At 36.7% G+C, this 144,179-nt stretch overlaps 5 protein-coding genes and 1 pseudogene across 6 annotated transcripts; 2 read left to right on the top strand and 4 right to left on the bottom strand.

Annotated features, from left to right (window-relative positions):
• Positions 1-49,009: 49,009 nt before the first annotated feature.
• Positions 49,010-55,612, bottom strand: LOC105039861 (serine/threonine-protein phosphatase PP1). The gene is made up of 4 exons (XM_010916173.3): positions 55,308-55,612; positions 49,720-50,279; positions 49,442-49,642; positions 49,010-49,279 (listed from the first exon to the last, which is right to left on the bottom strand). Exons 1-4 carry the CDS (start codon positions 55,513-55,515, stop codon positions 49,256-49,258), a joined length of 993 nt encoding a protein of 330 aa, XP_010914475.1. The 5' UTR covers positions 55,516-55,612; the 3' UTR covers positions 49,010-49,255.
• A 32,321-nt stretch (positions 55,613-87,933) lies between these two features.
• On the top strand, positions 87,934-88,629 carry LOC105039860 (late embryogenesis abundant protein Lea5). The gene is made up of 2 exons (XM_010916172.3): positions 87,934-88,152; positions 88,252-88,629. The coding sequence occupies exons 1-2, from the start codon at positions 88,079-88,081 to the stop codon at positions 88,484-88,486; spliced, it is 309 nt and encodes a 102-aa protein (XP_010914474.1). The 5' UTR covers positions 87,934-88,078; the 3' UTR covers positions 88,487-88,629.
• A 9,563-nt stretch (positions 88,630-98,192) lies between these two features.
• Positions 98,193-101,045, bottom strand: LOC105039859 (exocyst complex component SEC15B-like). Its single transcript, XM_010916171.4, has one exon. The coding sequence runs from the start codon at positions 100,953-100,955 to the stop codon at positions 98,520-98,522; it is 2,436 nt and encodes an 811-aa protein (XP_010914473.1). The 5' UTR covers positions 100,956-101,045; the 3' UTR covers positions 98,193-98,519.
• A 2,693-nt stretch (positions 101,046-103,738) lies between these two features.
• On the bottom strand, positions 103,739-108,622 carry LOC105039858 (AP-1 complex subunit sigma-1-like; annotated as a pseudogene).
• Positions 108,623-121,783: 13,161 nt separating this feature from the next.
• LOC105040043 (protein LURP-one-related 8-like) lies at positions 121,784-124,568 on the top strand. Its single transcript, XM_010916421.3, has 3 exons — positions 121,784-122,081; positions 123,637-123,873; positions 124,115-124,568. Exons 1-3 carry the CDS (start codon positions 121,791-121,793, stop codon positions 124,241-124,243), a joined length of 657 nt encoding a protein of 218 aa, XP_010914723.1. The 5' UTR covers positions 121,784-121,790; the 3' UTR covers positions 124,244-124,568.
• A 5,715-nt stretch (positions 124,569-130,283) lies between these two features.
• LOC105039857 (dormancy-associated protein homolog 3) lies at positions 130,284-131,557 on the bottom strand. 2 transcript variants are annotated; one of them, XM_010916168.4, is made up of 3 exons: positions 131,361-131,557; positions 131,079-131,249; positions 130,284-130,703 (listed from the first exon to the last, which is right to left on the bottom strand). In XM_010916168.4, the coding sequence occupies exons 1-3, from the start codon at positions 131,473-131,475 to the stop codon at positions 130,579-130,581; spliced, it is 411 nt and encodes a 136-aa protein (XP_010914470.1). In that variant the 5' UTR covers positions 131,476-131,557; the 3' UTR covers positions 130,284-130,578. The 2 variants fall into 2 exon arrangements, with proteins under 2 accessions (XP_010914470.1, XP_010914472.1); XM_010916170.4 differs by having other exon boundaries at positions 131,079-131,240; positions 131,361-131,555.
• Positions 131,558-144,179: the final 12,622 nt, after the last annotated feature.

Genomic DNA, 144,179 nt, shown 5'->3' with positions numbered 1-144,179 from the left:
TACTACTGTTGAATTTTTTTAATTATTTAATTAATTAATTTTTTTTACTAACACAATACACATTACTGTTACTTAATTATAATTTAATTATTTTATGTGTTATTTTGTATGCTTTTATTTATTATAATTAAATATAAAAAGTATTTCTATTTTAGAGAAAACTCTATTAAAATTTTTGATGAAAAAATTTCAATATGAAGTTATTCTTTTTTGATAAATTAGAAATTCATCTTTGAATGTATGTTCAAAGATGGTAGTTAAATTGCATTGAGCCATAGATTTTTGTTCAAGAGTCGATCTTCATCGAGATCGACTCTTGGATGTCCCCGTATTTAATTTTTTTGAAAAAATCATAATCTTATTGTTGTTAATAGTTGATATTTTGTTTCATTATGTGGTATTTAGTAGTTATCTGTCTATTGTTCTTCGGGTATATAGTGGATAGGGTACGTAGGCACCATATTCACATCGTATACTTGGAGAATCATGGAGAGATATTGTCGAAATTTTGTACAAACCATATTCATATCGTATACTTGGAGAATCATATTCATATCGATTCACATTTTATCAGTGTAAATTTTGCACGAACATGGTATCAGAATGAGCCGTATATATTAGCAACTCAAGTAAAATAAGTAATATATTTGAAGGATCTAAAGTATCGAGATAATTGGCATATTGTACAAAAAATAACATCTAGATGGTATATGACATACCAACCTGATTAGAGATGGATGAAAATTCAGATTTACATGAAGAGGAAACTTTTCAGCAAGAAGGATAAACATTAGCCGAGCTTTTTGTTGATAAAGAACTTGTAACAGCATCTTTGAATAGGACTGATCTACCGTCCAACAAAGTTGAAGCTGATCATATATTTAATCTTGGTGAGTCAGAGGGCAACGATCAGTTGATAAATGATGATGAGATAGAAGACGACACATATATTAATTATTCTGATTCGGAGGAGGATCTACACATCGAGGAAGATATGAATATTGATGAGTAGATCTATATTCTTCGTTCAATCTTCTCTTACAATAATAGTATGCTATATAATTATATTTATTATAATATAATTTATTTATTATTATTATTATTCAATATTATATTCATTTATATGTCAATTATTGCAGATATGGTACTAGGAGATAGACAATGACGTTCGCATTCACAGTCTAGCTCGGAGGTTGAGATGCCTTCATCGATCTCTGTTGCCGCACCAACTCCATTGTTAGAAGGTCCTGCACCGGTAGGTCCCAATGAGGTGGGTCCCAATGAGATGGGTTCGAGTGAGATGGACTCGAGTGGTATTATTATAGTTTTTATATAATAAAATTTGATTCTTTTATTTGGATAGCTATCATACTAATGATTTATTTATTATTATTTCATATCAGTCTTCATTGTAGTGAGACGAGGGCGAAGTCCATCGAAGAACCTCGCTCTAGAGCGTTGGAGATGCGAGCACTCGAGACAGCATCTCCAGATCGAGATACCAACCGGCTACACCAGGCCTATTAGGAGATAGTGCGAGCCATAGTAGACTGAGCTGGGCATCATATGCCGCAGCTATACTCCCATGACGTTCTTCAATTGGCGTCACGTTCTACCGGATCAGAGACATGTTTTGTACACCCACTTAAAGGTAAAATAAATTATATTGTGAATATTTAATTTGCATAGTATTCTTCTAATATTTGTTATTGGCAGGGTGTATTCGACATCATTGATTTTGAGAAGGATCGTGTGAGGCGAGCTGTGGACACTCATTTATCGTTGCATTTTAGGGATTATCACCATTACATGCATCAGCATTGGTACCATGTGGTGCAGGATCATGGGGAGGAGGCAGTGTGGTAGCAGCCTTATGACAGTATCACTATGGATGACTAGACTGTCATATACCAGCATTACGAGGATTCAGCATATCAGGTTATACATCCAAACTTCTTCTTTTTTTAGAGTTTAATGATTAAATTATTTATTCTTAAATTAAATTTATTATCTACTAATTTGATTGATAACTGTACAGAGAAGATGTGTCCAGAATGCTGTGAATCGGGCAAGACAGACCATACCACATTGTGGGGGTTCGAGGTCGTTCGCTCGTCACATGGAGCACATGGTAGATAATTTTTAATTTTTAATTAGCATATAATTCTCTAGTTATTTAAAATTTTTTTAATTAATTCTCAAATTGCAGAGAGATACTGAGAGTGGCGAGCTTCTTGGTAGGATCGATATCTACCAGTAGACCCACCAGCGATGGTCAAGAGAGTGGACAGCGGGGAGCCAGAAGTTCTTTGTAAGTTTTTTCAATTATTTTTTCATTCACAGTTTGATTTTTGTTACAAAATTAAAATAGCTATAACTTTAATTTTTAAGACTGTATGACAGACATGAGATCCCAGCCTATTCTTGAGGGCTCGATCGCACCCACAAATGATGAGATCTGTGATCAAGTGCTTGGTACGAGATCCTGTTATGTTAGGAGTCTAAAGTATGAGATCACTGCTCCCTTATCCTCACATTCATCTAAGACTGATATCCATTTTACGTGTGAGGCTCGACTAATGGAGGTGCAGAGGCAGGCTGTCGATCCTCGACAGTATACTGTCGAGGATCGACAGCAGGCTGAGTAGTGAGCTCAGGAGTTGGCTGCACGTATCGAGGAGTATCAGCAACTCCAGATCTAGATGATGGAGTGAATGACACAGATGGAGCAAACGATACAGCTGATGAGGCAGCAGCAGACTAGTGCGAGCTCTTTCAAGCACTCTCCTTCTCCAGCTCGTCCTGCAAATGCCGACACTTGACGGCTTCTTTATATATTTTTTTATTTTTATTTAAATTTTTTTATAATTTTAATTTAATATAATAAAATAATAAAATTTATTAATTTACTTATTATGTAAATTTTTTATTTTATTTTTTTAATTTATAAAAATATTATAGATATAAATTAAAAATATATATTCATAAATTATTTTTAAAAAAATATGTTTAAATTATTAGCGATAGAATTATTTTCGATGAAATTTTGATCACCAAAAATATTTCAATACGATAATTTAATTTTTTAATAAATATGAAATTATTAAAATTTTATATATAATTAATAGTGATGAAAATTGTAAATAATTATTAATGATAAAAATTTTTATCAAAAATTATCATATTTACGATGTAACCTTTTCATCATCAATATTTTATAAATTTATTTTTTTAAAAAAATATTATTAAACTAATAGCAATAAAAAAATTTTGTTGCAAAAATTATTATCTATGATGTAAATTTTTCATTGTTAAAAATTTTTAAAATTTTATTTCAAAAAAAATTTAATTAAATTAATAGCAATGAAAAACTTTTCATCGCTATTAATTTTTTATGTATTAGCGATGTTATAATTCGTCACAAATAATTTTTTTGTATGGTTAAAATTTTTCATTAAAAATTTTTAACGATAAAAATTATTTATCATAAATAAATATTATTAGTGATGAAATATTTTTTTCATCGTAAAATATTATCAAGGATGTGATTATTTATGATAAAAAATTAGCGATAAAATTTTTATCGCTAATAACTATTAGCGATGGAAATAGGTTATTAGCAATGATAAATTTTTATCACTAATAATCTGTTTTATTGTTGTGAAGAAAGAGGGAAAGAAAAAGACAGATGGTGGGAGGAGCAAGAGAAGAAAGAAGGAAAAAGGAGGCCACATGCCACCTCCCATGCCTGTCGCATGCTTGATCGGCACTGAAACTAGCCATTATCTGTTAGATTTGTGCTCTAGAAGTTAATTATTGGCTAACATATTTTGTAATTCTAGAACTTAAATTTATACTTATAACTTTTTATTATCAATAAAAATTTTTTTTATTCCAATCATATTTATGTATCTATGATTTATCTTAGAAATTAACAAAGATGATTTTTACATATTCTTAAAGTGTTAAGAATTTGAGACATATATTAATTAGTGGTTAATTTTTAAATGCTCCTGATCAAAGGATCATTTTGGAAGATAGTGATCAATCTAATCGAAATTGATGTACAGTTCACCTCCCTTATAGACAGAGGTCTGCAGTGTAGGGACACTGGGATGAGGGTGCGGGTGGTTGTTAGAGAACAACTTGCACTGAGCATGACCAACAGAAAAATCATATGGATGTCTACTCACTCGTTAATAATTTTTTTGATGCTGCAGTAGTGTGAGTGGTCCTTTGACCTGCAGTGTCATTGGCTATTCACAGTGAGGCTACTGAGTTTGACTACACATTTTCTTGATCCCTAACCATTCGGATCCTTGTTGTGTATGTTGGTTTCAGTTGGTTCAGGTTTGCTGTTTAGAGTAGGATGCATCTAGATGAAATCTATCGATCTTGATAGAAAAGGAGAAGTCCTATGTGATTCGTGAGACTGAGTTCAGAAAGTCTTTGATCAAAGCAAGTATGAATACTGAAAAAAAATTTTCACGTGATTCACAAATGAACTCGAATCGAGCTAATTTAGCATATGACTGACCATTAATAAGGTCTGACGAGTTTTTCATGACCTCCATCAAGTCGGAACTTACGATAGAAGGACTGAATCATATAATAACTGCACCTTAGGGTTCATACTTTCATTCTACTGGATTGTCACTACATACTGCTAGGTGTCACTGATGGATTGTGAGACTCATCGGACGTCGTCTTGATGATCGATGGCCCTCGAAAGATAGAATTGAAATTATTCTAATCCATCGAAAAGAGTTTCAATGATATTGTGATGTAGATAACAATATATCTTACTACTAGATGGAATAGAATCTATGGGGTCACACATTAAGAGATTTAATTTTGAATTTATCAATTGAGCTTATGAAGTTCTAGTTAGGCTAGGATTTATTAAAATCCTATTGGATTTAATAGAACCATGCTAGCACATGGTTAAACCTAATTCTTCTCAAAATTTTGATTGGATCAAGTCCATAGCTTTAAACCTCACCTAAATCTATTTGGATTTAATTGGGCTTTTAATTATGAGTCTAAGAGAATTTGATTAAGTCAATTAGTTGGTTAAATTATCTTCTCATTATCTCTATATTATCTCTTAATTATCTCTAAGTGGTGTGTGGAATAGATGAAAAGAAGGGAGGTGCCTGCCTCTCTTTTTGGCAAGACCAGGGGGCGCCAATCCCCTAGATATGGCAAGAGAGGCCTGCCCCCTTTTGTGGCTTGGCGTGGAGGGGAGAGAAAAAGAGGGGCCATGCCCCCTCTCATTTGTCAGGAAACCCTAAGGGGGCGCCAACCTACCTGCCTTATGTGAGATGGGGCACCCCATATACCTGTCTTTGAAAACTAGTGGCTCTGATACTACTGTTATATTAGATCTGAAAGTTTAGTTGATTTAAAATCGATCTTGTGCTAATATAAGATTGTCCTACTATAGGATTTATCCCTTATATTGTAAAGATTGTCCTCGCATAAGATTGATTGATTTTGAAAATTATTTTTAAAATAATTAAATCAATCTTTTAGATCTAAAAATTTGTATATGTGATATGTCTAATCTAAAATTTAGATATGAAATTAGAATGATTAAAAGTTCACATCAAACTGATATAAGATTGTCCAGGTATAGGGTTTACCCTTTATATTGAAAAAGTTGTTCTAGTTTGATTTGAACTGATTTTTGAAAAGATATTTTTAAAATATTTTAATTATTATTTTAGATCTGATTTTACATATATTTGATATGTGTAAATCTAATTTTAGATCTGAAATTTGATGTATATGTGATGCATGTTTAATTTAGATCTGAAACTATATATATATGTGATATATGATATTAGATTTAGATCTAAAATAGTTTCAAGATTATAAGCTACTAATGCATGTAGTGAAACATAATTTAAAAATTATTTTTAGATCTAAAATTATGTTGTTGCATATGAGTATGGGTTGAACAAATTAGATCTAAGTGATCAAACTACAATTAGGATCTAATTGATTAGATCAGGCTAGAATCTATTTTCGATTTTGAGCAGTTGATTGAACCTAATCAATGGTTGATTAGGATTAGATCAAAGAGGCTCAAAGTCGAGTTTGGTTATAGTTGATCGCATCAATTCATATTTTGATATCAGTTGATTGACTCAAGATCGAATTTGACTCCGAGATTCGGATCCGTTTCAATAGATTAACCTAATCGATTCTAATCGACCAATTTGGTGTCGTAGGCAAGTATTTAGATGGTGGTTATTGAATTGGTTCTGTTGTTTAATCTAATCAATTTTGATTGATGTCTAAGGAAAGCAACGGAGGGACCACCATATATCTTAACTTACCTGGCCATCTTGAGAGATTCAGTTTCGTGTTAGGTTACTTGTTGACTCGAGTTCACCCATATCGACTAGGCTGGTTAGAAATGTTGATGTGCTGACCTAAATTTAATCAGTCGGATGTCAAATCTACTAATTTAGAAGAGATCTAAACCTAAATCTCTTTATTAAATATTAAGTTCAGAGATCTTCCATCATTGTAGAGATGCGGATGCCTTCCTGGCATTGATCATTCTCGACTGATTATAGTAGTTCGATTGTATCGAAAAGGTATAACTACTCTATTGGTATTTAATATCCCAAGATAAAGATGGGGTTGGATATAATAACTGTTAGATGAGGATCCCAATGATGATTTTGCATCTGTTGGTGAACGATAGATCTGACTTAACGAAAAAATATGTCAATAACTATTAGGTGAAGCCGCAGGACTTAGAGACCAAGTCCATTGCATCTTGCTTAGTGAAACAATGGACAAAATGCTGTCCACTCATTAGTCTGTACTCATCAATAACTATTAGGTGATGTGTGTATAGATTAATGGGAGCACAATATCCATTTAAAATCGATCACGTATAAGTTTCTAATTTTTCAATAACTATTAATGGGAGCCTTTATTTATTTTTAAAGCCCTTAGAACAAATAATTTTATAAGTATAAATATCTAACTAAAAATTATTTTTTCTACAGATAACCATGTCGAGTTTCAATCTTTTAGCCCGTATCCTCGATACTAATAGGTTGATCGGTACCAATTATAAAGACTAGCTCCGGAACCTAAAAATTATTCTAAGCTCTGAAAAGCTTACCCATATCCTTAATCAGGAAGCACCTGTGTTACTTGCTCGTTCATCCCCTGATCAACGAGCCACACTTGAGAAATGGATGGACGAAAATAACAAGGCAAAGTGTTACATCTTAGCGTCCATATCCAATGATTTTCAGCAACAGCATGAAGACATGAAGACTGCTAGAGAAATGCTGACCCACCTACAAGAATTGTATGGTGAACGAGTCGCACAGCTCACTTTGAGGTCTCTCGGAGACTTTTCAAAGTGAAGATGCATGATGGGCAGTCTGTCAATGATCATTGTTTGACAATGATCAAGAACATAGACGAGCTTCAGAAGCTCGGTATGAACATAAAAAAAAAGTACAGGTGGATCTGATCCTCCAGTCTCTTTCTGATTCATATGAGTAGTTCATCATGAACTACCATATGAATAAAATTGATGCCCCTTTATCTGAGTTATTGAATATGTTGGTAATGGCAGAGGGCCCCTTGAAGAGTTCAGGATGTACAGTTCTGACTGTGGAACGAGCTTCCTTCAAAAGAAAATCTTCTTTTAAAAAAAAAAGCCTACGAAGAAGCAGAAGAACGAGATCAAGCTCAAGAAGCAGGTTCCGAAGAAGGCCGACAATAATGAAAAATATTTCTATTGCAAAGTCGAAGGCCACTGGAGGAGGAACTGTCCGGCCTACCTGGCGACTGTCAAGAGCAGGAAGAAGGATGGGCCCTCTGAAGGTATGTCTGATATGCTCATTATTAAAACTAATCTAACGATTTTTTCTTCTTCTAGTTGGGTACTTGATTTTGGTTCAAGTGCTCATTTGTGCATTTCTATACAAGATCTTGAAGAAGTTAGAGGGTGAGGGAAGGTGAGATCACTCTCCGAATCGATAATGGAGCAAGAGTTGCTACTGTGGCCGTTGGAACTTATCCTTTGTGATTACCGTTAGGACTTAATTTAATTTTAAAAGATTGTTATTATGTACCTATAATCAGTAGAAGTTTGATTTTCATATCTATGCTGGCACAGGATAATTATAATTTTTATTTCAATAAAAATATGTATTCAATTTATTTCAGAAATAAATTTATTGCATGTACTTTCTTGATTTACGGTCTTTAGCATTTGCATATGGATGCGAGTGTAAATATTAACAAGTAAATTATGAATACTATAGGGTCTAAGAGACTTAGAGATAGGATTAGCCAAAAGTTTCTGTGGGACCTTAGGCTAGGCCATATTGGAGAAGACAGACTCAACAAACTAAAGAAAGATGATCTTTTTGGATCATTGACTTTCGAGTCTCATCCAGTTTGTGAATCATGTCTTAAAAAAAAATGACCAACCTACCCTTTGTGGGACAAGGAGAAAGGACCACTAAGATATTAGCCCTGATACACACTGACATATGTGGTTTATTCGATGTACAAGCCAAAGGTAGCTATGTCTACTTCATAACCTTTATCGATGATTATTCATGGTATGGGCTTGTATATTTGATGCACCAAAAATCTAAAGCCTTTGAAAAGTTCATAGAGTTCAGACATGAAGTAGAAAAACAGATCAAAAAATCTATAAAGGTTCTTCGATCAGATCGAGGAGGAAAATACCTCAGTAAAAAATTTTGAAACTATCTTAAGGATAATGGCATAGTCTCATAGTGGATCCCTCTAAGGACACCTCAGCTCAATGGGGTATCCGAAAGGAGGAATCGGACCCTATTAGATATGGTCCGATCTATGATGAGCTTCATAGAACTTTCTGTCTTTCTCTGGGGATATGCATTGCTTTCTGTGATTCATCTTTTAAATTGGATTCTCTCTAAATTCATTCCTACCACACTATATAAGTTATGGCATGGTAAGAAGCCAACTCTTGGTTACCTCAAGATTTGGGGATGTCCAGTCCATGTCAAGCGACAGTAGGTGGACAAGTTAGAGACTAGGTCCTTTAGGGCTCACTTTATAATATATCTTAAGAAAATCATAGGATACTACTTTTATCTTCCTGAGGATCATAATGTGATTGTGAGCCATCATGTCATATTCTTAAAAAAAGAGTTTATCCAAAATAGAGATAGTAGGAGAAAGATTGAGCTCGAAGAGAATATCTCTGAAGAGCAACGAATCCAAAAACTTGAATCCAATAATGAGCCAGTAGATGTGATACCTTCTCCATCTCATAGATCAAGTAGGGTCTCCTGTCCTCCTGAAAGGTACTTAGGTATTCTTACAGAGGATTTATAGGAAGCATTTCTTATGGGAGATAGGGATATTAGGAATGATCCCAAGATCTACGATGAGGTAATGTCAGATATAGACTTCAAGAAATAGATAAAAGCGATGAAGTCAGAAATTGACTCCATGCTTCCAACCAAGTTTGATCCTTAGTAGATCTACTTAAAGGTATTGTACCTATTGGGTGTAAATAGATTTACAAGAAAAAGTTGGATCGAATGGTAAGGTAAAGACCTATAAGGCAAGACGAGTCACGAAAGGTTATAGTCAATGCAAAGGCATTGACTATCATAAAACTTTTTCGTCTGTGGCTATATTGAAATCCATCCGTACTCTGCCTGTGATAGTAGCCTTTCATAATTATGAAATATGGTAGATAGATGTGAAAACTATCTTCCTAAATAGATATCTTGAGGAAGATATCTATATGAAGCAACCTTTAGATTTCACATCTAGTGATAGTGATCACAAGGTTTGCAAGCTGCAAAGGTCCATATATAGACTTAAATAAGCATCTCGAAGTTGAAACACTTGCTTCAATGATGTGATCAAAATATTTGATTTCATCAAAAATAAAGAGAAGCCGTGTATATATAAAAAGATCAGTGAGAGCACTGTCATATTCTTCGTATTGTATGTGGATGACATCCTCCTGATTGAGAATGATATTTTCATGCTGACATCAGTCAAAATATGATTGTCGAAAGAGTTCATCATGAAAGACCTAAGAGAAGCATCCTATATTTTTGATAAAAAAATCTATAGGGATAGATCTAAGAGAATGATAGGACTCTCACAGTAAATATACATAGAGGAGGTGTTGAATAGATTCAGCATGAAAAACTTCAAGAGGAGTCTTTTGCCCCTTAGACATGGCATTCATCTCTCCAAGAAGATGTGTCCTAACACACCTGAGGAGATTCAACGTATGAGCAAGAACTCTTATGCTTCGATAATAGGAAGCCTCCTGTATGTCAGTTATGTGCACGACCTGATATAGCCCTTGCCGTAAGTGTCACGAGCAGATATCAGGCGAATCCAGATGAAGAATACTTGATTGCTGTTAAAAATATTCTTAAGTACTTGAGAAGGACAAAGAATTTGATATTGATCTTTGATGGAGGATCAGAGCTAAAAGTTGAGAGATACATCGATTCAGATTTTATGACTAATATCGATGATAGAGAGTCTACATCAGGGTGCATCTTCTTATGTAATGATGGTGCGGTTAGCTGGAAGAGTTTCAAGCAACCGATCATTATAGATTCGATCATGAAAGTTGAGTACATCACCGCCTTTGAAGTTGCTAAGAAAGTCTTTTGGTTCAAAAAGTACATTGCGGAGCTGGATGTGATATCATTAGATGTCATTGCATTGCACTGCGATAACAACAGTGCCATAGCCCTCGCTAAGGAGTCCATGTCTCATCAAAAGTCTAAGCACATAGAGCGACGGTTTCACATCATACGCGAATACCTCAAGAAAAAATTTGTTGAGGTGTAGAGACTTGACTCCGTGCTAAACATGACGAACCTGCTGACCAAACCTCTCAGCCAGCAGAAGATCGAAGCTCATCTTAAGAAGATGGATCTTAGGTATATGACCAATTGACTTTAGATCAAGTGAGAGTTTTTTAGATTTATATCCTAGAAGTCAATTATTTACTGATGCATTTTATAATTCTAGGACTTAAATTTGTAACTTTTATTATCAATAAAAAACTTTTTCATTCCAATCATATTTATATGTCTATGATTTGTTCTAGAAATTAACAAAGATGATTTTTATATATTCTTAAAGTGTTAAGAATTTGAGACATACATTAATTAGTGATTAATTTTTAAATACTCCCAATCAAAAAATCATCATGGAGGATAGTGATCAATCCATTCGAGATCGGTACACAGTTCACCTCCCTTATGGGCAGATGAGTCTTGGATCTGCAGTGTAGGGATACTGGGTTGAGGATATAGATGGTTGTTAGAGAACAACTTGCATTAAGTATGACCAACATAAGAACCATATAGATGACTACTCACTCGTCAGTGATCTTTTCGATGCTGTAGTGATGTGAGTGGTCCTTCGACCTACGGTGTCATTGACTATTCACAACGAGGCTACTGAGTTTAACTGTATATTTTTTTGATCCCTAGCCTTTCGGATTTTTGCTGTGTATGTTAATTTCAGTAGGTTCAGGTTCGCTGTTTGGAGTAGGATGCACCTAGATAGAATCTATCGATCTTGATAGAAAAAGCAAAAGTCCTATGCAATTCGCAAAACTGAGTTCAGAAAATTTTTGGCCAAAACAAGTGTGAATATTGAAAATTTTTTTTCACATGATTCATAAATGAACTCGATTCGAGCTAATCTAGCATATGACTAACAATGAGATCTGACGAGCTCTCCATGACTTCCATCAAGTCGAGACTCACGATAGAAAAACTGAATCATATGATAACTGTATCTAGGGGTTCATACTTTCATTCTACTGGATTGTCATTACATACTGCTAGGTGTCACTGATGGATTATAAGACTCATCGAGCATCATCTTGATGATCGATGGCCCTCGAAGGATAGAATTAAAATTGTTCCAATCCATCAAAAAGAGTTTCAATGATATCATGATGAAGATCACAATATATCTCTCCATCATGATATATCTTACTACTAGATAGAATAGAAGTTATGGAGTCACATATTAAGGAATTTAATCTTGAATTTGTCAATTGGGCTTATGAAGTTCTAATTGGATTAGGATTTATTAAAATCCTATTGAGTTTAATAGAACCATGCTAGCACATGGTTAAACTTAATTCTTCTTGAAATTTGATTGGATCAAGTCCATAGCCTTGAACCTAACCTAAATTTATTTGAATTTAATTGGGCTCTTAATTGTGAGCTCAAAAAAATTTGATTAAGTCAATTAATTGACTAAATTATCTCCTCATTATCTCCTAATTATCTCTAAGTGGTGTGTGGAATAGATAGAAAGAAAGGAGGCACCTGCCTCTCTTTTTGGCAAGACTAGGGGCACCAATCCCCTGGATATGGCAAGAGGGGCCCACCCTCTCTTGTGGCTTGGTGTGGAGGAGAGAGAGAGAGAGGGACCATGCCCCCTCTCATTTGTCAGGAAACCCTAAAGGGGTGCTAAAGGTTGGCGCCCCACCTACCTACCCTATGTGAGATGGGGAGCCCCATATATCTATTTAAAGGGACTGATTACATGTCAATTAAGTTGATTTTATTGAAAAAATTAGATTAAAAAGGTAAAGTATTCTTATGAGATAAGGATATATCCTTTTAAATTAATTAGATTCCTCTTTTGAGTCAAGGTAGAGCCTATATAAAGAGAAGGTCTCTTAGGGCTTCTAGTTAATAGAATTTTGTGAAATCAAAATACTCTCCCTCTCCCTTCTCCACGCCTCCCCTCCCTTTTTGCTCTTCCATGCCCAAGGCTTGGGCATCCCACTATTCCACACGTCAGGGTAGAGGTGATCTTCTTCAAGAGTGAAGAACGAGGAGAAGAAGAAGGCTGCAGATCAAGAAATTGATCCCACAATCTAGATCAAAGTGTTGATCTAAGTTCTAAAACTGAGATTCTACTTGGAGAAGAAGAATCTACTATGAGAAGATCAGTTCAAGATTGATCCTGATAGATATCCGTAGAGGTCGGATAGTGTGCGGCTCGAGAACCTACAAATCTATGATCATCGGTTGCAGTGAATTTCTACTCGTACTAAGATATTGAGATTCGATCTTATACTTACTTTTAATTTTATATCATATATATATTTTTTCTTCTAGACTTGGATAGGATTAGATATGATCTTATGCATGTGGGGTTAAAGGGTTTAATCCGATCATTTTTTTGCTGCAATCAAAAAGTTATGAAATCTACACATGCTGACTATCCGAATTTCTAACATCATCGAGGAAGAAGAAAGAGAGGAAGAGGAGGCCATGAGCCCCCTCCCTTGCCTTTCGCATGCGCGGGCACCAAAACCAGCCACCATCGAAGAAGGAAGAAGGGGAGGCCATGGGCCCCTTGTGCGTCCCCCATGCTTTGGCATGTCCAGGGACCCAGCATGGCCAGGGCCCATTGCGATGGCCTTAAGGCCATCTTTGCATGCTCCTGCGGGTCCGAGAATCTTTCAGGCAAACACCTCCGTGCGCCGCAACGACGTCTACGCATCTTCTTCTATCGATGACATCTCTGCACATGTCCTTCGACCATGATCCCCTTCGCACGAGTGCCGCTCTTGGCCGATGTCTCCTCCACATGCATCTCCCTTCGGGCCGAGCCCCCATCGGCTCCGCATGCCTCCTTTCTGACTAAGCCCCCATCAGCCTCCTCGCACTCAGCCTTCGACAATGCTGGGCCCCATCGAGTCCCCATGCGTGTCTTCTGCCTCCATGATCCCAAGGTCACCCATGAGAGGCACCAGACTTTCCTTCGTACACTTGTCTCACCTTCGACGGCCTCAGGGTCACCTACAAGCAGCTTCAACCTCACTTCCATGAGATCACCGCGATCGGCCTCGCCCCCGTAGGCTCATCATGACCACTCTCACCCATGTAGGCTTGCCGCATCCGACCTCGCTCCCATGGCCTCATCATGGTCATCCTCCTTTCTGTGAGCTCATCATGGCCAGACTCACCTCCATGAGGACATCGTTGCCAACCTTGCCTTCAACAGCCGTGAACCTGCCATGGCCTCGCTCTCAACAGTCGTGATCCCGTTGCCGCCGCAAGCTTGTTGCTGCTAACCTCGCCTTACAGATGGGTCTGAGGTCCCAGCATCAAGGAAGTCGCCTGTAGACTGATAAGAATTCTTCTCCACCCCTGCCTCGTTCCCCATGATGCTGAGAAGCCCGCTTGCGGATGAATCTGAGGCCATCTTATTCCCCAGCCTCGTTATCGACGGTGTAGGGAACCCCATCCCCGAATGGATTTGAAGTTTCTCATGGATTCGTGCTCCCCCTTTGGAAGAAAGATGGACAGAGCCTGCCGCCTACACCGACATGGGCAGGTCTAGGGTTTTCTTTGAGATCTGAACTCCCTCGGATTGTGCTTCACCTTAGACGGCGCCAGAAGCTCACCTATGAGCATATTTGAGCTTCCTCCTCTTTCACCCTATTGCCAGCAGCGCCAAACAGTCCACTTGTGGGTAGATCCAGAGCCTTCCCTACTTTTACACTCATCTCCCATGATACTAAGGTTGCCTGTAGCTCAACGTTGTCGACCTCACTTTCAGGAGCTGGTCATGGCTGACCTTGCCACCGCAAGCTCACCGCCACCCGTGCCAAGCAGTAGAACCCGACAAGCCCCTACAAGCCACATGTCGAGACATTCAAGTTAGAAGCTGGGCCCAACCATCCGAGGCGATGTGTCGCTGACCCCTCAGATTGGATCGACCATCAATGCGGACTACGATCAGGTCATCTTGCGTTCCTATTTCTGTCTGACCAACACCAAGCCCACAGTCTTCGAGCTCATGTGACTCCCCACCAATGAGCAGCCCCAATATTCTCCCTGTGCACATCGCACCTCCGACAAGGCCGAGGCCGCTCATAAGCAACCTCGAGGTCCCCTACGTGCGTGTCTCCAGTGATGCCGAGGCTAGAATAGGCTATCTAGAAGCCTCCCCACGCACTCTCAGCATGATCGATGCCACCCATCGATGAGCCCCATGCTTGTGCACAAACAACAGGCTTTACTAGCATTAGAGCTCCTCGCAAAGCCATGCTTGTCTGTATCAGAGCCCTTTGTGCTGAGGCCTCCCATGCATTTGACTTCGGGTAACACTAAAGTCACCAGCTTATCTCTGTACTCAGTTTCACTGCCTTACCTACCATAATAATAAGGATCGTGCAATAAAACTTCTAGTACCATCCTCTTCAAGGAAATCTATCACAAGTTTTTCAAAGCCCAATTCAGATACGCACATCTCAACTATAAGTTGCATATGAATCCACGCTCTCTGATATGGTGCTGCACATCTTGGCTGAAAAGTATCAAATTCTGCATCTTCGACCTGTCCTGTCTGCATTACTCCCTTTGCTTGAGCCAAGGCTCGAACTCGAGAGTAAGGAGGCATGTGTTGGAAGAAATTTTATCCAAACCGAAGATAACAAGAGATCGAGGGCCCAGCATATCATCAGTCTAACCAGCCCACTACCAGTGCTAAAAGATCTTCATCGGCTACGCTATCCCATGTATCCCATTGATTCCCGATTGCACGTTGTCCTTTATGCATGTGCTATGAGGGTGGCCCTAGGTCATTTGAACTTACGCTGGTGACATCATCATAATTAATTGCAAAGATTCTCCTCTACCCAAAAGATATAGTGGATGGTCCCCCCTACAAGCTTGATGTTCTCAAGTCGGGACAATGTGCTCCACATGTATCACCTGACAAGGTGTTAATTGCCTCTCCTTATCCCATCCTCTCATGAGCATTATAATAAGATAAAAGAAGGAGAGAGAAAAGGTGGTGGGAGAGAAAAAGAAGGAAAAGGATGCATTCGGCTTCAGCCCACAGATGCCCATTCTTCACGTGCGTCCAACCCCGTCTCATCCTCCGACTTGACATTGGCCTCCGCTCAGCTCCACTCTTTGGCCATTAGCCCCCAAGAGGCACCTTTATGGTGCTGTCACATCACCATGGGAGTAACCATGAGTAATGCAAGCCCCTCCCATGCTCTCAGCTTTTGCTTGTCAGTCGATACTATTAATAAGTGGGGCCCCCCACATGCCATGAGGTGACAACATCATGAGTGATTCTCAAGGATATCTAATGGAAGATAAAAAATTTCTAACAGTTCTGTGCTCTCCCATGACTAACAACCTGACTAGTGGCCAAGACAGCAAGCAGTAGACCGCAGGTGGGTACAACTAATAAACTATTAGCAGGCAGACAGCCTACTCTGACAGCCTATGGGCTCAGGCCTACCAATTTTCGGTCTCCACCCATAAGGAGAAAAAGAGGGACCCTCCAGGTATGTAACATCTCTCTCACGAACACCTCCTTTTTTCGTCTGTTGGCTAGATGACTGACTTAAACATCGAAGGATCTCTGCTGGAGCCACCTTCGGTGGAGGCTTTTTCTTGTAGGTCTCACTCTTGGCAATCCAATGTTTCACCGACTCCAGCCACTCCGATGCTTGACGAAAATCCACACCAACAGTGATGTTTGACAAAAATCCACACCAACGATAATGTTTGACAAAAAAGTCGCTCTGACGCTTGACGTTTTACTCAATTTGACTGTGAGACTTTGAAAAATTATTTATAAATTAATAGCTAAGATAAAGTAATATTTATTTTTTTTTGTCATAAACTTCACATATGTTGGTTTATCATATGAACCGAGCCCGACTAGAATTTGGATCCAAGTCAGAGCCAAATTTTTGAGCTTAAGATCGGACTATATATGGACCCAATCCGATCCAAATGATCCAATAGGATAAATTTTTTGATCATGGATCTGATCCGATCCGATCTGATTTTTAGTTAGGTTGAGTCTGGATCCAACATTAGGGCCTAATCAAGGAACCGTGTCAGATCGGGATTACTTATAACCCGATCCATCCTGACCTATTTGCACCCCTAAGAGAAGGGGGAGGAGGGAAATGTGAAGGAGCCCTCTCAGTTGCCTGATTAGAGGTGGATCGCAATCATAGTCGGATTGGGACGGTCAGATGTCGTAGCCCAAACCAATCAGATTCGAACCGATTTCTTGTCCATCCCAAACATGCTCAAATCTAGTCCCCTCAAAATGAGCCAAATTCAAGCCAGCCAACTCATTTCATTCCAAGCCAAACTCGAATTTATTGTTCTTTTTAAATTCTCTGTACTTGAATTTCAATTTTAATTGATACAAAATTTATTTTCTTGCGCTTTAAATTTCTGTCTTTTATTTTTTCGTAAGTAGATGCTAGGATCTAGTTAGTAGATCTTAGTACCAATTTATTTTATGCACTTTAAATTTTTATTATTTATTTTTATTGTAAGTAGAAGTTAGGATCTAAATAGTAGATCTTAGTACCAAATTTATTTTTCATACTTTTAATTTCTATTTTTTGACTTAAATTGCTTTTCTTCAAAATTTTTTTTACAAAATCAAAGATTGCAAATCAAAATTCTACCTTCTTTGTGAATTAAATCTACTACTTTCTATATATTTTTAATTTTTATTGAAGTTAGAATTTGATTGATAATCACGATGTCCTAACGACAATATCTTGATCATCTCAATTTTTGGTACCATTGTCGGAGAAGGCACCAATTTTAATATTTAATTTTTTTAATTTTTTTATGAATATAGCTTACTAATTTTTTTTTATTTTTTTATCTTTTTATAAAAAAAAGAGAGATAGAAAGCTTCCAATTTTACTTGATGAGATCAATCCTAGCCCCAACCCTAACTATTCTTTTTAGTATTAATTACTATTTTTTTCTCAAATTAACCTAAAATTCACCCACATAAATCTAATAAAAATTACATGACAAGAGTAGATATTTAATTATTTGAAAGCATTCATCATCTTAGATTTACTTTTGGTGATCGCTAGAGACAAGGTAAGCTTTCAAGTTTGATTACTTTCATGCATCTAATTTAGTTGTATAGAACTCCTTGTCTGAAATTGGTTGTGCATATTCATCTCAAAATAATTTAAGGGCAACACCCATAACAAGATAAGATGGAGATCTCATCACCCTTTCTTAGCCCAAAAACAACCAACCAGCATCCTGTATTAACCCAAACCTAACTAAAATTAAGTAGACATTGGCCCCTAGGATCAATTGAGTTCAGTTTGAGATTGTGGTGAAGTCAAGTGCAAAATAAGTTTGGACTCACCCCTGAAACTAGTATCTAAGACAAAAGGTTACAAAGGCTCAGCCTAAGTGGACTCGTGGTTATTTAATTGGTTCCGTTAGCTTATCTGGCCAATCTAATTGATATCTAAGACAAGCAATGGAGGGATCCCCATGACCGCACCTCTTACCTGGCTAGTTGAAGAAAGTATGAATATACCCAATTTGTATCTAAGCTAAGCCACTCTACATCAAACTATTAGGTCTAAGAAATCTGTAGGTGTCTAGGTTTAATTATCTGCTAACTTGATTACAATTAACACTCAATCACAACTAATTCTTCTCACTTTTCGTCTTTAAGTCTAGGGCTTTCTTGAGGATCTTACCTTTAGAACTTCTCTCTTTCTTTCTCTTCTCTTTTTCTTTCTTCCTCTTCTTAAAAAATAAAATTTTAAAAAAAATTTGAACCACACATATTAGGATTTGTACTGGTACATGCATGGTATAATTTTTTTCTGATCTAGTTGAACTTAATTCTAAAATTGAACGATCGATCCATGTTAAACCTGATAATCAAATGGCTGAAAATCCTAAGAACCACCTAGGTAGATGAAGGAATATTTTATTTCTTCCACCTATAATCCATCAATATTTTCATCATTCTATGGAATCAAACATTCAAAATCTAGTCCTAAGATCGATCTGAACTTGATAGTTTAAAAATTAGATAAAATCAACTTTCTTATAGATAAATACCTAGCCTTAGATCTACAATCTTTTGTGTAATACACACCATCTCTCAATTATCAAGATATTCGTTCTATCTGTGCTAGTCCAGCCCATCATGTGAGTGAATATCCTACGGCTGCACAGTTTTTATCTTTTATCCAAGAACAAGTTCAAACTACTCAAGGTTACTCCAATCCTGTCAATGATCCATTCTTAAATGTATATAACCAAGATTGAAGGAACCACCCTAATTTTTTTTGAAAATCCCAACAGACTCAGGCTCAAATTTTTTTGTGCAAAACTTTTAGAATAGGCCCCAATACCAAAACTATGCCTATAATAGAGGTCAATCTAGTCAGCCTATCCAACCATCCTATTATAATCAGCCATCATACCCACCTCCTCAACAGATCAATCTAGCCGATGATAGGTTTAGCCAACTTCAATAAATGATTATGATCCAACAGCAATCCCTTGCTAGGCTAGAAGCACAAATAGGTCAATTAGCTGAGTCTACCATGAGGAGAGAACTAGGTCAATTATCGAGCTAATCAATATCGAATTTTGAAAATGATCCATTCATCTACCAACCACCTGGACCTCATCATCAATCTAATATCCTACTTAAGAATCTTTAATTTGAAAATAACAAAATAATTTCTTAGCTTAAAAGTGATAGGATTCTTAAAGATCCATATCAAGTCTAGGTGAGTGAGGTTAGTACTGATGCTAGCCAAAGTGTGAATTTAGAAGAGGAGGTTAGTACTAAGGCTAACCCAATAGAAGAACATGAGTTTGAATTTGTTACTGATCTAAGTGAAAAAGATAAAGAAGAGAAGAGAACAGATGAGTTACCTGAGATATATAAATCAAGAGTCTCATTTTTTTCAACCCTAGAAGCCAGTTCTTCCACTTTAGAATCACCTCCTCTAGAACTGAAGTCATCTTTGATCACATCTGAGTACACATATTTAAAATCAAGTGACACCCTTCCAGTACCCATTACTTCAAACTCAACTCCTAACCCAAAAACTCAATTCATGAACATTTTAGAAGAACAAATAAGAGAAATTCTCAGCAAACAAGGGGTCTATCAATGGATCTATGAATTATCTTCTTAATATTGAAAAGATAAAACTGACAAAAAATAAAATTATGAAATACTTTTTGAAGATTGGCAATAAAATACTAAAATTTATTATAAGCCATCTTCCTAAGATTGACAATCCAAAATCATTAAAATTTATCAATCCAATATTTAACACAGGATAGGTAAGAGAATCGACATAGTCTGACTGAAGACGATAAACTTAGTACTTCCTGAGAGGCAACCCAGTTTTTAATTTTTATTTTTTTTATAATTTTTTTAGGTTAGTCGAGTCTTACTTTGAGTCTTTTATAGAGATCTAAAGATAATTTTGGCTAAGTTGGGGGGAGAATCAATTTTGAAAAGACTTCTAAATCAGATGACATCTCTCTTTTTCTTTCTCTTTGCGTGCATCCTTCATTTTTTCTACTCCATTGAGGATAATGTCGATTAAGTTAGAAAAAAAAATTAATAATAAAAATTTTTAAATTTTTAAAGTCTTCAAGTAAGTTAGTATTTAGTATTTAAGCATCTGATTATATTTAAGAATCAAGTTAAACCAAATATTTTTTAAAAAAAATTGATGTACAGTTTAAAAAGTTTATGAGATATTGAGGGATCAAGTATTAAGAAAACTCAATAAAGAGTTAAGTTTAAAACTTAAATAATTTTTTTTGAGTATTTTTAAATTTTTCTATCAATATCAAAGAAGAGTTTACTTCTTATGAGCTTGTGTAGGGTAACTATACATTTCTTTACATATATATATTAAAAAAAAAGTTTTCAAGTACTTCATACTGAGTAACCGGGCCTCTTTGTCTAAACAAGCATTAAGTTTCACGTCAAAAGGTATGAAGGATAAAGAAGCTTTGTTGTAAAGTTAGTTTTAACTCGTAGCTTGTTTGATTCGAGCAAGTAGGTTCTAGGGATATTCTATATCTAGTACCCTAAAATCGTCTGGTTTGAAAGTCATTGGCTGAAAACTCGCTACATGGGTCAAACAAAAAGCTTAAGGGGTTAAGATACTCAATAGCAGTTCAACTTAAAAAAAAAATCAATAAATGAAGGACTAAAGTAACAAACACTTGTCCATATGAAGGTTAATGATTTGAAGATAAAGATAGGAATAAATTTAAAAAAAATTCAAAAAAAAATTAGTGTTCTTAGTTTAACTCTCATATGGATTAGTATTAATACTCCAATGACATATCTCACTCATGCTCTACTGAACATCAATGATCTTTTGAAAATTATTTGGTGAAATTCGAAACTTTAAGTTAAACGGTACTTAATTCTAAATTCTTTCTTTACTCGAGGATGAGCAAAATTCAAGTTGAAAGATGTGACAAATGATATATTTTTTTATTTATTGAAATTATTTTCAATAATTTATAGTGCTAACATCTTCTTAAAAACCAAATTTCATGAATAAATTAAATTTTCTTACAAAAATAAATAATTCTAAAAAATATATAAAATTAGAAAATATTTATAAAAAATAGATATTAATTCAATTGAGCAATTTAAGTATCAAAATGATGAAAAATTTTTGAGAAATTTAATACATATTTTTTTTTTCAAATTTTCAGGTAAAAATTGGAACAAAAATCGAGCCAAAATATCCTAAAAAATAAAAAATATTACCTTTGGTGCATGGTGGACCAGCCGCTCGATCCACAGAGTCAATGGCACGGTCCATTGGAAATGTTATGTGGTCCACAGGCACAGCTCATGGCGGGCGGAAGTCTCTTCGCGTGATCCAACGGTCCACATTCATCCCAACCTAGATCTGACAGTTCACATTTATTGTCGGTTGAAAGAAGGACTCTTGGGTGCGATTCGATGGTCAAAAACTCATTCATCATGAGATCCAATGGTCAGTGTCATTCTTGACTTTGAATAGGATTCCTGAGTGCGATCTGACGGCCCAGATGTGATCCATCATGAAATCGGACGGTTAAGGATGCTCTCGATTGAGAATAAGAGATAAACAGTGCGATCCGATGGTCAGAAATTGATTAAAGATGCGATCGGATGGCTGACAATTGATCCAACTTTGATAACTAATACAATTCTATTTTTTTTGGATAGATCTGGGTGGTCTAAGCTCCATCCGATGGCCAAAAAAATTTTTAAGTGTTTAATACATTTCTAAGGGTTTTAAGACTCCTTTTCCTATCAAAAAAAATATGAAAAATTTATTTATAAATAGGAGGTCTGAAAATAAGTCTTAAGAGCAAAAAAATTGAGTAGAAAGTTAAAAAAAAATATTAAAGCTTTAGAGACCCAAGGAGAAGAAGAAAAAAAATCAGTTCACTCTACGGAGTACGACGGAAGAAGGAGAGGTCATCAACCATCTTGCCGATGAGGCTAGATTGATCAACTTCAGATCTTTGTTATAGTTTTATTTTTATTTTATTTTATTATTTTTTTAAATTTTTTATACTTAAATTTTAATTTTAATTAATATAAAATTTATTTTCTTGCACTTTAAATTCTTGTCTTTTATTTTTTCGCAAGTAGATGCTAGGATCTAGTTAGTAGATCTTAGTACCAATTTATTTTATACACTTTAAATTCTTATTATTTATTTTTATTACAAGTAAAAGCTAAGATCTAAATAGTAGATCTTAGTATCGAATTTATTTTTTGCACTTTTAATTTCTATTTTTCGACTTAAATTGCTTTTCTTCAAAATTTTATTTTTTTTATAAAATCAAAGATTTTAAATCAAAATCCTACCTTCTCTGTGGATTTGACATGACTCATTATTTTTTATATATTTTTAATTTTTATTGAAGTTAAAATTTGATTGATAATCATGGTGTCCTAACGACAACATCGCGATCATATCAACATTAAGAGGAAGCTTTTCAACAAGAAGAATAAATATTAGCCGAACTTTTTATTGATGAAGAACTTATAATGGTATCTTTGAATAGGACTGATCTACCATCCAACGAAGTTAAAACTAATTTTATATTTAATCTTGATGAGTCGGAGGACGACGATCAGTTCATAAATGATGATGAGATAGAAGATGACACATATAACAATTATTATGATTTGGAGGAGGATCTACACATCAAGAAAGATACAAATATTGATGAGTAGATCTATATTCTTCGTTCAATCTTCTCTTACAATAATGGTATGCGATATAATTATATTCATTAGAATATAATTTATTTATTATTATTATTATTCAATATTATATTTATTTATATGTCAAAAATTGTAGATATGACATCAGGAGACAAACAACGATATTTGCATTCACAGTCTATCGAAGAGGTTGAGGCACCTTCATCGATCTCCATTGCTACACCGGCCCCATTGCTAGAGGATCCTGCACTGGTAGGTCCCAGTGAGGTGGGTCCCAATGAGGCGGGTCCTAGTGAGATGGATTCGAGTGATATTATTATACTTTTTATATAATAAAATTTAATTTTTTTATTTAGATAGCTATTATACTAATGATTTATTTATTATTATTTCAGACCAATCTTTATCGATAGTGCAAGGGCGAGGTCCATCGAAGAACTTCGTTCTAGAGCGTCAGAGACGCGAGCACTCAGGACAGCATCTCCGTATCGAGATACCATCCAGCTACACCAAGTCCATTAGAAGATGGTGCAAGTCGTGGCAGACTGAGCTGGGCATCATATACCGCAGCTATGCCCCTGTGATGCTTTTCGATTGGCGTCACGTTCTACCGACTCAGAAAGAGATTTTCTACATCCACTTATAGGTAAAATAAATTATATTATGAATATTTAATTTGCATAGTATTCTTCTAATATTTGTTATTAACAGGATGTATTCGACATCATTGATTTTGAGAAGGATCGTGTGCGGCGAGCCGTGGACACTCATTTATCGTTTATTTCAAAGATTATCACCATCACATGCATCAGCATTGGTACCATATGGTACAGGATCATGGAGAGGAGGCAGCGGGACAGTAGCCCTACGACAGCATCACCATGGATGATTGGACTGTCATATACTGGCATTACGAAGATCCAGCATATCAGGTTACACATCCAAACTTCTTCTTCTTTTTTAGAGTTTAATGATTGAATCATTTATTCTTAAATTAAATTTATTATCTACTAATTTGATCGATAACTATACAGAGAAGATGTGCCCAAAATGTCGTGAATCGAGCGAGATAGATCATACCATATTATGGGGGTTCGAGGTCGTTCGCTCATCTTATGGAGCATATGATAGGTAATTTTTAATTTTTAATTAGTACATAATTATCTATTTATTTAAAAAAAATTAATTAATTATGCTCAAATTGCAGAGAGATGCTGAGAGTGGCGAGCTTTCTAGTATGATCGATATCTACCAACAGACCCACCAGCGACGGTCAGGAGAGTAGATGATGGAGAGCCAGGAGCTCTCTATAAGTTTTTTTAATTATTTTTTTATTCACGATTTGATTTTTATTATAAAATTAAAATAGCTATAACTTTAATTTTTAAGACCGTATGACAGACATGAGATCCCAACCTATCTCTGAGGGCTCAACCGTACCTACAGATGATGAGATCTGTGATCAGATGCTTGGTATGAGATCTTATTATATTAGGAGTCTAGGATATGGGATCACTGCTCCCTCATCCTTACACTCATCTAGGGCTGACATCCATCCTGCTTGTGAGGCTCGACTGACGGAGGTGCAGAGGCAGGCTGTCGAGGATCAACAGTGGGCTGAGCAACGAGCTCAAGAGTTAGCTGCACGTGTCGATAAGTATCAACAGCTCCAGATCCAGATGATGAAGTGGATGGCATAGATGGAGTAGACAATACAGCTGATGAGGCAGCAGCAGGTCGGTCCGAGCTCTTTCGAGCGCTCTCCTTTCCCAACTCGTTCTTCAGATGCCGACACTTGATAGCTTCTTCATGTAATTTTTTATTTTTATTTCAAAATTTTTATAATTTTAATTTAATATAATAAAATAATAAAATTTATTTATAGATTTATTATATAAATTTTTTATTTTTATTTTATAAAAAATATTATAAATATAAATTAAAATATATATTCATAAATTTTTTATAAAAAAATATGTTTAAATTATTAGTGATGAAATTATTTTTGATAAAATATTGGTCACTAAAAATATTTTAGTATGATAATTTAATTTTTCAATAAATATAAAATTATTAAATTTTATATAAAATTAATAGTGATAAAAATTTATTCATTGTAAATAATTATTAGCGATAAAAATTTTTATTAAAATTTATTATATTTACAATGTAAGTTTTACGTTGCTAATATTATTTAAATTTGATTTTTAAAAAATTTATTATTAAATTAATAATGATGAAAAATTTATATTATAAAAAATATTATTTGCGACATAAAATTTTTCATCACTAAAAGTTTTTAAAAATTTTATTTCAAAAAAAATTTAATTAAATTAATAGTGATAAAAATATTTTTGATGCTATTAATTTTTTATTTATTAGCGATGTTATAATTCATCATAAATTTTTTTTTATGAATAAAATTTTTCATCAAAAATTTTTTAACGATGAAAATTATTCATCATAAATAACTATTATTAGCGATGAAATATTTTTTTCATCGTAAAATATTATCAATAACGTGATGATTTATGATCAATTATTAGCGATAAAAATTTCATCGCTAATAACTATTAGCGATGAAAATAGATTATTAGTGATAAAAATTTTTCATCACTAATAACCTATTTTGTTGTAGTGTCTCTTGCCTCCATCATTCTCTCTTCGATAATTTTTGGATGACCGCCAGCTATCCCACCCTCTGTTCATCTCTTGCAGTCTCTCCATTGTCATGCACGATCAGAGACGGTATCCGAAGAGTCTAATCACTCTCTGTGAAGCATCTTCTCCTATTCTTGGCTGGTAATGCTTCTTTTCTCTAATTTTTTATTGATTATTCATTATTTAGTAAGTTATGATATTTGTTTAGTAGTATGGCTTCGATCAACACATCAAAAGCACTTGATTTTGAGAAAAAATCTAAGTTTTTTCATGCGTTGAGGCATTTTTTGAAATGCCATTGATTGTTGGACGTGATATCCAACATTTATACTTCAATTACTACATGTATTGTGGTCCCATTTTGACTTTATTCTAATGGTCCGACAGCCAAAGAATAGGGATTGCGGCTATGTGTACTGTGGACCCATTTGGCTGTAAATATATTTTTAGAATATGTGATCCTTTCTTGTGGTCCCACTGTATATTTTTCACCTTTATCTATATCAATGTAGTGGAAATAGAGACTTTCTTTATGTATGGACTGGCATTTCAGACATTTTAAATATATAGTGAAAGTAGTTAAAATATCTTCAATCCACTTCTACCGATGCTAAGTTTAATATGGACATATAGTTTCGGCTTTTTAAATGCATGGTGCAATGAAAATGCAAGTTTTTTATCTACTGTTTGGACTGATGTTGTAGTCCTTTTTGAGTCGATGTTTCACTTTGGATAGCATTGCTTTTCAATGCACAATGCTTTTCATGTTAACTCCGTATGAACTTCATGTATCACTTGTTCTATATTTCAAAGATGGACAATAATTTTTTTTACTATACGGATCTTCTATGGTGGGTCCTTCAAGTATCATCCTTACTACCACTACAATGGTGGGTTAGTAAGATACTTCAATAACTGTGACCCGGATAGGTTCAGCATTACTGAGCTAGACAATATGCTTGATCAATTAGGGTATAGAAATTATACCCACTTTTATTGCCTCATTCCAGGTTGCACAATTGAAAATGGGTTGAGGGAACTAAGGGTCGATACAGATATTATAGAGATGCTGGCTTGTACTAGAGAGACTGATATAGTCCAAGTTTATGTAGAGCATCCGCAAGAAGAAGCTGCTACCACTCAGAAAGCTGCTACCACTCAGGAAGTAGAAATGCCACAGTTACTACATCTATGCCTCCACAAGTGTCGTTGATTAAGGGTTAGGCAGTATGTGCCAAGGAAGCCACTGCCTCCATGCTAAAAACTAGAATCAAAAGATTGGCTGTAAAAAGTGTTGGTGGAAGAAGACCACTAAACTTTGGAGGTGCTGCCCCTTAAGAGCCTACACCTGGCACTTCCAGCAACACGGATGCATCACTTAGTCAACTAAGTGATTTAGATGATGATGATGATGATTTTTTTGACGAGTATGTAGACGAAGATGTTATTGATGAGGAAATAATTTTTTTGATAAGGAGCAACCTACTGGGATGAAAATGGAGAGTAGTAATAGCTCTCACCTCTACTCGTTGGGTAGTGATAGTGATTTTGATTTGGTTTTTCGAATTCACAGCATCCTGAATTTAATGAATCTGCAGATACAAAATGCCCAATCAAACTTTGTGTTGGAATGAGGTTCAACAATGCTGCACAGTTTAGAAAGATACCATGGCTTTATAGCATAAAGGAGGATTTTGATTTTGTATATAAGAAGAATGAGTCAAGTCGTATTACTGCTATATGCAAGCAGGGTTGTGCATGGAAGATTCATGCTTCATCGATATAGAGAGAGGATACCTATCAAATCAAGACATTCCAACCAGTGCATAGTTGTGGGAGGTAGTTTCAAAATCATAATATAGCATCTAAGTTTCTAGCTGAGAAATACCTTAAGGAGATTAGATCAGATGCAAAATGGAGTGTCAAGGGCTTCAGAGAGCATGTAAGGAGGGATGTGAAGGTCTCTGTTTCGAGATCATAATGCTATCGGGCCAAGGCTAAAGCATTAGAGATGATGTAGGAGAGTCATAAGAAGCAATATGCCCATCTATGAGATTACTGCCTGATCATTAGGCAGACTAATCCTGGTAGCACAATGTTGATGGATGTCAGGAGGCCAAATGAGGACAGTCAGCCTATCTTTAGAAGATTATACTGTTGTCTTATAGCATGCAAGCATGACTTCGTCAATGGTTGTAGACCTATGATTGGACTAGATAGATGCCACTTGAAGGGCTCAGTTGGAAGTCAGCTCCTGGTTATAGTGGGGAAAGATGGTAATGACAATATATTTTTCATTGCATGGGCCGTCGTCGAGGCAGAGACGAAAGATAGCTGGAGCTGACTTTTGAAATATTTATCGAGAGACATTGGGCCCTTAAAGGAGTATGGCTGGACTTTTATGTTAGATAGACAAAAAGTATGTTCAATACATGTAGTTTACATTCCTAAGTTATCATAGTATTTTGTTTTTAAGTATTCACAACATGGACACATATGCAGGGTCTTGTTAAGATATTTCAGACTATTTTTTCCATCGCTGATCACATATTTTGTGTGTGACACTTGCATGCTAATTTTAAAAGTGCTAGCTTTAAGGGTAAGAATTATAGAGATGCCCTTTGAAAATGTGTCAGGGCGACCACACTTCATGAATTTCAATTTGTCATGGATGAGCTCTGACAACTTGATGAGACGGCATGGCAATGGCTCAGCCAACATCCACCTGAGTTGTGGTCAAGACATGCATTCAGTCCGAGAAGCAAATGTAGTATGCTGATAAACAATATATGCAAGTCCTTTGATAAGTACATAGTCAATGCTCAAGATAAGCCTATTATCACTTTGTTGGAGACTATTAGGAGGCTCTTGATGCAATGGTTCTAAGCAAAAAGAGATGGCTTAGATTAGATTACAAGGCCTCTTTGCCCTAAAATTTAAAAGAAGTTGGAGAGAGCTAAGGTGGCAGCTATGGATTGTAACTGCATATAAGAAGGAGGGCACAAATTTGAAGTGGAGCATGGTAATGATAGATTTGTTATCGACTTGGAGAAGAGTATTTGTGGATGTAGGATGTGGGATTTAATTGGCATCCTATGTTGCTATGCTGTGGCAGCTATTATATTCATTAGAAAGGATGCAGTATACTTTGTCAGTGCATAGTACACCAAAGATATATTTTTACAGGCTTACGAGCAATTCATTGAGCCAGTTCCTAGCATGAAATCTAGGCCAACAATAGACTACCCCATTGTCTCTCCCCCTCCCCTAAGGGCTCCTCCAGGTAGACCAAAAAAGGCAAGAAAAAAAGAAGAGGATAAGCCAAAGGATTTTGGTAGAATCAGAAGAAGGGATGGGTCTTTAAGATGTAAGAATTGCCAACAATAGGACTATAGCTCGAAGACTTGCAAGGGTCCTAGGAAGGAGAAAGCAAAGATGAAAGAATAGAAAATTGGAGCCAGTCAAACAGGAAGCACAATTAGCAGGAAAAAGAAGAGATCACAGATTTAATTTGCTTATTTCTAAAATATAATATATATCTATATAATATGTATCTAATTGATTTTTACTTATGTTTCAACTATTTTTTTTCAGATTCAACAAATTAAAAGAAAAAAAGAAGAGAGCTGCAACTTCCTCCCAAACAGCAGTCTCCCTGCATGCATCCTCTCAATTAGCAGTAGCCTCTACCCCATCTCAACCAGTAGCACCCTCCCTGCATGGCTCCTCCTAACCAGCAGCAGCCTCTATCTCATCCCAACTAGCAGCAACCTTTATGTCCTCCCAACCAGCAGCACCTGGACCTTCAACAGCAGCCTCCCAATTATGAAATTTATTTGTTTTGATATATTTTGGATGAAACTTTATATAATTTTGGATGATACTTTGTATGATACAAAGTTTAAAGTGATACATTGGTAATGATGTATTTTATTTGGATGAAACTTTGTATAATTTTGGATGTTGAAACTTTGTTAATGATGTGTCTAAAGTGATACAAAGGCCTTTGATACATTGTTAATGATGTGTTTAAAGTGTTGAAACATGTGTTAATGATGTGTTTAAAGTGATACATGTGTTAATGATGTGTTTAAAGTGATACAGGTGATTAACTTATATTTACAGTCAGTTTGTGTTTGTAATTTACATGACATACAGATTTTGAAACTCCATCCGTTAAGGTACCCTTATGCACTTTGATAAAACTAAAGGGAGTGTAAATGAAACAATAGTTTTACTATAAGGGGTGTATGTGAAACTTTGCAAACTTGGATGGGGGGTAAGGATTGCAAAGACAAAGTACGGGGGGTATCACCATGATGTATGAAATCTTTAGACAACATTACTTTATAGTGTTCGAGGTTTAGGAAAAGTGTTCCTTGCGGATACTTTTACAAAACCACCAATTCTTACTTTAGAAAATGCATTGCTTATCAAAACTTTATGGTATCTTTACTTGACAACATGTATTCCTTTCCATATTGTTTACAATGCCACCTGTAAATTTATCAGTCTATAAAATACGCACATATTTGCTTCAAATGGAATGGATTCTCATTACATAATTGATTATAAATTACAAAATAGGCTTGAAACGTCATTACAAAATGGGATGAAGCTCAAACATTCAAAGCCATAAAAACCCAGCTTACTTAGAACATTTAAAACTCAAAGCCTTAAAATACAAAGCCATTAAAATCCAGCATGCTAGCACAAAGTAAAAGGCCTATTTCACCTGTCTTTTGTAACTTGAAATCTCAACTTCAAGCTTCTTATTTTGTTGCAACAATCGGTTAATAATATCGTTATCCCTTGCATTTGAAATCGGATCAAACCAATGGAAGTAACCACAACCCCTATGTACCTGAAACATTAATTTGTGGCTCAAGGTTAAAGGCAAAAATAGAATAATTCATTGAAAAAATAGAAATGTCAACATACCGTATACAATCCGCATCCGAAGAAACAACAGCCAGAGTTTGCAGATGTCCATAAGGTTCTTAATGGCGATCTTATTCTGCAATAGCAAAAATTGATCGGACGGGTGGACATGTTTCCAGAAAAACTTGATTCAGCAGGCTCCATCATCTCTTTCTACTTCCACACCACTCCATTTTCAGAGGACTACTTGGTTTGGGATTTCTTCTTCTTCTCTCCGCTTGATTTGGGATCGTCCTCAGCTCTCCCAATCCATTGAATTAGGTTTTTTTTTTGAAAGTATGAACAAAAGGATCAAAGCCCTTTGAATAGTTTAATAACTGACACTAAGGTTACTGTTGTCATTTAAAAAAATTGGGGTATCACGTGATGGCCACGTGATACCTTTCTATTAATGGAGATGAATGGTGGGACCACATTGAAACAGTTTGATAAGTACAAGGATCAATTTGACACTTTCTAAAGTACAAGAGGTGTAAGTGAGATTGAAATAAATATGAGGGGACATTCCTATAATTTTTTCTTAATATTATAACATCCTATAGGTAAAACACCTTTCAAATATATTTTTTAATATTTTTATGATATTCTATATTAAAATTATGACATTCTGTATTAAAATTATGATACTTCTAAAAAATAGTTTTGACAATATTATGATATTTTAGATTAAAATTATAATATTCTAAGTTAATATTATAATATTCTGTAGGTAAAACACATCCCAAATATATTTTTTTGATATTTTTATGATATTTTAGATTAAAATTATGATATTTTATATTAAAATTATGATATTCTATAAGTAAAATATCTTTTAAAGATAATTTTGATAATATTATGATATTCTAGATCAAAATTATAATATTTTAGATTAGTATTATCATATCCTATAGATAAAATATCTTTCAAATATATTTTTTGATATTTTTATGATATTTTGAATCAAAATTATGATATTCTAAATTAATATTATGATATTCTATAAATAAAATATCTCTCAAATATATTTTTTAATATTTTTATGATATTTTAGATCAAAATTATGATATTTTATATTAAAATTATAATATTCTATAAATAAAATATCTTTTGAAGATAGTTTTGATAATATTATGATATTTTAAATCAAAATTATGATATTTTAGATTAATATTATAACATCCTGTAGGTAAAATACTTCAAAATTAATATTTTTTGATAATTTTATAATATTTTGATCCAAAATTATGATATTTTATATTAAAATTATATATTTTTTATTTTAAAAAACTTTCTGTACATCTTTTATATAGATTCATGCAAATGATCAATTGATGGGCTTCATATGGTGGTTATCATAAGAATCCAAATTTTTCTAGTGTACCACATGCAAATAATGATAATGTTAATTCTCATGTTGGGATGAATTTCAATTTAGTAACCGATGTGTATAATTTCTACCATACTTATACAAAAGAGAGCCGATTTTGGATTCACAACCATGTGCGGTAGGTCCAATAACAAAAAAAAATTATGCTTCAAACATCTAATATGTTGGAGGAAAGGAGGATTGGGATGTCACTCTTCATCACTACTGTAGGGCCACCGACAAACCAAAGGATCTTCTTCCAAGCCTATAAGAGAAATGGTTTATGATAGAAAAATAATTTATGGTAAGAAAAGGAGTGTAGGAGGAATGAGGAAGGAGAGGGCCAAGGATGAAAATAATATGTTATAAATTTTTTATCAGATATCATAATTTGTAAATCGGATGTTTTAATTTCATCAAAATGTGAATATATTGTAATAGATGGTTTAAAAAATTTGTTACTTAAATAAAATATGATCTCAAATTGAAAATATATTGCATGGATTGATCATAATTATGCAATACTTTTTGCTTCAAAATAATTTTTTTACGAATGACTTCATAATTTTGATATAGGATGTCATATTTTTATGAATATTATATTTAAAAATATTTTTTATATCAAAATATCATAATTTTAATTTATAATATCATAATTTTGATTTAAAATATCATAATTCTGTGTTTGAGGATGTTTATTATGTCGGATGTCATAATTTTAATCTACGATATCATAATTTTGACCCAAAATATCATAATTCTGCAATCAATGATATTTTCTGTATGAAGATATCATAATTTTAATCTATAATATCATATTTTTGATTCAAGATGCCATAATTCTATGTTCGAAAATATTTTTTATACCAAAATGATATAATTTTAGTCTATAATGTTATAATTTTGATCCAGAATATTAGAATTCTGTGTGTGGAGATATTTACTATACTAGATGTCATAATTTTAACTTATAATATCATAATTTTGATCTAAAATATCATAATTCTATACTCAAAAATATTTTTTTTTGAAGATGTCATAATTTTAATCTACAATATCATAATTTAGACCCAAGATTATATTTGAGGACAAAATTATGACAACTTGATATAGAAAATATCATCAAATATTAAATTATGATATTCTGCATCAAAATTATAATATTATAGATTAAAATTATGATATCTGATACAGTAAATATCTTCGAATATAGAATTATGATATCTTGAATCAAAATTATGATATTATAAATTAAAATTATACCATCCTAGCATAGAAAATACCCTCGAACATAGAATTATAACATTCTGGATCAAAAGTATAACATTGTAAAGTAAAATTATGACATCTTGATATAAAAAATATCATCAAATATAGAATTATAATTTTTTAGATCAAAATTATGATATTATAGGTTAAAATTATAACATTCGACACAGAAAATATCGTTGAAAGTAGAAAATTTTTTTGAAATAAAAAAATATTACATAATTACGATCAATCTATATAATATATTTTAAATTTAAAATTATATTTTATTAAAGTAATATATTTTTTAAATTATCTATTATAATATATTTTAAATTTTGATAAAATTAAAATATCTGATTTATAAATTATGACATCCAATAAAAAATTTATAACATGTTATTTTCATCATTGGCCCTCTCCTTCCTTATTCCTTTTATGCTCTTTTTCTTATCATAAACCATTTATCCTATAAGCTAGGAAGGTCTTTTGGTCCACCATCGGTTCTGCAGTGGTAATGAAAAGTGACATCCCGATCTTTCTTCCCTCCAATATGTTTGATGTTTGAAGCATGTTTCTTTTTTGTTATGGGACCTATCGCACATGGTTGTGATTTCAAAACTAGTTCTTCTCACATAAGCATTGTAGAAATTATACATATTAGTTATTGAATTAGACTCCATTTCAATATGAGAATCAATATTATCAATATTTATATGTGGTGCACTAGAAGAAGGTAGATTCTCAAGACAACCATCACAAGAAGCCTCATCCAACTGATCACTTATATGAATCTCTATAGAACATGTATAGAAGATTCTATTAAGATAAAAAATACATAATTTTAACATAGAATATCATAATTTTGAGCTAGGATATCATAAAATTATCAAAAATATTAATTTTAAGGTGGTTTATCCATTGGATGTCATAATATTAATTCAAAATATCATAATGTTGACTTATGATGTCATAATATTATCAAAACTATTTTTAAAAGTTATTTTACATATAGAATATTATAATTTTAATATAGAATATTATAATTTTGATCCAAGATATCATAAAAATATTAAAAAATATATTTGAGAGATATTTTATCTATAACAATCATAATATTAATCTATAATATCATAATTTTAAACTAGAATATCATAATATTATCAAAACTATCTTTAAAAGATATTTTATCTATATGATCTCATAATTTTGATCTAGAATATCATAATTTTAATTTAAAATATTATAAAAATATTAAAATATATCTATTTTGAGTTGTTTTACCTATAGAATATCATAATATTAATCTATAATATCATAATTTTGATATATGATGTCACAATATTGTTAAAATGAAAGATATTTTATCTATAAAATATCATAATTTTAATCTATGATATCATAATTTTGATCTAAAATATCATAAAATTATCAAAAAATATCAATTTTGGATATTTTATATGTTGAATATCATAATATTCATCTAGAATGTCATAATTTTTATTGAAAATATCATAAAATTATCAAAGCTATCTTCATAAAATATTTTACCTATAAGATGTTATAATTTTAATATATAATATAATAATTTTGATCTTAAAAATTATAAAAATATTAAAAAATATATTTAAGAGATATTTTATCTATAAAATATCATAATATTAATCTAGAATATCATAATTTTAACTTAAGATATCATAATATTATCAAAACTATTTTTAAAATATATTTTATCTATAAGATGTCATTATTTTAATATAGAATATCATAATTTTGATTCAAAATATCATAAAAAAAATTAAAAAAATATATTTAAAAGATATTTTATTTATAAAATATCATAATATTAATCTATAATATCATAATTTTGAACTAAGATATCATAATTTTATCAAAACTATCTTTGAAAGGTGTTTAATCCATAGGATATTATAATTATGATCTAAAATATCATAATTTTGATTTAAAATATTATAAAAATATCAAAAAATATCTATTTTAAGTTATTTTACTTATAGAATGTCATAATATTAATCTAAAATATCATAATTTTGATTTAAAATATTATAATATTATCAAAATTATCTTTAAAAAATATTTTATCTTTAATATATCATAATTTTAATATAAAATATCATAATTTTGATCTAAAATATTATAAAAATATCAAAAAATATATTTTAGAAGATATTTTATCTGTAAGATGTCATAATATTAATCTAGAATGTCATAATTTTGATCCAGAATATCATAAAAATATCAAAAAATATATTTAAAAAGTATTTTATCTACAGAATATCATAATACTAATCTAAAATATCATAATTTTAATCTAGAATATCATAATATTGTTAAAAAAAAATTTGAAAGGTATTTTTATCTATAGGATGTCATAATTTTAGTATAGAATGTTATAATTCAAGATATCATAAAATATTAAAAATATATTTGAGAGATATTTTATCTATAAAATAGTATAATATTAATTTAAAATATCATAATTTTGATTTAGAATATCATAATATTATCAAAACTATTTTCAGAAGGTATTTTACCTACAGAATATCATAATTTTGATTTAGGATATTATAATTTTAATCCAAGATATCATAAAAATATTCAAAGTATACTTGAAAAATATTTTACCTACAAAATATCTTAATATTAACTTATAATATCATAATTTTGAAGAAAAATATCATAATATTATTAAAACTATCTTCAAAAGATATTTTATCTATAAGATATCATAATTTTGATCTAAAATATCATAAAATTATTAAAAAATATTAATTTTAAGATATTTTTTTATAAAATATTACAATATTAATCTAAAATATCATAATTTTAATCTAAGATATTCTAATATTGTCAAAACTATCTTCAGAAGGTATTTTACTTATATATCATAATTTTGATATAAAATATCATAATTTTGATTCAAAATATTATATAAATATTAAAAAATATATTTAAAAATATTTTATCTATAGGATATCATAATATTGATTAAGAATATTATAATTTTGATATAGGATGTTATAATATTATTAAAACTATCTTTAAAAGATATTTTACTTACAAGATATTATAATTTTGATATAAAATATCATAATTTTGATCTAAAATATTATAAAAATATCAAAAAATAAATTTAAAAGATATTTTACCTATATGATGTCATAATATTAATATATAATATCATAATTTTTAAATAAAATATCATAATATTATCAAAACTATCTTCGAAAGATATTTTATCTATAAAATATCATAATTTTAACTTAAGATGTCATAAAATTATTAAAAAATATCAATTTTGAGATATTTTATCTACAGAATATTATAATATTAATCTAAAATATCATAATTTTAATCTAAAATATCATAATATTATCAAAACTATCTTCAGGAGGTATTTTACTTATTGGATGTCATAATTTTAATATAGAATATCATAATTTTAATCCAAGATATCATAAAAATATCAAAAAATATACTTAAAGAGTATTTTACCTACATGATATGATAATATTAACTTATAATATCATAGTTTAATTTAGGATATCATAATATTATTAAAACTATATTTGAAAGATATTTTACCTACAGGATGTTACAATTTTAATATAGAATATCATAATTTTGATCTAAAATATTATAAAAATATCAAAAAATATACTTGATGGATATTTTACCTATAGAATATCATAATATTAAACTATAATATCATAATTTTGATTTAAAATATTATAATATTATCAAAATTATCTTTAAAAGATGTTTTACCTATATAATATCATAATTTTAATATAGAATTAGTTTAGAACTCCGTGCGATGCACGGCACATGTTTATTTCTTCAAATAATATTTTTATAAATTAAAAATTTAATATAATATAAAAAATATCATAGATGATATCAAATATTCTAAATAAAAATATAAACTCAAAATATTTAAATAACATAATAATAAAAAGCAACATAATCATTTCTATCTTTTGCTGGCAGAGAAATCATTTCTTGAATCAATATTTTTAGCATCAATTATTCTGAAATTCTCATCATCAAGCAGAGTATGACCACTTATTTGTATCCCACGTACATCTCTTTTCTTCATAGTCATATCAATAATAAAAATTTCATCCTCATCTATTTCAATTTGCAAAAAGAGATTTAGTTATCAATTATTAGAATGAAATATATAAATATAATCATCTATATGTAAAAGAATAAAAATATATCACTCACAATGAATTTTTCTCGATTTTTTTGTCTTCTGATTCATTGCATGCATCATTCAAAACTATTTTAAGAACAGTGTAGCTTATTCCTCCTTCTTTGAGATTGTATTCATCAATTTTAATTTGAAAAATATAATTTTTTTCTATAACTTTTTTGATTTCTAAAGAAATAGTAGAATCATCATCTTTCTACACAAAGAAAAATACATGACATAATATCATCAAGTAATTTATTGGATGAATAAAATATAAGATATATACTGCATGTACCTTATCCATGCATAATTTTTTAGCTAATTTGCTTATTAATCGTTGAGCAACTTTATCAAAAAGAACAAATGATGCAAATCTAGTATAATCCTCTATAAGAAATTGTAATCGATATCTAAAGAATAAAAAAGAATAAAATCAAATTAAAATTTATTATAACTAACAAATAAAAAATTATAATGAACATGAGCAAGAGATATGATATTAAAATATCTAATATATAAATTTTTAATTTTTTTATGATCTAAAGTATATATTTATCTTTTATTCGTAAATTCTAAATACCAAATACGAAACAAATCTTGGTATTGAATATTTAGGCTCTATATTGCATTGATCACATCAGAATTCAATATCAGTGTATCTTACTTTTTTCTAACAAACTTAGTATGCTGTATAGCACCATCCATATCTTATTTTGACATCATTAATTAGAGCCTCACAATTAAAAATAGTCTTCTATAAATCAAATAGTTCAATATTTAATTATGATTATATATCTTCAAATATAAATATCAAATTTAAAAAATTTACATGATATATGAATGAAGTTTTAGTATTACACAATTTTACTCACCTGACCATGATAATTCCACTCGATAGATTTTATCTCTTGAGTTGTCATCATTTTAATAGATAATAAATCAGTAGAAGAAGTTTGTGATTGGCTTTGAAATATAATCTCTTGAACATCTATACATGATAAATCTTTATTGAAAAAATTATCAAATTTAGTTAGTAGTTTGTCATATATAAAATAATTTAACAGTAAGATAATGAATAAGTAAATAATACCTATAATTAAAGCTTTCCACTTTAGGTATATCCAAGTTGATATAAATTTTTGTTGCACTAGTACAAGAAAGATAATGCTCACCTATAATATAAATATCCCATTAAGAATAAAATTTTAATATAAAAAAAATTTAAAATATTTTTCAAATATCTCAAAATATTTTAACCATTGTCGATATTATAATTACAACCGAATAAGTGAAATTCTACAAAATTTCAGCTTCATCTATGTAATCAATAGCATTATCCCAGAGAGTTATCTTTATCCTCAATCCACTACAATAACATCAGCTTGAATTAAAAAGATAAATAATATATTTCTATATAAATTATATAGTATATGCTAAGCAAAATGCATACTCAAGCATCAATAGCTTCAAATTTCTTCTTTTAACATTAAAGTTCTGAGCACGAACATTCTCCAATGGTCTAACGGTAACCAATTTTTCAATAACATCTACAAAATATAAACATAAAAAGTATTTATTAGTTTAATAAAATAATCAGAAGATTAAGTAAGATATATGTATAATTTTTATTCTTACCACTATGATAGATATGATTATAAACTCAATTCACCATTTCATCATAATTTATGAAATAGAATTTGTACAGAGATGGACATATATCATCTTTCAATATTTTCTTCAATTTTTTGATTAGCAGAAAAAGGATCTTCTTATCATTCTTTATTGGACGATACATTCTATCAGTGTGTATAACTTTGAGATTAGTAATCAGATATATATGACCTTCTTCAATAAGCATACGAAATTTTTGTATAATATTTTTTCTGATTATTGCATGCATATGGTTACCCTAACAAACCAACAAATCAAAAAATAAAATATTAATAATTATTACAAGAAAAATATTAATGAATACAAGAGTGAAAAATATTTAAAAATAGAAAAAAAGATACCTCTTCGTCAATAATGAGCATGTCCAAACTTATAAGATCATTATTCTTTATGTTAATTGCATTCCATATTCTATCAATTCTAACTTTTATCTTTTAGTTGTCTCTCTCATTTGTTAAATTTCTTAATAAATTACACTGCATCTTGTAGTTGATCAAGAACCTATAATAAATATATATTAATATCCATAGAATAATTAAAATAAATATGAAATCGAGATAGAAATATTAACATGTAATTACAAACCTTGTATATTAAGAGGAGCAGCTAGATTTGAAAAAATCTCTTTATAAATAATATTCTTTGTTGAACAATAATCATTGGAATGCTCACCGTTATTTATCAATACTTTTAAACTATCTTTGCTAGTTACTCTAGATAATGCAATGTATAGCTGTCCATGAGTAAATACAGGCCTTGATAAATATATTTCAACTTATTTTAGTAATTATTCTTGACTCTTATTAATCATCATGGCGAAACACATACAAAGAGAGAATTGTCTTCGCTTCAATATAAAAGGCCACTTAGATTCAATTGGAGATAAGACCACTCTCGAAATAAACACACGATCATCAATATTGCTTTTGTTGATAACTTTAGCTTCTATAATCTTAAAAAATAATCTTATAATTATCAATCTAGTACCATTATAAAGACCGGCATTTTGATTCAAATTTCTTAGTAATATCACTAGTATCTCTATCTTTAACTTTAACTCATGATTTGAAAATTCAAAAAAATTTAAAAAATTAAAAAACTCGTTAGAATATAAGAGATCTTCTTCTGCACAGTTAAATGATGTCTTACAAATTGAATCGGCACTTAAGTAAATAACTTCTTCTACAAAGATTGAAGAAAGTATTCTCTCATTTAGTACATCAACAATTTTATTTATAGGTGCGAGAATAGCTCTCTCATTTAAATACTCTCTATCAAGTAATTTTGAACTCAAATCAAAATAAATATTCTGTATTATATCATTATGTGCATCATTCTATGGTATGATGATAAAATTCGATGGAAATTCAATCAAGTAGTCCCCATCTCCATCATCAATATCGTCATTGTCAATTTTCAGTATCCAATTACTGAACTGAAAAATATCTTGAGCATTTGTGATAGAATTTTCATCGTTCACCAATCTCATATTAGTTTGTAATTTGAATACACGACAATGGTTCCATAAATATGATCGATTAATGGAAGCTTGAACATTATCTTTTCTTCAACTTTTAGGAACAATAGGCAGAATCTATCTAAAATCTCTACTAAAATCTCTACCAAGAAGTACTACCTTCCCTCCAAAAAGTTTATATATATTCTCAGGATCTACATGCTGTAAAATATCTCTTAAACTTCTATTCATTGCTTCAAAACAATATCTGTGGGCCATTGGAGCTTCATCCCAGATAATAATTTTTGCACTTATGATTAATTCTATATTATGACTACCGAATTTAATCTCACAAACTGAATTCTCGTTAATAACTATCAGAATATGAAATCTTGAATGTGCAGTTCTCCCATCAGGTTGAAGTAAAGCAGCAATGCCAGAAGATGCAATAGCTAATACAATTTTTTCTTCAGCTCTAACTGTAGCTAGAATAGTTTTATGAACATAAGTTTTTCTGGTGCCACAATGTCCACAAATAAAAAACAAACCACCATTATTAACCGAGATTGCTTCCATAATAGTTTTGTAGACAACTAACTGGTTAGTATTAAGATTAAATAATTTTCTATATTCTTCTATAACTTCTTCAATATTATAAGATAATTTTTTTTGAATTAAATGATTTTATTTCTGATCAAGAAGATTTATATCTGGCAAAGGTAGTTGAGAAAAGTCTTTCAAAAATCTCCCACCTTTAATTAATAGTTGTTCAATTTCATAAAAAGCATAATTTTTTATCTGTGATTCTGACAATTGCAATCGATCAAATAGGAGAACTTGTCTCTGCTTATATACAATATCTTCATAAACTAATTTTCAATTATTCTCCCAAAGTTATAGTGGATCCAATACCTGATAATATAAAAGCATTGTAATAAATAGAACTCTCATTTGTAGACCTGTTGCCCAACAACCAACTTCCGTCAAACATTCATTCCATTTTTTATCTAAATCTAACAAACTAAGAGCATGACATGCATCCTTAAAATTTGGATACATGATACTATTTACTGTACGAATATTCTCATAATATGTAGGCCCTTTTACAATGTTCAATAGTATTCATAGATAAAATCTCTCACCACTTGTAGGACGTGCATAATATATTCTTTCAATACATCTTTTAGATAATCTTTATTTTTATTTCTTCACATTACTATGCCATACCTAATAAATTAGAAATTTGATATAAGTTAGTATCCGTGTATCCTCATATTTTTGATTCGTCTTCATCCACTTTGTGAACATGGTATCTTCAATTTGAAGTTGATTTATTACGTTAAGTAAATTAGCAGAGTCATGAACAGTAATGGACTGTTGATCAGAAAGATGAAAACTAAGTTTCTCAACATCGGACTCATAATAATTAATACTAAAATCAAATATTCTCCAACATGCTTCTAAAACTGAAATGTAGCGATAATCTAAAAATTGCTTAATCTCATCCACAACTGGTCTATGATCCTTATTATTCATATTAGAATCATCCTTAATTTTCTCTAAGATTATAGTTGCTCGATCTGAGCCTTTATTGATGTACTTGAATAGATATTTAATAGATCAAGAATGATTACACCATTCAACATTAATATGAGCTTGATACTTTATCAATAACTCGACATTATAAAGAATGACATAATAATAATCAAGTAATATTCTTTTTTTTTGACTACTCTGCTATCATTCCTTCGTCGATATACTAAAGAACCATCACTATCAACCAAAGTTATTTCATTAAACTTCTTTAGAAAGTATTTTGTGTATTTGTTATTCATCATGCAAGGAGAAAAAGGATTGACAACCCCACAAGGGTCATGAATCATAAACTGCTGGACAGCTTCAAAAGTAATTGGATCATTCTTATCATCAAAAATTTTTGCACTGATGATATGATCTATATCCATAGCAAAAGGACATTTATCATTATCATGAAGAAACAAAAGAATATAAGCATGTGGAAGCCCCTCTTTTGAAATTCAATGGAATATACAACTCCATAAAAAAACATAAATAAAATCATACTTATAAAATTAAAAAATTAATAATATAATAATAATAACATAATAAAAAAGATAAAAAATAGAAAATAATATAAACCTGCTATAACTCTCTCAAATATTTTCTCATGGTTCAGATCATGAAGAAGTCCATCTAATTTTATTTTGAAGACCTGTGAAATAATATCAGGATGTTCAGAAGGCTGTTGGCCTGGTATATTTTCTAAAAAATAACTAATCTCAAACCATTTAGGATTGCAAGTAAATGTGATAAACAGATCAAGATAATCTGTCCATCGATAAATTGTCATAGCATCTTGATAATTCTGCATAAAATATTTAAGGCCACCAGTAAATGAGGAGGGCAATACAATACATTTACTAACTGATGAAACTCTTGTATCACCTCTAAGAATAGCATTTTTCAAGCCATAATATAATTTTGATCATAGCTGAGAGGTTGGTTCTTTCTGACCTAACAAAGACGGCTCTCTTCAACACAAGTATAGGAATCAACAATATATTACTGAAATAGTCTACCTCCCCGTAATAATGTATGATCTTCAGATGTTCGATAATACCATCGATAAGCATAAAATTCTCTTATACTCACATATCGATGTTTTTGTTCTTGTTTTCCAACAACACTTCTTCTTATAATTTCAGTATGGAAACCATCCTCACCATATGAAAAAAGTAATGGATATTGCATTATCATAAAATTGAGATGTAGTTTGCTGATACGATATAAACCATTAGTCTGATATTCAATAATAATATCACAGTCAGAAAAATGCATATTAAAATCACCAACAATTAGCACAGCAATCTCAAAATACGAAGGGCTATTATATTATCTTGTATTCATATTTCTATCACTCAAAAGTTGAAGTCTGACCTTAGCAATATCAGATTCTTGAAATCTATCACGTATGATTCGGAAAGCTCAAACCAAAGGATTGCAGCTATCCAACATTTGCATCAAATCTCCGACGATATCAAGATCTAGAGAATTTGATGCACTATTCATGCTTAAACAACTAACTCTGTTAGAGATCTCATTATCAATGTCATAAATGTATAATTGAGTAAATTTAGATTTGTTGCCCTCAATAGGTAATAATGACCCAATTTTATGATGGTTTTGACCATTCAGACGAAAAATATAAGGACCTGAACCACAATTAATAGAGTTATCAATATTTTCTCCCATCGAAGTAAAGAAATAAATAGAATTATATATTCTTATATTTTTTCAAAATCTTGCTGACTTTCGGCCACCATCATAAGCAAGTAGTTCATTGAGCACTCGAGGTGTATTTTTGTAAAGTGGTAGCTTCACTCTACCATCTGAACAGTATAGAGAGAATTTAAGATTTAAAAGTTTTTTTGATTTTACTGTTCTCTCTTCATACCACATAATAGCACCACATTGTTCACATACATAGTTAGACCGACCAAAATCTTAAGATTGAGTAAATCTTCCTAAAAAGTAATGTATGTAAGATTTAACTTAGAAAAACTAAATATAATCGTTGAAATATAATAATATAAAAAAGAGAACCAAAGGATTAAGTGCAGATGCTGGTCTTAAATCAGAAGTTCTAGCTAAATCTTTAGGATCATAAAATTTCTGCTTCACATTTTTTTGGATGAAATTTATAGCTGAGAAAAATAATATCCATAATAATATTATAATTTTTAAATCTCTGATATGTTAGAAAATATGTGTCTATAAAGTATTACCTATATCAGTAGAAGTTTTCGATTATGTTCTAATAATATTAAAATATCTATTCCTTTTCTTTGATAATATTAGCCGTCTTCTAAGTCTTGCATATCGAGATGAATCCATAACAGCTGTGAAAATAGCAGAAGTGTCTATTATGTCTAAATTACTGAAAATATATTTTTAATCTTGGATATTGAGATGAATGCATTACTACTATAGGAATAGTAGAAATATTTATCATTTTTAAATTTAAAAAATTATTATTAATAATCATATCTATACAAAGCATAACAAGAATAAGACAAAGAAGTTATTCACTATACTATAGAATTAAAAAGATAATTATAATAACAATCAATATAAAATAAAATATTATCTAAAAAAGTTATCAATAATAAAATACATAAGTTACTCATAAATACTAACAATGTTTAACAGCTGGTAGAGTATTGCAAAGATAACTTGACAATACCTAAAAAAGTTATCAAGAATAATAAATAATAAAATTATTCATCATAAAATATATGAGTTACTAACCTAATCACTTCAAATATCATATAATTTAAAAAATCATTATTAACAATCATATCTATACAAACCATACCAAGAATAAGATAATGAAGTTATTCACTATACTATAAAATTAAAAATATAATTATAATAACAATCAATCATATCTATACAAACCATACCAAGAATAAGACAATGAAGTTATTCACTATACTATAAAATTAAAAAGATAATTATAATAACAATCAATATAAAATAAGATAATACCTAAAGAAATTATCAATAATAGTCAAAAAAAATTAAATACTACAGAAAAATGGAGACTTCTCAATAGAGAAACATCTATTTAACACGTGGATACCGTGCGGTTCTGGAAAAATGAATACTCAACAAAACAGTAAGCATTAAATCAAAAAAGGGGAGGACTTTGGAGTTGATGCTTTGTGATTTTGGTCCTAATAAACCACCCACACCATTACTGATAGAGCATTGCAAAGACAACTTGACAATACCTAAAAAAGTTACTAACAATAAAGCAATAAAATTATTCATCATAAAATGTAGAGTTACTAACCTAATCACTTCAAATATCATATAATTTAAAAAATTATTATTAACAATCATATCTATACAAACCATACCAAGAATAAGACAATGAAGTTATTTACTATACTATAAAATTAAAAAGATGATTATAATAGCAATCAATCATATCTATATAAACCATACCAAGAATAAGATGATGAAGTTATTTACTATACTATAAAATTAGAAAGATAATTATAATAATAATCAATATAAAATAAGATAATATCTAAAAAAATTATCAACAATAGCCAAAAAAATTTAAATACTATAAAGAAATGGAGGCTTCTCAATAGAGAAACTTTCGTTTAACATGTGCATACCGTGCAGTTCTGGAAAAATGAATGCTTAACAAAACAGTAAGCATTAAATCAAAAAAAGGGAGGACTTTGGAGTTGATGTTTTATAATTTTGGTCCTAATAAACCACCCACACCACGACCATACCAAAAAAAACCATCAACTTCAAAACGTTTATTGATAAAGATAACTAAGTTTAGAGAAAATTTCGCAAACCATTTATAGAAAATATGGATTAAATAGGTCAATGATCCTGGGTTGCAAAGATTTGGTCGCATCCCCTTCCTTAAGGATATAGGTCAATGGGAAGCTACCATGTTCTTCTAAAATTATGCATACTTTTCATGAGACCAATCAGATTGCTAACTATGAGACTGCTTTGGATTTTAACCGTAGCTATCTTTTGTAAGCTGATGCTTATGGGGTCCGATCCTTTAGATAGTTTTAATTTTGATATTGAAAGTATTTCCTTCTATGCCTCTCCTTTTTATGACTATCTAGTTCTTTTACGCTTGATTCCCAAATTGACAGGTTATGTTACTGATCTCCTCCAGCTTAACATGCAGAAGATCAGCTTTGAATACTGGTTTTTCTACACAACACTGCTACATGTTTACAATTTTGGTCAAAACATTGACTATTTTCTGTTTTGGCAGGGTAAGTTATCTTATTGGTTGGATTCCTAGGATATTGTCAATCAACCGGCTAATCATGAATCAACGGGCCAGACCGGCGGGCCCGAGGGCTTGTAAGAGATTATAGAAGGGGGAAACCAACTGTTCCCAGAAAATGCCCTCGACCTCCGTCCAAGAAACCCCAGCATGCCCTCACCTTCCTCGATCTTTTAAACCCTAGCCACACCCAACGATTGTCCGTTCTCTGGCTAAGATTTCAGCGAGGCATCTGTGGTCTTCGGCCAATTCCATCTCCCGTGATGAAGAGCGTCCAAGATTCATCCTGTTCTCTAGCTAAGATTTCGACGAGGCGTCCATGGTCCTCGGTCGATTCCATCTCCGACGACAAAGAGCGTCCAAGATTCATCAGGTATGTACTTCCTCTGGTCCCCAACTCTATCGTTCTCTCTCTCAGCCCTAAATCTCACCAATGGAGGCCTCTAACCGCCGTCGGAGGAGGGGGTGCCGAGAGACCCCTACCTCTCGAAAGAACAGAGAAAAAAATAAAAAATAAAAAATAGAGAAAGAAAGAACTCACCATTCTCCCAAACTTATTTCTTCTTTCCATTTCTCTCTCTCTCGAAAGACCCGCCTTGCCTCCTACCGGGACACCCCTACCTAACAGAGGAAGAAAGAAGAGAAGGAAGAGTCTATTACCTCAAGTTCGGTGTCCAAAACAATCAAAGGAACGTCATCAGTGATGGATGGGGTTTTGGAGCAGAGCAGAGTGGCGAGGAGGGTTACGTCACCGATGGATGGGGTTTTGGTGCACAGCAGACTGGCTTCAGTGTCCAAAACAATCGAAGGAACGTCGCCGGTGATGGATGGGGCAAGGAGGGTTACGTCGCCAGCGATGGACAGGGTTTTGGAGCAAAGCAAAGTGACAAGAGGGTTAAACAACCTTTTATAGATCGGATCCTAGATCTATTTTTCTAGCCAGAAATAAAGAAAAGGAAGACTCCCATCGGGAGTCTTTCTCCTCTTTTAGCCTTTAACTCTCCAATCTTCTGATCAAACACGGAGGAGATCTCGTCCGATAAAAAAACTTCTTCTCTCCTGATCAAATACGGAAGAGGAGACAAACTCCACGTGTTTTTTTCTTAATACTTCACGTGTTATATGGAGGCTTCTCCATTGAGAGATCTCTATTTTATATTATATATATTAGATGTCATAATTTTAATTTAAGATGTTATAAAAATATTAAAAAATATACTTAAAATATATTTTATCTAGAGAATATCATAATATTAATCTATAATATCATAATTATGATCTAAAATATCATAATATGGTCAAAATTATCTTCAAAAGATGTTTTACGTATAGGATATCATAATTTGAACATAAAATATCATAATTTTGATCCAAGATATCATAAAAATATCAAAAAATATAATTAGGAGATGTTAATGAATCTAGAATGTCATAATTTTAATTTAGGATGTCATAATATAATTAAAACTATCTTCGAAAGATATTTTATCTATATGATATCATAATGTTAACCTACAATGTCATAATATGAACTTATAATACTATAATTATGACTTTAGTTGTCATAATATTATCAAAAACTATTCTGAATAGAAATCATGACATCCTGACTTATTATATTACTTTTTGAAAAAAATTACATAATATACTATATTAAAAATTAAAAAAGAAAACTCCATTTGCACCTACCTAATGATTAATTTCGTTTAACTAACAAAAGAGCTATTGTAATAATGGAACTACAAAAAATTGTAATAAAAAATTTACAGCTGATATTTTACCTCCTAATGGATGAGATATATTGTTTAGATTGATAATATTATTTAGATACTAGTCAACAACTTTGGACACCCAAACGCTCAGAAAGAAACTTAACAAAATAATAAAGAGAGAGAAAAACAGCATTCGTAATGTCCAATCAGACTGTGAAATAATAAAAATACTTCATCTTGGAGAAAAAAATAATTTCTTTATGTTTAATTTAAAAAATTGAACATAGCATGCATTAAATGTATTCGACGATAGGATAATACACTCCCTCTATTTTCTTGATGCCTTGAGACATTTGGTTTCACGTAAAGTTACATCCATCACGTCATACCACGATGATACTATATGGATCACTCAAATAATACGGTGCACTCCACATCAAATTTTCTACACCGCAAACGATGTACAAAGAATTCCACTTACTTACATTGGCTTCTAATTTGATGAGAGATAAAACCAAAAGATACCACACCATAGACAACCAACTTTCCAGCCTAACTGTAATTTGTTGCTTGAGAATGATTTAGCTTTCAAGCCGTGGCTCAATGCTGTAGCAATTAGAGTGGAAAAAGGATGACAAATTCTACTGCTAGCAATGAGCCAACTTTAGCACATGCTATAGCTGCATTGAAAAGCTTCATAAACTAAGACAAGCAATGATCCCACCTCAAATCAAAAAAGTTTGACCTTTGAAAGCATATCCAACTTCAACATACAATAGAGACACGAAGCAGATAATGATAAAGAGGTGATCAAAATTACATTAAATAATACTTTATTGCTGTACAGAAAGAAAGTGTTTGGAATTAATTTACAAATTTTTCCTGCAAATTAATAGACAAGCTTTGACTGCCTGATGGTTTGAAAGGTGTTAAAGGCTTGCAACGCCTAGAAGACTAAATACGAGAAAATAACAAAGAAAATCAAAACCCTTTAAATCTCCTCTTTTTGCCAAGCTGATCGGTTGTAACTGTTGAGGCATCAAATATTCCCACCTTTTGGCAACTGCTTAACAGGGAACAAAATAACCAATCAGCGTCTTCAATAGGGTTCAAGTAAAATAAGTTTATGATAATAATGGCATCATTAACCAACAAGGTTGATTGCATGATAACATGAACAAGTCATTGGCAAAAGGACCCCGCAACAATGGGATATAAGTATTACCTTCTTTGGTATAGGTCTTAATGTGGAGCCACCTGGTCCAGCTCTGTTTTCAATGGGTTTCAATATCTGAAATGAACACAAAAGGGACTCATCTATGCTCAACAAAGCACCAGCATTATCAAATTCACCACAGTAATTTGGAGCTGAAAATATTGTGACTAATCTCCGTTGTGCAAAAAACTCATATCCGTCTTCTACTACCTGAAAGTTCAAGTATCAGAAATGTTCAATAACTCCTTCAAAAAAGAACGAGAAAAATGATTTTAAATTTAACTGACCTGATGAGCTCGGCATAAAAGATCGAGTTCATTCTTCTCCAAAAACTCAACAAGTTTATCAGCACCGAATGTACATGAAACCCCTCTGTCACTCATCCCCCACCCTTGAACCTCAGGATCAGGATCAGACCAAAGCAAATCACAAAGAAGACCATAATCTGGAATCTCAATGGGCCTCTCAATATGTCTTATTTGGTCCAAACTGGTTAACTCTGGTGAAAGCCCCCCATGCATGCACAAGATTTTCTCATCGATGACTGCTGCAATAGGTAAACAATTGAAGCAATCGCAAAAGATCTTCCAAAGCCGGACATTGAACCTCCGCTTACATTCATCATAAAAACCGTAAACTCTATTGATTTTCGCATCTTCATGGTTCCCCCTCAAAAGAGAGATTTTGTCAGGGTACTTTATTTTATATGCTAGAAGCAAACATATTGTCTCCAAGCTGTGTTTACCCCTATCGACATAGTCCCCAAGAAACAGATAACTTGAAGCAGGAGGATAGCCACCACATTCAAATATCCTTATGAGATCAAGATATTGTCCATGTATATCACCTGTAACACGACAGCCATGTTAGAAAGAGGCAGGACTTTCAAACATGTATGACTTCAATAAATTAATATGCACATTTTTAACTAAGCAAAACCTAAATCTTGAATTCTAGTTTGAATCAAACAGTCAAAACATTCATGCATATTCAGTCCCATGCAACAGAGAATTACCAGAACCAACAGGAAAAATTGTCAGGCGGATATCCTAGACAAAACTTATAATCAAAGCTATGAACTTTAAAGGTATGAGAACCAGAATGACAGCATGCTGTATGTTGAAGTGTATCCTGGCAGGTTCAATTAGCAATTTTTGTGAACTTTCACAACCTGTTGGCTACTAATCAGCTCACTAAAGACTTATGTCATCTTATAACTTTTAAAAATGGTTATACAATGATCAAGGATTTCAAAATTTTCCGCTTTTCAGTTATGATTTCTGCAAGATCTCATCAATTTCCCTTAATATCTGCCTTACATTTTCCTCTAATGAAGTAGACAACTCGCAGGACAACAAGGCACAAATATTAACATATATTACTTCCAAATTTCAGGAGATAAAGTTAGTTGGAATATCCATTAATAAAGGGTGATGACCATATAAGATTCAAGAATAATAGGAGATTAGGCTTTCTAACTAAAGCTATAATCACATCAATATTTAGAGACTATTTGGATATTGCGGCTTGGCTGAATCATTTTAATTTCAATTCCTATGATGCAAGCAAACTAAATCAATAATGATGATACTATTGGACTCATGTGATGACTCAACCCTGTTGCAGCAAAATCAGTTTTTTTTTTTTGTTTTTGAGCAAAACCAGAAGTAATTACAAGTTTAGAACTAACAGTTTCCACCAGACATGATAGCTGATGCTCATAAGCTGAGAAACTATGGGATGGGTAAATGGCCAGTGACTACTGTAGGTCGGCAAATCAAACTTAAATACTATAAATAAGAATAAGAACAAGAACTATTTTTAACTGACAATGATTCCACTGTCATAGGATAATAGGATGATGACTGATATAATTTTTGGCTCAAAAAGTTTATTGATGTAATAGTTAACTGAATCTCTTTCAGAGTTTTGACTCAATACCACATCTAAGAAACTACATAATATGCCTCTAGATAGCGAATTGATTGCTCAAATGAACTGTTGTGAGATTATCTATCTTATTTTAGATTTGACCACTGGACTAGGACTTGTACTGTGATAGCAGGCCTAGATGTATATATGCCATGGTTTGAAGTTTCAATGCAACTCTGAAACCAAAATTTATCCATTGTAACCGAAACCAATATGGCTCCAGACTCAGTTTCACAGTTTTGGGTGAAACTTGCTTATGGGCCAAATTTGTTGTGCATATGAGAATTCATGCAATTTTTTGCCATTTCTTAATTCATGCCAAGTCCAAGAAATACCTTCCGAAGATAAAGCTTATGCAAGTGATGTGAATATTTGGAAGCATTTGACATTGGAGTCCAAAGAAATTTAGAGTAAACTTTTAACATGGTCTTAGCTATCTCAAACCTTATAGAAATCTTTTGTTTCCATTCAAATTGTCATCAAACTACCATATGATTTTCATTATAATCAGAAGTGATGGGAAACATGAACATAATTTTTGTTAATAAAAAAATATATGCATGCATGCAAGCTTGCAACATACATACATATATACATTCACACATATATGTGTCATTTCAGCATAAAACCACCAAAACAATACACCCAGTGTGATGTCTACTTTGTTTCTTGAAAATTTATGTTTTTTCTCTTTTTCTTTTTTATGTAAACGATGATAATCATTCTCTATTTAAAATTTTTAGGACTATTTTATACATTTTACTATTTTTTAGCCAAAGTAATTGAAGCTGGAGCTAGAACTGCCAAAACTCCCAAAAAGAAACTCATTTCACTCATCCAAATGGAAATGGGAATTAAAACTTAGGACCCCAATATACAGTCTCTTCAAACTTGCCCATAAGTTGTTAAGGCACCTTTGCTTGTCATGCCTTTATACTTTATGATTCTGTCCTATCAGGCTTATTTCAACCAAGAAATAATCAATATGGTATTATGAAAATACAGAAGCATGTAAGGTCATATGAGGTGAAATGAAGAGATAAGGTCATAAAATATTAAGTTTGCAACAGGAGAGATGGTTAGGGTTCTATGAAGATGGGCTGAAACTAGGATTGTCATCATTGACAGGAACCCAACCAAAATTGTTGTTCAGGAATTCTAAAGGAACTGAGCATCCCTAGTGTTGGAATTATGCATGTGCTCTGAGCAATCACTAGTTTTGAAAATTATGCATATCCTACTAAATTACCTATGCAGTAATTAAGATTGGTTGTAGTTAGGTATGCAAATGAGCTGGGTTTGGACTAAGCATATTAAAATTTTCAATAGGACTGAGATATGGACATGAGAATCCAGCCAGAAAAATATAGACTTGGGCTGAGAAGCAGTCCCATTTGCATCCCTCATTTCAATGTATAATCTTCAACTTATATGAGAAAAGTACTCCTTAAGAGAGAATTTGCTTAATGTGTTACACAAATGCTTAAAATAAGCACAAAATCACTAACGAAAGTGTTTTTACAAAGCTACAGCCACTCTCCAGGGCTTCATTTAGAATAGTGAAGGCACTAGACTAGTTCAGCTGCCTTAGGTGGATTGCCAATAGGTAGTTGTTTGTGACAACAGCAAGCCCAATTCTTAACATGACTACCTTGGTGGCACCATTCCAACCAATAAACTGCTATAGGTGGTTAGACTTAAAACAAAAGGTAATGAGAATAACTTTAACCCTTCACAGTCCAAGTATAATCAAATCCACTCTTGGGAAATGTTAACGAATATACTATCGACTTCAGCTTTCAAGTTGAACACTTGAAATAAAAAGATGTAAACCCTAAAGGAACGCTGCAAGCATGTTATAAATTTGGCAGATTCTCAAATTAAACACAAAGTACAAAAAATCTGAAGGACTATATCTGACATAGGACAAACTTGGTCAGATACGTTAAGATCCAGAAGGTACTAAAGAAAAGAAGATCCACTTCGATAGAAATGACAAGAAAAAATAGTATTGAACAGATCAAAGAAAATAAGAAAGCTAAGATGAGGTATTCAAAAATAGGAAGCATGAGATTATGGATGCATCTCATAGGGACCACATGACTAAGTTGGCCCAAAAGAAGGTGAGGAGAAAATTTTTTGAAATCAAGATATAAGAAAGAGAAGCTAGAGAGATAGATCAGGTTGTGCATTAAGACTTAAGAGTGTTCAAATTTGGAAAACATGAAACAAAGAGAATATGAAAAGGTCAATTTCAAAGTTTATCAAATGAAACAAATTGAGGATTTAATTTAGAAGAGAACAACTAAGGAGGATGGTTGCATAACAAACCTTAACAACAATAAATGAAAGACTATAGATAACTTTGCCTAAGTTGCAAAAGAAACAAGCTACCAAGGTCAAGTGAATACAAGTTCATGAAAAAAAAAACAAAGGAGAACTAACTTATTCAACAACTTATACAAATTAAGGAAAATCCAATGTTTGAAGAAGGATAGTGGTACTAACTAAAAAAAAAAAAAGTGAAAACTTAAATTAACCAATTACAGTTGAATTTAAAGAAAAAAAAGTATGTTAGATAGGTATGCACGTGGTGCATCGGTATTCAAACATAGATTAAGAAAAACAGCAACATGCCTAAAAATTTCATTCAATATTATGTTGAGTAGGTTAACTGTGAACATTACTTGAAATGGCATATCTTTTGGAAGGAAACACTGAATTTACACATGACTTACATTGACTTGAAGAATTCATGGAGTTAAAACGAAATGAGTTAATTAGATTGGTGTTAAAGGTGAAACAAGATACTTAGATGCTGCAGTACTCCTCTTTGCAGCAAGTATGAAGTAAAATAAGCTTAAGGTAAAGTTTCAGTGATCCTGATTGCATGATTTGTGAGATCTCATCAACAGGTAGTCCAAAGATATGATCATTACACCATATAAGGCCAATAAGCAAGAGATGCTGCTATTTATTTCATTAGAAGCGGTATAGGTTTTATTAATGATATGAGAGTAAAATTGAATAAAATATTAAAATTATGCTAGAAAGCACAAGATGTTAATGAAGTACATGGCATGCAACAGTGATAAAATAAGCGCGTGATCAAATTTGATAGATGTTGTATTGGAGATGGACTGAGAAAGAAGCCAAAGTATGTTCGCTAGAATCGCATGAGGGTGGACTAAGCGGCAAGGTGCCTCCAGGCATTGAGCAATTGCAGCATTATGAAACTTGAGGAAAAATTTCAGACAAAAGTAGACTGAGATTATCATAAAGAAGAGAAGGTGGGACAGATTGGATATGCGAAGAAGAACATGACCGACCAAAATTAATAGAGAATGCATCCCGAGATATGAATGTATTTGACATGGAAAATTAAACTGACAGAAAATTTCAGCAGATAGGGTTTGTTCATATGCAGACAGAAACATGTTGACATTCAGATCTTTGTTGTTCATTTTTTTCATTGACAATACTGGCTGGAAGGTTACATTTCCATTTGTTTTTCTTGGTTGTTTCTATTGATTTGCATCTTTGAGTTCCTACTTTCATATCAATACGTTCCTCTTTAACCGAGTCAGACTATCTGGTGCTCCCATCATTAGGACGATCAAGCTAATTCCGAGTACCCCATCAGAAGGAAAACCGAAACTTTGTTCAATAAACAATTTGACTTCGTTGATATTGGAGGGTTTTTTTCCTCTTCATTATTTCCGTAGTGATTTTATAATTAAGAGAAAGAACCTAGACGTTATTCTAATAACCCAATAATAGATTCTTCAAACCACCGCAATTTCACCCCTCGAAATCACGACCCCAGCGACCTAATTAATTAGCAATCTCACGCCCTAGTTTTTCCACAAAACCACCTCATACTCAATCAAGAGCACCATCAATGCCAAGAATTGAAACAAAAGGAAAGGGGAATTAAACAGACCGCAGATCTTAATAGGGGCGCGGAGATCGAGGAGGTTGGGCTGGGAGAGGAAGACCCGCTTGGCCTCGACGCATAGTTGACGGATCTCGGACTCCGAGAGCTGGACCTGCTTCCCGCCGCCGCCCCGGCCGCCGTCGATGAGCCGCCGGAGGATGTCGTCCAGGACGGGCCCCTCCATGGCCCCCATCGAGCTCTTCGTCATCATCATCTCTCTCTTCCAAATCCGGGGGCTTTCGCCTCCCCTTCGTCTTCTCCGCCTCTTGATCTCTCTCTTCTTTTGGCTTACGATAAACGGGGAGAGAGAGAGAGGCAACGACAACGTGGGGGCTTTGTTTTCCTGTGAATGATTCAAAAGCGCGTGGACGCGAAATAGCCGTCTGTTGGGGAGCCCTGGAGAGCCTTAGCGCTCCGATTAAGCGCGTAGGCGCAGCAACCGGATATGGAAAGTCCGGAACTTTTGGCAAGGTCCCGTGTCACGTTTGACCAATCCCCTGAGGCTCACTATTGCTTTTCTCTCGTGGTTTTGTTGGGCCAGGTTGGGACTCGGGTTGTATCTTTTTACGCCGCAGAATGATTAACCGTTTTTTTTCCTCATAAAATCAACCATGGGATCGAATAATGAACGCTTTAAGATTTGTATAGATGATGGGAAAAAAGATGTCAGACTACTTTGAGAGGCAAAAAAAAAAAAAATCATTCTTTGACACTGAAAGGTACAACCCGAACCCATGTGTCCACTTTACTTTAGCTGGATTCATGAGTTTGGTCATTGGTGCAGTTAGATGTGGATTGGGTAGAATTAGCCTTGACATGGTTAAAAATATAAGGAAGAATCTAGATTCCACCTGAAATTATTGTTGAAATATTGTTTCATGAGTTAGGTGTGGTCACCATAAAGAGGAATGAATTCTAGGAGGAGATTTAGGTATGGATCGGGTGTGTTGTTTCTTATTATGGTGGCAAGACATTATCATTGAAGCCAGAAATGGGCCTACCATAATTGACAAAGTTGATGTTGACTCTACAAGGGCATGGTGGAAAGATTGTTGAAGCATTATGATTCACAAGGCTTACCTAGAGTAGGTAACAATGACTGCAAGTTTGTTGACTTGTTTTGGGTAGTGATTGATCGATGTCATTCGGTATAATCCTAGTTCTTCATGATCCACCAAACTCTTGAGAATGATATACTAGGTAAATGTTTGCGTTGTTCTAGTCTATTTCAAGATCGACAACTATCATGGTAATACATATCCAAGTGAGGACATGATTTCTTCATTAAGATACCATTGAGGTCATGGAGAACTTATAGCAGTACTTTCTCTTTTTAGTTGGTTTAATCAATGAAGAGATGTAAAGGAATTCAACAACAAATAGCCATGTATTCTCTTTGATTTATTTCTTTCTTTCATGCATGGATCATTTTTGCAGTGCTACATGCAAGGTCACATATCTACGAGTCCGACTAGTGTTACTTTCCTCCTATCAAAGACAACCAAATTGTGCACCAAATCAACTACCTTGAACGCGATGAGTTTTAGGTCTTAAACAGGTTGAGGTGGAAATAGGATGGATCTATTGCCCATCACAATCCAATTGGATCGATTACCAGTAATCTTTGGAAAGATGAAAAGCAAAAAGTGCAATTTCGACTAATTTATGGATCCAAAACCCGCCTTCTTGGTCCACGCAGCTCATGGAATATGGTCGTGGACAATATGTGACCCTCTTATGGTTTGTTTGAAGATACTGTAGCTTTTAACCAAAAAAATAATTTTAAGTAAAAACTATATTTTGATGTCAAAAACTATTTTAGAATGAAGTAGTTTTTTTGTTTAGCTATTAATATCCTAAAACAATTTTATAAAAATAATTTATTATATATTTGGTTAATAGACACACAAACTGTTTTTAAATAACAAAATGATCAAAAAGAACAAATATTTAAAATGATTCAAAAATTTAGATATAAAATTTGCTATTTTATTGAAGATTAATGTAAAGAAAGCAAAGTCCTAATAAACAAAAAAGTTGGATAAAAAGAGAGAGATGAAAGGAGATTAATAACCTTGAAAGCACAAAAAAAAAAAAAAAAAAAAGAACGTAGATAGAGATAAAAGAAGATTAATCGAAGATATGGATGAAGATATAAGAAAGTTAGATCTAAAATCTTGATAGACAAGAAAGTGGAAAAAAAAAGATGCTCTAGGGGTATTGAGAGGGTGACACATATATTTTTTTTTTAATAATTTTTCATAAACACGATGTTTAACTTACGGTGTTGTATCCATGAAAAGCATGAAGAGGTAATTTTTACATAAACAACATTTTAAAGGATCTTAAATGTGATTCAAAATTATTTTTGAATTATAATTAAATATTTAAAATTTTATTTTTAAATCTAAAATTATTTTTAATAATTACAAATGCACTCCCAAAGGCCCCAAACATGCATGCACCTACAGCCTCCTGTCACTCTAGAAGGATGGGAATGAATTGAAGAGTGACTAATCATACCACCTTTTATATATTACATTCTGGAAGGTAGGAGTGAAGGACTATCTATAGAGGCTCCAAGAGAATAACTTGCTTAGCTTATTTATCATTCAAATTTAAAATTTTGCTAAAACAGAAGGTGGGTTAGGTGTTAAAAATATCTATCAATTCAATAATGTCTTATTAGCCAAGTGGGGGTAGAACCCATACAAATCTGGTTATGAGCTTTGGAAACATCTAATCAATTACTTTTATTTCAAAAATATTAACATTAGCCTGTTGGATATATTTTTTATGTGGCCCACATATAAAGTTTTATTATCAAATATATTTTGAGTGGTACGTAACTATCCACTATCATCAGTTATATCTAAAGTAGTTTCTTGATGAAAAGAAACTGTCGATATTTCGGTGATTTGAGAAGGATCCCTAGACTATCAGATCCATCTGTAAATGACTATTATGAAGATATAGACTAGAAGACTCCTACTTCAAATATCTTTATAGGTAAACTCTAACATTTCCACTGCATAAAATTATTTTAGTTGAGATATTTTTCTCACATTGTAGTATGAGAGCAATCTTTTAGTTTTATTATTTAGTATCTAGATTCGAATCATATGTGATTTTAATATTACATAGTCAAATTTATATATACCATATTTATCTATTTATTTTGGCATATTAAAGATTTTCAATTCGGAGTATTTGAGTTTTGTTTTGGTCATATGAAAATAAGAAAAAATGTACGGAGGTGAAAAGAAAATCGCCGATATGGATGACTGGGGAATAAATCCGATTCCCATTTGGAACTTATCTTATGCATCCAAAAGATGATATTTGGACGGTAGAGATAAGCTTGGCTTCTAAAAGGAACGATAAAGATGGGATGGCTGCGCAAAGAAGTCAAAAAGAATAGAATTTTTGATTGTTTTTTCAATTTATCTGATGGGATCCCAGATTCTGTTGTGGACCGGTTCTTTTGGATTTTCCACCATCTCCGTGCATCCCACTTGCATCGCACAGTTGAATAGGCTCGTGCATCTTCATAAAAGAGGATTAATGGTTAATTATACTCTCTTTTTATATTGAACTTAGTTCTGCACCCGTACGATGCACAAAAATTAGAATAAAAAAATTATAAATAATAATAAAAAAATAATATATTTATTAAATTATATAAAATAAAAATAAAATATAGTTAAAGATGAAAAATTAATAATAAATAATAAAATTAAATTTATATAAGAAAAAAATAAAGAATGAAAAAAAAAAATCCATATCTCCAATATTAAAAAATACCAATATATTCCTATATTTCAAAAAATATTTTTTATTGTTTTAAGTTTCCCAAAATAGTATTTTTAGGTTTAGTATCTATCATTTAATTTTCAATGAGCAATTAAGCAAAAAGAAAAGATCCAATGACAAAAGAAAACAGTGTTTATGCCAGATAGTTATTGTAAAGTAAAAATGAAAGATCCAATGAATATCACCGCAAAAGAGTAAGTAATTAAGCAATCATTTGGACAAAACAAAAGTGAAAAAAGATAGGTTCCTTCAATAGAAAATATCATCATTTTATATTTTAAAAAAAATAAAGATATTCTAATAACAAAATCCTTTATATTGCACCTTAATCATTTTCTTGTTTAATGAACTTTTTCTGTTTGATACAATTAGAGAATAATTCAGTAACCAAATCTTCATTAAATATTTCATCACCGAGCTTTTTGATAGGAGTAAGTTTCTTAAGAGAGATCACACCACTCTCATTTTTATCCTGTTCAAAAAAAAAAGTTTGAAATAATTTTAAAATTTTACATACTAATTAATCATCTCACCGCATACAGAAAAAATCTCAGACATAACGATAATAAATTAATTTTATTTCTAATTCAATAAAGTAAGCACTATCAAACCTTATCAAAATTATTTTCATTTTCAAAATCATCATTAAAACTCTGAGATTGTTTCTGCTCAACATAATTTTATTGCAAAAAATAAAATAACTGAATATAAAAATCAATAATAATATGATGATTAAATAGATAAGCATGTAAAAATTATAAATATATAAGCAGAAAAAAATAAATTGTATTAAGGAAGAATAAGGAGCATTACTAAAGCAATATAGTTAAAGATGAAAAAATTAATAACAAATAACAAAATTAAACTCATATAAGAAAAAAAAATGAAGAAAAAGTAAAGGATGAAAAATAGAATTGATTATAGTTAAAAGGGCAAGTCATCTGAGCCTGGTGTGTTCAAATCCTTTACATCAACTCATATTTTTGGTGTAACATGCACTTTCATCTGCAATGAATATAGATAATATATGCTTCCAAAAATAAAATTATGTTTGAGATATACTATTTTTTTAGTGATTTAATTTTTTTACGGTACTTATTTTCATTAATGAAGTCATAACAATAGGACCATCGAAATTTTTTTTAAGAAAGGAAGCAGCATCCACAGCTAATTTATCCTACAGGTACCATTGCATCTTAATTTTTCTATTTGAAAGCGATACTCATTCATAATTTAGAATATATATTTCTAGACAGATAACAAATTCTCATTTTGAAATGCTTATCTGAAGCCTTCAATCTCAAGTTCTATTTTCTTCTTTGATTTTCCATCCTTCATTTTATCTTCAATATCTCCCACCCCAATAAGCAAATCAATAGTATCTGAAACCATATGTAACTACATAAATTTTAAATATCATTATCATAATAGATAAATATGATTAGCATAACAATAATAAATACATAGATCATATTATATATACCAATTAAATAAGGATATTCTTTTTCGCTGGCATTTGAAGCAATATCTTCGAAAGACATGAATGAGTAGCAAATAAGGGGAATCTTGAGATCTTTATATGGATAAACAATGGTCTTGTATTGAAAGTTAATTTTATAACAATTCATCATGATTCTGAAATTTTCAGATAGGACTCCAACTAAATAATAGTCCAGCACATATATATTGTCTTCAACCAACAAGGGCTTAAACTTATAAATCAATATGCTCTTCACACTTGCATGAATCTTTTCACCCTAATAAAGTAGTTAGAATGATTAACATAAAAGAAGTTAAACTATATATACACAATGATAGAAATGCATCAGATCGAACAGAAAAGATAAGAGAAAAAGAGGAAGAGAGACCCGGGGTGTTAATCTAGACAACATTGCTGATAGTTCATTAAAAATATCAATTTAACAATACTAAATCTTAATAATTACTTACCAATTCATCCAAAAATATAAGTAAGTATAGTATATGACTTGAATCAAAGATGAGGAACTTAAACACGATAACATATTATTAGAGGGAAGGTCAGGCGACATGGGGGTGGTGGTGTGAAGGCGTGTATAAAACCTCTAATGCAAGAAACTAATTAGAAAAAATATTCAAATTTTATATAACATCTTAAATAGTATCTACTATTCTTAGGATGTGAGTTAGTATCACAGCTCCATTGATCAACAGAACTTCAAATTTATCCAAAATCTAATAGTGCCAATGAGGCAATGACCAGATCATTAAAGCTTCATTAATACTTATAGTTTAGTATGTCCCTCATGATCCAGATTTTCAGCACGAATAGAATGAGTACAAAATTATCGGCATTTCTAAATGACCTAGAGGTATTAACCCATGCAACATTCACAATAGTTCATTAAAAATGCTAATTTAACAATACTAAAATCTAAGTAGTTACTTACCAATTCATCCAAAAGCACCATTCAAGGATGCATTTTTCTTTTTTCAGATTGAAATAGAATGGAACCTCCCACAATCTTATTATTCTAACCTTAATCTTCTGTGGTTCATCAGCAGTAGAAATATCCTTGATATGATGAATTCTTCGAGCTATCATCGACACTGCAATTTTGCTAAGGGATCACTGATATTGGTAGTGAAATTCTTGTGTGGTTCTCGAGTATTGTCAAGGGATCAGATTTATGGTTTCAAAGAATAATTTTAAATTTCAAAATATGATTGTTAAGAAAAAATTTTAAATTTTAAATATTGGTTGATGGATTGGTAGAGGAGATTTTAAATTGAGAGGATAAATTCTTTTTTTTTTTTTAACTAGAATTTTATTGAGATTATATTTTTTAAAAAAAATAGATGGTGGGAGTGCTATCTTTAAGGAGCTGGGGAAGGGGTTGGAGATCGACACCTCGGTTACTAACCACCATCTCAGGCCATACTTGTAATCCAGCAGACCCATAAATCTACCCGCACTCTACCTCGATCTCCACCATGTGTGCAGAGGAGAAAAAAATAAAAATAAAAAAAAACAAAACTCACAAAACTTGCACGTACTTACCCCAAGAAAAATAGAGATTTAAAAGAGCATAATTAAAGATGAAATTATAGATTCAATATTAAAATCCTAACCGTAATACCTATGAGTTAGAGAAATCAAATCATTAAAAATAAAGTCCAGAGTAGTAAAGAAGCCAAAAGCATGGGACAGAGGTATTGAGAGAAAGAATGCTGATCAAATCAAGATTGGTCACCGCAAGATTACGTCGGAGGTTTCTTCATACCCAACAGCCATCTCAAGGGGCGGTCCATTTGCCGATGAGTGAACCCTCATCTATTTCGGATCCAACAGTTCTCATAAAACCCCTCTTAACATCTTCATAACACCCTCGTCTCCGCACCACATTGGATTCGCACCCGATTTAGATTCTAAAAAAAAAATAAATTTAAATATGATATGGATATATAATTTGATAAAATTTTAATATATTTTTTAATTATAATAATTTTATATTATTTAAATATATCCGATCTGATCTAATTTTAAATTTTAATATTGCTTGATGAGTTAGTAAAGAGAAATTTTAAATTTTAAATTAAGGAGTTAGATTTCAAATGATTACATTTAAAGAGAGGATAAAATCTTTTTTTAACTAAGATTTTATAAAAATTATATTATTATTTGTATGTATCTGATCTGATCTAATTTTAAATTTTAATATTAATTGATGGGTTGGTAGAGAGAAATTTTAAATTAAGAAGTTAGATTTCAAACGATGAGATTTAAAGAGAGAATATTTTTTTTTTCAGTTGAAATTTTATTGAAATTATATTTTTAGACGATAACACATGACAGATTCTCAGCTATCATATTTTTATTTTTATATAATATATTGATAGCATGTATCTTTGACTATAACTTTTGTACCCTTAACTGCATGGCCTAACACACCCTTATATTTACATATATAAAATAAATAAATAAATAAAAGGGTAATTGATGGTTGTCCTCTTACACTACTAGTATTGCATCAATTATAGAAATGTATAATCGTTCACATGTCATTTATCAAATTAAATTGGACTTATTTGATTTAATATTAATATTGCGGCCAACTCCCTATCGTCTGTCGTCGGTAACGAGCATCTGTAAGATAGCATCCACACAGATCGGATTGGTATCCGACGAAGATCCTTCGATGCTTCAGTCAGAGAAGGAAGTTGGTGAACAGTAATTTTTGAATGTAAAAAGTAGCAGAGTTCTGACCTCGAGATGGTTTACCAGTATTGCTCGCTTACCCCCTTTGTATAGATGATTCTGGTATAACCGTTGAGCATATGGTCTCACTTTTTATGACGCTAAATTATCGGGCCATAAATATGAAATTAGTAGGGCATTAATTCCTCTTAATAGCTGTGACACGTAGTCGATAACCGTTTGTGACGGTTATAATATGTTGAGCAAATTAGCCGACTATATATTGGTAGAACCGATCATATATCGATAGAATCTATGAGCGACTGTCGGTTAGTAGTTTTGTTATGCCGACGGTCTAAGTTGTTCGCTGTCGATCGATAGTAGTCGAATCATTAGTCGGTCAATTGATATTAGTCGGTCAGCCGACAGTAAGTCGATGCGGTTCGCTCAGTCGATCGATGAAGAGTCAGAACCGTATGTTCAGTCGATGTGCAGTCGAAGTCGTGGTGACTAAAGTTGGGGGTCGATCCGTTTACCCCAACAGTTGTCTCCTACTCTCAAGTCCAAGATGAACCAACGTGTATATTGTCACGTGGTTCGTCACATTGGACGAAGGAAGTTATTTCTGTTGCATCGAATTTCGATTTTGATGCCGCTTTCTCCAAGATATAGGCGATTGGTTGCTTTATTATTTTGGCAGGTACGATCGTATTTAAACTGTCATACTGATCGAATGATTCAGTATCAGTTGTCAGTGTTAGATGTCATTTCGAAAAGTCAATTCGACATCAGACGATATGATTCTGACAAGTAGATTTGTGCCACGTGTCCGAATGTTATTGGGTCGGATCTATTCACGCAGATTAGGGTGACGTGGCTCGATCTGAGGCAGGTACGTCGAACCATCCGATCAATGATCGGTCCAGATATTGCCACATATCATCATCTGGTAAATATTTGATTCGATCGCCTTCATCTTGGCTGTTGAGGGATTTTATATATATAGGGTCACTCTCAGTCAAACTTTTACTTTTCATTTTATCTTTCCTGATGCTGAAACTCTACCGGACGGTCGCCCCAGCATCTGAGGTTGTTATTCCCATCTTTTTTAGGTCAAGTTCCTGTCTTTCCTTGAGTTCCTTTTCCTTTAGAATCTCTGCCTTCTTTAGAGTCTGTCTCTTGTGGCTAGGACTTCTCTTTCTTGGGATGGTCGGTCAGAGAATCTGACTGATGAATCCCAGTGGGATACAGAGGTGGAGGCTTTTTCACTTTCAGGGTCGAATGTCGAGCGGCTCTAGAAACAGTATTGTATCCCAGAGCAGTTTTAGCTTTTCGTCTCTGGAGCCGATGGTCGGGTGAATACTCTTCCTTCGGGTCAGATGACCTTCTATGTCGAAGATCTTCGGACGGGTCTTCGATTTTTTATTTTAAAATTTATTCAAAATATTTTGGATTACTATGGACTTTGTCTGGCTCAGCTGGCACCGAACTCGAGCCGCTGATAATTAGTTTTATCTTGTTGTGTCGGTTGCTACCAACTGAACCTCGTCCTTCTCTTTTTTGAGCTTTCTTCATCCTCCGACCTCATCCAAAGGCCCGAAGGTGGTGGTTCTTCAACCCTCCGAAAAGACCTTTCCTTTATTAGCAGTCTTCCATCATCCATTCATGGATGGAAGAACAATTCTTCTTTGCTTCTTCTACCCTTCCTTGGGGTTTTTCTTCCCGTTGGGACGATCCATGAACTATTCTCAATGACAACAGTCGAGTAGAGATCGACGATCAGAAGGACTTCCATCGGCTGAAAGATATGGTGGTCCTGGTGCAGAAGGAGCTTGTGACCAAACAGGCCCTTTATGACACCAGCTTTAGATTGGTCACCCGTCTAGGTATAGTATAGTCGGTCGGTTATTTTGAACTTCACTTTTCTTTTACTTATTGAGTTATACTGACTTTTGTTGTAATTACGGTCATGCAGCCGAGGGTGCAAGTGTCGAGCATCGATATTCGTCAGTACGCTGTCAGGAAGAGGTCAGCATCCGAAGCTGGACCTTCTCGATCGTCGAAGAGGCATCAAACTTTGATGCAAGTTCAAGCGACAACTTCAACACCAGCTACAGTCGTCGCTTCAATGCCGACTGAAGAACTTGATGCTCCATCTGCATCGATTCCTTAGTTGGTCCTGGCACTGTCAGCCCAGACAGTGCTCTCTGCTGCATCATCCGAAGAAAGGGCAGCAAGGGGAACTGTCAAAGCACCATCGGTAGTTCCATCAACTGAGGAGATTCAGGTTGAGGCAGGAGAACCTGAACAATCTGCAGCTACGCCAGTTGTTCTTTGAGCTGGGGTGCAGTCAAGTTCAAGCTTCCCTTCGCTTTCGAACATGGGGCCACCGACAAAGGATTGAGGGAAAGCTCTGGTGACTTCGACGGAAGATGCAACGTCGAAGGGCCAAATGGTTCACTTCGACCTTCAAGTGCCTGGTGATGAATCGGCCTTGGCCAATCCGATATTGGCCAAGCGACTATGCCAAGCCGCTCTTCTTCTGGTTGATCGGGAGCATCGAAAAAAACAGACGATGGCTGAGATATTTTCATCCTTTTACCTGATGATAATCGGGATAAGTTTTTTTCTTCTTTTTTTATTTTTAATCTGACTTATCTTCTGTCTGCAGTTGATCCACGACATGTTCGATTTAGAAGTCGGTTACATAAAGTTTGATGATTTTCGTCAGTCATGGATGAATAAGGTGGCAGCTGTGAATGTCGAGAAAGTGGCTGTCCTTGAGCAACTTAAGTCGGCAGCTGAGCGGGAAGCCAAGCTTCAGGAGGAGATTTTTCGACTAACTGACGACTTAACATCCTCGAAGGCCGAACTTAAGTGATCGAAAAATTATATCTCAATCTCGATTTAAGCAGCATCATCCCTCCAAGATCGGAAGATGGAGTTACGAAAGAAGAAGCCGCACCGACTCAAGATGAAGCACCGACCTACCTGAAGTTGTTCAAATCACCGACACTACACCAGAGCAAAGGAATAGGAATGGCGATGAAGCTTAGTCGGTATATTTTGCTTTCCTTTTTGTGTAATCAGATGCCTGTAATCGAACTTCGATCCAATTTTGTAATTTCTTTTTGACAATGAGTGAAAGCATTTTTTTCTAAGTTTGAACTGTTTGTCTGGAATATTAAGTCTACAATATCTGCAATGTAAAGTAGCCACCGAATATTAATCGATGATCTGATCATTCGATAGGACTTGTAGAATATCCATTAGTCGCATAGTCTTTAACGTACTTAATAGAAGTTAGGATAACGATGGTAAGTCGAATATCTTATACTCGACATTTGATCGGATTTGTATGTTAGATCATTTGATAATCGATGGCAAGTCGAATATCCTTCGACTGACCGTAGCAATATTGATATAATTTCAATCTGACCTTGATCATTTTGGTATTTCATTCTACTTAGTTAGGACTAAGTCGGCATATTAGTCTTTCGACTATAGTCAGCTTTTACAGTGAAAAGTCGATATTGAAAATCGAGATATAATCGGTACTACGGCTTTTGCAGTGAAAGTCTGTATATTTGATGTCAGTTTGAAATTGCAGTCGGTATGTCAATTTTTACAAGAAAATCAAAATATAGTCGACACCGAAGCAGTTGATTCTCTGACTTTTTTGGTGAAAGCTAAAATAAACTCCATATCGAAGTACAGTCGATAGTTTAGTTTTTACAATGAAAGCCGACATATAGTCGATCGTTGATAGAACTTGACCAAGATTTGTGATTCTAAAATTTTTGTATTGTATTCCAAATAATGTATATATCAACAACTTTATGGGTGATACATCTTCAGATTGTCGGCATTTCATGTTCGGGGTATTGCCGACCCTTCAAGGGTTTTTAGCTGATATACGCCCGATCTAAGAGTTTTGGATATTCTGTAAGGTCCTTCCCAATTCGGAGATAGTTTTTCTTGATCTAACAATTTTGAGATTTCTATTTTTCTTAATACCAAATCTCCTAGTCGGAAGACCTTCGACTTGACTCTTACAATATAATACCGGGCTATTCTTTGTCGATATGTAGCCATCCGAACTTGAGCTTACTGTTAGAGTTCTGGAAGGAGATCTAAGTCAGCTCTCCAATATTTGAAATTGCTTGGCTCACTGTATTGTTCCACCCTTGTTGGTAGAGGTCCGATCTCAAGGGGGGTCATTGCTTCTGTTCCATAAGTTAAATTAAAGGAGGATTCTCCAGTCGGTATGCGAAAAATTGTTCGGTATGTCCATAAGATCGGATATAATTCTTTCACCCAGAGATCTTTGGCTTCATTCAATCGGGTCTTGAGCTCGTGCAAGATTGTTCGGTTGGTTACCTCCACCTCTTCATTTGACTGTGAATAGCCGACTGATGTGAGTTTGTGTGTGATATAAAACTCGCACAGAACTTTCTGAAATTTTGATTGTCAAATTATCAATCATTGTCGGTGATGATAGTGTGCGGTAAATTGAATCTGTAAATGATGGATTTCTGAATGAAGTCTTCCATTTTATTTTCAGTGATTTGGGTCAGAGGTTCGGCTTCTACCCATTTGGTTAAGTAATCAATAGCAACCACTATGAATTTTCTCTGACCAGATATCAGGGGAAAATGACCAAGTATGTCGATTCTCCATTGTATGAAGGGCTATGGTGCTATAATCGATGTCAACTGACTAGCCGATTGATGTTGTATATTTGCATACTTTTAACATGATCCACACCTTCAGACAAATTCAGCTACATCATTCTTCATGGTGGGCCAATAGTATTCTTGTCGCAGGACTTTATAAGCTAGAGATTTGCCCTCCAAGTGATTTTCATAAATCCCTTTATATACTTTTCTAAGTGCATAGTCGACATCTGTAGGTCCCAAACACTTTAGCAAGAAAAGTGAGAACTATCTTTTGTAAAGATGATCATTCATTATTATATATTGAGAGACCGTCCATCGAAGTCATTTGGCTTCTAAAGGATCTGCAGGAAGAATCCCATCGATCAAGTATTGGACGATCGGATCCATCCAGCTTGGTTCAATAGCGAGCTGCAATACTTCTTCGACTTTATCAATACTTGACTGTTCGAGGCATGCAACGAATGTCTGACCCAGTGAGTTGAAAGCAATAGTAACCAATCATGAAAGTATGTCGGCCCGAGTATTTTTGGTTCTGAAAATATGAAAGATCTCAAAATATTTCAAATTCACTGTAATATCTTTCACCTTCTAAAAGTACTTCATCATAGTGGAGTCTCGAGCTTCAAATTCACCCTTAATCTGTTCAGCAATCAGTTTTGAGTCAGTGAAGATCTTCAAACTGTCGATCTCAAGTTCTTTGGCTATCTTCAAGCCAACTAAGAGTGTTTCATCTTCGGCTTGATTATTTGAGGTTTTAAAGTTGAACCGAAGGGTGTATTCAGTGACTACCCCTTTGAAATTTATGAGTATAAGGTCAGCTCTACTATCTTGTGCATTAGATGTTTTGTCGATGTGCAGCACCCAGGTCGACCTTAGGTCGGGTTCAGGGGTCGTAACCTACTTTATTGTATTATCATCTGTATCTTTTGGCTTATTGTTGGATATTGTATATTTTGCGATGAAGTCGGCCAGAACTTACGCCTTCATAGACGGTCATAGGTAATATTGTATGTCAAATTCATCAAGCTTCACTACCCACTTCGCCATCCGATCTGACGTATCAGGTCGATGTAAGATCACCTTCAACGACTGATCTATCAAGACCACAATTGGATGTGCTTGAAAGTACGGACGAAGTCGTTGTGTCCATATGATTAGAGTATAGATCATTTTCTCTGCTCTTGAGTATCGAACTTCAATATTGTGAAGTACTTTATTGATGTAGAGATCGATCGATGGATTCAATTTTTATCTTCTTGGATGAGCATCGAACTAACCGCTTCTGTTGAAGTCGCCAAGTAGAGATACAATGTCTCTCCAACCTTCAATTTTGTAAGCAAAGGTGGAGAAGCCAAGTATTTTTTTCAAGTCTTTGAAGGACTATCGGCATTCATCCAATCATAAGAAGTCCTTTGTCTGTCATAAAATTTTGAAGAATGGCAAGCATCTCTCGGCCGACCTAGAAATAAATCAATTGAGTACGGCAATCCTTCTGTTGAGTTGCTGTATCTCTTTCTTTGAGCTCAGATTTATGATGGCCTTTATTTTTTTGAGATTAGCCTCGATTTCTTATTGTGAAATAAGAAATTCAAAAAATTTTCAAGAGGTTACCCCAAATGCATACTTGATCAGGTTTAACTTCATTCGATGTCATCGAAGCATGCCAAAGGCTTTTTTCAGGTTTCGAACATGATCTGAAGTCTGAAAACTCTTCACCAGCATGTCGTCTACATACACCTCCATATTTCATTCAATCTGAGGGGCCTTGAAGATTTTATTGATGAGCCATTGATAAGTAGCTCCGATATTTTTCAAACCGAAAGGCATTACTTTGTAGCAGTATATACCTTTGTCGGTTATAAAAGATGTGTACTCCTCATCTTCTGGTGCCATTCGGATTTGATTATATCTGATAAAGGTATCCATGAAACTCAAAAATTGATGATCTGAAGTCGTATCAACCAGTTGATCAATCTTCGATAATGAAAAGCGGTCCTTCGAACAAACCTCATTCAAATCCGTATAGTCGATGCAAATTCTTCACTTTCTATTAGGTTTTCTCACCATTATCACATTAATGAGCTAATTGGGATATGTAGCTTCTCTGATGAAGCCTGCTGCGAGGAGCTTATCGACTTCTTCATCAATGACCTTTTGTCTTTCAGGAGCAAAAGGTCACTTCTTCTTTTGTCTCACTGGCTTAACGTTCAGGTTGATGTTAAGTCGGTGAGTTATTACTTCTAAAAAAATTTTGGGCATGTCGGTGACCGACCAAGCAAAAATGTTAGCGTTGGCTTTAAGTAATTTTATTAATTGTTGCTGCTCTGAGTCAAACAGTTGCGATCCAATTTGGACTATTTTCTCAGGATCTTCTTCTTTCAATGGGATAGAAACCAGTTGTTCAGCTGGTTCACCCCTTTTCTGATTTTCTCTTTGGTCTAATTTATCAACAGGCAGAGAGTCTTTAGGCTTATTATTTTGGGTGGAGACAAGAAAGCAGCATCGGACAAGTTGCTGATCTCCATGCATCTCTCCAATTCTATTTTTCATCGAGAATCGAACTAATAAATGGTATGTCGAAACCACTGCTTTCAGAGCATTGAGTCTAGATCATCCGAGTATGGCATTATAAGCCAAAGGTATTCGAACTACCGTGAACGTTATGAAGACGGTGCTCTGTTGTGGTTCTGTTCCAGTGGTTAAAGGAAGGAAGATTTTTTTTTCCACTGTAACAGCATCTCCTGTGAAGCCAACTAATGGCATCGAGACTCTCCTAAGTCGGTCAGTCGGTAGTCACATTCGGGAGAAAGTCGGATAAAATAGAACATTAGTTGAACTTTCATTATCTACAAAAAAAATTTTTACATCATAATTTGCTATTGTTACTGAGATAACAACAGCATCATCATGAGGAGTCTGAATTTTTCGAACATTCTCCTTCGAAAAAGTTATTACATTGTTGAGTCATCGTCGTTTCACCGACTCTTCTTCAAAAGTTGCCCTCCAGTCTAGTCATCCGAAGATCATGTTGATCACCCCCGTAGTCGGCTGATTATTTACAGCTTCCTCAGTCGGCTGAGGTCGTCGATCGGCAGGAGGTTAAGTTGGCAGATCTCTCTGATATTTTTTGAGATAGTCTCGTCGAATCAGGATTTCTATCTCGTCTCTGAGTTGGATACATTGTTTGATATCATGACCATGATCACGATGAAACCAACAATACTTCCTTCGATCATGGTTCCTTGACGATGCTTTCATCGATGGAGGGTGTCGTAGATATTCTGCTCCTTCGATATCCATGAGGATCTATGCACGAAGAGCAAAAAGAGGAGTGTAGGAGTCATACCTGTCATAATTCGGTCTTGGACTCTGTCGTTGGGGCGAAGCTCGCTTATTGGATGGCGGCCGATTTGATTCGATAGGAGCTCCTCCCTTCTTTTATTTCTTCTTCTTCTGATCTTTGTCTTCTATCTGGCATCGGTCAGAAGCTCCTTCGTCCGCACACATATACTTGTATGCATGCTCTAGAAGTTCAGCATAAGTCTGAGGGAGAGTCTTATCCAAAAAATATATGAATCGAGATCTCCTCAGATCTCTTTTCATGGCCGATATGGCCATGTCTTCATTGAGGTCCTTGAGCTCAAGCGTGGTTGCATTAAAATGGGTCACAAAATCTCGAAGTATCTCAATTTCTTCTTATTTGATCGAGAAGAGACTATCAGAGGTTCGTGGTGGCCTTCGAGTGATGCTGAAGTGAGCCACGAAAGAATGTTCGAGCGTCCGAAAGAGTATATACTTCTCGATTGAAGCTCAGAGTACCAGGCTCGAGCAGCTTTTTGAAAAATCGTTGGAAAATCGATGCACAAGACGGCATCGGTCACCCCCTGAATCATCATGAGAGCCTTATAGCTCTTAAAGTAGTCGATCAAGTTGGTGGAGCTATCATATGGCTCCACTTGCGATATCTTGAATCGAGATGGGATCGGCTCGTCCAAGATATGCCGAGAGAGAGGCTGAATGGTGTGAAAGTCATAGTCGTTGGAGGACTTCCGACCTTCCACCTGAAGCTGGGCGAGTTGGCAGTTGATTTTCTGAAACTTGCATTCATAGTCGTCGAACCATCGTTGTTGGAAAACTCCGAGGGTAGAACCCCCCAATGAGCTTGAAGGAGAAGCAGAAGAAGTCTGCCATTTTTCCTTCCTAATGCAGTCGAGATGGGAAGGAGAGGAACGTCGCGAGTGGTGGGTGGCACGGCAAGAGTGTCGAGAATGCTACTGTTCATTTCAGTAGGAGAGCCAAGACGATCGCTTCAGAGAAGGAGAAGGAGATCGTCGTGGATGACAGCGACTGTGCCTGGACGGCACCGACTGTGCCACCAATTGCTCCGTCGGTGGCTACTGTTAGGTTTACTGTTGTTGGAGACTTTTGATTGCCTCTATAAGAACATTTATTTACTGCACAAGCATAGTGATCTGGACATCCGTGGTAATCATGGGATGTGAAGAACTAGACTCTACTACTGAAGGAGGGGGAGGAACCTCTTCTCGATGGGAAGAGTACCTCGTTGATCCGGTTGCAGTCGAGTGTTGGGCTCTGATCTTTGTCATGGTGTATATAATCTTTGCCCCTATCTGGTGCACCAATCTATTACAGCCAACTCTCCATCGCTTGTTATCGGTAACGAGCACATGCAAGATAGCGTCTACACAGATCGGATTGGTGTCCGATGGGGACCCTCCGATGCTTAAGTCAAAGAAGGAAGTTGGTGAATAGTAATTTTTGAATGTAAAAAGTAGCAGAGTTCAGACCCCGAGATGGCTTCTCAGTACTGCTCACTTATCCCCTTTTTATAGATAATTCTGGTGTAAGCGTCGAGCACGTGATCTCATTTTTTATAGCACTAAATTATCGGGTCATGAATATAGAATTAGTGGGGCATTAATTCTCTTTAATAGTCATGACACGTAGTCGATAACCATTTTATAACGGTTATGATATGTTGAGCAGATTAGCCGACCATATGTCGATAGAACCGACCATATATCGATAGATTCTATGAGCAACCATCGGCTAGTAGTTCTATTATGCCGACGGTCTAAGTCATTCGTTGTCGATCGGTAGTAGTCGAATCAATAGTCGGTCAGCTGACATTAGTCGGTCAGCGATAGTAAGCTGGTGCGGTTCGCTCAGTCGGTCGATGAAGAGTCGAAACCATATGTTCAGCCGATGCATAGTCGGAGTCATGGTGATCAAAGTCAGAGGTCGGTTGGTTTACCCCAATAATGAACATTATAGTTTAATTTTGACTTTTACATAATCACTTCTATACTGAGATAGATACTTTATTGATTTACTTTGACTGTAATTTATATGAATCAATTAGTTTGGGTTCATCTAAATTACAAAGGTTAATATGTAAACAAAATAAAAAAAACAAGGATCTGTGGATGATTTTTTGAGGACCTGTTTATGAATTTCTATTTATAATTAAGGACAGCAGAGATCTATATATAATAACATGTTTGTTTTGTATATGACATGATTGATTTGTTTATTTTATCAATATTTGGATGAGTTGATAATTTATTTATAGTATAAATATGAATACATCACAAACTTAAGAGTAGCCACAGCATCTTAAGTCATTACGGTGTACAATAAATTTTAATCACATGTGGATAAGTGATTATTTAAGGATATGGTTGTCCGGCTCCATAGGGAGATAGCCATTTTAATACATTAATTGGAATAAGATAGCAAATTAGACATCAAAATAGAAATTTTCTTAGGCTCATAAGTATAGAATATTTTATTCTGACGTTAGTATTTGGTAGTCTTATTAATAAAGAATTTAAGTAAATTCTATGCATATTTGCAACCTCTACCCATAGGAAGGTTTATAATTTGCTATTGAATTTAGCAACTGGTTAATTCAAATCAAGTTTATGCTTTATAGCATTGATGTATGTTTATCTTTGGTTATTGCAGTTATTTTCACTACTACTACTTTTCTTAATGATTCTTCTTGTATTTTAATATTATTGGATGATAATTATGCTGACTGGAAAGATAAAATTCTCTTGATTTTGGAGTGTATGGATTTAGATTTAGATCTCTATGTGGATGAACCATCCATCCCCATAGAATCAAGTATGCTAAATGAAAGGACTACTTATGAGCAGTGGGAGCAATCTAATTGTTTAAGTCTTTTACTCATTAAGTCCCACATAAGTAAGATCATTAGGGGTTCAATCCCAAAATTTAATAAGGTCAAAGATTATCTAAAAGCTATTGATGAATAATTTGTAAGTTCTGACAAGACATTATCCAACACCCTGATGAAGAAGTTTTCGAAAATGGTATATGATAAAAGCAAGAGTGTGTAAAAGCACATTATGAAAATGAGGGACATTGTTGCTCAATTATGGTCTTTAGAAGTTGAGATTTCTGAGTCATTTCTAGTGCATTTTATTCTCAACTCTCTCTCTCTCTCTAAAATATGGACCGTTTAAAATATCTTATAGCATACATAAGGAGAAATGGTCAATTAATGAGCTTCTGATCATGTGTGTGCAAGAGGAGAGGTTGAAGCATGAGATACCTGAGAGTGCTTATTATGTAAACTGTGCTAAAGAAAATACTAGAAAAGATAAAGGTATTTCTTGGAAAAAGAAAGCAGATGTGCAAATGAAGCGAGATAGCAATAAAGATAAATATCATTTCTGCAAGAAAAAAAGACACTTTAAGAAGGATTGTGCTATGTATAAAAAATGGCTCGAAAAGAAAGATAATCTCACATTTGTGTGCTATGAATCTTGTTATATTGAAGCTCCTGATAATACTGCTTGGTGGATTGATTCAGCTACTACAATTCATGTTGCTAATAATGTGCAGAATTTTCAAAACCTGAGAAAACCATGGGAAGTGAACAAGATATCTATTCAAAAAATTGCATATGTTTATATATTGAAACATTGAGGACTTATAAATTAGCTTTAAAATTTGATTTTCAATTGGATCTTGTAAATACTTTTTATGTTCCATCATTTTTTAGAAACTTGATTTCTATATCCAAATTAACTTATCTTGGGTTTGAATTTAATTTTCATGGTTCAATTTTGAATCTTTTGAAATATAAGAATATTGTTGGTTCTGGGATTTTAGTTGATAATTTATTTAGATTTTTGTTAGATCTCACTTATGAGTCTAGTCTTTTAACCCTACACGATAATGAAATTAGTATTAAATGCGGTATTATCAATGAATACTCCTCTAGATTTTGGCATAAGAGATTAGGATATATCTTCATAAAAAGAATTAAAAGGTTAGTAGATGATGGAGTCTTAAAGGCTCTTAACTTTATAGACTTTGATACTTATATAGACTATATTAAGAGAAAGCAGACAAACAAGACCACTAAGGGTGCCAAAAGGAGCACTGAGCTTCTAGAGATCATACATATGGATATCTGTGGATCATTTTCTACCTCATATCTAAATGAAGGATATATATATCTCTATCTTTTATTTGATAAAGTAAAAGTACTTAATGGCCTTAAGACTTTCAAAACAAGGATAGAGAAATAAAAGAAAAAGAAAACAAAAATTATAAGATCAAACAGGGGTGGAGAATATTATGAAAGATACATAGAAAAAAGATAGATGCCAGATCCATTTGCAAAATTTCTTGAAGAAGAGGGTGTTATTATCCAATACTCAATGTCGGGTACACCACAACAAAATGATGTGGCTGAAGGGAGGAACTGCACTCTTATGGATATGGTTAGGAGTATGATAAGCAGTTCAAATTTATCTTTATCCTTATGGAGTGAAGCCTTAAAAATTATTATGTATATCTTAAATAGGGTTCCATCTAAGAATGTTCCTAAAATACCTTTTGAAATATGGAATAAATGAAAATCAAGTTTAAGATATTTACACATATGGGGCTGTCCAGTTGAAATGAGGGTTTATAATCCACACTTAAGAAAATTGGATGCAAGAACAATAAGTGGTTTTTTTATAGGCTATGAAATTAATTCTAAAGGATTCAGATTTTATTATCCTTCACACAACCTAAGAATTGTTGAAGATAGAAATGTAAATTTTTTTGAGAATCATGAATTTAGTGGGAGTGAAGTTCCTCATAGAATAGAATTTGAGGAAATAAAGGAATCACTTGAGGTACTTGTAAATACATATGAGTTGGTATCTTGTCAAGGTAATCCTATGGATTTCATTGAATGGCAACTAATTCAACAACAATCACCCCAAGAGAAGTCATCCCATGAAAGAACTGATAACATGAAAATCACTATACAAGATCCATATGAATCACTATGAGTAAGGAGATCTTCAAGAATTAAAAGACCAGCAATTTCTAATGATTATATAATATACCTTCAAGAGTCTGACTATGATATTGGCCCTAAAGATGATCCACATTTTTTTTCACAAGCCATGAGTTGAGAAAATTTCATATTTTGGTATGATGTTATGAAGGAAGAGATAGAATCTATGGCTAAAAATAAAATTTGGGATCTTGTTGAATTACCAGAAGGAGCCTCAATTATTGGATGTAAATGGGTCTATATAAGACCAAAAGAGACTCATTTGGTAATATTATGAAGGAAGAGATAGAATCCATGGCTAAAAATAAAACTTGGGATCTCGTTGAATTACCAGAAGGAGCCTCAGTTATTGGATGTAAATGGGTCTATATAAGATCAAAAGAGACTCATCTGGTAATATCAAACGATATAAGACTAAATTTGTAGCAAAGAGTTTCACTGAAAAAGAAGGCATTGATGATCAAGAAACCATCTCTCCAATTTCAAAAAAGGATTCATTTAAAATAGTCATGGTATTAGTAGCTCATTTTGATCTCGAACTATATCAAACGGATGAGAAAATAGTATTTTTAAATGGAGATCTTGAAGAGGTAGTATACATGTGTCAACATAAATGGTTTCATAGTAAAAAGAGTGACACTTAGTTTGTAAGCTAAGAAAATCTATATATAGACTAAAATAAGCTTCTCATCAATAGTATATAAAGTTCCACAATATTGTTTCTCTATATGGTTTTACTGAAAGCATCGTTGATCAATGTATATATCTTAAGATTAGTGAGAGCAAATATATTTTCTTAGTCCTATATGTGGATAATATTTTACTTGAAAGCAGTGACTCTTGGGCTTATTGCATAAGATCAAGCAATTTTTTATCTAGAACTTTGAAATGAAGGATATGAGTGAAGCCTCTTATATCATCGACATAGAGATTCACAGAGATAGAATCAAAAGAACCTTAGGACTATCTCAAAAGACCTACATTAAAAAGCTTTTGAAAAAATTTGGAATAAATAATCATTCATCTATTGTGCCACCCATTATCAAAGGAGATAAATTGAATTTGAAACAATATCCTCAGAACACATTGGAACGAGAATAGATGAAAAACATTCCTTATGCTTCTATAGGAGGGAGCCTCATGTATGCATAGATTTGCACTAGACCTGATATTGGATATGTAGTAGAAATGTTGGATAGATACCAAAGCAATTCAAGTATAGAGCATTGGAAAGCTGCTAAAAGTGTTATGAGGTACTTACAAGGAATCAAGGATTTCAAGCTAACATACAGGCATTCTGACCATCTAGAAGTGGTTGGATATTCGGATTCGAATTTTACTGGATGCACAGATACAAGAAAATCTACTTCAGGATACATCTTTCTTCTTGCTAAAGGAGTTATATCTTGGAGAAGCATAAAGCAAACTATTATTGCATCATTCACTATAGAGGTAGAATTTATTGTATGTTATGAAGCTACATCATAGGCATTATGGTTGAAGAATTTTATTTCTGGCTTAAAGGTTGTCGATTCTATTGTGAGGCCATTGAGGATTTTTTGTAATAATTCGACTGCATTTTTCTTCTCTAAAAATAGCAAAAGTGAAAGCTGAAGTAAGTACATCGATATAAAGTATTTGGTTGTTAGAGAAAATATTAAAAGACAATAAGTGACTATTCATCATATTAATACTGAGTGAATAATAGCTGATCCTATGACTAAAGGTTCATCGACTAAGTTATACTGGGATCATGTATTCCATATGGGACTTGTTGACTCATTTTGAGCTATTGTTTTAATTTTTTAACTATTATATATGTTGATAAATATATTTGATTATTTAAAGACATGTTGTCTATTGTGCACATAAAGTAATTTATCATATACAAAATTATGATCCATTTAGATCAACAAAGTTGGACCCGACATTGAATGACTTATAAGAAGATCTTCATAAAGTATAATAAGATGCTCAATTAGAAAAGATCATACAATGTAACACATGGAAGGAAGTGCTTGCTTAGAGACTACAATCGTCATGATTCGTGTATAGAAAATTTCTATTTAGATAACAGTTGCATAACTAGCTAATTAGTTGAGTGGCAACAAAGAGTTATAGCCATACTATTATGTTAACTATCACTTATAAGGATTATCTGATAACATATGGGTCAAGTAAGAGAATATTGGACACATTTCTTATATGGCCCACATATAAAGTTTTATTCTCGGATATGTTTTGGGTGGTATGTAACTACCCACTATCATCAGTTATCCCTAAGATAGTTTCTTGATGAAAATAAATTATTGATATTCCGATGATCTAAGAAGTGTCCCTAACCTAGCCTATTAAAAAGTTTGTGAGATCCATTGGTAAATGGCTAATACAGAGGCATAGGTTAGAAGACTCCTTCTGCTTCAAATCTCTTTGCGGATAAACTCCGTTTAAATACTTAAACACTAATGCTGGAGGTACGTACCGCTAACATTTTCGCTGCATAAAATTATTTTTGTTGAGATATTTTTCTCACATAACCTACCATCTTTTTGGAATAGAGTTAAATTTGTCGTTAGCAATAGGTTAAATATGCTCTCTTAGAAAGATGCTTGGATTTTTTAGACCCCCTTTGTATAACTTTTCCTAACTTATTTCAGGCTTGCCATCTAAAATCTAGAACCATGGTAAAATTTTATTCTAGAAGAACCAAATCTTGAAACTTTAGAGTCCACTCTCATTTATCCTTTACTGCTCAAGCTGAAATACTCCTCTGGAATGCGTTAAATAGCTTTTAGTTTGGAAATAGCTTTGGTAGCATCCATTAGCAATTGACTCCTTTAGGTGACTTTACTACTTTTTCTCTTTATCATTTCATTAATACTAGGGGCATCAAATGGTAACTTGCTAAGTCTCTTTGGAAACTGAAAATTTCCTTAGAAGTGAAGTGTTGCATTTGGCTTAGTCTTCTCAACAAACTCAACACAAGAGAAAATCTTTAAATAAAAAGAAACTCTCTAGACATTAATCCACATTCACTTTTGACATGATGATATTGGCACTATTTTTGGTCTGGATTGCTCCTTTCAACTGCTAATCATTCTAACTCTTGAGCCAGATGGACAAAGTAGCCTAGCTATCTTTTGTTTTTATTAAACATATTATTGGCTGCTCAATTCTTAATCTTTTATTTTATCCGGCAAATATATGTTCATTTTGGAGCATCTTATTATAGACACTTTTACTTAGCAAAGAGCTCAAGGATTATTATAGACACTTTTACTTAGCAAAGAGCTCAAGGAGCATGATATACTCCAGCTTGATGTTGATTGCAACTTTGGACTACTGGGTTTTCATCTTGGGTCTCTCTATAATTTACCTTTATTTCATATTATAGGACAATGATCAAGATACTATGCAGTACTATAAAGATTATGTGATTTCTTTTGCTACTGTTTGGTCTCCTTTTTTTTATATTCCTTTGAGTACTATTTAGTTTTGGTTTCTATCCATTAGACAAGTTTTTTATCTTTTATATTGAAAGTGGTTGTGCTGCCATTTAAAACATTGTATATTCTGTATCTCTGATCTACTTCATTATACATTTGGCTCTTTGTTAAATAAATTGGGTAACTAATGGTTTCATATCATTAGTCTCCATATTTCTCAAAAAAAAAAAAGAAGTATATTAGGATAAAAATGCTTCTATGCCAAAAAGGTTTTACTTTGTTAATTCGATCTTGTTTGGGATAAGAAAATTTTTAGGGCTTCTTATATGCATCGGCATTGTGATCATGCAAAATATTAAGAACATAGCCACTTTTTATAAAAGTTACTTTGCCAACCTTTTTTGCAGTCTTGCGGTATTGCTTCAAGCTCAAGCTCATAAAATCACTAGGCTAATAGTCAGTGTCGTGAGGGAAAAAAAAAAAGGGCCAAACACATGCCAACTGGAGGTGGGAGACTGTTATCTTGATGTCTATCGTAGCCTCACAATAGACAAGTAAAAAAACACATGGTCATCCCATACCACATATGCATTTAAGCTTGAGGTGGCAGACTTGGGTTTGGCAGCCTAACTTAGCCTCCTAAGGCACAACGTCTCATGCGATGTTGGCTTGGTCCAGACTGATTAAGGTGTCAATAGCATTATTATTTCATTTTAAAGTATTGTAAGATTATTGTTACCGTTAGCTCCAACATAAATAATGGTCATCTGTTGATTATTTATCTATCTGAGCCTAATAGTTGTAACTAACAATTATAATTAGGGCTTGTTGGGATAAACCAACTGACCCCCATAAACCGATCGATCTCCAGTGCAGACCGACCGATATTCGACTCTGACCCCACAAACAGATATGATCCTGAAAGCGACTACCGACCGAACATCAACCAAGCAGGCCGACACTATTCTCAACCGACCAACCGAACACACCTCACCGACTCCGACTCAACAACAGCCGACCGACCGGACATACAACTCCGACCCTACATCGACTGAATATACGGTTTCAATTTTTCATCAACCAACTGAGCGAACCACACCGACCTATTACCGGCTGACCGACTAATGATTCAACTACTACCGATCGACAGCGGACGACTTAGACCATTGGCATAACAGAACTACTAGTCGATGGTCGCTTATGAATTCTACCGACATATGATCGGTTCTACTGACATATGGTTGGTCAGTCAACTCAGATATACCATAACCATCAGGAACGGTTACTGACCGCATATCATGACGCAATCAGTGAAAATTAACGATCCACTACGTGATTATGGTCTGATGATTTAGCACCATAAAATACGGGACCACGTCCGACGGTTACGAAAACCTCATTTATAAAAAGGAGATAAGAAAAACAGGACTGGTAAGCTTACGCTAGGCCAAAACTCTGCTACTGTTTATATTCAACTCCTGTTCACCAATTTTTCTCTCTGACTTAGGCATCGGAGAGTCTCCGTCGGACACAAATTCGGTCTGCGTGGATGCTGTTTTGCAGGTATTCATTTCCGACGACAGGTGATGGAGAGTTGGCCGCAACAGATTGGCGTGTCAGGTAGGGGTGAAGATAACTTACAATGATGAAAATCAGAGCTCAACAGTCAACAGCAACCGGATCAGCGAGGCACTCTTCCCGTCGGGAAGAGGCTCCTCCCTTGCCTCCGGTAGCAGGGCCCAGTTCTCTGCGACCCGTGGTTACTACGGATGTCCAGATTGCTGCAATCGCGCATGCCGCAAATGAACGTTCTTATGGAGGTGGTCAGAAGCCTCCAGCAGCAGTAGACCCAACCACCACAGCCGTCGGCGGAGCAACCGGTGGCACATTCGGTGCCATCCAGGTACAACCACCGTCATCCACGGCAATCTCCATCTATTTTTTCAGAGCGATCGTCTCGGCTCTCTCATCAGGATGAGCAGCGGCACTCACGATGCTCTCGACGTGCCACCCACCATTCACGGTGCCCCTCCCTTTCTCAGTTGGATCAAGCAAGGAAAGAAAAGCGGCCGTGAACACCCTCTGCTTCCCCCTCTAACTCATCGGGAGGTTCAACCTCCGAAGTTTCCCAACGACGATTCGATGATTATGAACGTAAATTCTAAGAGATCAATCGCCAACTCGCTTAGGTTTAAGTGGAAGGTTGGAACTCCTCCAACGACTATAACTTCCACACCGCCCAGCTGCTTTCTCGGCATGTCTTGGACCAACGGATCCCATCTTAGTTCAAGATGCTTCAGGTAGAGTCATACGATGGATCCACCGACCTGATCGACCACCTTGAGAGCTACAAGGCTCTCATGACGATTCAGGGGGCGACCGACACCCTCTTATGCATCGGCTTCCTGGCAACTCTTCGAAAAGCTGCTCGAGCCTGATACTCCGGACTTCAGTCAGGAAGCATATATTCTTTTGAGTAGCTAGAACATTCTTTCGTGGCTCACTTCAGCACTAGTCGAAGGCCGCCATGAACTTCTAATAATCTCTTATCGATTAAACAAGGAGAGACTGAAACACTTCAAGATTTCATGGCTCATTTTATTGCGGCCACACTTGAGGTCAAAGACCTCAATGAAAATATGACTATCTCGATCATAAAAAGAAGTCTGAGGGGATTTCGATTCACATATTCTTTGGATAAAATTCTTTTTCGAACTTATACTGAACTTCTGAAGCGTGCATACAAATATGTGTGCACAGGTGAAGGAGCTTCTAATCGGCGCCAGACAGAAGGCAAAAGTCAGAAGAAGAAGAAATAGAAGAAGGAAGGAGCTCAGTCGAATTAAGTCGGCCACCGTCCAATAAGCAAGTTTCACCCCGATGGCAGAGTCCAAGGCCGACATATAATAGGTATGACTCTTATACCCTTTTTTCTGCTCCTCGTGCACAGATCCTCATGGAGATTGAAGGGGCAGAATATCTACGGCACCCTCCATCGATGAAAATAAAGAACCATGATCGAAGAAAGTATTGCCGGTTTTATCGTGACCACGGTCACGACACCGAACAATGCATCCAGCTCAAAAAAAATAGAGGCCCTGATACAATGAGGCTACCTCAAAAAATATCAGAGAGATCTGCCGACTCAACCTCCAGCCGACTGAGGAAGCTGTAAATAATCAGCCGACTGCAGGAGTCATCAATATGATCTTCAGACGACTGAACTGAGGGATAACTCCCCAAGAAGAGTCGGTGAAATGACAACAACTCAATGTAATAACTTTCCCGGAAGAGGATGTTTGAGGAATTCAAACTCCTTACGATGATGCTGTTGTTGTTTCGACAATTAGCTAATAAAAGCATGATGGATGTTTTATTCTACTCAGAGAATCAACTACTTTAGTGTCAACTATATTTCGGTCCTTTTGCAAAAATCGACATCCCGACTGTGATTTTAAAGCGACATCAAGTATGCAAGCTTTCACTATAAAAGCCAGAAGATCGACTATCTCAACACCGAATATACTTTGACTTTCACTATAAAAGTTAGAAGATCGACTATCTCAATACTGAATATACTTAGGCTTTCACTGTAAAAGCCAGAGGATCGACTATCTCGACACGGAATATACTTCGATTTTCACTGTAAAAGTCAGAAGATTGACTATTTCGACATCGAATATACTTCGACTTTCATTGTAAAAGTCAGAGGATCGACTATCTCGACACCAACTACATTTCGATTTCCTCGCAGAACCGACCCACTGACTATAACTGGAGGCCAGCATCGGTGACGTAGACTTTCTCCACAAAAGCCGTGCTGCCCTCATAGTCAGCTCATTGAAGCAATTGGCTAATTTGTCGACTTAGTATCAACTAAGAAAGATAAAATGCCAAGACGACCAAGGTCAGATTGGAATTATACCAACATGGCCACAGACAGTTGAAGAATATTCGACTTGCGATCGATTATCAAACAATACGACGTATAAATCCGATCAAGCTTCGGATAATGGATATTCGACTTACCATCGTTATCCTAACTAAATACATCGAAAACTACGCGATTAGCAGATTCTACAAAGTCTGCAAAATGATCGGATCTACTATCTACATTCAGAGATTATTCTACAAACAGACATTGCAGACTCAACGATACAGAGCAGCATTTCAGAATAGAAGTACTTTTTTTATTATCAAAAAAAAAATTATAAAATTGGACCGAAGTCCGATTACGTCTTTCTTTACAAAAAGAGAAACCAAAGAAAATACCGACTAATCTTCATCGCCGCCCTTCGCTCCACTAAAGAATCGGCAGGCCCATCTTGAATATTCTTCTTCGATAAACTCCACCTTCTAGCTCGGAGAATGATACGACTTGAGTTGAGCTGTGAAGATGATTGATCGATCATATTGCTCGGCCAACCACATCAATAGCTTGACCCACTCGTACGGGAACAGAGAGGGTCTCACCCAATCGACGACCACACCCTCCTCGTATAAGAGCTAAAGGAGGGCTTCAGATTTTCATCCACCACCGAAGATGACCTTGATCGTGCAGCTGAGATGGGGACACGGGATATACGGTAATGGGTCATTGACCCCACCATCGGCACCAAGAGTGAAAAGCTGACGATGGCCCGAAACACAATGCCGCTTCCGAAATCGACCAACAGTCGAAACCCGAGAATGAAAGAACTTTCGGGTCCGACAGGGAGTCATTGGTCAAAATCTCCGACCAACCACCCCCTGCAGGAATCTCACCCATCGGAAGAACTGTCAAAGATTCAAGAGAACTTAAAAAAAATGACAAGGAATGTTTTCGCATGAGAGCAGCTCTCTGACAGAGCTCTCCCACCAGAAGAGACAATAGCAAGGTAAATACCTGGCTGACAGTGGTCCTTTATATAGAGGAACGTCCAATGGCTTGGATAAAAGCGATCAGATCGAGACAACATCGGATGACGACACATGGTAGCATCCGGACCCATCATCGACCCAACAGTTCGATGCACCTGCATCAGATTAAACCGCATCACCTCCATCCACGTGTACAGCTCCGACTCAATAACATCCCGACACATGACGGAAATCTACATACCAGAATCAAATCGCACGATGCCGGTTTGTCTTTCCGATATAATGCCTGACGCTAACTCATCTTCCACAAATGATGCCTGACACCAAATCTTCCTACTGATATGATAGCTCAAAGATGACAAAATGGTTGATTGGCCGTACTCCAGAGAATGTGGTGGCAGAGTCGGGATTCGACATGACAGACAATAACTCCTTTCGTCCAAGGCAACTGATCACGTGGCGATGCATGCGACAACTCACCATTGGACTCAGAAGTGGGGGGGCAACTGTTAGGATAAACCGACCGACCCTCATAAACCGACTGATCTCTAACGCAGATCGATCGACACCCGATTCTGATCCCACAAACAGACATGACCCTGAAAGCGACTACCGATCGAACATCGACCAAGCAAGCCAACACTACTCTCAACCGACCAACCGAACACACCTCACCGACTCCAACTCAACAACAGTCGACTGACTGGACATACAACTCCGACTCTACATCGACTGAATATGCGGTTTCGATTCTTCATCGACCAACTGAGCGAACTGCACCGACCTATGATCAGCTGACCGACTAATGATTCAACTACTATCAATTGACAGTGGACGACTTAGATCATCGACATAACAGAATTACTAGCCGACAGTCGCTCATAAATTCTACCGATATATGGTTGGTTCTACCGACATATGGTCGGTCAGTCAACTCAGATATATCAAAACCGTCATGAACGGTTACCGGTCGCATATCACGGCGCAATCTATGAGAATCAACGATTCACTATGTGATTATGGCCCGATGATTTAGCGTCATAAAACACGGGACCAGTCCGACGGTTATGAAAACCTCATCTATAAAAAGAGAGTAAGAAAAACAGGGCTGTTAAGCTAATGTTGGGCCAAAATTCTGCTACTATTTATATTCAACTCCTATTCACCAACTTCCCTCTCTGACTTAGGCATCGGAGAATCTCCACCGGACATAAATTCGGTCTGCGTAGATGCTATTTTGCAGATGTTCTTTCTCGACGACAGGCGACGGAGAGTTGGCCGCAACAGAACTAATGGGTAATAGTTATTAAAAAAACAATCTTATTTGAACATTTTTGGCAAATAGCCCTATATTTTCGCATAGAATGCTAGTTTGAAAGCAATGCTTTAAGTAACCAAATGACAAGAATCCTACTATATAATAGATCTTGTAAATTTCTTCTCTGAGTTTAAAACATTATAATTCTAAAGGAATTGATGAAAGGAAATGCCTAATGCTTTGGAAATTTGAGGAGCAACAATGGCAATAGAATTGTATCCGTGAGACCCTAACTTCAATATTTTATCACCAACGTCAGCATAATTACCGCGGCCCAGGAAATAACAGCCACAGAAGAGCTTCATCTTCATATTAAGTGGGCAGGCCTCCCATATAGTACCATGTTTAATTCAACTCAAAGCACAATCCTCTCTCTCTCTCTCTCTCTTTCTCTCTCTCTATTGTAGAAAGGGAGGGAAAGCCACTAGCACAATAATACTGTAGGTTCCAGAATTCTTGGAGATGCACCATCAAAAACTCGTAGGCGGAACATTTGTTTGCCAAGCAAAGAGGTGTGACCATGGCACAAGCCTCAGTTCATTCCAGATGACCATTTTGTTTACCAGTCGTGGCAGTGACTCTAGGGTCATGTTCCTTGGGTTCAAATACTTTCGTTGGACCGTTACTTATCAAGCTCGTAAAAGGTTGGCCCAAGTTTGGCCCCTATTGGTGCTTTCGTTGGACTGTTACTTATTAGGCTCGCAAAAGGTTGGGCCAAGTTTGGCCCGTATTGGTATTTTGGGAGAAGTCCAAGTCTATGAGATCTCCTGCAGTCCGCGTTTGAATAAAAAAAAAAAAAAGAAAAAAGAAAGAAAGCCTACAATGATTGTCCCTACTCTGTTCTTATGCAATCATTGGAGGTTGGCTTTGAATGGATGATGACTACATCCAAATCTTATAGGTATATTAAAATCTGGCCTGGATTCTTGGTAACATGGGTTGATAGGTAACTGTAGCAAACAATACATGGACCGAAATTATATTTGGATGACTCTTCTTGAGCAAGATTTTTAGGGGTTCAGCCTGGCTCCTAAATACTTCTGCGTGCGGCATTTCTCCTGGTCCGTATATTCACCATGAGATGAGATGCCCCACCTGAACCTAACTAACAGCATCTCATGGAACGGACGGCCAGGATTCTCCAATAACTCTGGACCTCAAATACCGAAGGGAAATGGCATCGGAAGCAACCTTGGCACGCTGATCCGAAGATTCCAAGTGACGTCTCACATCGAACGCAACACCGCGTAGAAACATCCGTCTGAACCCGCCTTTCACGTCGCCCGCCAACGTGACTTCCACGACAGCAGCAACAAAAAGATTTTTGTTTAAATAAATAATCCTAGTGTATTGTCTTTTGCCACCAGTCCATTTGATGATGACAGCAATGAGGAGAAATTATTATCTGGATCATCCCCAAATAAATCAATATAAATCTCAAAATACATATATAATAGATAAAATATAATTTAAAATTTATAAAATATAAAAATTAATGTGGCGTGTTATCCACCACATCCAATAAATCAGCATAGATCTCGAAATACATATACAATAGATAATGTATAATTAAAAATTTATAAAATATAAAAATTAATATGATGTGTTATCCATCGTAGGATTTGGATGGTCTGTCTGGGCATGGCCCCATATATGACGAATGGACGGTGCTCCATAAGATGGCCACGGGCCCCTTTGCCGGAACTTTCCGCATTAAAAAAAAAAAAAAAAAAAAAAAAAAAAAAAAAAAAAAAAAAAAAAAAAAAAAAAAAAGCTAAACACGCATGGCGCACGTGTCTGCTCGATTCCAGAAGCGTGAATTTTCCTCCTTATTTAAACAAGAGTCCGTACTCTGAGAAACTGCGCCGCGTCAACCCGCACACTCCAGCGGGCCCCACCACCTCAATGTACTCGCCCTCTTGGCCCCACCGGCTCTCTCCCAGTTCCTTCGCCGTTTCCTCCCTCACTCGCTCCCGTCTATAAATACTCTCCTCCTCTCTCTTCCTCTGAATTCAAGAGGGAGAGGAGAAAAGAGAGGGAGGAAGGGAGAAGCGCTTCTGGTTCCTTTCTCTTTCTTCGTTCCTTCCTTCCTTCTACTATATTAGCGGCATCAGCACCGTCAAATCGAGATCAGATGGCTTGCGCTCCCCGCAGCACTGCTGCTCTCGCCCGCCCTCTCTCCGACGGGATCGCGGTCTTGATCAGCAGGTAAGAGAAGCATCTAATCAGCTGCTGCGGATCGTTGGATCTGTGATCCTACAGTGGATCCGACTGTTGTGATTGATCTCTTCTTAACTTGATTGGCAGGAGGGGTTATGCCGGAGCGGTGGCGGTGACGGGAACGGCGGCGAGCAGAGGGAGGTCGGCGGAGGAGAAGGCGGTGAGGAAGGGGCCTGTGGTCGGTTCGGGTTCATCTTCCGGCTCTTCGGATTCGTGGGTTCCGGATCCGGTCACCGGGTACTACCGGCCAGGGAACCGGCGGGCGGAGGTGGACGCGGCCGAGCTTAGAGAGACGCTTCTCTCGCGCACGTCTCGAGACTAAATTGGAACAACAAAGATTTATGGATGCTCGCAACTTCCACGGGAAATAGAAAAGGAAAGGGAAGGAAAGCTCGTCATGTTAAAGATATTTTGTATCGACTCACTATATTTATAAACATCAATAAAAGGTGGAATTTCATATAATTTTCTCTTTTCTTTAGGATGCTTATTTTGAGTGGGGCTTGATTAGGCTCAACGAATCAACGGGCAACCGTTTGATTATATTGGATATTTCGTTTCCTTCGTTTGGTTTAATTTATTTGATTTATAAAAAAAATAAAATAAAACATGGATGAGGAACTAGAAGCTAATGGTTGATGTGCAAGATGATAATCCTATAAGATATAGAGTTTTCAATTCTAAGAAATTCTTTAGAGCAATACTCCTGTTATCTATTTCGGGGATGGATGATATGAATAGATGGTTGGTTTTGCCCCCTTCTCATTCCAATCTTTTAGAGCATCTAAATGCCACTTTTAGGTGGTATTGGTTCTTCTCCTTGGAACAATATGCAGCCACTGTTGTCCGAAAGGATCGTCTCTACGAGACAAGCAACTAATACAAAAACTAATTAACAACTGGAAGGGAGAAAGAAAGAGTTTCTGAAAAGTAGAGAGGCAATCTCTTGTTTGATTAAAATTTTAAGAGAAAAAAAAATGAAAAAAATTTTTCTCATGAGAAATCACTTTTCATATTTTATGAAAAATAGAAATCCATAGAAGAGATAGATCTTTGCACTTTTTATGGGATAAAAAGTGGTAATACTTTTTTTTTCCAAAATATCCTTTTAAAATCAATGGCTAAAATTTTATAAAATATTAATAGATGATTAAGATGAAATACTGAATAATAATATAATATTATATTAGTATTATCCTAATATTTATATGAATATAATATTAATAATATAATATTTATTATATTTTAATATTATTTTAATATTTACACTAATATAATATTTTATTAATATTATTATAATAATTATATTAATATATTGATGTTTATATTCATAAAATATTATAATTAATATTATATTTATATATATTTATAAATTTATTATATTAAATATTCATATTATATTAATATAATACTAATACATATTAGTATTATATTAATATAATAATTATTATGATATAATGTTATATTATAATATATTAATATAAATATAATATTAATATTTATATAAAATTTAAAAGTAAAAATGTATGGTCTTTTATCTATTAAGGATATAATAAATATTTTATATAGTTTTTTTAAATAAATAGATGCTCAACCAAACATAAACTAGTCTGTAATAAGTCACTTTCCTATAGTTAATTAAATATATCAAAATTTTTTTATTAAAATTTTTTTTTAAAAAAAAATTTAAAAAAATTATTTTTTAAAAAAAAAATTATGTGCAGCAAACGAGTCCTATCTACAACAGAATAAGAATAAAGAATGCAATTATAAAGTTAATCAAACGATTGAGGGTTGCACGGGTTCATGGAACCAGAATAATGTTTGCATGGGTCCAAATCAATACAATACCTGGCTATCGTGTCGGCTATGCTTTATTGCTTCGTTCCAAGCCTAATTAAATTAATGGGAGTGCTGATAAACTATGGTGAAAGCATCAAGCCGGAGTCCCCGCATGCAAGTTTTCTACGTCTCTTTAGACGCACCACAAGTTCAACGGATTCAATTTTGACTTCTGTCGCGGAGAATGCCCCTTGCAATTTCATATGTAGCTTCCAAGAAAGAACCACAGATATAATGGAAAATAGTTGCTGCCTAAGTGCTCCGATAAGCTCACTGAGAGATGACCAGGTCCGGAAACTTGCGTGCTGCAGCATCTGAGAAGGTGTTCACAAGTAGAGTCATCAAAATGAGTTACGACTTGTTCCAAACCGAAAACTCGCACAGAAATATTAACAGGTTTTCCCCCTTTCATTAAATGAGTGCAGACGCATGAATACCTACGGGTCACTGTTGATGCAGCGTGCGAAGTCTTGGCTGATATGATCATGTGACATGCGATTTTTTTCCGTACAAACATGTATATGGACCAGAGGTTGCACTTGCACGTGATACATTCGTACAAGTGATTATCCATTGACAGTGCCATTGAGCCCATGCCCCTTGGCTTTTGGAAATATGTAATATAATTGAGATATCTTTTTATTTATTAAAAAAATTAATAAAAAATATTTAATTAAATTTAAATTTAAAAATAATTATTTATTTAAATTTTAAATAAAAAATTATTTTGAAATATAACTTAAAAATAATCATTCAAATGAGATGAAATGATCCAATTATCCTTATAATTATAAAGTAATACTATATTATTATAAAATAATACTATATTATTATAGAACAATACTGTACTTTAATAAAAGCAACATCATTATTATAAAATAATACTATACCATTATAAAATTATACTACATAATTATAAAGCAATATTGCATTGTTGTAAAATAATACCACAGTAAAAAAATACTATATTATAATAATATAATACTACCTTATTGTAAGAGAATACTATATTAATATAATACAATAAAGCAACTCTGTACTATTATAAAGGAATACTACACTAATATAACATAATACTATCTTATTGCAAAGAAATATTGTATTAATATAATATAATAAAGCAACACTATATTATTATAAAAAAATATTACACTAATATAATATAATACTATCTTATTGTAAAAGAATACTGTACTATAATAATGTAATACTGCAGTATTTTAAAAGGTATAAGGATATAAGAATAATTTCAGTTCAAATGGATAGTTGCTTTTAACTTATATTTAGAATTGATAGGTACGTTTATATAGAACTCATTTGAAAAGTTATTTTTAAATTGAAAATAGAACTAAAAATTTATCTCTAATTCTTTAATATTAATATCTATATAAAAATCTTCATGTAAAATTAATAGGAAGACCTAACCCGTGCTAGTCATCATCCCTTTCCAAATCGAGAAATCAGGGTACTGTTGCCTCCATCTTCCCCAACCACCACCCGGTTGGACCACAATACTTTAACTCCATCAGTGACTTTTTTTTTTTTTTTTAAATTTTTATATTATTATTATTATTGTTGTTATTATTTTTATTTCGAGAGGAACTCCAAACACCTAAACTCTTTTTGACTCCTTCCGATTTCTCCTCTGCGCGGAAAAAAGAGCAATTCGCCGGACTCGCAACTTCCTGCAAAATAAATAAATTACCATGTAACTTGATAGATGCATATCTCACTGGCCGACATTTGTTCCATGGCCGCACGACTGCTTTATAATTAGACTTATTTTAATTATTCTTTATATTAAGGATGAGGTGAGATGCTCCAAGTTACCGTTATTGTATGACACTTCAGAGAATCCATACCCGAATATGATATGATTATTATAATTATTATTGTTATTTGGTCAAGACGTAAGCAAAGTTACAAACACACGGCAAGAAAAGTTTAATCCTCTCAAACAAGCAACAAACACAATAACAACACATCGATAACAACTGGCAAGACACCATGAATAGGAATCTATCAACCCTAAAGATATTTTTTTTGAAAAGGTTCTATTGTTAGATCAGACCAATTTAATGAAACCATGATAGAATACTTCCGCAGCACAGCTTATTTTATGCTGCAGTTGGAAAAGCAATCGATCTTGCTTATATCGATTTTGTCTTTACCTGAATTGTATGTACGCTTGCGGAACCACCCGCTATCATTTTAATTTGGAAGACCAGATCAAATGATTCACCGCATCCTCATGATTCACCAATTGGCTACCGATGCAACCGTGACATTGCTATCCAGAGTCATGACGGGCTTGATGCATATAATCAAGAAACCGTCCTCCAGCCGGCATAATCCAGTTTAATTCATGACTCGGAATAACAATATAATCCCCTTGATCCAAAATAGTCTTAAATTCCATGTTGTTAAAATATTATAATAGGTACACGCATTACATGAGCATGTTTTCTGTACGGGAGAATGCATTTCATTCCTCAACCTTCAAACACAGATCTGACGGTGAACTTAACCCATCGTGTACATATGAAAGCCAAGAGAGACCAGAGGAGCGTGCCCAACTCTATAATACAAGCCAGGCTAGACATGGCCTGGTTTTCGTAAACTCATTAGGCAGTAGGGACTACATTATGGTCATTACACGTCCAGTACGATCATTGCAACAGCATTATAGAACACAGTCATCACAACAATTCCCCAAACTAATCACTGTTATAAAATACAATATATTTGTCGATAATCTTACATCTAAACTGCCATGGTGTCACATCTATAAGCCATTGTATTCTGTAATAACAGCTAAAATTGGCAACTGAGATTTGTTCATATTAAAAAGAATGTTTTTTGAAAATCAATTCACCGTATCTATTAAAAGGAGTGAGTTGGGGTCTTTGGGTCTGTCAAATTTGTTTTAACATGGAAAAGAATATAATTTGCAAGAAAAAAATTATAATACAATAACTGTAATTATGAACATTTTCAAAAAGAAAATTTTCATATAAATTTTAAACTTACTTCATGGAATTGAAAACAATCTATGCTTATCTTTAAATAATTTCTTTACAACTCTTCTCTTGAAATTATTTATAATCTTTAAACTTTCTGTTTCCAAACATGCATAACGTGCCTGTTTACTAGTTTTCCACTAGAACCCACTTATCCTCCAACATCACCAAGCTCCTCTTCTTCCACCGAGAAACCAATATCCCCTGTCATCAGGTTTTTTAAATATTTTTTGAGGACTGGAAAAAATTTTTGGACCTTTAATTGTTTTGGATCGATCAGAATGCAAAATCAAATTCATACCATTCAAAGAAGGGCTTGGGATCTGCTTGGTTTAATGAAAGGCTGAACTGCAGCAACAAAACCGATCAGCAAGAAAGGCCATACAGTAATGATAAAAAAAGTCTGATGCATGGTCACTGTTGTTAGGCATAAGTTTTTTCACCAAAACTTTTTCCCTAAGCATCAGCTATCATGTCTAAAGATGAGGAGCCAAAAGGAAGAATCCAATTTCAGCCATCAACTTATAATCTGACAGCTTTATATCAGATGCATAAAAAAAAGTAGCTGTGCAGCATAATACATGAACTTTGAGTATTAACAATACTGAAACACAAAGCACTTCCTAATGCTTCTGTAAGCCTGACAACCTATGACTATATCCCAACATTCAGATAATTCCATCATCACAAGCACTGATGTATCTACATAATAGATAGCCTTAAAAATCTTGGATGGTAATTTAAAGATGTGCAATAATTTAACACAAAAAAAAAATAAAGATAAAGGAAAAAACAAAGCATTTAGGACATGCCTACATAATTGATCAATATATCAATTCCACATCCTCTTACCCCAAAGTCAACCAGAAATCACAATGATGACCATCATTCTTACCTCCTTATCCCCTGGATGTTAATCCTCAATCACAAAAGCATATTGAAGGAAAAAAATTAAGTTTTTCGATAAAATTGTTAGGAAGCAAGTTAACATATTCGTATCAAAAATATTTGGGTAACAAATTAGGAGAGTACCAGAGTAGCAGTCACAAACAAAAACATATCAGAAATCCTATTATCATAGTCATGATACTTTATTTATAAGAACCTAAGGCAGAACTTACCCCAAGCTCACCTGTTAAAAAAATGTGTTTGCCATAATCATAACTACCATGCACCATGCCAATTACTGAAAGTCACCATAACCAATAATCTTCACCATTTTTCCTATAACAGAAGACATCTTCTGCTAATGAAGCTTTTGTTTATCTTTGATCAAAACTCTCTCACCAAGGCTTTCTTAGTCCTACCCCGACCCTTCAAAGAAAAGGAAAGGAAAAAGGCCCTTCTTACAAAGGCCCATAGGAGTCCTTATTGCACCATTAAAGACAATACACATTCGCTTGCAAAAACTACCTGCCATAATGCAGTTCAAAATTGAACCATTTCTTTAATTTCTGACCCAAGATGTACAAGGATCATTCATAAGAAATATGAAACTCATTCTCCAAGATTAACACAGAAAAAGCTTATGGTAAGTTTATCTTGATGCTTTAAACTTCCTCTCTAAGTGAGGACCCAAACAAGGGCATTGTCTCCTTGGTCCTCTTCGTTCATCAACCACCAGCTTACCAAGCCTTAAAAGCCTCTTCCAAGATAATTCTGTGAAGGAGCAAAGAAATTACTAGGTCTCCATATGAGAGCCTCTCTTCTTCTTCTTTTTTTTTTTTGGATGGAGAAAGCCCAGCACCGCACCCATTTCACTACTAAATTTTTTTATCCTCTTCCCCGATGCAACTATTCCTTTCATTCCATATATACCAAATTCAAGGCAAATAAAAAAAAAAAAAAGCAACCTGAAAAATAATTCTGTCCCTTTTAAAGAAGCTTCTAAAATCAATCAACTTGTCTCTCAAATTATTAGTACAAGGACATCATAACAAAGGAAGACATTTAGAATCAAACACGAAAAAGAGAAGCTAACTTACTCCAGCTCATTTCAATACAGAACATACATAGAAGACAGCTGCTTAACCTAAGATTTTATTAAATCTTATGTTGTCCACCTCATATAAACTTCCTTCAGGAGGAAGAAGCACTTTGAGAAATCTTAAATCGTATGTTGTCCATCTCATAGGCACTTCCTTCAGGAAGGAGAAGCGCTTTGAGGCATGGTCAATTTTGCACAAATTGATTCCAATGGCACTCCTCCATCCTGTATCTGATTAAAAGTTCCAGCAGATTTAAAGGAGTATCACCAAGAAGTATAAAGGATCCAATGTATCTTGTTCGGCCATCTCCAATAAGGGGATCTTTGTGACTTACTGGTTCCCATAAATCCTCCATTGCTCTGGTGGAGGGAGGTGGCAAGTTCCCTTGTCCACTGAGAATTAGTACAATTTAGTATCTTCATCAAGTTGCCATTGAATTGCATCCCAAAGTTTGAATAATTGGCTCACCCACTAGCCAAGAAGCACTTTCAAGTGGGTTATTTGCCGCAACCTCGATAGAAATTCTGACATCTCTACATGTCACGGGCCTTAATCCAATACTATGATTCCAAATACTCGAGTTGAAGGGCTTTCCTTCAAGGGACAAGATGCTCTAACTGTCATGTAATTTTCTCTAATTGTCATCATTTAACCTCCAAAATCTTGATTCTTGAAATATCACTTGCCACACTTCTTGGAAGCTGAAGAGTGCTCAAATTGTTGATTTCCTTGACCCTTTTGATCTCTAAATTTATTATGGCACATCTGCCTCAAAATTACTAAAACACATCCACCTCAAACAAAAAGATACAATCTTGACTGTTGAGCCAACATACAACTAAAAACTAACAATGTCCGCCCATCGGCTCCCAAGCCCATCAAAAAAAGGGTTGCAAATGGGCCAGGTCAACCACTGAAACCATCTAGTCCCACCCTGCTAAGACCCAGGCTGATCTTATCTTTTAAAATTGTGGCTCAGGTCTAGGTTAGAAAGAAGAGTAGATCTGATCCAAACTGGCGGGCCAATGGATTGGGTCCAGGTCTAAAATCATGACCCCAATAAAAAGTCAGGTACAGGTTGTACCTGCCCTGATCCTGACTTGGATCAGCTGTGGACCTACTAAAATTAGGAAACAGTACAAAAACATAATGTATACTTATTATAGACCTAAGTTTAAAAAAAGCAAAATAGCATGAAGGAGCTGAAACAGAGCTACTTAACCTTATCCCTCTTTCTAACTATAGAATGTATCAAATAAGTAATGTTTTTAAAATCGGGATTGGCCAATTCGACTGGTTGAATTGAGACCCGATCGCCTGTCTAGTCCGATTGAAAGGATATTTTAGGAGTGATCAAAATTTTGTCAAACCTGGGAGAACTGGACGCACCGGTCAAACTGGCCGGTCCGATCCAATTTTAAATTTTTGTTAAATTAAAAGTTCTTTAAGAAATTGGTTAGACCGACCTCCACCACACCCTTGAGCTACCATCCTTTTTCTGACTTCCCACAAGCAGCTAGGGGAGATCATGTCTCCCCTGACCCTCTCCCACCTCCACCACCTCCTCTTCAAGTCCCCCCACTACTCTCCCCTGAGCCCATCACCACCTAGTGGTGCCATTACTATGGCGCAGCCAATTTGGCCAGCCTCGACCTCCTCAACAATAACACCTTGGTTGGGAGGGGAGAATAGGAGAGAAAAGAAAAGAATGGGAGAAAAAGTATTAACTTTCTCTTGGTTGGTAGTATTTTTATAAAAGAAAAGAAAAAAAAGAAAAACAGAGAGAATACAAATCCCCTCAAATTAGCAACTTTTTTCTCCTCCAAATTGAGCGGAATCGGAGAGAAAAGAATTGAGAGTTAGTGAATCTTTTATAATTCCTATCTTACCCTTTAATACTGAAGATCTAAATTAATATTACATTTCAATTCTAAGGCTTATTTCAAGCCTCCCACCTAAGTCTCCTATCCAATTGAACTCCCGTGGATGGAAAAAAATTAATGAAAACAAAAAAAAAAAAGATAGAAAAAATTAAAAAACAAGATCTTTTTTTGGTTTCTTTTTAGGATTTATTGGGTTCCTTTCAAGGGTATAATAGTAAAAGAAGGTTGTAACATTTTCTTTCTTTTTCTTTTTTCTTTGCTCCCAATCAAGAAGGAAAGAAATAATTTTCTTTTCTTTCTTTAAACTCCCAATCAAGAGGAAAGAAATGTACTTCATTTCTTTTCTTTTTTTTCTCTCCTTACTAATATTTTTCTTTTTTTTCTTTTCTTCTCCAAACTCCCAACCAAGGCATAAACCCCGCCACGAACTCGTCCACTACAGCAACCTTGTTCAGGTCACCTATCACGCTCATTCCACTCCCATCCTACCCCGCCCACCTAGTCACCCTCCCTGATTGCTCCTACTACGTCATTTGCTTCCTCTTCACCACTGCCTCTATTGAGCTTGGCCCTTCGAGTCAACCGCCTCATTGCCCCATAGATAACTCAGCACTCCAACTAGATCAGCTATGTCACCGTCCGTGACCACAGCCATGATATCCATTGCATGGGCCGTCATGACATTTTCATCACCCTCCACAGCACTGCCACCTACTTCAAGTGGGCCGAGGATTTCTGCGGCAGCCTCATCTTGATTGATGACCCTGGAGAGGATGGAAGGGAGCACAGAGGGAGAGGAGATCGGAGAGGGCTGGGAGAACAACCAAAAATGGAAAAGGTGTGATCAGTTTTTCACCCTCTACATTACTTGTGAGATTAGCAGAGAGAGGAGAACTAGAGAAGAGGAAGAAAGGCAAACCGGACAGGTCCAACTAGGTGGATTGGTCCAACTAGGTGACTCAAGAACCAAACAGGTTGTCGATTTATTGTCCAGTCCGGTTCTAAAAATATTGCAAATAACCCACATGACATGATGGTAATAATTAATTTTATATAACTTAATCACATATTATCCTTCACATTGTTAACCAAGCTGAGCAGGAGAAACAAAATATTTACAAGTTTAGACTAAGACCAAATGAAGGAATGTGCCATTTCAGTGAATATGACCCAAGAACAAAAATACAAAGTAATCATGATTTTTCTATTTCTCTATGTGAAAAGATGACATGTAGAAGACACCAAGGCACATTCTAAGACATTGACATAAGAAGCGTAATAGCATGAGCACAAGATGATCCAAGGAAAAATGAATAAAAAGAATGGCTAATCATCCTTCAACATTTTAGATTATTACAAGCCCCATATGAGCAGAACAAATAAGTGGTTTTCCATGAATACAAATTGACAAAATGAATACCATAAAATGGTTAACAACATATTTTTCTGTGCATACAGCAGGTATTTAGCATTAACAAAACTAGAACTAGAAGGCAGCACTTTGAAAAGTATAATAACTGAAGTTATAATTGACAAAAAATAGATAGCAGACACACTCTAAATGACATGATTTAACATAAAAGGGGAAAGAGATACTCCCTTACCATATCCAAGCAGCTGCTTCAGCTCACATCCCTGAGCCTCTTTATCAGAGCATTGAACGATTTCTTCTTTGGGTTCTGTTTCAAACCCCTTGTACCAAATGTCGAGAACAGCCGATCTGATGAATCTCTGAACTTCTCAGATATGGCAACGACCTTCTTGTAATCCAGCTTATTGTAACTCTTTTCCCGGATCACTGGGTTCAGGAAATTATCTGGATGGTTGCTCATGAGCAAATTAACCAACTGCCTTGCTTCCAACAAAGCCATTTTCAGTTCGTTTCCACCCGATTCCTCAGAATCACCAAACAAATGGGATTGGCTATCTGCAAAGGATTCAAACAGCCTCAAGTCGGCATCTATTCCTGTCACAGCATTCGCATTAAACCTCTTGACCGAGTCACTAAGGAAAAGCCCCACAATCTTTTCAGATACATGGGTGAGGACCCCATGAAGCACCCGCCGGAGGACCTGGATGGGCAGAATCTGCTGCACAGTGGAGACCAGAGTCTCAAGGTATATGATTACCTCATTAGCATACTCATTCCCATTCGGAGGTGGGTCGTCCGCCATCCAGCTCACAGTGTCAGTCAAGATCAAAAAATCATCAATCTTGGCCTGGAGCAACCCCAGCAAGAGCTCCTCAGCTGCGTCCCGAGACTTTTTCAATGGGAACTCCCTCCTGCCCCTCTCAGCAATGCGGAGGGGGATGCCAGAGAGCTGTGCGGCATGGCAGAAGAAGAAGTCACAGGCCCTCTCCATCACAGCCATGTTAGCAGCTACCTGCATGGCTTGGGACACGCCAAGGCCTCCAGACTCAACAAGGTGCAGGATGGTGCCATCGAGAACCTCCCCAAGGAGGCGGTCGAGATACTTCTTGACAATGGGGTAGCAATCAAGCTGGCCGCCGTGCGACATGAAACTGACCGAGTCCTCGATGAAGGACCGGACAATTCGACAGAGGTCGGGGACAGTAGAGGAGAAGGGGGCTACATAAGGGAATGCAGGGGTGATGTTGGAGGTCTGGATCTGGAATGACAGCACGTTCATCGAGTACTCATACTCCTTCTTCATGAGCATCTGTTCGAACTTGTCGGCGGCAAGGGCCTCGGACACCTGGTGGCGGCAGTCCGATAGCAGGAGGTCGTGGTACTTGTCCCGGTGCTTTGACAGGACATCGAGTAGGGGGTCGACGGTGTAGCCGTATCGCCGGAGAGTGACACCAAGAAGACTCACATAATCTTTGATCAATAGCAAGTGATTGGCGGTCTGCATCCGAGAGAACTGGTCCTCAAGGACGGAGACCATCTTAGCAATGGCGGTCTCCCAAAGCCCGTCGACGTCGGACCGGGAGATCAGTCCGCCGCCGGTGCGGAGGATCCGGTCCTCGACGATGAAGAATCCGGCGATCTGGGCGAAGAAGGTCTGGTGAGACTCGAGAAATGGGGTCATGGAGGAGACCTGGAAGTCGGAGGTGAGCTGGAGCTTCCGGTTCTCGAAGTAGTACTTCTTGAATCGATCCTGGAGGCCGAGGGTCTGGTGGATGTGGTAGGCGCGGTAGAGCGGTGTGAGGTCGAAGCCAATGATGCCGTCAACGACGCCGCCGCTGCCGCCGCCGCTGCCAGCAGCGTCGATGGCGGCTGCAAAGTCGTCGGAATCGTCGTCGTCTTCAAGGGAGTAGATGGAGGACAAATTGGCTTCGCGGAGCGAGAGGCGGGACTGCTCCTCGGCCTGGCGCTGCTTGATGCGGAGCTCCTCCTCTCGCTGGCGGGAGGCGGAGGCGCGGCCGATGGCGATCTGGCCGAGGTGGCGGCTGGCAACGCGGATCTGGACCATCCAGTCGGAGAACTCCTTGGAGATCTTGCGCTCCGCGTGGGCGCGGACGGAAGGGATGAGGCGGAGGAGCATGCGGCGGAGGGTGGGATGGGGGGAGGCGTCGAGGAAGTCGCGCTCAACGGCGTCGACGGCGCGGAGGGCAAGGTAGAGGTCGTCGGTGGTGAGGTAGGTGTTGGCGCGGGCGAGGAGGTCGAGGAGGCGGACGCAGATGCGGGCGGCGGCAAGGGCCGCGGAGAGGTTGCCGGCGACGGCGCGGGCTTCTAAGTAGGCATCGAGGGAGGAAAGAAGGGGGCCGGCGGCGGACTGGAGGGCGGCATTGGAGTCGGAGAGGGCGGATTTGAGGGCGTCGACGTCGGAGAGGAGGGAGCGGAGGTCGTCGATGGCGCGGATGAAGTCCTGGTAGTGGGCCTTGCAGACTTCTTCGATCTCGGATTCTTTGGAGCGGGCGAATTGGCGGAGGGAGTGGAGGAGGGATTCGGGGCGGCCGGAGGCGAAGGCGTTGCGGACGAAGGGGCCCAGGTCCTCGCCGTTGCAGATCGCCGAGGAGAGCTGAATGAGGTCCTGCCGCTCCTTCTCGCCGCTGGCGGCCGCCGAGGAATCGGGGACCACCTTCCGCCGCATCTCTCTCGATCGCTTGCTCTCCGAGGAATACGACGTCTACAAAATGGCAGTTAGATGGTTGGCAAGTCCGTCCATTTCGACGAGGGGATTTAGGCTCCGCGACGAAGAAAAGGCAAGTTGCTTTGAACACGGGGAGACTTTGGAACAAATATGACCAAATTACCCCTAGTCGGCTGTTGCCAGTTCGGCAGTGGGCACGTACGTGGCGGACGGATCCGACTCCGAGCGAGTGGGTCTAACTAACCTGGACCGGTGCCACCGTAGTGGAGTGGATAAAGTTCGGTTGGGGTAGGTGAACGGTGAACCTAACTGGAACCGGTGGGACCGCAGGCGTTTCAGAGCGGAAGCGTGGATGGCTGTGATTGGTGTCTGATTTTTCATTTTTTTATTGTTTAGGTAACTTGTTAGATTTGGCACATTCTTCCTGCTAATTTGTTGCACCATTCGTTCTGCCTTGTGGCACAGGATGGAATTATGCATTTCTTTCGTTGTAAATACAAAAAAGATTTAAGAAGCTGCCTCATGTAACTTTGCCGCGTGATTAGATACCAACACCGCATGTGTGATGCACTTGATTAATGCAATGAGGGCCATACATATTTATAATTTTATTTATTATTTTTATTAAATAAAAATTATAAAATTATTTTTTTTAATTTTAAATTAATTTTATTTATATTTTATATATTTTAAAAAATATCAAGTTAATTTTTTTAGTTACCGATATATTTCAATATGATTCAGTCGTTCACTTGTCAATAAATGGTATTAGCTTTCTTTCTCAATAGATAAAAATATCTCTCGCTCGTGGATAGATTTGGAAGAAGAAAAGGATGAGAAGAAAAATTGATGGAGAAGAAGGGGGCAAGAGGAACGAGGCCACCAGCGAGGAATAGATTGAAGGAGAAGGAGAAGAGGATAGGGAAGGAGAGGGGAAAAATTGGTTGTCGGCGAAAATATATGGAGGTAGAGGAAGTCGTCGTGGAGGAAGATGACTTATAGATGGTTTGGAAGAGAAGGATGATGATGAGGAGGAGGAGGAGAAAAGAGAGAAGGTGGAGGTAGAGAGAGCTACCATGAAGGAGGAGATATGGATTAAGAGGAAAGGAATGGAGAAGGATGGGTTGTCGATGAGAAGAGGTGGATGTGGAGAGGGTCATCATAGAGGGATAGGGTTCATGGATGGGTTTGGAGAAGGAAATGGAGGATGGAAGAATGGTTGCTGACAAAAAATGAGTTGAAGGAAGAGGACAAGGAGAAGAAGATAGAGAGGAAGGGAAAAGGGAAAGATGGGTTGTTCGCAAAAAAAGACGGAGGTAGAGGGGCCATCATGGAGGGGGATGACCTATGCATCGCTTGGGGGAGAGAGGATGAAAAGGAGGAAGATAAGAAGAAATGAGAGACGGTGGATGAATTTATAAAGATGGAGGGAGCTACCATGGAAGAGGAGAAATTGATGAAGAGGAAGAGGAGGAGGAAGGAGGCGGAAGAATAAGGAAGAAAGAGGGATGCCAGCGACGGAGGAGGAGATCAATCATAGAGAAAAAAGAAGGAAAGAGGAAGAAGATGGAAATAAAGATATTTTCATCATTTTATAAAATAATGATATCATACCATTATTATATGACATCATTTCGTTAACGGAGATACGAATATATCGATAACTAGAAGGATCAGTTTGACACTTTTTAAATACAGAGAATATAAATGAAATTGGATTAAAGTTGAACGGGTGTTCTTATATTTTTTTTTAATTAAAATAGTTGTCGTACAGAATACATCATAGTTAGAAATATGAGAGAGCAAAACATGATTGGAACTCCATATTCCCAAGATGAAGTCTTGAAATTATTACAGCAGCAGGAACAATTTCTTGGTCACAGATTCATAATCATAGTAAGAACTTACGATCATTTCTAAAGCACAGGCTCAAAAATGTTGCATTGATATGGTAGCAGCTACAGCTGAACCAAGTTTAGCACAAACCACTTGTGTTTATAGCCCTGTTACTAGAGGCAAACACTGGCCAGTTTAAAACAAACCATTTAGTTAAAAAGGGTAGGTTCAGATTCCCCAAAGCGAGAAGTCGTACAAAAGACATGAGTACAAGCATTTTGAAGATTTTATCAGTCGTTTACCAATAAAATTAGTGCAGAGTAGTGCTAACTTAGGTCAATTAAATCAATGGAAAGACACCATCAAGTCCTCAGTTTCCCTGTTAACTCCTATTTGTTTTCTTCCTCTTATTACCTTCATACTTCACACGACATTCAGTGGAATACTAGGGAGAAATCTCCTGACAATTACTATTCAGTGACATACTGCCTCCCAGTGGTTTCACATTGTGGCAACTATGGGCAGAAGTAAGATACGAGGACAGTGGCAATCATCAGAATATGACAGGATGCTAACATATATCAATACAAGCTCGAAACATTTCTGTTGGCTTCATGCTGAAAATGACAACAACAATGGGAACACACTGAATGAATGCCGCAAGAGGTTTTCGTGTCAGGCTTTAACAGGTTTTGCACAAAAGAACTGAAGCCCCATATTAAGGTAGGCCTTGGCATGAAGATTCTAGATCAATGATAAAAAGAATTAATGAAATAACGTAATTATTGCTTCAAACATGCCAGGTAACAAAAAAGAACAGAATTTTTTAAAAAAAAAAAAAAAAAGCACAAAAAATGAAATTTAGAGGCGCAGCACAAATGTGTCCCATTTAAATGAGGTGAGAAAAAGGGTGCAAAAAACTGAACATCACAAAACCATAAGATTATCTACTTGGTAGCCTGTGCAATCGTATTGCTTGTCGAACAAGCCTGTTCTTTTGCTGTTTCCACCAGTGCATCCTGCAAGGCAAAATAAAATTGGTCAAGAACAGTTATTTCTCTGAGAGCAATATCAGATGGTTCCCAAACAACATCCGCATGTAACTACTTTGTCCATTAGGTTTTTCTTTACCCATCAATGCTTCATATAACTGGCAGTGACCTGTGGATTGTGGAATCACATGTTTCGAGTCCAACAATTTTTCCTTTATTACCTATCAAACATTTTAGATGTAGAATTCAAGGTTTTCATCTTGGCCGAGATCTCAGTTTGTATCAGTATCGAGCAGTTCCCGATACGATGTTGCAAGTATCTCAGCTGATGAGAACCAATAAAATCCGAGATACCGGTCCATATTTTTCCATCACTTTTTTTACTTAAATCATTTTTAATTAATAAATCTTGAAATCAATGCTTAAATATAGTTCTTAATCTCGGATTTTCAATATCTTCCAAGATAAGCCGAGATCTGGGTTTTATCTCATTCTCCGCCCTCACTAAGATAACTGGTATATCAAGATTTCAACAAATTGGTAGTGTTGTGGGTCGGACATCGGAAGGTTGAACTTCGAAAGTTTCATACCGGTTACAGTCAAGAGTGTCTACTGCTTAAAAGTGCGGACTCCCCCTTACCCACGTAAGGCGTCTTTTGCGGGGCAAAACCATGAGGTGCGGCGTTGTGGTTCCCTGTAGCATCCCAGAGCGGACAATACCTCATGCGCGGTGGAGGGGGACAGGTCCATCACTTTTGGCACGTAACCACATCATTGGCGCCGTAGAGTGTCTACTGCTTAAAAGTATGGACTCTCCCTTACCCATGTGAGGTGCCTTTTGCGAGGCAAAATCGTGAGGTGCGGCGTTGTGGTTTTCTGTAGCGGATACGCACCGTCCCAGAGCGGACAATACCTCACGTGCGGTAGAGGGGGACAGGTCCGTCACTCTTGGCACGTAATCACATCAGGTAGTATTCTTATTGATCCTCTCTTCAGAGATACTGAGAAAAGGCAGCACAACAGCGAATAACATACTTCGGAGATTAATAGATAGAACCGTACCTTTTTTCCCCTACAGAAATTCAAGAGAACTAATACTCCAACCCTTTTAGTTTCTTTGTAATTTCCACCATGAGAATAGTTTGCCATCACTCATCAGAGGTCAAACATAATATGGGTGGGATTATCACTATATGAAGGTTGCCACAATAATTGCCTTCAGGGGATTAGCTGCATACAGCTCCAAGTCTTACTACCTGTGCAGCTACAAGTCGTGCAACACTTTCCTTGCTCGACTCTTGAAGTTCACCAGCAATCAGAATCTCATCCACTATATAATATGCCTGCCAATTTTGCGACCAACAAAAAGATGTTGAAATCAGACAAGTAGCATGCCCATTGCAATGAGGCACAAAAAAGTACCTGGTGGAAATTGAACGTCAAATCAAGCTCACTAACCTGAAAATTTCAAAAGAGAAAAAGTTTGAAAGAATAAGCTTAAATATGCTTCACGAGTGGTCAATGGGTATATGATTAGAAGACTTGACTCACACCGCCAAAATAATGGTCCAATATCTCGACAAAATGATGAATGATTTCAAGGATTTCCCGTTCGTTGTCATCTGGATCAATGCACACGCACAAGTAAAGGCTGGCATATCTGAAGTAATTGTACATAACTGATCACCTGGTTGGAAGGAATATAAACCCGCCTTCTATATAGATGGAACAAATATCCCAGCAGTCAGAACAGTATGCTGAAATTACTACCTCACCATATTACCTTCTGTATACGACCTTGTAGCCTCTCCTCTCCATTCAACAAAATTGCAGAGCTTTGGTGCTCTTGCAAGAATGCTTCCACCAAGCTCTCGGATGACCTTTTTGAGATGAAGAATATATATAAGGCATACATTATAAACAAAATTCTAAACAACCACCCATCATAATAAAATCTTGGAATTTCTCTTCTTTTAAATCAGTTATATTGGGAAATGAGGAAAATATTCTGCAACAATATCAAAGAAGCATCAAGACTTGATATACACTCTTCTCAACGTGGAAAGTGTTTCCTTGGAAAGTATATATAATAACTAAGTCAAATGCCAATTGGAACAATCAGAGAAGCAACACTTAGAGCTACATATATGTACATAAATGTGTGTGTGTGCGTGCGTGCGCATGTAGGTTAGAACAGATCTTCCATTGGGAGGCAAGGACGACCATCGGTCACCATAAATGTAGAAGCCTTATCCCATCTGTTCGAGGTCCACGACAAAAATCCTGTTTCAGGAATGGGGCCAAAACATATACAAGAAGCATCCATCAGGCATAAGCATCTCATGGTAGTGAAAAAGAATTTTGCTACTCATTGGGCAATCTTTTTTAATTTCAGAGAGTTCAGAAGATACATGTTTATTCAACTAAACAGAAAAAAAAATAAAACAAAAGCTGAGATAATGTAGTAAGAAATGTTATATCAAGGAAGATTTTCTGGTTTCCCGAGATCAATCCTGTGCAAGGAAAAGCACTTACGATTTTCCTAAGCAAATAAAAAATCCAGTTAGCCCTGAGAAACAGTATCTTTCTAGTCATACGAGACCATAAGCACTACCTGTATAGTTTACAGGTGAACAGGCTTTCAAGCTCAACAGAGTAAAAGACAAGATAAGCTGATATATACAGCCCAAAAATAAGGATAGACCAATATGCAAAAAAACAAAATCACTAGCCTTTCATAGAATTACGCACCTTGGATCTTTCCTTCTGTGAATATGGAGAATACCACTTTGTCAGCCTCACTTTTCCTTGTCAACTAACTAGAAGGACAAAGTGGATCTGGAAAAGGCCAAAGAAGAGGGAAATCTTAGCAGGTAATAGAACTAAGAAAATTCCTGTTTCTTCACAAAAATTAAATCATCAGGAGGAAAGGGTATATCAGAGTATATTACGTGCAAAAGAAATATGGAGCATATTCTACTCTACCAGTAGCCAAGATTTCTGAAAAGCTTGAGCCTTCAAACCACATTTACCCACAGAGTCAAGTGTGGTGAGCTACAACCCACAATGATACATTAAGTGTGATGAGGCTATCCTGCCTGCCAAAAACCCTGAATGGGGAGAGAGTGAAAACAAAGAAGCTTCTGTGCCACTCAAGTGATGCTTGCAGGGGCAATGATGGCAAAAATTGGGCATTCACGAATTTCAATGCAGGGCCATCCAAGATTAAGCTTTGTCATGGGTCTGACATGGTGAATTAAAACAATGCTGCCACAAAGGATGGAGGTGCCATTGAAAGACAAAGAGCTGCTCTGTGCCTGCACAAACTTGCTCAACACTTTGGCAAGGCAAATTTTGACCGTAGTTGGTAGGTAAAGGGGACTTTAGATCCTTGTGGCGTTGAAATATAATTCATATTTAGTTTATCAGTATGTAATTAGAATTCTTGATGAATGAAAAATCATGTGAGCCTTCATCTGAAATGTTGTTTACTTGGGCAGTGATGAAGATTCTATCATGTGATTTTTCACATTGTTTGTCATCATGAGATTACTCAACAGAGTATTGCCTGTTACCTTCCATGTTAAGACTTTGCAAAGGGGCCCTGTTAATAATAGCACATTTCTATTGGTTCGGGCCTGAGAAGTAAACGGGAGCCAATAGACAGGAACTTCTAGGAAAGAACCACATCACAAGGTTCTATTCAGCAGCATGTTTTGGAGTCAAACAAGCATTTACTTGTTATCAGGAGTTCGCCCTTACTAGCTTCACCCTAATATTGGTCTGTATGGAAGAAAGACCGAAAAGCTTTATTTACTACCTGTTGTAGCACCAATTTGTGGTAAAGTATTTAGTTGTTCTCCAAATGGACTCTTATTCATGAGAAGTAGGCAGGACACCAGTTTATTGTTCACCTTGCTTCCTCCTTGGAGGACCGGTCTTTATTGAAAAAACGAAAGCTCAAAGGAAGTCAGAGCGAACGCCAAGAAACAGAAAGGTGGCCTGTTCTCTATACAATTAGCAAAGAGTTCTCAACATATCAAATTATTTCATACTGTTCCTCTGTACTCTCCAGCACTCATTCAGGGTTAGGGTTATGGAACATATGCGAGTATCTGTTTCAAATAATCTATAAAGAATATTTAAGCTATCTTCAGTCCATGCACTGATACTTGCGAGATCCAGATGAACTGCTTTGGTGGCAATGGATTGATCAGTCTACAGAGCGGTTCATGTATAGTATTCTTTCAAAGATTTGAGTCTGTATTTTATCACTTTACCCATAAATTGGTTTTTCCACTTTCTATATAATCAATCTTCATGCGATATAATGCAGTTTCTGTGTTATCAAATGGATTCATTAATCATTTTTTTCTTTCTTTTGGCTCCAGAGTGATGTTTTATTATTTCTTATCATGTTATCTGGAACAAACAGCCACTGACAGCATTAATACGGGGGTGCTCCATTCCACAATATGAAATGCAAGTTGATGCTTGATATGCAAGAGATACGACCCCTAGTTAAAGATCCTTTTGTAAGATTTGATCAAAAAGCCTGGCTTTCTTTGTAATTTATCATTCATTAGATGTTGTCAGTTGTTAACAAGGTATCATGTTGTTGGGATTGTTCGGACAATTCAGCCGACTCCTCAATTCCGACTCTCAATTGGCCTCATAAGTACAAACCGCCGACTATCAATCGGCTTGCCAACCAACAGTCGGCTATCCTCAGTCATCCACAAATTCCAACTAAGACAACTCGACTGATCTCAGACCGATGACCATCGACATATCAGAATTACCGATCGATTCTCGTCGGACTTTCACAACTACCGACATATGATCGACATACTTTGATTACCGACATATAGTCGATTTGCTAGAAACTGCCAGTGCAGAAAGCGCATAATGGCCAGAATATGATCAGTGATGGGTATAACTCCCCATTTCACGATCACATAATACCGAAACAAGCGAGACTCACGTGTTTAACCGTTACAAATGATTACCAACTACTCATCTATAAAAGGAGATAAATGAACAGCATTTGGTAAGGTCTCTTGAGAGTTGAAACTCTGTCTCTTTGAATATTCATCTGCTGGTCACCACTCTCCACTGACTTAAGCATCGAAGGGTCTCCATCGGATATAATTTTGGTCAGTATGGACTTCATTTTACAGGTGCTCTTCACCGGCGACAGGTGCAATAGGGGATTGGCTGCAACAGATTAGTGCGTCAGGTAGGAGGAGAATACGAGCAATCCTGGCAAAGACTAGAACTCAAAACTCTACATGATCTGCGAGACAATCTTTCCGTCGGGAAGATCCCCCTCCTCCTCCATTGGCAGAGCCCAGCTCTTCGCATCCTATAATCACTACAGACACACAAATTGCTGCTCTAATGCAGCAAATGAAGGTGTTGATGGAAGCGGTCCACAACTTCTAACAACAACAGATACAACAATAGCAGCAACCGTCGGTGGAGGAATCGATGGCTCATTCAGTGCCATCCAGGTACAGCCACCGTCCTCCACAGCACTCACCCTCTTCATCTCCAGAATGACGACCGTCTCGATACTCTCACCGAGTTGAGCAACTGCGTTCTTGGTATTCCCATCATGCCGCTTATCCTTCGTAGCGATCTCCCTCTCCTTCTCATGTATATATTATCGAAAAGGGAAAGAGACCGTACGTACCTTCTACTTCTCCATCCTCGGTTCTTCAGGAGATTCTATCCCTAAATTTTTTCAGCAACAACGGCTCGACGACTATGAGCACAAGTTTAAGAAGATCGACCATCAATTTATCCGACTTCAAGTGAAAAGTCGAAAGTCTTCCAACGACTATGACTTCCATACTGTCCAACCTCTCTCTCAGCGTATCCTGGACGAACCGATCCCGTCCCAATTCAAGATACCGCAGATGGAGCTATATGACGGCTCCATTGACCCAATTGATCATTTGGAGAGCTATAAGGCTCTCATGATGATCCAGAGGGCAAATGACGTCCTCTTATGTATTGGCTTCCCGATAAGTATTCGAAAAATTGCTCGAGCCTGATATTTTGGACTTCAGCCGGAAAGTATAAATTCTTTCAAGCAGCTCGAGTATTCCTTCATGGCCCATTTCAGTACTAGTCGAATGGTGTCACGGATATCAGATAGTCTCTTCTCCATCAAGCAAGGTGAGACAGAGACATTGAGAAATTTCGTGGCTCGCTTCAACACGACCACACTTGAGATCAGAGACCTCAACGAAGATATGGCCATCTCAGCCATGAAGAAAGATCTGAAAGAATCTAGATTCATCTACTCTCTGGATAAGACTCTCCTTCGAATCTATGCTGAACTCTTAGAGCGCGCATATAAGTATATTCGTGCGAATGAGGGCACTTCTGACCGATGCCAGACAGAAGAAAAAGGTCAGAAAAAGAAATAAAAGAAAAGTGGAGTTTCGATCGAATCAAGTCAGTCAACGATCAATAAGCAAGCTTCATCCTATCGATAGAGTCCAAGATCGAACCACTATAACAATAAGTATAACTCCTATACTCCTATCTGCTTTCCGTGCGTAGATTTTACTGAAGATTGAGGGAGAGAAGTATCTTCGACATCTCCACCGATGAAAGCACCATCGAGGAGTCACGATAAGAAGAAGTATTGTTGGTTTCATCATGATCACGGTCACGATACCGAACAATGTATTCAACATAGGGATGAAATAAAGGCCCTAATCTGATGTAGCTATCTCAGAAAATTTTGATAAAATCGTCTGACTTAACCTCCCACCGACCAACAAGCTCAGCCGCAAGCTGAAGAGACGATCAACAATCGACCAACGGTGGGAGTGATCAACGTCATCTCTGGGCGATCGAGGGACTGGGGGGCAACTTCTGAAGAAAAGTCGACAAAAAAATGACGACTAGATAATATAATTTTTTTTTAAAAAGATGATGTCTGGAGAATACAAACTCTCCATGATGATGCTGTCGTTGTCTCGACGACGATAGCAAACTATGATGTAAAAAAAATTTCAATCGATAATGAAAGCTCAACTGATGTTCTCTTTTACTCAATTTTTTTTCAAATGTGACTACCGAGTGACCGACTCAGAAGAGTCTCAACGCCATTAGTCGATTTTACTAGAGATGCAGTTGTCATGGAAGAGAAAATTACTCTCCCACCAATCATAAGAACAGATCCACAAAAAGTACTGTTCTCCTGACATTCACAATCGTCCGAGTCCCATCGACTTACAATGCCATACTTGGACGATCTGGACTTAATATCTTGAGAGCAGTAGTTTCAACATACCATTTATTGATCCGATTTCCAACAAAAAATAGAGTTAGAGAAATATATGGAGATCAATAACTTGTTCGATGTTGTTTCATGATCTCTACAAAGAATAATCAATCTGAAGATTTTTTGTCCGTCGATAAATTAGACCAAAGAAAAATTGAAGAAAGGGGAGAACCAGCCGAGCAACTAATTTCTATCCCGTTAAAAGAAGAAGATCCTGAGAAGACGGTCCAAATTGGATCGCAATTGTCTGATCTGGAGCGGCAACAACTGGTGAATCTACTAGCAGCAAATGTCAATAGTTTTGCTTGGTTGGCAACTGATATATCAGAAATTCTTTCAAAAGTAATAACCCACCGGCTGAATATTGATCCTAAAGTTAGACCGGTGAGGCAGAAGAAAAAATCTTTTGCTCCTGAATGGTAGAGGGTCGTCGATGAAGAAGTCGACAAGCTCTTTGTGATCGGCTTCATCAGAAAAACTAATTATATCGATTGGCTTGCTAATGTAGTAATAGTAAGAAAAGTCAATGAAAAATGAAGAATCTACATCGACTACATATATCTAAATGAAACTTGTCCGAAAGATAATTTTTCTTTCTCAAAGATCGACCAACTAGTTGATGCGACTTCGGAACATCAACTTTTAAACTTTATGGATACCTTTACAGGCTACAATCAGATTCGAATGGTATTCGAAGATGAGAAGCATACTGTCTTTATAACCAACAAAGACATCTACTGTTATAAAATAATACCGTTTGATTTAAAGAATGTCGAAGCTACTTATCAACGGCTAGTCAACAAACTATTCAAAGCACAAATTGAACGTAACATGAAAGTCTACATTGATGATATACTGATAAAAAACCCTCAAACTTCTGATCATGTTCGAGACTTAGAAGAAGCTTTCGATGTACTTCGACGACATCAGGTGAAATTGAATCTAACTAAGTGTGCATTCGGAGTAACTTTTAAAAAATTTATTGAATTTCTTGTGTCACAATGAAGAATTGAAGCTAATCTCAAAAAAATACAGACTATCATCAATATGAAGCATCCAAGTTTCAAGAAAGAGATACAACAACTCACTGGAAAGATCGTCATACTTAGCCGATTCATCTCAAGGTCAGCAGAAAGATGTTTATCTTTTTTCAAAATCTTGAGATAAGCAAAAAAATTTTTATGGTCAGATGAGTGCCGACAGTCCTTCGAGGATTTAAAAAAATATTTGATATATCCATCATTACTTATAAAATCGAAAGTGGGAGAAACTTTGTATCTCTATCTGGCGACTTCGACAGAGGCAGTTAGTTCAATACTCATCCAAGAGGATGAAAATTGAATTTAATAGTCGATTTATTATACCAACAAGGTATTTCATAATGCTGAAATAAGATATTCAAAAGCAAAAAAGATGATCTATGCTCTGATCATATCATCACAACGACTTCATCCATACTTTTAAACACATCCAATAGTTATCTTGACAGATCAACCGTTGAAGATAATTCTGTACCGATCTGATACTTTCAATCGAATGGTGAAATAGACAATAAAACTCAGTAAGTTTGATATTCAATATCATCCGTGATCGTCAATAAAGGCATAAGTTTTAGCCGACTTTGTAGTCGAGTGCACCATATCCAACAATAATTCTGAGGATGAACTCGATAACAAATCGAAGCAAATTGAAACTCCTGAGGCCGACTTAGCATCGGTGTGGGTGCTACATATTGATGGAGCATCCAACGTATAAAGTAGTGGAGCTGGTCTCATCCTCACCAACTCCGAAAAGATTGTAACCGAATATGTCCTTTGGTTTAATTTTAAAGTCTCGAATAACCAAACTGAGTATGAAGCTCTTCTAATCGACTTAAAGATTACCAAAGAGTTTGACATTGACAACTTGAAGGTTTTCACCAACTCATAGTTAATTATCGAATAAGTCAAGGATGAGTTTGAAGCCCGAGACTCCGTCATGATGAAGTACCTTCAGAAAGTGAAAGATCTTGCATCAATTTTGAAATATTTCGAGACCTCTCACATTCCAAGAGCGAAGAATGCTCGAGCTGATGCACTTTTCTGACTTGCAATCACTTTATTCAGCTCGCTGGATCGGACATTCATCGAATGTCTCGAATAATCGAGTATTGATAAAGTCGAAGTGCTGCAAATCAATAACGAGCCAAGCTGGATAAATCCGATCATCCGGTATTTGACTGATGAAACTCTACCTACAAATCTTTCAGAAGCCAAACGACTACGATGGATGGCCTCATAATATATTTTGATGAATAGACAACTTTATAAAAGATCATTCCTTTTTCTCTTATTAAAGTGCTTGAGACCAACGGATGTCGACTGTACACTCCAAGAAGTTCATGAAGAAATTTATAAAAATTACTTGAGGGGCAAATCATTGGCTTATAAAATTTTATGACAAAGATATTATTGGCCCACCATGAAGAAAGATACGGCTGAACTTGTCTGAAGATGTGAACCATATCAGAAGTATGCTAGTATACAATATCAACCAGCCAGCCAGCTGACATCAATTATTGCACCATGGTCCTTCATACAATAAAGAATCGACATACTTGGATCTTTCCCCCCAGCATCTGGTCAAAAAAAATTTATAGTGGTTGCTATTGATTACTTCACAAAATAGATAGAAGCTAAATCTCTGATACAAAATACTGAAAGTAAGATAGAAGACTTCATTCAAAAATTAATCATATGCAAGTTCGATCTACCACATACCATCATCACTGATAATGATCGATAATTTGATAATCAGAACTTCAAAGAGTTTTATGCAAAATTTTATATTAAGCACAAGCTCACCTCAGTCGGTCATCCATAGTCCAATAGTGAAGTGGAGATAACAAACCGAATAACTCTACATGATCTCAAGATCAGACTGAATGAAGCCACAGACCTTTAGATGGAAGAATTATATCCGATCTTATAGGCATATCGAATAACTCCTCATATACTGACAGGAGAGTCACCATTCAACTTAGTCTACGGAACTTAGGGGATGATTTCACTTGAGATCGGATTGCTATCAGTAAGAGTTGAACAATATAATGAGTCAAGCAATTCTAAATGTTGAAGAGCCGACCTAGACTTACTTTTGAAAGTTTGACAGTAAGCTCAAGTTCGAATGGCAGCATATCAGTAAAGAATAGCTCAGTATTATAATGCAAAAGTCAAGCCAAAGGTCTTTCATCTAGGAGACATGATCCTAAGAAAAGCAGAAGTTTCAAAATCTATGAACCAAAAAAAATTATCTTCAAACTAGAAAGGATAACCGAAACACTTTGATCGGATACGTATCAGTTAGAAACTCTTAATGAAATGACTATTCCTCAAACTTGAAATATCGATAATTTAAAGATATACTACCAATAAAATTATTCACATATATACTATTCGAAATGAATCATTAGGGTTCTAAATTTTGAAATCTTCAATCAACTATAAATTATCTACAAAATGGCATCAAACCGATAAGTAAACGGTTAACTTGTACCAATTGTATCTCGATTTTTACTGTAAAAATCGATTTGAGTCGAATGACAATATCGAATTGATAAATAATCAGTCAGCTTGTACCGACTATATCTCCATTTTTTATTGTAAAAATTGATTTAAGTCGAATGACTATTCATGCCGACTTAGCTTTAGCTCAATATAATATTATACCAACTCAATCCCGATCAAGTAAAAAATACACCGACTTAACTACGGTCAGTCGAAGGATATTCGGCTTATCACCGTCTATCAAATATCTAAAATATATAAACTAAGTCGGCTGACACCCAAGTAACGAACAAACTCTACTATGATTATTAGTCGACATTCCATTCACCGATAGATGATCGATAATCCAATTATTATTCAACGACATTGACAGTACAGGTATAAAAAAAATTCATATTTAAAAATTTTCTTTTCATCCATTGAAGAAGAGATTACAAAATTAGATCCAAGGTCTGATTACAAAATTAGACTTAGTCCGATTACAAAAAAAAAGAAAATGTATTACACCAGTCACCAGTCAGCTTCTTCTTCACCTTGCTTCGATACAACTTTGATGGTTGGAGTAGGTTTTGGTGCAGTCGGTGCATCTCCTTAAGTCGGCGTGGTGGTCTCCTCAGCAATCTCTTCTCCCGAACTAGGAGGGACGATGCTGCTCAGATCCAAATTCAGATATAATTTTTCAACCACATCTCTGACATTCTCGTATCCGACACAGTAGGAGGTGAATCCATCCTTGAGAATTTCATCTTGGAATTCTTGTGATTTTTTGAAGTTCTCGATGGCCAGACTCAAAGCATCCTTCGTCGACTCAGCTTCTTCCTTGACGAAGGCTGACTCTGCATCGACCGATGCCAACCTCTCCATGATGGCTCGATGCCTTCCGCGCTCCACCTCAAGCTCGTTTATACATCCATCTCTCTCTCTCCAGAGTCGATTGATAGAATGTTTCTTACTTTTGATCCTAGATTCAAGAGACGTGATGCTCTATTGAGCTGATCCTAATTCGATTTTGGAAGACTGTAGTTCGACCGTCATGCGGAGATCTCTTCCTGGAGTTTTTTTTCCTGTTCAGCTACCGCTTGAAGTTGTTCGACAGCAATAGATTTTTCGACGTTGGCAACTACCACCTTGTCCATCCACGCCCGACGAAGCTCGATGATTTTTTGATATCCGCTCTCTAGAGCGTACATATCGTGTGCCCACTAAAAGAAAAGGACAAGTCAGGTCGAATAAAAAAAAAGAGAGGAGAAAAAAATATCGTTAATTTATCCCAAGCATCATCGGGTAAAATGAAGAAAATATTTCGGACACTGTCTGATTTCTCCTGTTCTCTCTATTAGTCGGGAGAAGTGCAACTTCGATGAGTTATCTGGCCAATGACGGATTGACCAAGACCGACTCACCAACAGAGATTCGGATATCGAAAAGAGTGGGGAGACTTGCTGACGGTCTATTGTCGGCAGAGGTAGCCAGCGCCTTTTTTCACTCCGCAGTCAGCGGTCGTTCGCTTGAAACCGTCACAAAATCGATGCTCGACTACGTCCGAGATCGAGCTACTTATGGAATAGCTTACGCAGTAGCAGATAGTTCTGGTTTGGCCACAGATTCAGTCCGAACCTCCACGGATGGTGCCGTTAATGGTTCTAGTGTGGCATCTTCACCTCTTGTCATCTCAACTCCGACCGACGGCACTTCAATTGGAGGAAGCGTTGTCGGAGCTGACAACACTATAACTGGCTCGGTGCTGGGAGCTACCACCGATGAAAAGTCGGATTCCCTCGTCGGCACCAACTCAGAGTCACCCTGACTTCTCTTCGGTAGTCGGGACGGTCCAGCATCAGTCGCTGCTCTTTTCTTAGCAGTATGTAGTCGGATGTCAGCAGTCAAGATGTGCACTGTCGACCACATGACTGCAATCAAAAGATAAAGTTCAATACAAAGTTCAGAAGAAAACAAAAAAAAAGCAACCGATTATGCTATACCTAAAGAGGTTACCGAACTAAGTCCGGCATTATAGAGAGCCTGCTCTGTCATTAGCATATCTTTTAGTCGGAGAAAATCTTTTCGATCGATGATGTCAACCCGACTATGCTCCTTGGGGCCGATTTTTGGATCGCCCTAGCATAAAAAAAAATCTCAAAGAGACGAAGAAGAAATAAAGAAAAATTGATTCTTCCATTCATGAATGGACGATGGAAGATCGAAAATAAAAGAAAGATCCTTCCTCAGGTTGAAAAATCATCAATCCTTGGCTTTTGGATGAGGACAAAGAATGAAGAAAGCTCGAAAAAGAGAGGTACGAGGGTTAGTCGAAATAAGACGACACAATAGAGCAAAGCTGATAATTAGTCGAATGAAATTCGAAGCCAACTGAGTAGGAGAAAGTCAATAGTAATCAAGAAGATTTCGGATGAACTTCAGAATCGAAAATCGAAGATCAGTCCGAAGGTCCCCGATATAAAAGACAGCCTGATCCGAAGAAGGAGAGTTCATCCGATCATCCAAACCAGGGGCAAAGAGCTGATATTGCTTCGAGATACGGTACTATTCTCGGAGCCGATCGATATTAGGTCCGGATAGGGAGGAGACTTCCATCTGTGGATCCGAAGGAGAATCATCAGTCGGATTCTCCGATCGACTATCTCGAGAAGTTAAGGCCTTCACCTTCTTACCCCTACTTATCATTGAAAATGAAAGAACCTAGAAAAAGAAGAAAAGAAAAAACCTAGAAGAGAGAAACAAGAACTTGACCTGGAGAACTAGGAAATGATGTGAACGGGAAAAACTCTCAGCACCTGGGGACGAAACCTTCTGTTACAGAGGAAAATGATGAATGCAAAAGCAGAAAGTCCAAATGAAGGTGACTTTATATATATAGGACCCCTCAATGGTCCGAATGAAGTTATTCAAATCAAGGCTCCCTCAGATTTCAACATGTGGCTACATCAAAATCGATCATTGATTGGACGGTTCGATAAACCTACCCTCAGATTACACCACCTCACCACTATCCGTGTGAATGACATAGAGCCAATGACATCTGGACACGTGATTGAAATTGACTAGTCAGAATCGAATCGTCTGGATTCACCGGACGTCGAATTATCTTCTCGAAGCGACACCTCTATGATGATCTCATAGTTATCGAAAAGACAAAATGGCTGCAAACCCTTCGTATTTCAAAAAATCATTAATGTCTGCAGTCGAATTGGGGCTCGAAACAATACGTGACAACTCTCTTCGTCCAATGTGTCATACCACATGACAATCCATATGTCAGACTATCTTGAACTTAGGTGGGGGGCAACTATTGGGACAATTCAGCCGACTCCCCGATTCCGACTCTCAATCGATCTCATAAGCACAAACTACCGACTATCAATCGGCTTGCTGACCAACAGTCGACTATCCTCAACCATCAACAAACTTCAACTATGGCAACTCGACTGATCTCAGATCGATGATCATTGGCATATCAGAGTTACCGACCGATGCTCGTTCAGACTTCCACAACTATCGACATACTTTGATTACCGATATATAATCAGCTTATCAGAAACTACCAATGCAGAAAGTGCATAATGGTCAGAACATGATCAGTGGTGGGTATAACTATCCATACCACGATCACATAATGTCGAAACAAGTGGGATCCAAGTGTCTAACCATTACAGATGGTTACCAACTACTCGTCTATAAAAGAAGATAAATGAACAGCATTTGATAAAATTTTTTGAGAGTTGAAACTCTGTCTCTTTGAATATTCATCTGCTGTTCACTACTCTCTACTGATTTAAGTATCGAAGGGTCTTCATCAGATATAATTTCGATCAGTATAAATTTTATTTTATAAATATTTTTTATCGATAATAGGTACAATAAGAGATTGAATGTAACAGGAATAATCAGATCTATTTTTTTTTATTTAAGATCGGCTTCCAACTCCATATCGGCACTCGGATTCAAGATCGATTCCGAACTCTGCATCGGCATCCGATTGCGCATCGGCAACAGAGCTCAACACTGAATCCTTTACAATGGGCTCGGATCAGAAATCCTGCGGCGAACATTCATAAAAGCGAAGTAATATTTGATCCTAAAGCCCCCTGTTGTTGCTTCTCTCTCTTCGAGAGGACAAAGTCATCTCACACCGGACACTCGGAAGCCCGATATAAGTGCTCCTGGAGTCAATATATTGGCAGCATGGTCGCCTAAAGCTAAGCCGTCAGATTCTAAATACGATACACCTTCGGTCAAGTACAATATTTTCTCGGGAACATCCATGGCATGCCTTCACGTGACAGGCAGCCATCGCACTCTTTCCAAATATCATTAACAACCAAGTACGCGGATCTTGCCTTAGAAAACCACGACACATCCTCTTAAAACTAAATCAGATCCAGTGGCAAAGATTTGTAAAAGCCCCTAGTGCTAATCGTGAGTGGACGAAAATTACAGATGATCGAAAATAAAGGCAGCTGTTATGACCAAAACATCTTAATAATGAGACATTTTGGTCAAAAGCATATCTCAATAAGTCATGGAAAAGATTTTATACGGAAGTCTTAAGTATTTTTCATAACCGAACTCATTTCAATATATTCCAACCCATCATTTATCGGAACAACAGTCGCCACCCTCAAATTGCCACATACCAGCAGTTGATCAGTTCCGACCGATCCATCGTCGATGTCTGCCGACCCATCGTTGGTTGTCGACCCTCTTCATTGTCCGCTAATACTCTATCGCTGAAGCAAAGACCATCATGACCGAAGCAACACCTTCATGATCGAACCAATATGATAATGACCGATTGTCTAATGATCGACTGACTACCATAACTGATTACCATGACCGACTGCCACGATCGACTGACATGACTGACTGTTTAATCTACAATTACGATATCATGATCGTGAATAATAACTACATGCCACGATCGTTAGTGGGCATAAACTATCCATTGACTCTATGATTATAGTCCAATAATAAGGGTTAACTATCTTTTAGTGCCATAAAAAGCAAGGCTCTACATGTTCAGTGATTATATCCGAATTATTTATAAAGGAGAGGTAAGGAAATAGCAATACTATGACATATCTGGACTAAAATTCTGTCGAATTCGATACTAAATATCTTGTTCAGTACTTTCCACTGACTTAGACATCGGAGAGTTTCTACCGGATATAATTTCGGCCAATAAATTTATTTTATAGATTATTCTTCATCAGAATCAAGTGCACTCGAAGATTGATTGCAACACATGTCACGATATAAAATATGTACAGCAATAATCATTGATGATTATTATAGCAGAATAATTTTTATATTTATTTACATATATTTGGCTTCATTCATCTATGACATCTACAATCCAAGATTTCTTTATATATATATATATATATATATATATAGGTCCTATGCGTTTTCTATATGCGCTAATGTGGCAATGCATATGATTGGAAGGTCATAAGAAACTATGCGAGGACAGTTTTTTCCTTGAAAGGAGAACAACAGACATATAACAAAATAGCATGATTGATGAAGTTGGAACCATGAGTACCACTTCAATGTCCGGGTTGTGTCCTTTTCTCGGGGCTCCCTGTGGCTGCTTCAAAAGAGAAAGAAAGCCAGTATCCTGACTCTTCTTACAGCTCGATATCTCACGATCATGGAGCAATCGACTTGTCTATTTATTGATGTGTTCATATTCCTAAAAATTCCACATTTGTCAAGATTTCTAAACCGTCTCCATACATTGTTAGGCAGGAATGCGGCATGAGAAAAACGTAGGCGAACGAGGAATGAGCCAAAAATGAGAAGAGAATATCGGAGGACTAGAAGATCACTTGTCCATAAATTTTGAACTTGATCTTATCAAATGGTTGGCTGGTACTTTGGTACACGTTACAACAGAACTGTTGTAACCTTTTGATTTTGATCAATGCCTTGCAGTGCAGCAGCATGAGACTGGATAAGAATGTAGGTAGTCATCAACGGTGGCTGGTCAACCTTCACTTTTGCTATTTTCAGATGCCTTCATAGATCGGTATATGTTGTTCAAGAATTCATCATTGTTCAGCAAACCAATCATCCATCATGTTTTCTCAAATTCTAGTGTCTACTACAAGGATATACCAGGATATATCTCCGTGGGATATATACATACGGTGGCGAAGCCGGACATCAAATATTGGAAGAATAAAATAATAATTTTTTAAGTAAAATATTTTATAAAAAATAATAAAATAAAGATATATATAATCAAAATATTATAAAAATATTAATAAATATTTAATTTTATATATAAATAAAGATAAATAAAAAATATTATATTATGACATCTGCAAAATGATTTTGATTGTATAAAAATCTTAATAATCTCTTTCATATTAAAAATTAAAGAATAAATAAAGGATTAAAGAATAAATAAACAATTATTTTTTAAAAAAAAATTATTATTTTTAATAAAAATTAATATGTAAATTAATTATATGATTTTTTTTCAAATCGGTGGACTCGTAATGTGTGTAAGATCAAAATATTGAAGGACCACTATATATATATATATAGATAATAAGTATTTTAAAATTTTTTGAGAGGACAGTAGCCCCTCTGATTTCTCTTATACATATGTACATGCAATCACGCATGCATGCATGCACACATACTATATATATGCTGCCTTAAAAGATAACTAAATGCAAGTGGAAAGGGACATAAGAAGCATGAGAAAATCCTTGGATAATAAAAACAGGAAGGTTTTCTTTGCGAATGGTATACAAATGAAACTAGTTGTGAATGGAATTGAACTTATGCATGTAAAAATTATCTGTTGGACAGGTACCTTTGCATATGTATAGAAATATTAACAGAGAGATGACAATTTAATTTTTAACAGTGAAAATATGAGATAAATAGTCATCGTAATTTGTATCATATAGTAAGTTGCCACGCCCGTTCATATAAGCGGAGTAATTTTTGCACGTATACGTGTGACATAACAAGGAGAACCTTTATTACTGCCGTTATTTCAAATTAAGCACGTACGCTGCTGAGAGCCACCCATAAAATAGGAAAAGTCCATGCAGGTTCCATGTAGCATTAATTCCAAAAGCCTATAAAAGAGTTCTCCAAAGCTTCCAACCCTGCTGCTACCATGGAGGTCCCCAAAGGCAAGGAGACCCCAATGGAGGATCGGAGCAACGGCACCGGAAAATCAGCCGGTTCTCCGAGAGGAGTCTTCCCTGAGCTGTGTTCTCCATCTCCGGTCCGGCTGACCGTGTGGTGCAAGTCGCTGCTCTTCAATGGTCATGGCTACACAGTGTTCGACGATTCCGATGGTCGAATGGTCTTTCGGGTGGATAACTATGCACATAATTGGAGGCAGGAGACGGTGCTCATGGACCAGGCTGGGAACGTCCTCCTCACCATCCGCCGGTGTCGAAAGGTGAAGAGAAAAATTATCTACATCTTATGGAAATTAAGCATTAATGCAACTCTTTGCTCATAAATTCAATATTATATATCAATTTTTCATGTGCTTCATATAGTTCCTTGGTTGTTCCCTATAATCAAATCCTAGTACCATAAACTATGAAGGCAATGTCAAAGTAGAAAGAAGAATATGAGATGGATGATTGAAACCTAAGTTTTGTCAATCAAAATGAAGACCGACAAGTGTTTGGTTTTCATTGGCAAAAGAAATTCTTGAGAAATTTGATCTAAGTTCTGCTTTTATTCCAGTTATAAAATTTTATATATAAAATCAGAATGAAAATAATGAAGGTCCTACATCCATATGTTGAAATTATCATGCATAATGTAATATCTCGACATTTGATTTATAGAAGTAAGGATACATGGAGAAGAAATAAAATTGCCCATTACCTTGAATTTGTTTAAAATATGTTTTGCAAAATTCATAAGAAGTTAGGGGAATTCTAGAATATTGGTAGAGAGATCGATCAATCAGTTCATATGTAATTGAGAGCCAGCCATATTTAATAATATATGTCAGATTCTAAATGAATTATTATGAGCAGAAAGGTACATAATACAAGTCCAGCATATAGCTATAATGTCACAAATAAAACCTAATATAATCAAATTTTGGAGAATTAGGGTGAGAAATGCTTGATGGATTTTCAAGTCCTATTAATCATAGGATATGCCTCTTTTCTATTAGATTGTCCTTGATGGGGTGGGTCTAGGAAGTATGCCGGGCTCCGTGGCAAATGTCCACTACGTTTCTCCATCACGAATTAATGTTAGGTTGGGTTCCAATTCACATCCACCACCTTTCTCCTTTACTGCTATTACAAAAGGGCCAATTGTGGGGTAGATGTAACTCTATAGTCTAACAAGCCGTTTTTGTTTTCTCTTATGTGATGCATCATTTCTTGAACGTATGGGGCTGAAGATCCTTCGACATTTTAGCTTGAATCATCTTTGCTAATTAAGCGATCCATGGCTATTAGTTGGTCCATGTCAATTGGACCACTAGAAGAGGCCAATCCAAGCACGAAATTAGCAACCCTTTCACAATCATCTATGCTATCATACAACTTGGAAGTCATCCACTTTTGCCTCTTATTCCTATTTTCTCTTTTAATTTGGAAAGACTAACTCTATCTCTGCAGACTTTTCTTGAACTCTGCTTTTGTATCTCTTACTTCGTTTACTAATTGTCTGCAAATTGCAAGGATGTCTGGTCGTTTTCTCTAATTTTTTTTTTTAAATACTATCATCAATACTAATAGTAAGTTGGGTTTATGATGTCCCTCTATTTTGAGGCATTTCTGATGCATGAGGTCACCTAGTGTATACTTTTTGCTCTTACATCTATTGAATACATTTTTATTATATTGCATGCCATTGACTAATACCTTAGTGTAAATGCACAACACATCCAATCAGAATAGAAGCATAAGAAATCATGCAAAACTCTGTCATTGAGGATCGACAAGTGTTTTTAACTACGGGGAAGTCTGACATCTTCACAGATTTTAAACCTCATGGAGAGTTGGGAGGCCTACAAGGGTGATAAAGATGTTGTAGGTATGGTTGGACAAAAGAAGCCCCTATTTAAGGCTACAAAGAACTTGTGCAATCCTAGTTGCACGGTATCAATGGTGTCCACCCATGGAATGGAGCCATTAGGTTACCGAATGAGCTGGTCGCGAGAAAATGAATGGTCCAAGATTTATCAAGCAGAAGCAAATGCACCACTTGTTGCTGAGGTAACAAGAAAAGCATTACACAACTTCCTTTGTCACTGTTCTCCAACAAACGAGTAAAATTACTTATACCTAGCCATATAGCTAGATTGATTTTAAATAGGATGTTACTTGGGCCAACTTAGATGGGTTAGTTTGGCCTGCCATTAACAAGTCATATAAGTAGATGATGACGCTTTGTATTTATGAATAAATTAAGATCATAATTTTAATTTTCTCTCATAAGGTTATATCTTCTTCACAGGTTAGTAGAAAATATGGTGATTCCCCGAAGATATTACTCGATAAAGATGTTCTAACCCTGAGGGTGCAGCCTTGGATGGATCAAGCTATAGCAATGGCTATGGTCATGATCACCAACTCAATGAGATGATGGAGCAGTCCACATGTACAAGGTAGCTTCTCTAGCTTGCTCGTGATTGCCATTAGACAAGAGCCAATAACATGAGCACTCTGAGATATTGAAGCACCTACACATAGTTGAATCTTGAGTAATAGACTAGGCTAGAGGTATGACAAGGACCAGAAACACCCCAAGACTTTAGTTGCACCAGTGGATGTGCGAGTGTTCAATTCTCTCTCTGGTCATCATATATATATATATAGCTGTGGCTGGAATTATAACTCATGTGAACAGCCATCCTATTGTCATCAAGGTTATTAATGAAAGAAAGGCAAACAAGATTATTAATGAAGGCAACGCAATGCAACCTCTTTTTTATTAGTAAGAATGAATTGTGTTATTTCAGTCTTTTGTGATGTTGGGTTCAGAAGTCTGGATGAAACTTAGGAGTGCAAGCTGAAAACAGGGTAGAATTGCTGCACATCCACACTGAATTTTATAGTAGCGGGCAGAAGGCCAACTAATTAACAGAAGTCGCATGCATGAAAACCTTTGAATGCCATGTACAAAAGAACGTAGCCTCTCTCGTTCAGTATGTGGGTGTGTAGAGCCACCGGCCACCGGCCGCCAGTGGGATGCGGTGTGAGACATATCCTCATCGTCAGCAACAAGACATCTAATGGTTTAAGTGACCCAAAGGAGTAAGAAGGGAGCATTGAGAACCCAACTTTAGGTCCTTTCATACAGCTATGAGGCATGGAGAAGCTAATAATTGTGAATACTTGTTCCTATGATGGTAACAGAAAAAATATTCAGAACACAATGGACTTCTGGTGTGGCTGAAAAGTGCCCCAAGGCCTAAAGCATTATGGAGTCACAAACGTTGAGGACAACCTTTTCTTCTCTCCCTTCTTTCTCACCGCTACATTTCCTTCTTTCTTTTTCTCTTTTCCGAGGGAGGAAGACCTGCGTGATGGAATCAACCACGTATACAGACTTGGTAAACGCTGCATAGTTTCAAACCCAAAGAGAGTCTCTTCCATTTGGAGGAGGGGCACTACCTCACAACAAAGTCATCCCTAGCCTGCAGCATAACACGCCATGGGGCACATGGCTATTGGTGCAGTGCAATTGATGGGATTGATGTACTGACATCACATGTGGCATGCGTCAAGTTATTTGACAAGAGGCGGTTCTCTAGTATTTTTTTTTTTTTGGGGGGGGTGTTATTTTAGGGTCCTTTTGATGGAGACCTCATTGCATAATAGTGCCAATATCAAACACCATTTGTACTCCATTAAAATCACTTTTCGGACACCCTAGCTAGTGGACAGATATATACGCACGTCGTTCTGATGTGGCTTCCAACTTCATAGATAATTTATTTCATTGTCTTCTTAGTGAACATGCTGAGGACTTACTTGGTTCAGAATTTTTTTCTCACCAAAATACTTTTTCCGAAAAGCTCTAATAGATCCTGGATCTGGTTTTTATGACTACGCGCAAGGGCCAGCTGAAACCCCATTTCATCCTTTCAGTCGTCGACAAGTCCATGTTGGATAAGCTGGACTTTGACAAGGTCGTGTTGGATATATATAAGCCGGACAGGTGAAGGCGAGGCGTTGGCATTGGCAAAGGTTAAGAAATGATGTGATTGTTGCGGGGAGAGTCTGTTCACCAATCAGCTAATCCGTGTACGTCAACAGGCCTGCATGCTTCTTGAGAAGCCCAACGTCTTTCCCTAGTAAACACTTAAAGTTTGTTATTTTCAAACTTAACATTTGAATATTCTTAGGTTCATAGACAATTTTAGGTTGATCGTTCGATCTTCCCACAAACTGGCATGGCTAGGCTAATTAAGGAACCAATTCATTCATTCTATTCATTTTCGGGTAAGCTTATAAATTCGTGGGTTAGCAGTCAGCATAAAAGAAAAAGGTAAAAAGGAACTACATCCTCACATACCATCCATTTACAGCTGGGCTTTTATATATTTTTGGGTCAGCACAAAGGGAGAGGAAAAAGCAAAAAGGAACTGCATGCATGTATTTGTATACGTTCCATCAAGTTCAACCAATATCAGCAAAAAGAACTACATAGTGAGAGCATATTTACAAAATTTATTCAACCAAACTAAAGAAATTCCCAATTCCTGCCAAAAATTCAGCGTCATGCTAAAATAACCATACCGCACCAAGCTACAAATCTCACCCTTAGTTAATTTCCATGCTCCTGCAGCTAGTTTTTGCATAAATAGAATGTAGTCTCTTCATATGAGAAACGATCCTTGTTCCTTCAGACATTACCAATAATCTCCACAAGAACATGCCCCATCCCTGAAATGATGGAAACAATTAAAATCCCTTACGATAATCTCCCTTGAGACAATTTTGCCGATCACTCTGATGGGCGCTCCAGCTGGAGTACTTATCAACCCAAATAAAAACAGCAAGCTTCCCACTATGGTGAGAAAGAAGCGCCTGTTTTTCACTTTGCTACACATCATGGAGGTCAATATCTACCATAGGAACATACCCAGCTTTGTTCATAGCATGTATCTTTGGAGTGCTCTCATGGTTTCCATCTCCCACAATGAAAGTGTGCACTCTGTCCTTCAACTCCATCCAACTCATGCCAGATTCTTTCACCCTTCTATCTTTCATCAACCTTCTCACCTTGGCAACATCGTCCCACACACCAGCTGAAGCATGCATATTTGCGAGAAGTGCATGGTTGCAAGACTTTCTCTGGCTCAAGAGCAAAGAGCATCTCAGCCGCTTTCCTACCCAATTCTATATTCCCATGAACTCTGGATGCCCCTAGGAGCGCTCCCCACGCTGAAGCATCGGCTTCCAGAGGCAGGCTATCTAAAAGCTCCATTGCCTTTTTTTTTTTTTCAAGTCTTCCAGCATGGCCAAGAAGGTCAACCTTGCGGGCATAATGCCTGTGATTTCCGTGGTCTGGTTAATGCTCAAATCTTTAATCCTCACCTTTGGGGAAGAGAAACAGAGCCTTCTAATCACTCCCACTATGTGAACATCCTGAGATCAGAGCATTCCATGAAATCAAATCCTGCACAGGAATCAAATTAAAAGCTTTCCTCGAATCTCCTAGACAATCACATTTGACATACATATCAACAATCCCAATACCCACCAACATGTCCGAATCAGAGCCAGCCTCAATCAGAGTACCATGTATCTGCCGTCCCAGATATAAAATCCCTGTCCCAGCACAAGTCTTAAAGAATACTCCGCAAAATGAACGAATTGGAACCGTTGGAGTGCTTCGTATCCGAAAAAGAGAAATTTTTTATGCACCACGGGCGACATAGAAAATCCGACATGAAGTGCATTGCCTCATCCGATTGATTTACATAGTTACCATTTTCTAATGTATATTTAATGTTTGCAGATTAATTTTTTCGTTTAAAAATTTTGTATGACAAAAATATCTGTATCTTTTGAAAAAAATTATGGCATCCTATGACGTAATATAGTTCAGAATATCATAATATGATCAAGATATTATAATATGAGAGGGACATTTTTATCCAACCACTTTCCAACACGCATTTAATGCGTGCAGGATGATTTTTTTTTTAAAATTTTAAATAATGAAAATATTTTTATTTTTTAAAAAAATTATGATATTCTGTGTATATTATGGACGCAGGATGTCATAATATAGACATAATATGTCATAATTTTTTCTAAAAGATAAAAATATTTTCGTCATATAAAATTTTTAAACGAAAAAATCGATCTACAGATATTAAATGCGTATTGAAAAGTAATAATTACATAGATCAATCGAACAAGATAGTGCACTCTACATCGGATTTTCTATACCGTCAGTGATGTACAAAAAATTTTATATCCGAAAAAATAAACTCAAAACTTAGTTATCATGCCCACCAAGAACACATCGAGCAACGAAAGCATTCCATGAAACAATATCAGGCCGAGATATCCCTTTAAACCCAACAGCTGCAGCCCCGATATCCCCCAACTTTGGATACACTTCCACCTGTGCATCGGCATGAACTTCTCTCCCATGGCTCAACTCCTTTCAGCCTGTGCAAGCATTCAAAACAAACGAAAATCAAATTTATTTTGTGAAGATCCATGTAGAAACATATTTAGTTCTATATCGATTATTTATTGAAAAAATTTTAAATTTTTATGTAAAATAAAAAAAAATTAAATAATATGTTTCAACTAACTTTTTTGAATGAGATTGTGAGTTGTTATAAATGATATCAAAACTGATCCAACCTACAGTCTATACGAAAAACCTGCGAGAAAAATGAGAGAGCCTACGAGGACCATGCATGCAGCCTGGGGGAGTAGATAGTCCCTCATACCATCATCCCTCACCACGAATCATTGGCAATGGATCAAATACCCATCCTAAATCTGCTGAAGATTAGATAAAATTATATAAAAAAAATTATTAATATATAAATTGATTTTTGTTTGTCTCGAGAAGAAGATTTGTGAAGAATCACATATTGGGCTCAAAGAGGATTTTGTTATTTCCCATGCCCTTCCTAAATCTGTTGAAGATTAGATAAAATCCATCCAATTGAGATCACATCATATCAACTACCTAATGGAGCAGAGCAAACTACCGTACTAATACTAATGCCGCAATTGACGTGGCAATAGTAGAATACTATAGTTCTCCATAGTACAGCTTATTCTTAGAAGGACTGGCCGTAATTTTTTTTTTTTTTTTTTAAGTTGAATCGGATGATCCATACACATTTAGTATAAATATATCCAAGAGAGTAGACCAAAAAAAAAAAAATTTCTTAAAGGTCTGTCTGTATATCCAAACCCAAAATCCCATGAAATTCATGGCTTTAGACTAGTGCAAAAAAAAGGCATAGACTATATTTCCTATACCCGAGGCTTTTTGGAGTGGGCTGATCCGAATCGTATAGGAAAAAAAACTCCTAAGATTCCTGCTCAATATCCCTAAGAACGCCACAATCTTTCGAAGGCCAAGCCAACTAGAAGTTTTGGATGGGGACGCTTAGGCCAGCATTTAGAAGTTCATTAAATAGTTGATAAAATTACTAATAAATGAAACATCACTCAAAAAATAGTAAATAAATGTATTTGGTTAATAAGTGGAAAAAATTATTTAGCTAGATTAAAAATATTTCATGAGAAGGGTGAATAATTTTAACCATCCAAAGCTCTCAATCCCTCTCCCGTTTTTCACTTTTTCCACAGCTGTATCTGACCAACCATGAGAGCATCCACCGAACAGAGGATAAAATTATTCATTGGTTAGGAGGTAAGTACCAGTGATTAACGTTATTCAAGGATTCGATTCCTCTCAAATCCCAACTTGCCTGGGAAGGACTTGTCTTCCAGTCACTATCGTTAGGGCTGTGATTAGAAGACAAATCCTCCATAATTCATTATTGGCATGGTGATGGTGATTGGATGGGCCTTCTGTAATGCATATGACGTTGGAGCCCATCCAATTATGACCGTTGCGCCAATCATCGACAGACATGATTCGAGTCATTACCTTCTCCAGTAATGCACCAAACTCTTTCCTTTTCTCCTGTTTTGCCACATGGCTTTCTTCATGATTACTCATGAGACGATTAATTGTCAGATTTAACCTCCACAACTAGAGGGGAAAAACGAGCCAGGCTAGGCCTAATTGTAGCCAGACTCGTTCTATTCGGGTGAAACTCAAGCTAGCTCATTAGTTTTATTTGTGAACAGCTTGTTTAGAAGAGCTAATAAGAATTTAAGAGCTCTGAAACTTTCATTGACATACTATGAAATAATAATCATGATTATATTTTAATCTTATAATTGTAATAATAATTAAAACAACATGTATATATGAATTATGTATACATCAATATTCCAAGCTAATTGGAGTCAAAGTTGAACAAAGCTTGAAACTCGAGCTAGCTCACGAGCAGCTTGCACCTATACCAGCTTAACTAAACTGAGAATTAAGTAAAATAGTGCATAAATAAATATTTTTTTTCTAAATTTGGAGGAAAAAAAATAAAACAAGCAAGAAATTATGCACATACATGCAAACAAACTCAGATTTGATGACTACGCCAACCAAACATATTACAGAGGACAACAAAGTTCGACTTGACACTTGCTCTTTTCTCACTCAAATTTCCAGAACACAACCCTTTCGCGTGCAAAGAGAGATCCCATTTCTTATTACACTACCACGCAAGATGCGTGCTATCAAGAGCCATAATATTACCATTATAACCATACAAAACCTACCCTCTCTCTCTCTCTCTCATTTTTGTGTCTTCCCCTCATGAGAGCGAGGGTAGGTCCAGATAATGAACTCCCATGGAGAGCTCACACCTCAAACGGAGGAAAAGAAGTACTCTCCCCTTCCACCCCCACCACCTCTCCTCCTCCTCCTCCTCCTCCTCTTCTCTCGTATTTCCTCCTAAACCGGTTCCACTCCTTCCCTCCACCACCTGATCACCATCGTACGGTCAGTTAAATGAGATCATATAAATTTGAAACATAAAAGTAAATGACCAAACTAAATAGGAGCAAAAGAACGAGCAGCAGGCCAGAAGAGCTCTTCTAGATCTTTCTTAAAGAAGAAACCGGGGCGTGATGCCCTCGCCCAGAAACGCGTTTCCAGATGATCCGGCCACACCTACAAGCAAGTAGAGCAGAAGGAAGGGAGGAGGAAAAAAAAAAAAAAACGTTTCCCGTTGCGTTTCGCAAATGCTCGAGCGACCAAAATGCCCTCGAGCTCCCTCGCAATCCCCGGGAGCTTTCATAGTGCTACCAAGAAGTAGGAAATACGTTATTCTGCTACTTAAAATGTCCAAAGCTCTTACCGGCAAAGGGGGAGGCCGGAGGAGTAAATCCCGCCGGGGATGACGGCGGAGTCCAGCTCGCCGGCGACGGGCGCCCTCCCGGCCTCTTTATCATGATGGCCCTCGTAACCCTCGGCTCCTCCTCCTCGCCGCACGATCTCCCTTCGCCGGCCGCCGCCTCATCTGTCACCACTACAACCACGAGTCAGATCTGAGGATCTCGATCCCCGATCTATCTCAAAACAACGTTGAAAAAAGGAAAAGGAAAGGAAAAAAAAAAAAAAAAAAAAAAGTTCGCCGGACCTCGAGCGGAGGGCGGGCGGAGAGAGAGGGAGGAGGGCTTCCGGAGGCGGCCAAGACCGGCGTCTGGTTGGGGGCCGGCAACGGTGTCGTCCCAGAGCTTGTCGAGAAGGCTCATGGCGTTGGATACAGAAAAGCCAACGAGAAGGGTTTCAGAGATCTTCGGAGAACCGAAAGGGAAGAAGGAGGTGGTTCTTGGAAAGGTATTTATAGAGGGATGGGGGGAGCAGATCTGCACCGGATCGGAGAAGTCTGGCCGTTGGATGGGATCTGAATGAGTGACGTGGAAGATACGCAGTACATCGGAAAGGATTGAAATGGGCCGCTTGATCACAAGCTAAGATGGCGCCACGTGTTCATGTCCGGACGTATTTGGATTGCGTCACGTGGAGGGGCCCGGTCGCTTTTAAATCGGTAGCGGTAAAATTTGGAGTTTTCTAAATCTTACCGGGGTTGAAGGTTCTTAGGGTGCAAATAGATTGGCATGGATTGGATTGAATCATTAGTGATTCTAATTCAATACAAATTTTTTGATCAAATTTAAATATTAAATTTTAATTTAATTTAATAAAAAATTAAATCAAATCGAATCAAATTAAATTAAAATTAAGATTAAATTTTTTAACCCAATAAATTATTCGAATTGGATTGTATCCATATATAATCTGATTTTAATCCATAAAATATGGGTTCGGTATGAGTCCGAATTCAGATCAAATCAGATTTAGATTATAAATAACAAAATCAATAAATAACAAATCTATAAGTAACTTTATTTGCATTATTATTGTTGGTGCAGAATTTCACTGATGCCGGAGAAGCTGGAGTCAAAGAGATCACGGCCGCCGTCGGGACCTGCAAGGAAAGTCTAAACCGAAGTTGGGGATACTCCGGCAAGACCCTCCGACGCTCAAGTCAGTACTCTGCTTCAATAGAAATGGAGCACTCGAATGAGATTTTAGCAGAGTTTAGAGATAGTGCTTAGAGCTTAGAGGAGAACGTATCTGGGGGGTCTCTTTTATAGACGGGAGAGCGTAACCAATTGATAGCGACGTCCGTAACTGCCTGGTAGTGGATCATTCGGGGCCACGTGGAGTTTGTTACGGAGAGTAGTGGTGTCCGTTGTCGCGACTTGCCGGAGAGTGGTGGGGCCACGTGGAGTTTGTTACAGAGAGTGGAGTGGTGTCCGTTGTCGCGACTTACCGGGGGTTCGGGCCGGAGGCTGAAGCTCGGTTGGGATATCTGGTGGAGCGGAATAGCTCTCTATCTCAGCAATCTAAGAGAAGCTCGGATGTTTCTGAGGTTGCTGAAGGGTTAACTGTTGTTGGGTGCCTTAGGCGTTGATGCTGCAGAAGAAAGTCATCTGCTGTAGAAGTTCGGACGAAAACTTTCTGTTGGAGAAATCTGACTGGAGTTCGATTGCTAGAGAAGTCCGTCTGAAATTTATCTGATGTAGAAGCTTGTCTGAAGACTGTCTGCTGGAGAGGTCCGATTGCATGAGGAATCCGACAGAAGGTCGATCGATAGCGAAATTTGAAAGGTGCTATAGAAGGTTGACCGATAGAAGAGTCTGGAAGGCATTGTGGAAGTTCGTCCGCTAGAAGAGTCTGGAGGACACTGTGGAAGGTCGACCGCTGGAGGGGTCCGGAGGAAATTTGTCTGTTGGAGGGGTCTGGTTGGCACTGTTGAAGTCCAGTTGGCGCTATTGAAGGTTGATAGCTGGAGAGGTACGAAAGACACAGAAGACAGTCGGTCACTGTAGAAATCCAGCTGCTGGAGCCCGTCCATTGTAGAAGTTCATCTGGAATCCATCCGTTGTAGAAGTTCGGACGGAGTCTGGTTCTTGCAGAAGTTCGGAAGGAGGCCGCTTACTGTAGAAGCTCGGATGGAGATCGGTTGCCGTAGAAGCCCGAATGGAGACCGCTTATTATAGAAGCTCGGCTGAAGTTCGGAAGGCGGTCGACCACTATAGAAACTTGGATGGAGTCTGGTTACTGTAGAAGTCCTGCTGCTGGAGAAGTCCGGACATTGACGAAGTCCGGAAGAAGCTCGGAGTAAAGTCGATCGTGACAGGAGGAAGTTTGGAAGAGATTCGGAGAGTAGTCGATCACTGTAGAAAATCGGCTGATAGTGAAGTCCAGAGAGCATTTGGAGCAGTCCAATAGACAACTGAAGGAGCTCATTATTGGAGAAATTCGGAGGGTACGATAGAAGTTCGTCCATTGGAGGAATCTGGAGGACACTGTGGAAGGTCGACTACTGGAGGAGTCCGGATGGTACTGTGGAAGCTCAGACGGCCGGGGGAGTTCAGAAAGACGCCGCACAAGATCGGAAGCCAGAAGAGTCCTAAGAGGGTTGGCCTCTTACGAACTTCGACTGGGGTTATTTTATACCCAACACTAGTCCCCCTACTTTCGAGTTCGGATTTCGAATGAAGGAAGTACAGAGAAATTTTCACAGCCGAAGTTGTCCCCCTTGATTTTCGTACTCGATTGTTTTCAGATATTTTGGCGTTTAGCGCGCCGGTGCTGGAGTCTTTTCAAATTGAGACGATCCGAAAAGATTTTTTGCTCAGGTACGACGTAATAATGATTCTGTCAGTCGTCAGTCATCTGCCATGACGAGTGGGATACAAGCTCCGATCCTTGAGGGGGACTATGGAAGAACTATTCGTAGCCCTTGGGAAGGAGAAGGTCGAACTGCAATGGCTGAAAATTCAGCTGGCCTATGAGCAGCAGGCGGTCAAGGATGCAGAAGCGGAGTTCGAAGTTCTGAGGAAGTGGCTTCGAAAATCGAAGGGCGAAAGCCGACGGTTTCACCAAATGTATCGGGAGATGCTGTTAAGAAAGAAGGAACTGGAAGAATAAGTTGAGAACTTAAAGCAATCCCTGATAATGGCTAGAACCGAGAGTCCGAAGTCTGAAGAAGCCAAGCTTCCTTAGAGCTTCTTTTACTTTTTGTTCCATGTATTTTTTTCTTTTCTTGTTGTTTATTTTTTTTTGACCTTCAAAGACTTTTGTAATGCTCTCTTTACTAATGAAATGAAAAGAAATTTTCTCATTACTTTGTCTATTCTTGCTCTGAGTTGTCATTTATCGAGCTTCTCTTATCTTTTGTCTTATTCGATATCGACGTTGTTTGAAGGTTCCTGATCATCATCGCGTTGATTCGCCCTTTTTGTTCATGATCGAAGGTCTTTTCAAGGCCATTCGAATTTGATGCTTTCTCCCGGTGTTCGAGCTTGGGGCCCGAACTTCTCGTTACTTTGAGGAAGTCTATTTTCTCCTGCTAGTGTTGGGTTCTCCCTTAGAGACTGAGAATTTTTGACAAAAATTTTTTTCCTCGTTGAGACGAGGTCCCTTGTGTCTTAGATGTAGTTCATTTTTTTCTTATCTCTAGCATAGCTTGTCGCTTTTCCTTTTTCTCTCTCTTTTTTTTTTATATTTGGGCAAGGGTTTTCTCTCTGCTCCTAACGAGGTTGTAGGAGTGTAGAGGAGCCATTGAGGAGATTTTTCTCCTCATCCGATCTTAAACGATCAGGTCTTCGTTTGTGTCAGGATGAGGTTCTCCTCCTGTTCCCGACACAGTCAATTTCAGCTCATGTTAGGACGAGATTTTTCTCATGTTCCTAATAGGGTTGTGGGGGCACATAAGGGCCGTTGCGGAGGTCTCTTTTCCCATCCGATCTCTAAATATCTGAGTCTTCGATTTTGCTCATGTTAGGATGAGGTTCTCCTCCTGTTCCTAACATGGCTGTGGGGGTGCATAAGGGCCATTGCGAGGGCCTCTCACCCCATCCGGTCTCTTAATAATCGAATCTTCGACTTTGCTCATGTTAGGACGAGGTTCTCCTCCTGTTCCTAATATGGCTGTGGGGGCGCATAAGGGCCATTATGAGGGCCTCTCCCCCCATCCGGTCTCTTAATAATCGGGTCTTCGATTTTGCTCATGTTAAGATGAGGTTCTCCTCCCGTTCCTAACATGGCTGTGGGAGCGCATAAGGGTCGTTGCGATGGCCTCTACCCCCATCCGATCTCTTAATAACCGGGTCTTCGACTTTGCTCATGTTAGGACGAGGTTCTCCTCCTGTTCCTAACACGCTTAGTTTCGATTGTCTGAAGCAGCTACTCCCTGTCGTTATAAGCTCATGTCAAAAGAAAAGATATGCGAATATGAAACTTTTATTTAAGGCAAAGTTATCGATAATACATTCATAAATTTTTCAAATTCTATGGTCGCGGAAGGTCCGCTCCTCCGAGCTCTTTTAGATAGTATGTTTCAGGCCGAACTACCTCCCTGACTTCATACGGGCCTTCCCAGTTTGGGGCAAGTTTTTCTTGGTTCTGAGGTTGTAAAACAGCGGCTCGCCGAAGTACCAAGTCCCCCACTCTGAAGGCTTTGCTCCTGATCCGGGAGTTCTAGTATCGGGCTGCTTTCTACTTGTAGGCTGCCATCCGAACTTGAGCGGTCTCCCGCTTTTCTTCTAACAAGTCGAGGTTGGCCTTGAGATCCTGTGAGTTGCGCTGCTCGTCGAATGCCACGACTCGCACCGACGGAAGCTTGAGTTCAATCGGGATAACGACTTCTGTTTCGAAGGCTAAGACAAAGGGAGTCTCCCCCGTGGGCAGTCTTTGGATAGTTTGGTACGCCCATAACACATGATAAAGCTCGTCTGCCCAAGTTTCCTTTGCTTTTTCAAGTCTCGCCTTAATTCCTTGCAACAGAGTCCTGTTGGTCACTTCGGCTTCGCCGTTTGTCTGCGGATGGGCTACTGACGTGAAGTTATGGGAGATGTTTAAGTCCTCACAAAATTCAGCAAACCTTGCTCCAGCAAATTATCGTCCATTATCAGTAATGAGAGTTTTGGGTAAGCCGAACCTACAAACGATTGACTTCCAAACGAAGTCCTGCACTTTAGCTTCTGTGATTTTTGTCAAAGGTTCGGCTTCGACCCACTTGGTGAAGTAGTCAATTACCACCAGAAGGAACTTCCACTGCCCGGACGCCATGGGAAAAGGTCCAAAGATATCCATTCTCCATTGTGCAAACGGCCATGGGGCACTCAAAGGTGTAAGTTCGGAGACGGACTGTCTTAGATATTCGCATATCTCTGACACCGATCACATTTTCTGACATATTCAATGGAGTCGTGATACATTGTAGGCCAGTAATAACCTTGTCAGAGCAGTTTGTGGGATAAAGATCTGGCCCCAGGTGACTTCCGCAGACTCCTTTATGTACCTCCCACAAGGCAAAGTCGGCTTCGGAAGGCTGGAGACATTTCAGGAGGGACAAAGAGTACGACCTCTTGTACAGCTTGCCCTCATAAAGGATATATCGGGAGGCCTGGTTTCTAAGCTTCCGAGCTTCTTTTGCATCATGAGGAAGAACCCCGTCTTTGAGGTATGCAATCAGTAGGTCAATCCAGCTGGGTTCATGGCTGATCTCCATTACAAGCTGCGGTTCTTCCGTACTTGGATATTTCAGAACTTCGAAGAAGACTTTCTTGGGTAGTTCAGCCAGAGCCAGTGTAGCCAACTTAGAGAGAAGATCGGCCCTGGTATTTTCTGCTCTTAGAATCTGCTTGATGTCAAAGCTGTCAAAGGCAGAGATGATCTCTTTTACCTTTTCAAGATACTTGGCCATACTGTCCTCCCGAGCTTCATAGTTTTCGCTGACTTGTCCCACCACCAATTGGGAGTCACTGTAGACTTGTAGCCGATCTACTTCTAATTCTTTGGCGATCTTCAGTCCTGCAATCAGAGCTTCATATTCTGCTTCGTTATTTGTCACAAAAAAATTGAATTGCAGTGCGTACTCTGCGATAATTCCTTCCGGATTGATCAAGATCAAGTCCGCGCCCGCGCCTAACATGTTGGAGGAACCGTCCACATAGAGGGCCCAAAAACCATCAGGGAGATCTGTTCTTTCCTCGGGAGAGTTTGGCTGGAGCCCTGGGTTGTCAGCTTTACCTCGTTCAAGTTTGGCTTCTTCCGGGATAGTGCATTCCACTATAAAGTCTGCCAATATCTGGGCTTTTATCGTCGGTCGAGGTCGATAGTTGATGTCGAATTCTATGAGCTCGACTGCCCATTTCGCTATCCTTCCGGAAGCATCCGCTCGATGCAGAACTGCCTTAATCGGCTGGTCGGTGAGCAGAGTTATAGTGTACCCTTGAAAGTAAGATCGAAGCCTTCAGGCTGCAATCAACAGGGCGTAAGTTAGTTTCTCTAACTTAGTGTACCTGATTTCGATGTCTCTCAATACTTGACTTATGTAGTAGATCGGCCGTTGAATTTTTATTTCTTCCTTAACCAGAACTGCTGCGAGAGCCATAGGGAAGACCGTCAGGCACAGGAACAACTCCTTTCCAGGTTCGGGCTTTGCCAATAGCGGAGGTGAGCCGAGGTAGTTCTTCAATTCTTCAAACACTTGCTGACATTCAGTGGTCCAACAGAAGTTCTTCGGCTGCTTGAGAGTCTGAAAGAAAGATAACTACCATTCGGCCGACCTTAAGACGAAGCGATTCAGAGCTACTACTCTCCCAGTAAGGTGCTGAACTTTTTTTATTGACTTCGGGACGGTCATTTCCTGGATGGCACGAATCTTTTTCGGATTTTCTTCGATCCCACGTCCCGATACCATAAAGCCCAAGAATTTTTCTGAGGTTACTCCAAAAGCGCACTTAGTTGGGTTCAGCTTCATCTTGTATTTTTGGAGGGCGCTGAAGGTCTCCTCAAGGTCGGTGATGTGGTTCATTGAGGATTTACTTTTTACAAGCATGTTGTCCATGTAGACCTTTATGTTGTGGCCAATCTGCTCTTTGAAGATCTTGTTCACCAGCCGTTGATAGGTCGCCCTTGTATTTTTGAGGCCAAAAGGCATGACCCTATAACAGTAAAGACCACGATCAGTGATAAAAGCAGTCTTTTCTTCATCCTCTGATGCCATTCTGATTTGATTGTAGTCGAAGAATGCATCCACAAAAGTGAGAAGCTCGTGGCCCAAGGTTGCATCCACTAATTGGTCAATTCTGGGTAGAGGGTAACTGTCCTTCGGGCAGACTTTGTTCAGCTTTTTGAAGTCTATACACATCCTCCACTTGCCGTTCAACTTCTTGACGAGAACCATAGTGGAGACCCAGTTCGGATAGTTGATTTCTCTGATGAACCCGACTTTTAGGAGTTTATCAACTTTCTCAGCTATTGCCTTCTGCCTTTCTGGTGTATGACCTCAGATTTTTTCCTTCATCGGCCGATGTTTGGGATCAACAGCTAGACGGTGTTTCATGACTTCCGCATCAATCCCCGACATGTCCGTCGGAACCTAAGCAAAAACATCCATATTTTTTTGTAGAAAATTGATGAGCCGTATCTGTACCTCTTCTCCCAGGTTGGAGTCGATCTTCACTACGTGCCCTTCATTCCCATCGTTCAAAGGAATTGAGACAAGATCTTCAATTGGCTTACCCCGTTCTTCAGTAAGGTCATCGTGGGTGTCTAATCCATCAATCGGACAGGGGTCAGACTGACCATTTCTTTGTAAGGCTATGTTATAGCAGTGTCTTACCAGGACTTGATCTCCTCTGACCTCTCCGACCCCTTGGCTTGTAGGAAATTTCAATTTCAAATGGTAGGTCGATACTACAGCTCGGAGGGTATTGAGGTCAGGTCGGTCGAGTATTGCATTGTAGGCAGACGACGCCCTTACTACTAGAAAATTCACTTGCGTTCTAGATTATTTCGGGCACCGACCTGCAACTACGGTCAAAGTTATTCTCCTTCCACTGGCACAGCATCGCCAGTGAATCCTACCAATGGGGAGCTTATCGGCCCTAATCGATCATCCAAAATGGATATTTTTGAGAATACATCGTAAAATAAAATATCAGTCGAGTTTCCATTATCAACAAGAATGCGGCGTACATCATAGTCAGCAATATTTAAAGAAACTACGATCGTATCATTATGGGAGAATTGAATCTTCTGGGCATCTTCTTCAGTAAAGGTTATAGATTCTTCAGTCCTCTGCCGCTTGGACGGTCCGGCCGATCCACTGGCTGCTCCCCACCGGGGTCCTCCAGAGAGGATGTTGATGATTCTGATTGGAGGTCGATCTTCAGGCTGTTCTTCCTTCCTTGACAGCTCTGGTTGTGGTAGGGCCCTCGATCGATCTTCTCTACCTTCAGATCGATGTCGGATGAATCTGTTGATCCGATCTCGTCTGATGAGCTCCTTGATCTCGTCTCAAAGCTGAATACACTCCTCCGTGTCGTGGCCATGGTCAGATGATAGAGGCAGAACTTATTAGGGTTGTGCTTCTCGGGGTGTGTGCGCATCCTTTCCGGCCTTGACAGCTGCTCCCTGATCTCCATCAGCACTTGAATTTTTGGAGCATTGAGAGGAGCGTAGCTGTGGAATCTTCTTGGGAGAGAGCTCCATCGAACTCTGCAGTCTGGGCTTCTCTGCCTACGAACTTAGGGGGGAGTTCAGACACGTTTGTGTCCGGAGAGAGTTCGAGAATGTGGCCGAGCTTCACTCGACCCTTTTTCAGCTGCGGGCTTGCTGGAGTCGCCCGCCTGCCGCTCCTTCACGATCTCCTCGTCCTTCAGCTTGAAGGCTTCCTCTGCTCGAGCATATCCTTCGGCCTGAGCCAGCAAATCAGCGAAGTCCCTGGGATACTTTTTTTCCAGAAAAAATAGAAGTTCATTCTTTTGAAGATCGCTCTTCAGGGCGGCCATTGTAACTGATTGATCCAAGTTCCAGACCTCCAATGTAGCGGTGTTAAAATGGTTGACATAAGTTCGGATGGATTCTCCCTCTTTTTGCTTGATGTTGATGAGGGACTCCGAACTTCTCCGGGGACGTCGGCTGCTGACGAAATGAGCCGTAAACTGGTGGCTCATTTGATCAAAGGAGAAGATAGTATCCGACTTCAATGCCGAGTACCAATTTCTTACTGCTTCTTTCAAGGTAGATGGGAAAGCTCGGCACAGGATGGCGTCTGGCGCACCATAGAGCAGCATCATTGTCCGAAAGGCCTCCAGATGGTCAACCGGATCCGAGGTCCTGTCATAGCTCTCAAATTGAGGGAGCTTGAAGTTCGACGGGATCGGTTCCTGCATAATCTTTTAAGAAAAAGGAGGGTCAGTATAGATATCCTCACCATAAGCAGGGGAGCATGGCGGAACTCTTCGATCCGTCGGTTTATCTCTTGGAATCTTTGATCTAGGAGATCCTCTGGATCGCGAATCTCGAGGATCTTCTAGCAGAACGGAGATAGGGACCCTCCGAGGGTGGAATCGTGATCAGACAGAGGGCTCTCCGCCCTCTGCTTCCCCTTTCTGGGGGATACAGGGCGACTGGCCCAAGTGGGCTGCCCGATCGTCAGATTCTGAAACTCCGACGATGCTCTTTCCAGCCGCACAGATGCCTGCGACTGCTGTTGCTGCTGCTGCATGGTCTGCACCACTTCGGTGAGACTCCTGACCTGCTGAACCAGCAGGTCGAACTGCTCCATATCGACTGCCGTTGCCAGAGGAGGAGGAGCCTGAAAAATTGGAGACGAGACCAGAGCTTGCGGATCTTACTGAGATCTGTCCATGGAGGTCGTAGATCACCTGGTGGATGCCTTTCAGGGAGGCATTAGGTTGGGATCTAGTCGGAGAAGAAGAAGAAGATGTCGAAGAAGATGATCGGAGACAGTCCCGTTGAGTACTCCTTTAAGAACAAGGGTCCTGTGAAGACACAGGCCCTTCCTCTACCGTCAATTCTGTTGGTGCAGAATTTTGCCGATGTCGGATGTTGCCCAGCTATGCAACCTAAGAGGGAGGGTGAATTGGATTTCTAAAAAATTTTAAACTTAACTTTCAATTTATGAAGATTATTTAACAATAGCAAGATAAGTAAGAAGAGTGTAATTGATTCAAGGTTAATGGTTGAAAGCAAGAATGCAAGAGAATAAAGAAGTTCTAAAGAAGAGCAATTAGGTACAACACAAACAAGAGGGTTTATAGTGGTTTGGTGCCAACCTTGCACCTACATCCACTCCCCAAGCTCCTACTTGAGAATTCCAATCCACTAACTTGTATTCAACCTAAATACACTCATCGAAAACTCCGACTCTAGCTATCCCAAGCTAGTCCACTTGTTTTTGGAGTACAAGCCAACCCAATACAGTTTGATTCAAGGTTCGGATCAACCTTCCCATATTTTGGAACCCTTCCAAAATAAAAATAATAACTCAAAAAGAGTATTGCAATTAACAGCACAGAAAATACAAAAGAAACTTCTTTAATGAGCGAATGAAGTTTTAAATACACTTTACTCAAATAGAAGAAAGCTCTTTCTGATTTTCTTAAGGTGGTTGGAGACTTGAATGAGTACTTGAGAAGTTGGTGAACTTAAATTAAAAGCTTCTTGAATACTTTGAGTGGGCTCTTGCTTAGGACTGAAATGTATGCTTGAAATCCTCTTTTCAAAACCCTTCTTTTTTTCTCTATATTTGATTCCCTCCTTTAAGTTCCTTGATATATCTTCAAATAGTGGTGGAGAGTAATCTGGACTGAAATAAAACCATTAGAGTATATTAAATGAGCATTAAATACAATTGAAACGGATTAAAAACTATCCATTGCAGAACTTTTCCGTCATAGGGGTCGACTCATAGGGTCGACTCATGCTCATGGGTCGACTCATAGGATCGACCTCTGTAGAAAAATAGCAGAAAATAATGGTTCTATAATTTTGGTCTAAAAGCAGCAGAGGTCGACTCATGGGGTCGACTCATGCTAATGGATCGACTCATAGGGTCGACTCACAGAGAGTGCCAGCCAAAATTTCAGCGTGCCGTTCAGCTCTTTTTAAGCCATGAGTCGACTCATGGGGTCGACTCACAAATAAAAAATCTGATTTTCTTGTAAAATATAATTCTAAAAATATTGAAATTTTCTCCAGTAGACTGCACGTCTTTTGTTCTTATTCTTGAGGCTTCTGAATCAGGTATTGATGAAATTACGATTTTGTCCCTGAAATGCAATAAATCTTTTTCCAAGCTAAAATCATTAATAATCCCCTCAAATGCTTTGTAATCATCAAAATCAATCCAAGGAGCAACATCGGAGAAGCTGGAGTCGAGGGGATCACGGCCACCGCTGGGACCTGCAAGGAAAGTCTAAACCAGAGTTGGGGGTGCTCCGGCAAGACCCTCCGATGCTCAAGTCAGTACTCTGCTTCAACAAAAATGGAGTACTCGAATGGGATTTTAGCAGAGTTTAGAGATAGTGCTTAGAGCTTAGAGGAGAACGTATCTGGAGGGTCTCTTTTATAGACGGGAGAGCATAACCGATTGACAGCGACGTCCGTAACAGCCTGATAGTGAGCCGTTCGGAACCACGTGGAGTTTGTTACGAAGAGTAGTGGTATCCGTTGTCGCGACTTGTCGGAGAGTGGTGGGGCCACGTGGAGTTTGTTACAGAGAGTGGAGTGGTGTCCGTTATTGCGACTTGTCAGAGAGTTCGGGCCGAACGGCTGAAGCTCGGTTGGGACGTCTAGTGGAGTGGAATAGCTCTCTGTCTCAGCAATCTAAAAGAAGCTCGGATGTTTCCGAGGTTGCTGACGGGTTAACTATTGTTGGGTGCCTTAGGCATTGATGCTGCAGAAGGAAGTCATCTGCTGTAGAAGTTCGGACGGAAACTTTCTGTTGGAGAAATCTGGCTGGAGTCCGATTGCTAGAGAAGTCTGTCTGAAATTTGTCTGATGTAGAAGCTTGTCTAAAGACTGTTCGCTGGAGAGGTCCGGTTGCATGAGGAATCCGACAGAAGGTCGATTGATAGTAAAATTCGGAAGGTGCTATAGAAGGTTGACCGATAGAAGAGTCCAGAAGGTGTTGTGGAAGTTCGTCCGCTGGAGGAGTCTGGAAGACACTGTGGAAGGTCGACCGCTGGAGGGGTCCGGAGGAAATTTATCTGTTGGAGGGGTCTGGTTGGCACTGTTGAAGTCCGGTTGGCGCTGTTGAAGGTTGATGGCTGGAGAGGTACGGAAGACACAGGAGACAGTCGGTCACTGTAGAAATTCGGCTGCTGGAGCCCGTCCATTGTAGAAGTTCGTCTGGAATTCATCCGCTGTAGAAGTTCGGATGGAGTCCGATTCTTGCAGAAGTCCGTAAGGAGACCACTTACTATAGAAGCTCGGATGGAGACCGATTGTCGTGGAAGCCCGGATGGAGACCGCTTATTGTAGAAGCTCGGCTAAAGTTCGAAAGGCGGTCGACCACTGTAGAAACTTGGATGGAGTCCGGTTACTGTAGAAGTCCTGCTGCTGGAGAAGCCCGAACATTGACGAAGTCCGGAAGAAGCTCGGAGTAAGGTCGATCGTGACAGGAAGAAGTCTGGAAGAGATTCGGAGAGTAGTCGATCACTGTAGAAAATCGGCTGATAGTGAAGCCCAGAGAGCATTTGGAGCAGTCCAATAGATGACTGAAGGAGCTCATTGTTGGAGAAGTCCAAAGGGTACGATAGGAGTTCGTCCGTTGGAGGAATCTGGAAGACACTATGGAAGGTCGACTGCTGGAGGAGTCCGGATGGTACTGTGAAAGCTCAGACGGTCGGGGGAGTTCAGAAAGATGCCGCACAAGGTCGGAAGCCAGAAGAGTCCTGGGAGGGTTGGCCTCTTACGAATTTTGGCTGGGGTTATTTTATACCCAATAATTATCATACTTAATCAAAAATGATTGAACTTATAAGTTTTTGACAAAAAAAGAGTGTTATAATAAATAAAATAAAAAAAAATATAGATTTGAAATCACAATGTAAAAATATCTAAA

The sequence above is a fragment of the Elaeis guineensis genome, chromosome 1 (assembly GCF_000442705.2).
Source record: "Elaeis guineensis isolate ETL-2024a chromosome 1, EG11, whole genome shotgun sequence".
In the NCBI taxonomy this organism is placed as follows: domain Eukaryota; kingdom Viridiplantae; phylum Streptophyta; class Magnoliopsida; order Arecales; family Arecaceae; genus Elaeis; species Elaeis guineensis.
This window is presented reverse-complemented; position numbering and strand designations above follow the sequence as displayed.

Excerpts from the sequence above, each read along its gene's own strand:
- LOC105039861 (XM_010916173.3), bottom strand. The coding sequence starts at position 55,515 with ATGATGATGACGAAGAGCTCGATGGGGGCCATGGAGGGGCCCGTCCTG. Across the intron at positions 50,280-55,307 it reads CGCCCCTATTAAGATCTGCG|GTGATATACATGGACAATAT; the intron begins GTCTGTTTAATT and ends GTCGTGTTACAG. Across the intron at positions 49,643-49,719 it reads TTTTATGCCGAGCTCATCAG|GTAGTAGAAGACGGATATGA; the intron begins GTCAGTTAAATT and ends TTGAACTTTCAG.
- LOC105039860 (XM_010916172.3), top strand. The coding sequence starts at position 88,079 with ATGGCTTGCGCTCCCCGCAGCACTGCTGCTCTCGCCCGCCCTCTCTCC. Across the intron at positions 88,153-88,251 it reads ATCGCGGTCTTGATCAGCAG|GAGGGGTTATGCCGGAGCGG; the intron begins GTAAGAGAAGCA and ends CTTGATTGGCAG.
- LOC105039859 (XM_010916171.4), bottom strand. The coding sequence starts at position 100,955 with ATGCGGCGGAAGGTGGTCCCCGATTCCTCGGCGGCCGCCAGCGGCGAG.
- LOC105040043 (XM_010916421.3), top strand. The coding sequence starts at position 121,791 with ATGGAGGTCCCCAAAGGCAAGGAGACCCCAATGGAGGATCGGAGCAAC. Across the intron at positions 122,082-123,636 it reads CCATCCGCCGGTGTCGAAAG|ATTTTAAACCTCATGGAGAG; the intron begins GTGAAGAGAAAA and ends ACATCTTCACAG. Across the intron at positions 123,874-124,114 it reads ATGCACCACTTGTTGCTGAG|GTTAGTAGAAAATATGGTGA; the intron begins GTAACAAGAAAA and ends TCTTCTTCACAG.
- LOC105039857 (XM_010916168.4), bottom strand. The coding sequence starts at position 131,475 with ATGAGCCTTCTCGACAAGCTCTGGGACGACACCGTTGCCGGCCCCCAA. Across the intron at positions 131,250-131,360 it reads CCGCCCGCCCTCCGCTCGAG|TGGTGACAGATGAGGCGGCG; the intron begins GTCCGGCGAACT and ends TCGTGGTTGTAG. Across the intron at positions 130,704-131,078 it reads TCCGGCCTCCCCCTTTGCCG|GTGGTGGAGGGAAGGAGTGG; the intron begins GTAAGAGCTTTG and ends GATGGTGATCAG.